The sequence below is a fragment of the Loxodonta africana genome, chromosome 11 (genome assembly GCF_030014295.1).
Source record: "Loxodonta africana isolate mLoxAfr1 chromosome 11, mLoxAfr1.hap2, whole genome shotgun sequence".
NCBI lineage: Eukaryota > Metazoa > Chordata > Mammalia > Proboscidea > Elephantidae > Loxodonta > Loxodonta africana.
The window spans coordinates 105999238-106143416 of NC_087352.1; the positions used below are offsets into that span (position 1 = coordinate 105999238).

At 40.9% G+C, this 144179-nt stretch overlaps 2 protein-coding genes and 1 long non-coding RNA gene across 6 annotated transcripts; 2 read left to right on the forward strand and 1 right to left on the reverse strand.

Annotated features, from left to right (window-relative positions):
- The first annotated feature begins 18279 nt into the window (after window positions 1-18279).
- TUBB6 (tubulin beta 6 class V) lies at window positions 18280-44341 on the forward strand. Its single transcript, XM_003406388.4, has 4 exons — window positions 18280-18430; window positions 18941-19049; window positions 20236-20346; window positions 42853-44341. Exons 1-4 carry the CDS (start codon window positions 18374-18376, stop codon window positions 43911-43913), a joined length of 1338 nt encoding a protein of 445 aa, XP_003406436.2. The 5' UTR covers window positions 18280-18373; the 3' UTR covers window positions 43914-44341.
- A 1933-nt stretch (window positions 44342-46274) lies between these two features.
- LOC135232876 (uncharacterized) lies at window positions 46275-53569 on the forward strand. 2 transcript variants are annotated; one of them, XR_010323502.1, is made up of 2 exons: window positions 46275-46784; window positions 47141-53569. It is a non-coding gene; the product is annotated as an uncharacterized LOC135232876 (long non-coding RNA). The 2 variants fall into 2 exon arrangements; XR_010323503.1 differs by having other exon boundaries at window positions 46275-46761.
- On the reverse strand, window positions 46966-99002 carry AFG3L2 (AFG3 like matrix AAA peptidase subunit 2). Of its 3 annotated transcripts, none has more exons than XM_023544000.2 (17): window positions 98878-99002; window positions 93813-93912; window positions 93398-93475; window positions 91598-91704; window positions 91290-91442; window positions 89154-89228; window positions 76482-76603; window positions 74203-74476; window positions 72356-72493; window positions 68050-68203; window positions 66457-66564; window positions 66236-66361; window positions 60398-60508; window positions 57567-57682; window positions 54448-54648; window positions 52352-52546; window positions 46966-47859 (listed from the first exon to the last, which is right to left on the reverse strand). In XM_023544000.2, exons 1-17 carry the CDS (start codon window positions 98992-98994, stop codon window positions 47617-47619), a joined length of 2418 nt encoding a protein of 805 aa, XP_023399768.1. In that variant the 5' UTR covers window positions 98995-99002; the 3' UTR covers window positions 46966-47616. The 3 variants fall into 3 exon arrangements, with proteins under 3 accessions (XP_023399768.1, XP_003406437.1, XP_064150816.1); XM_003406389.3 differs by having other exon boundaries at window positions 76482-76606; XM_064294746.1 differs by lacking the exon at window positions 98878-99002 and adding an exon at window positions 94150-95199 and having other exon boundaries at window positions 76482-76606.
- Window positions 99003-144179: the final 45177 nt, after the last annotated feature.

Here is a 144179-nt window from a genome sequence, read left to right on the forward strand (position 1 = left end):
AAAAACAAGTCAAGGGTTTTGTAGTTTAGGTCAGGCTCTTACTCTTGATTTTTGGCTCATGGATAAGAGAAACCCATTGAAATTAAAGTGAGATGTCTGTTTTAAACTTTTTTTTGACACTGAACAATCATTGTTACTTTATTTTGAATACTTCAAGTTTTCCAGATCTTCTGTAATTAGACTTACAACAGAAAGACCAAAATAAGTGCTGGTGGTCAGCAGTCACCGGGAAAGGCCCTGCTTGCTTCCTCCTGGGCCTCTCCTACCACACCCCACAAGGCAGCAGCGCGCACACTCCTCTGCACTGTGGAAGACCAGCCCGTGAGTCCCCGTGTGGTGCTCCAGGTCCACGACCGTTGCGATGGCAAAGCCTCTACTCTCAGTAGCTTGGCCCCCTGGGTGAGACAGGTGGCTGAGCAGGGTAAATGCTCAGGGCCAAGTGCTCAGGCAGCACAAGGGATGAGCCGTCGAGGTGCTGTCTGGGGCTTCGAGCCATCCCTGCAGTTCACAGAGGACAGCAGTCACCACTCCATCAAAGCCATGTCCTCAGCAAAGCGGGCTCTAGCATCTTAAAGTAAAGCAGAGGGGATTGTGACCCTTTTAAATCTGAGCCTGGAAGGGATGGACTCAGTTTTAAAATGGGAAGAATTAAAAACTTAACCAGCCCGCCATATGACCCAGCAATTCCACTCCTAGGTATGTACGCAAGGGGTCTAAAAGAAGTAACACAGACACATGCACACATGTGTTCATTGCAGCAGTAGTCACCACAGCGAATAGATGGAAACAACGTAAGTGCCCATCAACAAATGAATAGATAAGTAAAATGCGGTACATATATACAATGAAATGCTGTTCAGTGATAAAGAAAAATGAGTTCCCAAAACATCTTACAATGTAGATGAACCTGGAAGACATATGTTGAACAAAATAGGTCAGTCACAAAAAAACAAACATTGTATGTTCTCATGTTTATAAGATGACATGAACAGATAAATACCCAGAAACTAATGTTCATTAGTGGTTGCCAGGGATAGGAGGGAGAGGGGGTTCAGTCTCTAGATAGTAGACATGTTGTTTTTGGTGATGGGAAAGGTGACAGTGAATGAGGGTGAAGTGTTCACAGCTTGACAAAGTTAAATGATGTCACTAAAATATACACAAGAAAAAAGAACCTGTTGGTAACTGCTATGACATATATGAATTTGAAACAACAGCAAAAAACAACCAAAAAATATATGTGCATTTTTTTATACATGTATGTAGGCATATATGTTCATGGGTATGTATATGTGAGTATACATGTGTGTATATATAGGTGTATGTATATGCATATTTATCTATGTGACTTTATGTACATACGTTCATATATATAATAAAGCACATCGGGTCGGAGGTATGGATACTCTGGTATGGATACTTAGAGGTAACCAAATACCTCTCAGGATTGGTTTTTTGGGTTTGAAGAATTAGGACCATAGCCTCATGGGACATCTCAGTCAACTGGCATAATATAGTTCAAAAAGTGATGTTCTGCCTTCTAGTTTGGTGAGTAGTGTCTGAAGTCTTAAAAGCTTGCAAGCAGCCATTTAAGATGCAACTATTGTTCTCTACTCATCCGGAGCAAAAGAGAAAGAAGTCAAAGAAGAAACTAGTCTACAGGAAAGAGAGTCTGCATAAACCACAGCCTTATCTACCAGAAGAACTAGATGGTGCCTGGCTACCACTACTGACCATTTTGATTACAGCCACAATAGATGGACCCTGAGAGAATGGGAGAAAAATGTAGAACAGAATTCCAGATTCCTATAAACAAAACAAAGCAAAACAAACAAGCAAACAAACAAACAAAAAAAAACCAGACTTACTGGTCTGGCTGAGACTGAACGACTCTTTGAGAATACTTTAAAAGACTATTGCCCTGAGATATTCTTCAAATCTTGAACAGAAACTAACCCAAGGTTATCTTGTAGCTTATAACAGAGTGGCTCATAAAATAGTGAATATCACCTGTAAGTACAGAGCTCCTTTATATAAAAAATCACCTGTATGAGACAAAACGGTCAACAGTTGCTTTAAAACCAAGACAAGAATGTATGGAGGTGGGGAAGCTAGATAATGGAAACAGAACAGACAGAACAAAAATAAGGAGAATGTTCATGCATTGTGAAAAAAGTAACCAATTGTACACAATGAACAATTTGTGTAGAAATTTTTGAATGAGAACCTAAACTGTTACGTAAACTGTCATGAAAACACAATGAAATATTATTCCAAAAAAAAAAAAAAAACTAACCAGTCAATGGTCCTTTAAGGGCATCCTCCAAGCTGCCTCCACTGACTGGACACTGTTTGCTGAGAAGGTTAACTCATGAGCAGTGGCACAGCATCATACTGTATTGGGAGCCAAAGGCAGCCAGAGAGTGGTTTTTGGTGGATCTGGAAAGACAGGGAGTGGGGTGGGAACCAGAGTAGCGGTGTGTGGGGAGGGCAGGGTGGGACCTCAAGCCTCCACACACCCTTTTTTCCTCCCACAGTCAAAATCCAGACTCAGAGTGCTCTTGCCTTTTACAGTGCTTTCAAACTGCCGGTCACCTACTATTGTTATTGTGTGCTGTTGAGCCAATTCCAACTCATAGTGATCCTATAGAACAAAGTAAAACTGCCCAATAAGGTTTCCTAGGCTGTAATCTTTATGGAAACAGATTACTAGGTCTCTTCTTCCACAGAGCCACTGGTGGATTCGAACTGCTAACCTTTCGGTTAGCAGCTGAGTGCTTACCCACTGCATCACCAAAGCTCATTGTTCACCTACTAGTGGGTTTTAAAACCAACTTAGAAGGCAAACTGTGTACTTGAAATGGGTGAATTTTATGTTATGTAAATTATACCTGAATAAAGTTGTTAAAAATCAATTTAGGAGGTTGTCACAGCACTTAAAAAATGGGATAGGCTAGAAACAAAAATCAGAATACAAAGCACCCTATAAGGGTAAGATTATTTTGTGAAGTTTTATTTCTGTGTGTGCAAGTTCGTGTGTGTGCCCTGAATCACAGATACATTTGTCACTGCAGGTCAAGTCAAAAAGCTTGAAAGCCAGTGATTTAGGCTGATGTTCTTGCAAAGGCCCTATCTTTTGCTTTCTAGTCTTTCTTTTTCTGCTCCTCTTTTTCCCAAGCCTTCCAAGTCACTTCACACTCTTCATAGTCCCTGGATCTTCCAACCACAGCCCCTCATTAGAGAGAAGTTCTTTTTCACTCACACTAAGAAAAAGCTGAGTGTTACCTGGCATGAATATTTTATCAGAGGGAAGTATCCTCCTTCCTCTGTAAGTTCTCTTAACCCAAAGAAATTTGCTTCTAATGGCAGAGGCCAAGACACCATGGCCCTCAGGGGCAGAAAAATAGTTTAGAGTCAGGGAACCCTTTTGGAGCTATTCAAATCACATAGCCAATAGCCGTTAACCACCCACTCTGCCCATAGGTAAGGCAGGCTCAACTGTATTCAATTGAAAGGCTTATGCTCCTCAAGGATATTGTCTTACAGACAGATTTATTTATGGAGCTGTAGAATGTGAGTGCCTTAATTGTAAAAATTTAAATATATTTTAAGGATATTTCTGCAGTGTGTGCTTTGCCTCTCATACGCCACCAGTCATAATTAACATGAAAGTAACTCAAATAATTACCAAGACCCTCCCTAAATAAGTCTGTCCCAGCCACAGGTCAATCAAAAACCAAACCTGTTTCAGTCCTGTCAATTCTGACTCGTAGTGACCCTATGGAACAGAGTAGAACTGCCCCATAGGGTTTTCAAGGACCAGCTGGTAGATTTGAGCTGCTGACCTTAAGCTCTTAACCAGTGCACTACCAGGGCCTCCCCTTCGGTCAAGGCCCCCTCATGTCTTGTCTACCGCAATACAGATAGTCCCTGACTTATGATGTATTTGAGTTAAGATGAATTGTATGTACAACCATCCTTTTTTTTTTTTTGTACGTCTTATGGTTAGTAATATGTACTACACATGATGTTGCAGAGTGTGAGCTGCTGTTGTTATTATTCTCAGATATTCACTCACACATGTTCAATTTTATGATTTACTGTTCAAAATACTGTCATATAGCAGGCTATGGCCTGGTCTAAAATGAAGTCAGTGTCAGTGTCAGGAGTCATAAGAGACAGAAAGTTGGGCAACTTCAACTCTGAAGACCTATGACAATGAACTGTGCACAAGCCCGACAGCATTAGGACTCCAGTTTCATCGTTACGACACTGATACTGACCTAACTGTAGACCAGGCCTATAGAGTGATCCGATTTTACAGCGAAAGGATTAGCTCGACTTTTTTTCTAAAGTAAATCAGGGGCTTCAGTTACATGAAACATAGACCCAAATGCTGATTGCTTTACTAAAGTCAATAGGCACATTCCGGAAGCAGTGAGACGTTACCATGAAATAGTACGAAGAAAAGGACCATACACAGACAGCTTTCAATAATTTTCTGACTAGAAGTGCCTTCCCCATTCCTTCTACAAGAGGAGTTATTACTGCAACTGACAAAATGCCAATGTCATGCAACTCTTCATCGTTGGAGCAAATTTTTTTGATTCATGTATTTTTAGTTCTACTCTGTGCTATAGAGTTGCTGAGTCAGAACCAACTGTATGGCAATGGGTTTTCTGGTGGTGAAGTGTATAAGTGCTGGGCTGTTAACTGAAAGTTTAGTAGATTGAACTCACCAGCAGCTCTGAGGGAGAAAGTTGCAGCAGACTGCTTTCATAAAGTCTGCCTTGGGAACCCTATAGGGCAGTTGTACTCTGTCTCATAGGGTCCCTATGAGTTGGAATTGACTCAACAGTAATGGGTGTGGGTTGGATATATGCACTAAAATATATCTGTAAGTTTAAGATATACGCACACCCAGGTTTATTGTAGCGCTGTTCACAATAGCAAAAGGATGGAAACAACCTAGGAGTCCATCGACAGACAAATGGATAAACAAATTATGGTACATTCACACAATGGAATACTATGCAATGATAAAGAACAACAACGAATCCTCAAAACGTCTCATCACATGGATGAATCTGGAAGGCATTTTGCTGAGTGAAATTAGTCAGTCACAAAAGGACAAATACTGTATGAGACCACTATTTTAAGAACTCATAAGGCTTAAATACAGAAGAAAATATTCTTTGATGGTAAGATGGTAGGAAGGGAGGGAGGGAGAGGGGTATTTACTAACTAGACAGTGGACAAGAATTATCTCAGGTGAAGAGAAGGACAACACACAATACAGGGGGAGTCAGCACAACCGGACTAAACCAAAAACTGAGGAATTTCCTGAATACAACCAAACACTTTAAGGGACAAAGTAGCAGGGACGGGGGCCTGGGGACCATGGTTTCAGGGGACTTCTAGGTCAATTGGCATAACAAAGTTTATTAAGAAAATGTTCTGCATCCCACTTTGGTGAGTGGCATCTGGGGTCTTAAAAGCTGGCGAGCTGCCATCTAAGATGCATCAGTTGGTTCCAAACTGCCTGGAGCAAAGGAGAATGAAGAACACCAAAGACACAAGGAAAATATTAGCCCCAGAGACAGAAAGTGCCATATAAACCAGAGACTCCATCGGCCTGAGAACAGAAGAACTAGATGGCGCCCGGCTACTACCAGGGAACAGGGAACACAACAGAGAGTCCCTGACAGAGCAGGAGAAAACTGGGATGCAGAACTCAAATTCTAGTAAAAAGACCAGACTTAATGGTCTGACTGAGACTGGAGGGAGCCCAGGAGACATGGCCCCTGGACTCTCTGTTAGCCCAGAACTGAAACTACTCCTGAAGCCAACTCTTCAGACAAAGATTAGGCTTAACTATAAGACATAAGATGATACTAGTGAAGAGAGTGCTTCTTAGATCAAGTAGACATGTGAGACTAAATGGGCAGCTCCTGTCCAGAGTCAAGATGAGAAGGCAGAAAAGAACAGAAGCCGGTTGAATGTACATGGGAAATCAGGGTGGAAAAGAGTGGGCTGTCACATTATAGGGAGAGCAACTGGGGTCACATAACAATGTGTGTATAAATTTTTGTATGAGAAACTGACTTGAACGGTAAACTTTCATTCAAAGCCCAATAAAATTATATATACGTATATATATAAAATTATACACAAGTGTATATGTAATGTTTCCAACCCTCCAAAGACAAAGATCGGATTTATAAAGATACTGATACTAAAAGGCAATAATAATAAAAACTTTTCTTAAAAAATGAGCTATTTGACTTAAGTTAGAACTTACGTACAATGGAGTCGTCAGAACAGGCCCCATCATAGGTCAGGGACTACCTGTAATTCCCTAGCTGCCTGCATGTTATCTATGCTGTCACTGTCATCTTTCTAAAATATGTAAGTGATCATATCATTTTTCCTTGTTTTTTATAGTTTCTGTCTCAGCTGCAACTCTCCATCTGTTCATATATGCTGTCCATCTTTTTCGCTAGATCTTATATATATATATTTATGTAATTAATAATTTATTTTATTTTTGTGGTTGTAGAGAATATACACAGCAGAACATATACCAATTCAACAATTTCGACGTGTACAACTCAGTGACATTGATTACATTCTTCAGGTTGTGCAACCATTCTCACTCTCTTATTCAAAGTTGTTCCTTCCCAATTAACATAACCTCACTGCCCCTTAAGTTTCCAACATAATCTTTCAAGTTGCTGTTATCAATTTGATCCCATACAGATAGACCTTAAAAGAGCACAAAGTTCAAGAGACATGCTTTACTAGTTCAGCTAAGCTACTGAGACAGAGAAGAGATCCGGCTGGCTGAATTAAATAAAGGCTGCATTTCAAGGCGCTGTGTGCTTGACCAGCTTTAGTTAAATAGTCTCTGAATCTCAACCTAAGTGCAGACCACCATATAACTTTTGCTGCTGGTACCTGAAAACTACTTGTGATTAACGAACTAGGCGCTTAGACAAGATAAGGGGCTACATTTCAAGGCCCTGTGTGCTTGACCAACTATAAATTACTGATAATCCTTCTGAGTTGTTTTTCAAAGCTGCACCAGGTACAGAGCATCCGCAGTAAAGATCAGCGTGGACCATGAATGACCTTCCACATTAGACGAACATGAATAGGGACCCATCGCCAGAGTTCAAACCAAGATCCAGAGGCATCACACAAGCACAACATCCCAAAATAAGTCTTGTTTGACCTCCCGGCAGCCTTTGTGACAGATTCCATCTTGTTCCCAGCAAGCTCTGCGAGGAAGTTCATCTTGAGTTCTAACTGCTCACGCATTTAATTTTCATAATCCCTCCCCTTCTCCTGGAAATCACCCACCTAATGAATAAAAATAACGCCTTTTTCCCACCTAAAAAGTTTTATAAGCCCTAGGGAATCCTTTGTCCAGTGAGAGACTGGAGGCTAGCATAGGTGGAAACTCCTTTCCCTCTCTCCCTCGGGAGCCTTTTACTCTGTCCCTAATAAACCTTTGTTCATGTGGAATCTCTGAGCCTCTCCTGGTCATTCTTGGTCAGAAGAAGGTAAGAACCTAGGCAGGGCTTAGTGCCGAGCTGGAAAGTCCTGCCCTGTAACACTACTACTTGGTTTAAGAAGATTTCAGGGGATATTTTTGGTTTAAGGTTTAAAGATCATCTCAGGACAAGTTTCAGGGGCTCATCCACCTTCCATGGCTACAGAAAGTCTAGAGGCCATGAGAATTTGAAATTCTGTCCTATATTTTCCCCCTTTTCATAGAAGATTAGGATTCTCCTATGAAATCGTTGTTCAGTAATAAGAGCTGGGCATCATCCAGTTCTTCTGGTCTCGTGGCAAAGGAGGCATGGAGGCCATTAACCACACATTCCATTTCCTCCTCCTATTCCTGACTGTCCTTCCTCTGTTGCTCCAGGTGAAGAGAGACAAATTGTTGAGCCTTGGATGGCCCTTTGCAAGCTTTTAAGACCCCAGGCACTATGCATCAAACTAGGAAGTAGAACAGAAGCACTAAACATGAAACCATGACCATAAACCTCCAAACAACGAACCAAATTCCAAAACGTGTTTGGCTTTACGTAAGGAGCTTCAGCAGCTACTGTTTTTATTAATTTATTTTTTGTCATTTTTGTAAATATATCTATCATACAACTTTTTGCCAATTAAAGGTATACAACCTATTGACAGCAATTACATTAATCAGCTGTGCAACCTTACCCTTAACCAATATGATTTTTCCATCACAGTAAACTGAAACTCAGTATACATAAATAACTCCTCCTTTCCTCCTTCCTCCCATGCCTGCTAACCACTAATAAACTTTGTCTCTATACATTTTCCTTTTCTTGTCATTTCATATAACGAAGTGTGGTGAAATGAGTTCCTTTATGTGGCCTTTTGCCTAGGTTCTTTGGAAAAAACAGCTTGAGAGATTTTTTTTCCCCTATACCCTGAGGAGTTACCTTTGGCCTAGTTTTCTACCCCAGAGGGTTGTTACTTTTGTTCAGGTTCATCAACATTTCCTGGGCAAGCTGTAATCAACTTGATGGTTTGATACTTTCTGTCTGGTCCCGGGGCTGCAGCCTGCCCTGTGATCAGTACACATCTTGCAGAGATTGGTCAATATACTTTGCAAATGAGGTGACTATAGACTATGCAAATGAAGTGATTGTGGTCCACCGAGGGGATTGGTCTCTTTGTGGCCCTACTGGGAGGGCCATACCTTGAAATTAACAAGGGGTTTGCTTACAGAAGCAGCCAACCCCACACAGGTTTTAGAAAGGAGAGAAAAAAGGCAAGAAAAGCAAGAAGGGAGAAGCAGAGTAAGAAGAGGTGAGGAACCTCCTAAAAGAATTGTAACCCGGGCTGTTACACTGAAGACAGAGAGGGTCCTGGACAGGCCGTACAGCAGAGCCAGTGGCAACATGCCTAGAAGGGGCCCTGTGGCAGAATTGGTGATGACAGCAGAAACCTGCGGCTAGGAATGCAGCTAAGAAGGCAAACAAAGCTGCTACACTGGCTGTGAGCTGAGCCGGTTAGCAGTGGGGAGGCTGACGTCAGGGAGGCTGAAGGCAGAGAAGACTGAAAGGCTGAGAGGGGACGTACATGGCCAATAGAAGGCCTATCCTGAGGGGGCTGAGAGTAAGCCTGCATAGCCAAGAGGGGGAGTGCACTACAAAGAGAAGGGCCTGCTTGCTTGCATGGTCAAGAGGAGCTAAAAGAGCCATCCTTTGCTGAAGATGGGAGGGATGTGTTCTCTACTTCAGGGGAGTCTTCCAGATTTTGGCTAAATGATTCTTGATCCTGATCCTGAGTTATAGCCTGTTGATCCTGGTCTCAAGTGGTACCCTGTTACTTCCTTAATAAATCACTCAACAGTAAGTAGAGTTTGTGTGCTCTATATGGCCATAGTAACGAATTACCGAATCCAGCAGAGAAGTAGAGAGTACCACGGGGAGGACAGCTGGTGTCAGAATTGATAAAAAGGCTGGAGAGTGTAAGTGTGTCTGACCTCCACCTCAGAGAAATCAGCTTTGGGCTGATCCTGCTTCTTATTCCTAAGAAATCTAGACAAATCCAGTGCAACTACTACTGTATTACAAGAAGTCATTCAATATTTGACATTTTTGTGATTGACTTATTTCACTCAACATAATTTCTTCAAGCTCCATCCACATTGCAGCATGTATCACAACTTCATTTCTCTTACTGGCTGAGTAGTATTCCGATGTATGTATGTACCACATTTTGTTTATCCATTTATCCATTAATGGGCATTTAGGTTGTTACCAATTTTGGCTATTGTGAATAGTGCTGCAATGAACATTGGTATACAAGTCTTTGTTTGAGTCACTGCTTTCAAGTCTTTGGGGTATATACCTAGGCGTGGAATCTCTGGGTCATACGGAGCCCTGGTGGTGCAGTGGTAAAGAGCTATGGCTGCTAACCGAAAGTCGGCAGTTTGAATCCACCAGCTGCTCCTTGGTAACCTTATGGGGCAGCTCTACTCTGTCATATAGGGTCATCATGAGTTGGAGAAAAGATCGAGGTTGCCAAGGATTTCATTTTACTTGAATCTGCAATCAACACTCACGGAAGCAGCAGTCAAGAAATCAAGAGATGCACTGCATTTGGCAAATCAGCTGTAAAAGACTTCTTTAAAGTGTTGAAAAGCAAAAACGTCACCTTGAAAACTAAGGTGCAACTGACCCAAGCCATGGTGTTTTCAATCACCTCATATGCGTGCAAAAGCTGGACAATGAATGAGGAAGACCGAAGAAGAACTGACACCTTTGAATTGTGATGTTGGAAAAGAATATTAGATATACCGTGGACTGCCAAAAGAACTAACAAATCTGTCTTGGAAGAAGTACAACCAGAATGCTCATTAGAAGCAAGGATGGTGAGATTATGTCTCAGATACTTTGGACACGTTATCAGGAGGGACCAGTCCCTGGAGAAGGACATCACGCTTGATAAAGTAGAGGGTCAGCGAAAAAGAGGATGGAGACAATGGCTGCAACAATGGGCTCAAGCACAGCAACGATTGTGAGGCTGGAGTAGGACCGGGCAGTGTTTCTGTTGTGCATAGGGTTGCTATGAATCGGAACAGACTCAACGGCACCTAACAATAACATGGGTCGGAATTTACTCGAGAGCACCGGGGTTTTTTGTTTTTGTTTTTTAATGGTAGTTCTCTTTTTAGGTTTTTGAGGAACTGCCACACTGTTTTCCACAACAGCTGTATCATTTTGCATTTCCACCAGCAATGGAAAAAGGTTCCAGTTTCCCCCATCCCCGTCAATGTTTGTCATTTTCTAGTTTTTTTTTTGTTCATTTTAATCTTAGCCACCCTAGTGGGATTGAAATAGTACCTCATCATAACTTTAATTTGCATTAACGGCTAATGACGTGGAGCATCTTTTCGTGTGTTTCATGGCTATTTGAATGTCCTCTTTGGTGACCGGTCTATTCAAGTCCTTTGTCCGTTTTATGATTAGGTTGTCTTTTTGTTGTTAAGTTATTGAAGTTTATATAAATTTTGGTTCATAGATTCTTATCAGATAAATGATTTCCAAAAATATTCTCCCAGGTTGTCTTTTCACTTTTTTGGTAAAGTCTTTTAATGAACAAAAGTTTTTAATTTTTATGAGGTCCCATTTATTGATTTTGTCTTTTGCTCTTTGTGCTTTTGTTATTATATTAACCTATTGTAAAAAGCTAGGCCCAACAGCATTGCCCCTGTGTTTTCTTCTAAGAATTTTATGGCTTTAGTTTGCACATTTACGTCATTAATCCATTTTGAATTTGTTTTTGTGTATGGTGTGAAGCATGGATCCTGTTTCATTTTTCTGCATATAGAAATCCAATTTTCCCAGCACCAGTTACTGAAGAGATTCTCCTTTCCCCCATCGAACTGACTCACAGCACCCTTATGAAAAATCTGTTGATCACAGCTGTATGGGTTTATTTCTGGACTCTCAATTCTATTCCATTGGTCTATTTGTCAGTTGTTATACCATTACCAGGCTGTTTTTTTTTTTATTACTGTGACTATATAGTATGTTTTAAGATTAGGAAATATGAGTCGCCTCCCTACTTTGTTCTCTTTCGACATTGCTTTATCTATTCAGGGCCTCTTTCCATTCCATGTAAAGTCAAAGATTAGTTTTTCCATTTCTGTAAAGAAGGCTGTTGGAATTTTGATGGAAATTGCATTGAATCTATAGATTGCACTGGGTAGTATTGACATCTTAACAATATTAAGTCTTCCAATACATACACATGGAACATCTTTCCACTTAAGTTGTCTTTAATCTCTTTCCTTCGTGTCCCTGGTTAAATTTGTTCCTGGGTATTTTATTCTCTTAGATGCTATTGAAAATGGAATCATTTTACTAATTTCCATTTCAGATTTCTCATTGCTGGTGTATAGAAACCCAACTGATTTTTGTTTGTTGACTTTGTACCCTGCAACTTTGCTAAATTCCTCTATTAGCTCTAGAGGTTTTTTGGGGACACTTTGGGATTTTCTATATATAGGATAATATCATCCATGAATAGGGATAATTTTACTTCTTTTTCAATCTGGAGAACTTTTATTTCTTTTTCTTGTCTTATTGCTCTGGCAAGGACTTCTAATACAATATTGAATAGAAGTTGTGAGAGTGGGTACCTTTATTTTGTTCCTGATTTCAAGGGGAAAGCTCTGTCTTTTTTCATTAAGCAGAGTGTTGGCCATTGGCTTTTCATATGTGCCCTGAATCACATCAAGAAACCTTCCTTCTATTCCAATTTTGAGATTTTTCATCAAGACAGAGTTTTGGATTTTATCAAATGCTTTTTCTGCATTCCTAGAGATGATCATGTGTTCCTTTTCCTTTGTTCTATTGATGTGTATTACACTGATTGATTTTCTAATGTTTAACCATTGCTGCATTCCTGGAATAAATCCCCCTTGGTCATGGTTAACTCTTAATATGCTGCTGGATTCTGTTTGCTAGTATTTTGTTGATGATTTTTGCATCTATAGTCATAAGGATATTGACCTATAGTTTTCTTTCTTGCTCTTGTTTTGGTACCAGCGTTATGTTTGCTTCATAGAATGGTTTAGGGAGTATTCCCTCCTTCTCTTTTGGAAGAGTTTAAAAAGTATTGGTGTCAATTCTTCTCTAATTGTTTGGTAGAATTCCTCAATCAAGCCATCTGGTCCAGCACTTTTGCTGTTGTTGTTGTTGGGAGGTTTTTGATCACTGATTCAATCTCTTCACTTGTTATGGGTCTGTTGAGACTTTCCATTTCCTCTTGAGTCAGTTTGGGTAGTTTGTGTACTTCTAAGAATTTGTTTATTTTGTCTAGCTTTCCAGTTTGTTGCCATACAATTGTTCATAATATTCTGTCATAAGTCTCTTTATTTCTGTTGGGTCACTTGTAGTATCTTCTTTTTTATTTCTTATTTTAGCTATTTGCATCTTTTCTCTTTGTCATTCTAGATTAAGGTTTGTCAATTTTATTGTTCTTTTCAAAGAACCAACTTCAGGTTTGTTGATCTTTTCTATTGTTTTCTATTTTATTTATTTCTGCTCTGATCTGTGTTATTTCCTTTTTCTGGTTCTTACAGGCTTAATTTGCTCTTCTCTTTCTAGTTCCTCAAGTTATTGTGTTAGGCTGTTGATTTGGGACCTTCTTTTTTCATGAAAGCATTTATTGCTAAGTTTCTCTCTAAGTGCTTCCTTCACTGCATCCCATAAGTTTTGGTATGTTGTGCCTTCAAGTTCATTTGACTCTAAGAAATTTGTGATTTCTCTTTTGACTTCTTCCTTAATCCACTGGTAGTTTAATATTGTGTTGTTTAATTTCCACATGCTTGTGTATTTTTTTTTTTCTGTTATTGATTTCTGGCTTCACTTTGTTGTGGTCAGAGATTATATTTTGTATGATTTCAATCTCTTTTAAATTTAACAAGACTTGCTTTGTGACCTAAGGTGTGGTCTATTCTGGAGAATGATTCTTGTGCGCTGGAGTAGAACGTATGTTGTGCTGTTGTTGAGTGCAGCATTCTATATATGTCTGTTAAGTCTAGTTGATTTATAGTGTCATTCAAGACCTCTGTTACCTTGTTGATCTTCTTTCTAGATGTTCTATCCAATATTGAAAGTGGAGTATTGAAGTATCCAACTATTATTGTAGTGTTATCTGTTTCTCTCTTCAATTCTATCAGTGTTTGCTTTATATATTTAGGTACTCTGGTGTTGGGTGCATATATATTTGTGATTATTTAATCTTCTAATGTCCATATTTATCTCTTCTAACAGAATTTGTCTTAAAGTCCACTTTGTGTGATATTAAGATTGCCACCCTAGCTCTCTTTTGATTAGTATTTGGATGGAATTTTTTCCCATCCTTTCACTTTCAATCTGTTTGTATCTTTGGGTCTAAGCTGTGTCTCTTGTAAACAGCATATAGTTGGATCGTGTTTGTTTTTTTATCCATTCTGCCACTCTCTGCCTTTTGATTGGTGTATTTAGTCCATTTACATTCACTGTAATTACCAATAAGAAGTGACTTACTTCTGCCATTTTGGTATTTATTTTTTGTGTCTTAATGCTTCTTTTTCTTTGTCCTTTACTACTGCTTGCATTTGTGTTTTGTTGGTTTATTGTAGTAAGTCATCTTGGTTCCTTTCTCCTTTCCTTTTGTATATGTTTTTTAGATATTTTCCTACTGGTTAGCATGAATATTCCATTTAACAGCTTGTATTCAAACATCCTAGGGTAAGTTGGTACCAAGTTAACTTCAGTAACATACAAGAAATTCTATACCTCTACCATCCCCCCATTTTATTTTTGTTATCACTAATTATGTCTCTATATTTCATACGCAACATAATTTTATCCTTGTTTTTTATACCTTTGTTATTAAAAAGCATGAAGGACAAAAAAAAAATAGAATTCTCAAGCATGAGTACCTTATTACTAGCCCTTTACTCTTATCTTGTGCAATTCCCTTTATTAGGGATCTTTTTTCTTATGTATAGCTTTGAACTACTTTCTAGTGTCATTTTCCTTCTATCTGCAGAACTCCCATTAGTATTTTTTATAGGGCTGGTCTGGTAGATATGAACTTTCTCAGCTTCTGTTTGAGAATATTTTAAATTCACTCTCATTTTTGAAGGACAGTTCCGCTGGGTATAGTATTCTTGGTTGACAGTTGGTTTTTTTTTTTTTTTCCTTTCAGCACTTTAAATATATCATTTCATAGCCTCTGGCCTCCAATGTTTCTGAGGAGAAATCCGCACTTAATATTATTGGGGATCCTTTGTATGTGACTGTTTGCTTCTTTCTCACTGTTTTCAGGATACTTTCTTTATCCTTACTTTTTGGTAGCCAAACTGTGATGTGTCTCAGTGTAGATCTCTTTGGGTTTATCCTGCCTGGGGTTCTTTGAGGTTCTTGAATTTGTAAATTCATGTTCTTCATTTAAAAAAAAAAAAACTGGGAAATTTCTTTGTCATTATTTTTTCAAATATTCTTTTGTCCCTTTCTTTCTCGTCTCCTTTTGGATTTCCCATGATGCATATATTAGGTCTCTTTATGCTGTCCCATAATTCTATTAAACTGTGCTCAGCCTTTTTGATCCTCTGTTCTTGTTGCTCTTCAGCCTCTGTAATTTTGAGTATCTTATTCTCTAACTCACTGGTTCTTTCTTCTGATTAAATATGTTGGTAAATCCTTCCATGTACTTCTCCTTTCAGTTATTGATCCTTTCAATTGCAATATTTCTGTTTGATTTATCTTTTTTTTAAGGTCCTCATTTTTTTCTTACATTGCTTTCCTTATTTCTTTTATTTTTTTATTCCCTTAAGTCTTCAATTATTTTAACATTGCTGTATTATAGTCTTCCTTTTTTTTTCATTAGGTATTGCCCTTCAGTTTTGCCTTAGGTTTCCTTCCCTTTTCGGTGGGGGCTGCACATATCTGAGCTGGCATTCAGGGAAAGCACAGGCAGACTTTCCCCTGTTTCAGGAGGAAGAGAGGTTGGCACTCCCCAGAAGGACCTCTGAGAGATCTATGGTGGTTGGGGGAGCAATCTTCACTTAGGTGACCCATCTCCTGGCTCCACTTCTGTAGGTGTTCATATCAGTCCAGCAGCCAACAGTTACTGATTGGGGGAGGGGCTATCATGCTCTGAACAGACACCCAGGGAGGTCCACCTTGTTGCTATCTGTCATGGATTGAATCATGTCCCCCAAAAATGTGTTCCAATTTGGCTAGGCCATGATTCCCAGTATCATGTGATTGTCCACACAATGTAGTGTGGATTTTGGGCTGAGGTGCTGGTCTACAGAGAGTATCCACCAGGGACCTGTGTCAATCAGCTCTGACCCTACTGAATGCAGGATTATAACTGAGTTCCTGAAGCCACACTCAGACCTACTCTATATACCAAGATTGGAATATCTCAGACTCAAATGCCAACCAGAGGACCAGCACTTGAAAAGGTGCTGTCAGTAAGGCATTGAAGCTTGGAAAGTAGACACTTCTCTTTAAACTGCTTAAGGGCTTACTATCTTAGGGAGGGGGGCCAAAGTTGAAGGAAAAGCTTTCCCAAGGAACTGCCAGAGACACTCCCTTTGCCCAGCTCCCCCACGCAGGAGACTCCAGCACCACCCAGACCGATTCCGACAGGGTTTACTTGGAGTCAATAATTAAAGCACGTAAACGCAACAAACAACCTAAAGAAGGGGCTGAACACTCAGAAAAGGGCAGCCAGGTAATTTCAGGCTCCATAATGGGTGACAGGTAGGACGTGGGGCCAGGCTGTGGCCTCCTTACCTGAGACACTGGGAGGGCAGCTGTGTGTAGTGGACAGATGTGAGGACCTACAAGAACAACCAGGAGTAGCATTGCCATAGAGTGGAGGCAGGACTCCAGTGATTAAAAATAAATAAATAAATAAACATTTTTAAAACTCCAGAGGAAATGTTTTTAAAGTCTTCCATTCCCATCCAACCACACACACACATCTAATTTAGGATTTCCCCCAAAGTTTTCATATATCTAAAAAGAAACCGCTGGTGCAAATCACAGAGCATAGTCGCTCCCTCAATCTCCCGCGCAATCGCCCCCTCAGTAGCCGACATTCCCGCTTGGCCTGGAGGGGCCGCTGCCGATGCTCTGTCGCTGGTCCGCAGCGCCGGATCTGGGTCCTCCCTACCACGAGTGTTCACGGGGGGACGCATGCAGTAGTCTTTGCTGGATGCACATGCGGCATCGAAGGTGCCACAGAGCCGCAGAAGAGCTTGAAAGGCTCTTGGTTGTCACCTAGGACAGCCCTTTGACTGTATAGACGAGTAAACCGAAGGCCAGGGCATTTGAGTTAACAGGGCTAACTGGAAAGAGCCAGAATTAAAAATTGAGTCAGCCTGGCTCACCATCCTGTGGTCATTCCTTTCCTGTACACTAGATTGGCCCAGAAGAGGACCTAATGCATGCCAAGAAGTAACCTTGACTTAGTCGATTTAGAGAGCATCTCGGACCGGCATGGTGTGGGAGGGCAGGCAGAGGCAGAGCCCTGGCTGTGAGGGGCAAACAGCCCCCAGAATGGAGAAAGGGCAACTGAGCAGGAGGGTGGGGCAGAACCTGGAGAGCCCTGAGGCCCAGCGCCCCCCAAGTCGGGACTGGTTGGAGAAGCTGATCGGGAACAGTTTAACAGGGTATGATGTCCAGCTGGAAATGGGAGGTCAGGGCTGTGGAGAGAGATCGGGAACCATTTTGTTGGAGAAACACGGAGCGACGCTTTCGGTAACCGTCCTCGTCCGGGAATGCTTGCCTCAGTCTGCAGAAAGCGGACGCTGGACGCTGGGACCAGCAGGAAGGTAGACGTGCTTTCCTTCCAGGCCCCGGCTCCTTCTCACCTCAAGCCCTGCACTTACCCGCACATCCATACCCCCTCCCAACTGGGAAACTGTAGGGCAGGAAGACAGGCGAGGGCAGCAGACCCAGTGTTCGTTCACTAAATCCCCGCAGTCGTCGAACGGACCGGCGCTTGTATTTCCCGAAAAGAGAGGCAGGAGGGTGAGGGAACCGGAACAGACGCCCAGGATTAAGTCGGGGCAGGGGTCAGAGACAGACAACCTGACAAAGTCCACTTTCATGTCTCAAAGCCCGTCTGCCCTCTGGATTTGAATCCGAAGGCGGGGCAGGGACGGGAGCGCAGCAGCCGGGTAGAGGACGCGGGGCCCGGCGGGGCGCGGGGCCCGGGTCCGCAGGAAGCCCCGGCCCGGCGTGGCGCTGCGCTCCCGCGCCTCGGGGCGGAGTTCACCCAGACGGCCCCCGGTTCCCGACCCCTCCGCGTCACCAGTCTCACTGGGGGGTGGGGCGGCAGTGCGGGTGGGCGCCGGGAGCCGTCTTCCCTTCCTCTCTTCCGGCACGGGCAGGCTTCCCACCCTGACTCCCGCCGCTGCCCTGCTCAGGGGGATGCTCCAGGGACCGGCTGCTTTCCCTGCTCGGCTTCCCCGACAGGACTCCCTCCGCTGCTCCGGAGACTCCCGCTTTCGGGTCCCACCGCCCAAGCACCCTCCTAGTGGGGCTCAGGATCTGAGCGCCCGGGGAGGGAGGGTGAGCCCGAGGAGGGGGCTGGCCGGGCCCGGCCGGGGCGCGCAGGGAAGGGCGGATCCGGCGGCGGCGGGGCGGGGCCCGGGGCGAGGGGGCGGCCATTGGTCCGGCGCGGCCGGGGTGGGAGGGTGGCCGGCGGCGCGCCGGGCGGTCAGTGTCGGGAGAGCTGGACCGCAGACGCCGCCGTCGTCCCGAGAGCCCGGCCGCCTCTGGAGCCCGCAGCCAGCGCGCTGTCCGCGATGAGGGAGATCGTGCACATCCAGGCGGGGCAGTGCGGAAATCAGATCGGCACTAAGGTGGGCCCCGGGACGGGCCGCTTCCCTTCACCGCGCTCTGGGGAGCGGGGCTGGACACGGAGTCTCCCGGCTGGACGCGCCTCGGCGGGGGACGGCGCAGCCCGCCCGGGGTTCAGACGCCGGTGTGTGCGCCCGCACTTGGAACCCTGCTCGGCGGCGCGGCCGCCCCGAGAACGCGAGCGGGGGCGCGGCGGGGGAGGGGGCAGCCAGCCCGGGACCCCTTGACTCTCACTCCTCCCAAAGCCTGGAGCAGCGCCGCCCGCTCAGCCGCGCCGCGAGTTCGGCTGCTGCGTCCCCCCACGACCCGGCCCGGCGACCCCAATCTCCCGGTCCAGCCTCCAGTCCCCTCCCCGCAGTTCCCCAGCCCTGGGGCTCCCGGCACCCTGGGAACCCAGAGTACTCCATCCCAGGCCCCCGGACCCTTTCCCCGCGCGCCGCCAGCTCGAGAGGGTTACCGCTAGGGGCCCCGAGATCTGACAGCTTGTCCCTGCGCCCTCCGTCCTGCTCTAGTTTTGGGAAGTGATCAGCGATGAACACGGCATCGACCCGGCCGGAGGCTATGTGGGTGACTCGGCGCTGCAGCTGGAGAGAATCAGCGTCTACTACAATGAGTCATCCTGTGAGTAGCGCGGCGGGACCCGCCCGGCCCCTGCCCCGCGCGGGGGGAGTGCGCGCAGAGGAAAGTTCACCCGGCTCCTAGGCGGGCCGCGGCTCCTCCCTCGCTCCCCTCGGGGCGGGAAATCCTTCGTCAGTTTGTTTCAAACAGAGGGATTCGGCCTATCCCGCTGGTCTGAGCTCTGGAATCTGACAACTCCTTAACCAGAACCCAGTGCCATCGAGTCATAACTCCGACTCATAACTCCTTCGGGTTGAGAAATCAGTTTAGTGGGTCTTGTCCAGCATTTTTTTTTTTTAAAGAAATGGAATGAAACAAAGCTTCAGAATAAATCAGAATGCTTCTTGAGGATCCTTAGCGAGAACTGCAGATTTCAACACGTATTTTTGTTTCACTTTACAATGTACCTCTTCCTGGGGGTTCTTGGTTAGAAGTTTGTAAAGCACTCTCTTAGATGACTTCTCTGGGCCTTTGCAGACAAAAAGGCTGGTGGAGCACCAGGAGATAGAAGATGACATGTTTAGATTCTCTACAAAGAGCCCCTTAACCCTCCTGTCCGGCTTGGCCACACCCTTCTCACTCCACAGCAGGGTGGGATCGAATTTAATTCCATCCTCACTGGATGGCTGGGAACAATTTCTTGCCCACTTGGCCTGAAAGTAGCTTACAAATGAAATAAGTGGCTTACTTACTCCTAAATGACTGTCTCTGCGGGAGACAGAGACAGTGGAATGATGCCTGTACAGGTGCTCAGTCAGGCTGTACCTTTGGTGCAGGTAGGTGTGTGCATGAGGGAGGTGCCAAAAGAATGTCACTGCAAACTGCAACACACAGGGTTTATTTCCATGGAAGTGAAAAAGTAAAGCTCTCCAACAGTAAGGAGGTGTCCCAGTTAACTGGAAACTAGACTAGGCAGAAAGTGAGGAGACCTGCTCTCTCATTTTTCTTCCCAAAACCCCATCTGTACCTGGGCTGGTTTCCTCATCTGAAAAATTCAGGAGCAGGCTGGTGTTCTCCAGGGTCTGTCATGGTGTTAAAAGGCTGTGATTCTGAGGAGTCACAGTGCCTCCCTGAAGGACCCTAGTTTACACCTTCCGGGCTGGTGGGACTTGATATGGGGAAGTTGCCATGCGGAGGATTCTAGAAATGTAAACCTAACCCTTGTGGGGTGATTTTTATTCTCCTCCAGCTCAGAAGTACGTGCCCAGGGCCATCCTTGTGGACTTGGAGCCGGGAACTATGGACAGTGTGAGGTCCGGCCCTTTCGGTCAGCTCTTCCGACCAGACAACTTCATCTTCGGTAGGTTCTGCCTTGTACTGTGCTCTTCTTCCTCTTTTTTAAAAAATCAAACTAATTTATGTGCAAGATTAGAGATACTGAATGGCTTAGAAAAGTTTAGAATGGAAGTCAGTAGTCCTCAGCCCCACACTCCCACCCCAGCTGGGCTCCTCACTGGGCCCCTCTTTTAAGTCTTGACTTTTTCTTCAGGGAAGTAACCTTTACATCTCCAAGTGATTTGCTTATACAGATAGTTCTGCATTGAAAAAACAACAATTTTAGACATTAATGTCTACCTTTCCCTCATAAAAAAAGTCATTTTCACCATTTGTTTTTGGCTCCTCTGTTTTGTCATCTTTTCAGTGAGTGTGTTGACACCAATATTTCTCTTCCACCATCTCTAGACAGTTGTACTACTTTCTTTCTAAAGGCTATGGCACCATGTGAGTTTTGTTTTATCAGAATTGGGCAAATCTGTTTTCCTCCCTTCTTCCACCTAAAAAATGATGATAGCACATGCGCATCTACAGACTCCTACAGAAAATTACAGAAAATTAAACAAAGTGGTGTTGTCACTGTTCCCAGGCTCCATCACCCTGCAGCCGTGGTTTCTAGGGTCAGAGGTTACTTCAAAGTGTAAAAGAGGAAGCAGAATCTTGGGAGACTTTACTGGCACACAAGTCAATTATCTTGTAGAGAAATCAGGCAATGGTCTGTTGCAAAGGTGTCTTAGCAAGACCAATTTTCACAAAGATTTTATAAGTCCTCCAAGTATCATCCCCTCCTCCTTACCATGACAATCCCCACAAGGGGGCAGGCGACACTTCTGATACTCACTTGCTCCTGGAGTTTTGTTGCCTTTGATATTCCATAGAGACTAAGACTAGACTCACTGATGACCCTTTTTGTACACCAGAAAAGCTACATTACCAACATTTTTTACTGTCCACAAACACAGACATTTACATTCTTTACTAGACCTTTCTTTACTGTTGTTGTCGTATGCCATTGAGTCAATTCCAACTCACAGCAACCCCGTATGACAGAGTAGGGTTTGGGTTTTTTTAGCCAGGTGTGGCTATTTAAATTAACTATAATTAACAATTCCATTCCTCAGTTTACAGTAGCCACACTTAAGTGCTCAATAGCTTGATGCGGCTAGTGACTGCCATATTGGACAGTGCAGATATAGAACAGTTCCACCACTGCGGAAAGTTCTCTTGCACAGCAGTGCTCAAGGCCTTAATAGAGATATTCTACCAAATTAGGGGAATAAGGAGAGAAGATGAAAAACTGACATGTAAACCTGTGGCCTTTCATAGCCATTTCTATCTTAAGAGTCCCAGGGGAAGGGTGACAGATTTAAAAGTTTCCCATATGACAATTTTATTTTAATGTTAAAACCTGTTGCTGTCAAGTTGATACTGACTCATAGTGGCCCTGTAAGACAGAGTAGAACTGCCCCATAGGGTTTCCAAGGATTTGAACCAGTGGATTTGAACTGCTGACCTTTCGATTAGCATCATCTGAAGGCACTATGGTATAGAAATTGAGTATATTATCAAAGATCTACATTCTAATCCCTTCATCAAAAGTCACCACGTAGACAGCGTTTCACATGAGAACAAGAGAGAAGCCATAAGTTATTTAAAAACCATTCCAGATGGGAAATGATGGAAATCTTCCCAACATTTCCTGTGAGGCCAGCATAGCTTCTGCTAGACCGTACAAGCAAAAGTTATAGATCAAGTGCACTTCAGAAATACAGACGTGGAGCAGCTGGTGGATTTGAACCACCAGCCTTTCAGTTAGCAGCTGAACGCTTAACCACTGTGACACCAGGCTCCTTATTGCATCACCAGAGCACAACAAATTTGGCTGTGTTAAAGTTAGGCTGACCCATCATCCTGATTTGCTGGGGACTGAGGAGTTTCCCAGGACATTGGACATTTAGTGCTAAAATTGGCAAAATTCCAGGCACACTGGAGCAGATTGGTCACCTTAAAAGCAATAATCAATTATAAAATATAATGGAAAAAATATATTCAAGTTAGCAATAGTAGCTACAAATACCATATAGACAATATTCACTAGTAATGTGGGGGAGGGGACCAGAGCCATTGAAACAATCCTCTCAGATTGGCCAGTATTTTTTGTTTTTTTAATATGTCATCAGTTTATTGTACCACAGTGAAAAAAACAATATGCTAAAAAAAAAAAAAAAATCCTTACTCTACATATCAGCTCTTAAGTTTTTGAGGCATTCGTTAACCAAATTACCAGCTTTGGGAATACGTATGTCCTATATACGGGGATTTTCTTATATTATGGGTGTTTCCTTAATAACATTTGAATGAGTAAAGGAAGATTTTTTTCTTTTAGTAATTTATTTTTGTTGATGTTGAGAACATACACAGCAAAAACATAACCAATTCAAGTTTCCCCGTGTACAATTCAGTGACATTGATTACACTCTTCAAGGTGTGCAGCCACTCTCACCCTCCTTTCTGAGTTGTTCCTCCCCCATTAACATAAACTCACTGCCCCCAAGTTTCCTGTCCAATCTTTCAAGTTACCATTGTCAATTTGAGTCCATATAGATAGATCTTAAAAGAGCGTACTATTCAAGGCAGACATCCTTTGCTATATAACTAAACTATTGTTTGGTTTTAAGAAGACTTCAGGGGATATTTTTGGTTTAAGGATTATCTCAGGGTAGTAGTTTCAGGGGTTCATCCACCCTCCATGGACCAGACAATGTAGATTCCATAAAAAACTGAAATTATGTTCTGCATTTTTCCCCTTTTGATCAGGATTCTTCTATGAAAGCTCTGATCAAAATGTTCAGTAATGATAGCCAGGCATCATCCAGTTCTTCTGGTCTCATGGCAAAGGAAGCAGTTGTTCATGGAGACAATTACCCACACATTCCATTTCCTCCTCCTATTCCTGACCTTCCTACTTCCTGTTTTGCTCCAAGTGAATAAAAGTGAATAGAGACCAATTATTGTGCCTCAGATGGCTGCTTGCAAGCCTTTAAGACCTCAGGCTCTATGGAAAGAACCAGGAAGTAGAACAGAAGCACTAAACGTGTTATTAGGCCAACTAACTGGGATCTCCCATGAAAATCATGACTGTAAACCAAGGAACCAAATCCCATGAGGTGTTTGGTTGTACATAAGCAGTCTGAGCAGCTTTTTTTTTTTTTTGTCGTAACTACATCTAACACTCAATTTTTGAGATTGGCCACTATTTTTAAAACTGCTAACAGGTCGTGTTGGTGAAGGTGTTTGAGGAAATAAACAGTCTTATACTTTAGGCATGTTATCAGGAGGGACCGGTTCCTGGAGAAGGACACCATGCTTGATAAAGTCGGGGGTCAGTGAAAAAGAGGAGGCCCCTCAATGAGATGGATTAACACAGTGGCTGCAACAATGGACTCAAGCATAACAACGATTGTGAGGATGGTGCAGGACCAGGCAGTGTTTCGTGCTGTTGTACCTAGGGTCGCTATTAGTCGGAATCTACTGGACAGCACCTAACAACAACAACATTGTTTGGAGGACAACTTAGTAAATTCAGCAAATTGAAAATTTTGATGCAAAAAAAAAAAAAAATTTTTTTTTTTTGATGCGTCCGTTTCAGTTCAGGAAGTCTGTCTGCAGAAACGCTTGCACGTGCAACATGGAAATGGCAATTTTGCCTCCACAGAGCTGAACCTGTTTACACGCCCTCCTAGTGAGTCTGGGAACTTGCCCTTCCTGGTATTAATCTTTGTCATTTCAAAGGAACTGAACTCTCATCACTGTAATAAAACACTGACTTGGATAACATTAATTTTCTGTTTCTCAGGGCAAAAAGGACGACGCCTCCCCACTTTCTTTATACAGCCCAGTGTTATCTGAGTGACTTTCACTTAGCAAGTAGGTGTGGACTCTTTGCAGCAGTTGATTCCTTCTTGCTGGAGTACAGAGTTAGTATGGACTCTTCGCAGCAGTGGGTTCTTTCTTGTTGGAGCACAGAGTTAGTATGGACTCTTCGCAGCAGTAGATTCCTTCTTGTTGGACGACAGAGTTAGTATTGACTCTTCGCAGCAGTGGATTCCTTCTTGCTGGAGTACAGAGTTAGTATTGACTCTTCGCAGCAGTGGGTTCTTTCTGGTTGGAGCACAGAGTTAGTATGGACTCTTCGCAGCAGTAGATTCTTTCTTGTTGGACGACAGAGTTAGTATTGACTCTTCGCAGCAGTGGGTTCTTTCTTGTTGGAGCACAGAGTTAGTATGGACTCTTCGCAGCAGTAGATTCTTTCTTGTTGGACGACAGAGTTAGTATTGACTCTTCGCAGCAGTGGGTTCTTTCTTGTTGGAGTACAGAGTTAGTATGGACTCTTCGCAGCAGTGGATTCCTTCTTGCTGGAATACAGAGTTAGTATGGACTCTTCGCAGCAGTAGATTCCTTCTTGCTGGAGTACAGAGTTAGTATGGACTCTTCGCAGCAGTAGATTCCTTCTTGCTGGAGCACAGAGTTAGTATGGAACACTGAATCAGGAAAAGGGAAACGTGGCCGCTAACTTCAGCTCTGTAACCTCTGCTTTATCAGTTACCTTCTCTGGGCTTCTTCAGTTTTCAACCTGTGAACCGAAGGGGTTACATTCCATTGGCCCTCAAGCATCCTGGGGTCGTAGACCGCTGCAAGAATCCAAGGGAGGTTATGGACTGGTTCCACCACCTCCATAAACATATACAGACATGCAGAGTTCTCACAGTTTCTTTCCCTGAGGGCTCATGGATTCCTGGTGAGAACCTAAGAGGGTATCTAAGAGTCCTTGAATCAGAATTAGTCTCAGGAAACTTCACCAAACAAAATTATTATTCATCATCAATTATGATTCATCATTTTAAAGAAATTATACTTCTTTTTAAAGAGACAATACATGTAGATGTTTACAAAATTCAAAAAACACTAAAGGTTATACGGTGGTAAGTTGGCCTCACTCCCTCCCGGTCCCCCTGGTTCCCCTCCAGGAGAACACTACTGTGGCTCGTCTGGTTGGTGTCCTTCTTGAGATATTTTATTTAAAGCACATACCTTTCCTGCATTTAAGGAGGATATTATATAATAATAGACGGGCATAAAATGTGATAGTTTACAGCACAAAGTCAACCAGGAGGGTTTATTCACTCGTGGCTGAGAAGCAATTTTAGCTCTGAGTTTCTGGTAGCTAAATCCAAACAAAGAAGCATGTAGGCGACATGTCATTTACTTATAATTTTTACTTGGCTTTTTTATGAAACAAAAGCTAATATAACGACATTATTAAAAGACTAAGAATTGAAAATTACTCCATGTGCTCATCATCTCATTGTAATCCTTGTTAGCCTTTTGGTACAATTCCATCCATCATTCCTTTTGTTTTGCTGACGTTCATTAGTTGTAATCATACTGTGTAATTTTGTATCTTTTTTCCCACTGGGTGTTATATCATAAACTATATTCCATGTTTATATATAATTTCTAAAGTCTGTAATTTTTAATAGCCATGTAATGTGTAACCAGTTATTTATTTAACTTTATATCAGCCAATAGTCAGGGAGTAGGTTTTTCTAATTTTTGCTGTCATAAAAGAATATTGTAGTGAACATCTTGGCTCACATAAATGTGTCTGTTTATGACTCTGATCTCAGAATAGATTCTCAAACGTAACAATACTGGATCAAAGGGGGTGAACATATTTAAACCTTTTATATATTTTGCCATATCCTTCCTAATCATATTGTAATAACTTACAATGCCACTGGCAGTGTTTGAGAGTACTGATTTTGCTGTGCTTTCCCCTGTAATTAAATTTTTAAATCAAATTGATAGTGTTTTAAGAACTGCTTTGTAGGAAATACAAAACCAATTCTCTTAATTGGGCCATTTAGCGTATAAGTTGTCAGTGTAAAAAAAACAAATTTGTACAAAAGATACACAAACCCACCCCCACAGAAACCTGAAGACAGTGTTAAAATGCAGTGAACACTGTTTCAAGGGAGAAGGGTAGTTAGCTGGAACACACACACTTAATGCTTTTTTAGAAAAAAATAAGAAAAAAAATTCCAATTTTACATTGCTTACATTTCAAACTCAAATTTGTTCCGTTGGGGTGCATGTAACGTTGGTGATTTTCTGTTTCCTCAGATGGGTCGTGAGTGCACAGATACTCATTATGTTATTCTTATACTCTTTCCCACCTCTGTCACAAGGCGTCACTTCTTCAGTACAGCTTTCTTGGAAAAGGGTTGTGCCCGCACCCTGCCCGGTTCTCTGCCCCACTTGCTTGCCCATGGCTGCAGGCAATGAGCCGCCCCAGCCCAGGTGCCCGGGAGCCAAACCCTGAACTGATTTCTGTGGAACTGGATCCTTCACAGACTACTGAGGGCGTGGAAGCAAGTCTCTCTAGCAGCAGCTTCTGCAGCGGGGATCTTTTTCATAAATTAAACCACAGTTCAAATGAAATTCGAACTAAAAATTGGGAGAGTATGAAAAGTTCTGGTTTTATCTTCTTAGCTGTTAATAAACAGAATCAAAAAAGATTAAGAAATTAAGACTGACCGCACCTACAGTGGTCATTTCATTACGTAAACTACCGTTCCTGTAAACCGTCAAAATGCTAGCAACGACATCATTGTGGCATTTGAAGTGTCTCGAAAGGTTGCTTCTTGCATCCCCGCTTCTTTGTCACAACATGCATTCTATGTCTGATTCAGAGTATTCTACATTTTTAACAGGTTGTACTGACATGAAATAGCTTTTTTTTAAAAGGGTATCTGGGGACCATATTCTTGGAGTTTCTCCAGTCTCTGTCAGACCAGCAAGCCTGGTCTTTTTTTGTGTGTGAATTTGATTTTTGTTCTACATTTTTCTCCTGCTTTGCCTGGGACCCTCTATTGTGGCAGTAACCAGGCACCATCTAGTTGTTTTGGGCTGAGTCTTGTGGAGGTTGTGGTAGTTGTAGTCCACTAGTCCTTTGGACTGACTTTTCCCTTGTGTCTTTGGTTGTCTTCATTCTCCTTTGCTCTGGGCGGGATCGGACCAGTAGATGTATCTTAGATGGCCACTCACAGGCTTTTAAGACCCCAAGGGCTACTCTCCACAGTCCGATGTAGAACATTTTCTTTATAGACTCTGTCATGCCAGTTGAGCTAGATGTCTCCCGAGACCGTGGTTCCCAGTGATGAAATAGTTTTATTTAATTGTAATTTTTAAAAAATTGACACTTAAAATTGTGGATTGCTTAAATGAAAATGCTTTTTGTTATGGGGTATGTAGAATATCCAAAATGTATAAACATACTATATTATTTGGCTAAGCAGTTGTATTTAAGTCATTCTCTAGTAAAAGAGGCAAAAACTATCAGAATTGGGGATGGTTCATCCCCCATAGCATTATAGCTCATGGTTTCAGTTAGTGTCGGTGAATTAAAATAAACCAGTTGTCATTCTATCTTCAGATATAGCTTGAAATGCCCCCCCAAAATACTGCTTTGAAATAATGTATAACAAAACCTGCCTGCCTTTGAGTTTTGAATACATGAATATGCTTTTTAAAAGAACTTCTTCTTTATTAATTGATGGTTGCATAGCAGTCAAGCCTGTTAGATTGTGGAAAGGAGGAGCTTTACGGGGAAATGAAGCACTAGAAAGGTAACATGCTCCTTCCAGATTCAGGGCAAGAAGACGGGCACGTAAACAGAGCGTGGGCTCTAAGGAAGCCTTGGGTCTGCCGCAGCCTCATGTTTTACAATCTGGAGTTGCTGATTGATGTCACAACATATTACAGAAGATGTTCAACTCATGACCCCCAAATATTTGACTGGGAACATCTGTTGCTATGAGACAGTGGCAAAATATTTTCAGAAGTCGGCAGCTTCCTTCTTTTGTCAAGAGCATAGAGAAAACTTCATGGTTAATCAGTCCGCTGTAAATATTTAGGAAGCAGAATAAATGGTATGAACTGGGGAAGGGGAAGAGTCAAGCTCAGAGTTTCTGTACACTTAAGACTAAGCCAGTTTGGTTTCTGTGGTTTTATGTTTGCCTAAAGGCCTCTACTTATCTTCAGTTGCTGGTTTCTGCTATTTTAATGAAGTAATTCCCAGCCTGTCTTCAAGGATTGTACTAACAGTCTTTCCTCCCAGCCACCAGAGTTGGGCTTCAGTCTCTGTCGTGCTCTGGCCAGGCTTTGGCCGGCAGGGCTGGATGGGATATGGTAGACAAGAATTTGGGGTGGGAGGTGCTGAGGAAGGACATGACCCTTTTGGAGCAGGCTAGGAGAGGCCAGCCAAGTTTCTCTGTGCCACACAGCTGGGCAGGAAGAGAGAATTCTCTGTTCTTAAGAGGAACAGGCACATCCTCAACAATGGCAAGGACTCAAGGAAAACACCACTAGGGGACAAGCCCTCGAGAGGGCTGAGGTGGCAGGTACCACTGGCAGATGAACGCAGGGGTGTCTGCCCAGCCCAGGGCCCCTTTTGGGGAGCCACAGACTAGCCAGGCCAAGGGCCTCCTTGCCTGTGACAGAGCAGATGGGGCAAAGGAAACATGGAAGACAGGGCCAGGAGGCAGCTGCTCAGATGGGCAGGTCCACTTGTTGGAAGCATGACTCCTTACTGCTGAAATGTGTTTAATGTTTTTATTACAAAATCAAAGCAAACTGCTTGCACGTACTTTTCAAGACAGTGCACAGGATATAGAGAAACCCCCTGATCTCTTCTGATGGCCTTTGAGATTTTTTTTCCTAAATTTTATTTATTTTGTTGTTGTAGAGAATAGACACAGCAAAACATACACTAATTCAGCAGTTTCTACATGTACAACTTAGTGACACTGATTACATTTTTTAAGTTGTGCAACCATTCTCACCCTCCTCTTCTGAGTTGTTCCTCATTAACATAAACTCACCGCTCTGTAAGGTTCCTGTCTCGTCTTTTGAGTTGCTGCTGTCAAGTTGATACCACATAGATTGCTCTTAAAAGAGCATAATGCTCAAGGCAAGTATCTTTTACTAGTTAAGCCAAACTATTGTTTGGTTTTAACAATACTGCAGGGGATATTTTTGGCTTAAGGTTTAAAGATTATCTCAGAGCAATAGTTTCAGGGGTTCATCCACCCTCCATGGCTCCAGAAAGTCTAGAGTGGTGCCCAGCTACCATTACTAGAACTAGGTGGTGCCCAGCTACCATTACTGAGTGTTTTGATCCAAGATTCCATAGAAGAATCTTGATCAAAAGGGGGAAAATGCAGAACAAAATCTCAAATGAAAAATTGAGATTTTGTTCTGCATTTTCCCCCTTTTGATCAGGATTCTTCTATGGAATCTTGGATCAAAACACTCAGTAATGGTAGCTGGGCACCACCTAGTTCTAGTCTCATGGCAAAGGAGGCAGTTGTTTGTGGAAGCAATTAGCCACACATTCCATTTCCTCCTCCTATACCTGACTCTCCTACTTCCCGTGTTGCTGCAGGTGAATAGAGACCAATTGTTGTACCTTGAATGGCTACTTGCAAGCCTTTAAGACCACAGGCAGTAATCATTGAACTAGGTGGTAGAATAGAAGCATTAAACATGTTACTAGGCCATGAAACCATGACTCTAAACCTCCAAACCAGGTAACCAAATCCCATGAGGTGTTTGGTTGTACATAAGCAGCCTTGGAAGCTACTTTTTGTTGTTGTTGTAAATATATCTACACACAAATTTTTTCGGTTCAACTTTTTATAGGGGTACAACTTATTGACAGAAATTACAGTAATCAGTTGTGCAGCCCTTCCCTTAATAAATGCTATTTTTCCATCACTGTTAACCCCCTTTTTCCCTTTCCCGCCTGCACCTGGTAAACACTCATAAACTTTGTTCTTTATATATTTGCATTTTCTTGTCTTTTTATAAAAGTGGGGTCATACAGTATTTGTCTTTTTGTGATTGGCTTATTTCATTCAGCGTAATGTATTCAAGTTCCATCCATACTGTGGCATGTATCAAGACTTCATTTCTCCTGCTGACTGAGTAGTATTCCATTGTATTTATGTACCACATTTTGTTTATCTGTTCATCTGTTGAAGGACATTTAGGTTGTTTCCACCTTTTGGCTATTGTGAATAGTGCTGCTATGAATATTGGTTTACAAGTCTCTATTTGAGTCTCTGCTTTGAATTATTTTGGGTATATACCTAAAGTATATAGGAGTGGAATTGCTGGGTCATATGGTAGTTCTACTTTTAGTTTTTTGAGGGACTGCCACACTGTTTTTCACAATGGCTATAGTATTTTGAATTCCAAGCAGCAATAATAAGGGTTCCAATTTCTTCACACCCTAGCTAACATTGGTTATTTTCTGGATTTTTTTATCTTAGCCATCCTAGTGAGAGTGACATGGTGTCTCATTGTGGTTTTGATTTGCACCTCTGTCATGGCTAACAACGCTGAGCATCTTTTCATGTTTGGTGGCCATTTGGATGCCCCCTTGGGTGAAATGTCTATTCAAGTCCTTTGCCCGTTTTATGATTGGGTTATTTGTCTTTTGGTTGTTAAATTGCTGAAGTAATATATATATTGGTTATTAGGTTCTTGTCGAGTATGTGGTTTCCCAAGTTAGTCTCCCAGTCGGTAGCTTGTCTTTTCACTTTTTTGGTAAAGTCTTTTGATGAACAAAAGTTTTTCATTTTAACAAGACCCATACCTCACACCATGCACAAAAACTAACTCAAAATGGATCAAAGACCTCAATATAAAATCTAAAACAATAAAGATCATGGAAGAAAAAATAGGGACAATGCCAGGAGCCCTAATACATGGCATAAACAATATATAAAACATTACTAACAATGCAGAAGAGAAACCAGATAACTGGGAGCTTCTAAAAATCAAACACCTATGCTCATCCAAAGACTTCACCAAAAGAGTAAAAAGATTACCTACAGACTGGGAAAAAGTTTTTGCTATGACAATTCCTATCAGCATCTGATCTCTCAAATCTACACGATACTGCAAAAACTCAACTACAAAAAGACGAATAACCTAATTAAAAATGGGCAAAGATTATGAACAGGCACTTCACCAAAGAAGACATTCAGGTGGCTAACAGATACATGAGGAAATGCTCATGATCATTAGCCACTAGAGAAATGCAAATCAAAACTACAATGAGATACCATCTCGCCCCAACGAGGCTGGCATTAACCCAAAAAACACAAAATAATAAATGTTGGAGAGGTTGTGGAGAGACTGGAACACTTATACACTGCTGGTGGGAATGTAAAATGGTACAACCACTTTGGAAATCGATTTGGCCCGTCCTTAAAAAGCTAGAAATAGAACTACCATACAATCCAGCAATCCCACTCCTTGGAGTATATCCTAGAGAAATAAAAGACTTTACACGAACAGATATATGCACACCCATGTTCACTGCAGCACTGTTTACAATAGCAAAAAGATCGAAGCAACCAAGGTGCCCATCAACAGATGAATGGATAAATAAACTATGGTATACTCACATTTTTTTTTTTATACTCACATAATGGAATACTACACAACAATTAAGAACAACGATGAATCCGTGAAACATCTCATAACATGGGGGAATCTGGAAGGCATTATGCTGAGTGAAATTAGTCCGTTGCAAAAGGACAAATATTGTATGAAACCATTATTATAAGAACTCAAGAAAAAGTTTAAACACAGAAGAAAATATTCTTTGATGGTTACGAAGGTGGGGAGGGAGGGAGAGGGGTATTCACGAATTAGATAGTAAACAAGAACCATTTTAGGTGAAGGCAAAGACAACACACAATCCAGGAAAGGTTAGCACAACTGGACTAAACCAAAAGCAAAGTTTCCTGAATACAACCAAACGCTTCAAAGAGTAGCTGGGACAGGGGTTTGGAGACCATGGTTTCAGAGGACATCTAGGTCAATCGGCATAACAAAATGTATTAAGAAAACATTCTACAACCAACTTTGGTGAGTGGCGTCTGGGGTCTTAAACACTAGCAAGTGGCCATCAGTTGGTCTCCACCCACCTGGAGCAAAGCAGAATGAAGAATGCCAAAGACATAAGGTAAAGATGAAGCCAAGAGACAGAAAGGGCCATGTAAACTAGAGAGTACATCAGCTTGAGACCAGAAGAACTAGATGGTGCCCAGCTACCACCGATTACTGCCATGACAAGGGAACACAACAGAGAATCCCTGATGGAGCAGGAGAACGGTGGGATGCAGACCTCAAATTCTCATAAAAAGACCAGACTTAATGGTCTGACTGAAGCTAGAGGGACCCCAGAGGTCATGGTCCCGGGACCCTTTGTTAGCCCGAGACTGGAACCATTCCCAAAACCAACTCTTCAGACAAGGATTGGACTGAACTATTAAGGCAGAAAATGATACTGGTGAGGAGTGAGCTTCTCGGCTCAAGTAGACACATGAGACTATGTGGGCAACTCCTGTCTGGAGGCGAGATGAGAAGGCACAAGGGGACAGGAGCTGGTTGAATGGACACAGGGAATACAAGGTGGAGAGGAAGAGTGTGCTGTCTCATTAGGGGGAGAGCAGCTAGGAGTACATAGCAAGGTGTGTATAAGTTTTTGTATGAGAGAGTGACTTGATTTGTAAACTTTCACTTAAAGCACAATAGTTTTTCATTTTTGTGAGGTCTCATTTATTTATTTTGCCTTTTGCTCTTATTAGTATGTTAAATAATCCATTGTTTAAAGCTAGGCCTGATAGGGTTGCCTCTGCTCGTTCTTTTCTAAGGATTTAATGGCTTTAGTTTCCACCTTTAAGTCCTTAGTCCACGTGAATTTGTTTTTATGTATGGTGTGAGGCATGGATCCCTATTTTATTTTTGTGCATGTGGAAATCCAATTTTCCCAGCAGCATTTATTGAAGACTATTCTTTCCCTATTGCATGGACTTAGCACCCTTGTCAAAAATCAGTTGACCATAGATGTGTGGGTTTATTTCTGCCCTCGATTCTATTCCATTGGTCTGTCTTTGTGGACTAGCACAGGTGAGGTAATGAAAGTGAATCATGCTATACTACCTGACCCTTTTCAAGATTTTAAAAAATTGTGGCTAGAAAGAAACCTCAAAGCTCATAGTGACATCTACAGTGACCAACACACCTGGTTTGCTCAGGACTGTTTTCCCAAAACTGAAAAGTTTCCTGGGACACAGGATTTTCATTTTAAAATTGGGTCAGTCCCAGGTAAACTGGCACAAGTTGATCACCCTAGGATATTGTATGATTGAAATTAAATAGACATCATTTATAAAGATCAAAATAAGAATGTTTTCTTCTTTCAGTTCTCATTGCTTTGTTTTGTTTTTTATTGTAATAATTGAAGCATTTTAAAATTTCAAATAACATTAAAGGGAAGCATAAAATTTTAATGTTTATCTAAAGGGGACACGGGTTTATTAGGCTTAAGGAATCCCGTGTTATAATGGAAATAGTAATAACGGAAATATGGAGTGATGGAATGAGCACTGGCTGAGGAATCCGGAGCTCTGGGCCCACATACTGGCTCTGGGATAACAGCATTTTGTATGTGAACATTAATTCTGACGAGCATATGATGCCACACAAATGCAACATGCTTATAATTATTGGTAGAAGAAAAGGAGAGACTACAATGTCGGATAATTTCTACAGCCTGGGCCAAGAACCAGAGCCTGGTTGGTGCCGGTGATTTCAGAAATGATTCCAGTGCTGTTGATTGTGTGGAGACTGATCCTCTGGATTTGCAGAGTCCTTGAGGAAAACCACCTATTTACGTTAGGCAGCCTCCAATAAGTAGGCAGAGTACCCAACTTCCTTCGTTCAGAATTGACTGGACTTGTTAGGCAACTTCGTAACTACCAGGAAAGAAGAAGGAGGGATGTGCATGTTAAATCTAGTTCAAATATGAAACGTGCTGAGTTGGAAGATGGCAAGACAGACTTCTCTCTGTGTGGGCTGCAGAGAATGACCACAGTGGAAGTAGTTAGGGGCTGGGCAGATGGCTAAAGATGGGAGAAACCCAAACGTTGATTCTGAATGATCGCATCATCACAGGAAGTGAAGGAGAAGCTGGTGGCTTGGGTAGAGGGGACAGAAAAAAAAAAAAAAATGAAAGGGGGAAAGAGGTCTGGAAAGAATTTGCTTCTTTCACCTTTCCCAGGCTAATAAATCTAGAAATTCCCTGGAGTGGGAGACTCTTGCCTCTTGTAGAATTCAGGAGGTCTGGTGTTTTTATTTTCTCTAGCTTCAGATGAAATGGAGCTTTTCCTTCAACTATGAGTGTAAAAAAAAAAAAATTTTTTTTTCTTTTTTTATGAGTGTAGGCAATGGACCCCACCGTAACATTAGTGAACCTGAGACTGCCACCAACAGAATTCACAGATGTTTTCAAACACATTATTGTGTTGTAGATATCTCGAAATATCAGTTGTGCTCATCACTACTTTGAAATTGATAGAAATTGACCTGCTGGTAGATCTTGTTACTTAATGCATAAAGAAGTAAATATATAATTGTTACATTACATATTTTTATTTTGATAACTGTATTTCAGTGTGACTGGCTTGTTTTGGAATCCTACATATCCTACATTTGGAGAGATTATTCTGAGAAGGGGTCCAGGAGCTCCACCAGGCTGCTAAGGGTCTGTCCCTGGGACCCCGCTCTAGAGATGGCCCTATACAATACCTCAACACCTTTCTCTCCTCTCACTCCCACTCTCAAAAGCCATTAAGGGAACTCTGTGGAAACATGGACGTGTGTTTCAGATGCTATGTGAACAAGGAACATGTAGCGTGGTTATCACTAGGGGAAAATATCTGTTCTAGTTCTTGATGTGGACAAAACTGGAAAATAATGAACAAAAATGAAACTATCTGTGTTTGCTTTAATAATATTACGACGAGAACTAGTGACCAGCTACCACTACCTACCATTCTAATCAGGGCCATAAGAGATGGACCCTGATAAAATGGGAGAAAAATGTTGAACAGAACCTCAAAATCCTAAAAAAAAAAAAATCTAAAAACCAGATCTACTGAACTGGTGGAGACTGGGGGATTCCCCAACACTATTGCCCTGAGATACTTTTCAAACTTTGAACTGAAACTAACTCCTGAGGTCATCTTGTAGCTAAATAACAAATTGGCTAAAAAAATAATATCACCCATAAGTACTGTGCTCCTTTTAAAAAATCACCTATATGAGACCAAGCGGTCAACAATTACTTTAAGACAAAGATAGGAATCTAAAGGTCAGGGAAACTAGATTAATGGATATAGAACAACCAGAACGGAAATGATGAGCATGTTCATGAATTGTGAAGAATGTAACCAGCGTCACTGAAAAACTTTTGTAGAAATTTGTTGAATGGAAAATGTGTAGAAATGTTGAATGGAAGCCTAAACTGCTGTGTAAATCTTCACTGAAAACACAATAAATTATTATTAAAAATAAATAAGTAAAGAGTATCTCAGCACAAGGAGCCCTGGTGGCACAGTGGTTAACAGCTTGGCTGCTAACCAAAAGACTGGCAGATTGAATCCACCAGCCGCTCCTTGGAAACCCTATGGGGCAGCTCTACTTCGTCGCATAGGGTCGCTGTGAATCAGAATCGACTCGATGGGTTTGGTTTTTTGGTTTATCTCAGGAAGACCTCCAGACTCAACTGTTTCAGTAAGTCTGGACTTTTTAAGAATTTGAATTCTGTTCCACATTTTTCTCCCATTCTATCAGGGTCCATCTTTTGTGGCCCTGATCACAGTGATTGGGGGTGGTAGCCAGGCACTATCTAGTTCTTCTGATCTCAGGGTAGATGAGGCTGTGGCTTGTGTAGGCTACTAGCCCTGTAGAATAGTTTCTTCTAGGAGACTTTGCTTTCCTCCCTTCTCTTTTGCTCCTAGTGATTATTAAAAAAAAAAAAAAAAAAAATTTTTATACAAACAGTAGTTGTATTCTTAAATGTTTTCATAAAGTTAAAAATATTTTCATTTTCCCAGCTAGGTAAAACATTTACATGGTACAGGATTCAAAAGGAGCAAAACGGTATACAGTGAAAAGTGTACCTCCTTCCTGCCCCCAGCTGGCCCCCACCTCCACTGCAGGCCTCCTTCCCAGAGGCAGCCACCGTAAGATTCTTGTGCATCCTTTGGCATGTATTCTCTGCACACACACACAAACATCTGCATTACAGTCATACTGTGGTTGTACACTAGATACACTATTTATACTTGTGTTTTTTTCTCTTGGCAATTTATTTTGAAAATCTTTTCCTCTTAGTATTAGAGTTGTCTCATTCTTGTTGATGCTGATCATGTTCCCGTGCATGGATCCCATCACTGACTTAACCAGTCCTGTTAGTAGATATCTAGGTTGTTTCCTTTTGTCTTTTCTATTACAAACTACTCCTCAGTGAAAATTGGTATATATTTCATTTTGTACATGTGTGGGTATATCTATCTTTAGAAAAACTTATAGAACTATAATCACTAAATCTTAGGGACTAATTTTGAAAGATATTGCCAAATTGCTCCCCATGAGGCTATTCTCATTTATACTTCCATAGCAGCATGTGAAAGCATCTCTTTGCCTCAAACCCTCGCCAATACAATGCTGTCAAACTTTTTAATCTCTGTCAGATTCATAGGGCAAAAATTGTATCTCCCTATTTTAATTTGCATTTCCCTTATGAGGAATGTTGAACATTATTTCAAATACATAAGAGTCATCTCAATTTCCTTTACTGCAGACTGTCTGCTTACCTCCTTTGTCTCTTCTCGCAATAACTGCTGTTTTCCTTACTAACTTGTAGAACTTCTTTAGATATTTAAAGAGGGTATCCCTTTGTACGTGATGTGAGCTACTAATTGTTGTTATTGTTAGGTGCTGTCAAGTTGGTTCTAATTCATAGGGACCCTGTGTACAGCAGAACAAAACGCTACCCAGTCCTGTGCTATCCTCACAATCATTGCTATGTTTGACCCCATCGTGGCACCCACTGTGTCAATCCATGACATTGAGGATCCTCCTCTTTTTAGCTGACCCTCTACTTTACCAAGCATGATGTCCTTCTGATAACAATCCAAAGTACATGAGATGAAGTCTCGCCAACATCCCTTCTAAGGAGCACTCTGCCATACTTCTTCCAAGAGAGATTTGTTCATTCTTCTGGCAGTCCATGGTATATTCAATACTCTTCACCAATACCATAATTCAAATGCATCAATTCTTCTTCAGTCTTCCTTATTCATTGTCCAGCTTTCACATGCATATAAGGCAATTGAAAATACCATGGCTTGGGTCAGGTGTACCTTAGTCCTCAAAGTGACATCTTTGCTTTTCCACACTTTAAAGAGATCTTTTGCAGAAAATTTGCCCAATGCAACGCATCTTTTGATTTCTTGACTGCTGCTTCCATGGGCATTGATGGTGTATCCAAGTAAAATGAAATCCCTGACAACTTCAATATTTTCTCCATTTATCATGATGGTGCTTATTGTTCCTGTCGTGAGGATTTTTGTTTTCTTTATGTTGAGGTGTAACCCATACCGAAGGCTATAGTCTTTGATCTTCATCCATAAGTGCTTCAAGTGCTTTTCGGTATCAGCAAGCAAAGTTGTGTCATCTGCATATCATAGGTTGTTAATGAGTCTTCCTCCAGTCCTCCAATCATTCTTCATACAGTCCAGCTTCTCAGATTATTTGTTCAGCATATAGATTGAGTAAGTGTGGTGAAATGATACAACCCTGACATACACCTTTCAAACTATGCAGTATCCCTTTGTTCTGTTTGAACGACTGCCTCTTGATCCATGTACAGTTTCCACAGGAGTACAAATAAGTGTTCTGGAATTCCCATTTTTCACAATGTTATCCATAATTTGTTATGACCCACACAATTCAGTGCCTTTGCATAGTCAATAAAACACAGGTAAACATCTTTCTGGTATTCTGTTTTCAGCCAAGATCCATCTGACATCAGCAGTGAATTTCTGGTAGTTCCCTGTCGATGTATGGCTCCAACCATTTTGTTAATTATCTTCAGCAAAATTTTACTTGTATGTGATATTAATGATATTGTTTGATAATTTCCACATTCTGTTTTATCTCTTTTCTTTGGAATGGGCACAAACATGGATCTCTTCCAGTTGATTGGCCAGACAGCTGTCTTCCAAATTTCTTGGCATAGACGAGTGAGCGCTTCCAGAATTGCATCCGATTATTGAAACATCTCAATAGGTATTCCAGCAGGTCCTGGAGCCTGGTTTTTCACCAGTGCCTTCAGTGCAGCTTGGACTTCTTCCTTCAGTACCATCAGTTCTTAATCATATGCTACCTCCTGAAATGGTTGATCAACTAATTCTTTTTGGTACGTGACTCTTTGTATTCCTTCCATCTTCTTTTAATACTTCCTGTGTTGTTCAATATTTTGCCCATAAACAAACAAAAAAACCAAACCCATTGCCATTGAGTCAATTCCGACTCATAGCAACCCTATAGGACAGAGTAGAACTGCCTTATAAGATTTCCAAGGAGCAGCTGGTGGATTCGAACTGCCAACCTTTTGGTTAGCAGCTGAGCTGTTAACCACTGTGACACCAGGGCTCCATTTTGTCCATAGAATCCTTCAATATGGCAACTCAAGGCCTGAATATTTTAAGTTTTTTTCAGTTGAGAAATGCTGAGCATGTTCTTCCCTTTTGGTTTTCTAACTCCAGGTTTTTGCACATTTTATTACAATTCTTTACTTTGTCTTCTCGAGCTGCCCTCTGAAATCTTCTGTTCAGCTCTTTTACCTCATCATTTCTTCCATTCACTTTAGCTACTCTACATTCAAGAGCAAATTTCAGAGTCTCTTCTGACATCCATTTTGGCCTTTTCTTTCTTTCCTGTCTTTTTAATGGCCTTTTCCTTTCTTCATGTATGATGTCCTTGATGTCATCCTACAACTCTTCTGCTCTTTGGTCCTTAGTGTTCAATGCGTCAAATCTTTCTCGAGATGGTCTCTAGATTCAGGTGGGATATACTAAAGGTCATACTTTGGTTTTTCATGGACTTGTTTTAATTTTCTTCAACTTCAGCTTTTTTTTTTTTAAGAGCTTGCATAGGAGCAATTGGTGGTCTCTTCTGCAATCAGCCCCTGGCCTTGTTCTGACTGATAATATTGAGCTTCTCCATCGTCTCCTTCCACAGATGTAGTCAATTTGATTCCTGTGTATTCCATCTGGTGAGGTCCACGTGTATAGTCTTTGTTTATGTTGTTGAAAAAGGTATTTCTGATAAATAGTTACTAATATTTCAGTACATTTTAAACTTATGGAACAATCACAGGATTTTGGTTGTTTTCATTGTTTTACAGACTTCCACGTAACACTTACCGTGTTCAGTATTGCTAAATGCTATGGAAGACTCAAAGAAAATTTGAGCTGTGTCCATTGGCTAACCACCCCCTCCAGGAGCAGGGCTACTGTATAAGGCTGACCAGCCATGCCTTATAGGGCTCAGGAAATGGCAATCAGTAGACAGGATGTGAGTGGTCCCCCTCCCCTAATTTCACAATATGGCGGCCCTGCCCAAGAGCCTCACATCTCCTATTCGTAAGATCGATGAGTAAAGGCTAATTTGTCTTTTTTTTTTTATTATTTAATGTAGCACCTTGTTAGTCTCAAGAGGCAGCCTTCGTAATTTCACTGGCTTATAACTAGCCTCCTCCATTGGAGAGCCGGCTTCAGGCACTGACTTGCCAGCATCATGCTAGAACAGAGAAATCTGTCTGTTATTCTTGTTGTGAATTGTTGCCACCAGCTGTGTCTAGACAAAAAATTAAGTTGTTAACATTTTTGGACTAAGTTGGGAGAAGGTCATGTACTGAAATGCAAACAGTGTTTTAGTGCAGAGTGGAAGGGCATATAGGCCTCAGCATCTCTGCCTCCTTTTCAATATCATCTAAGCCAAACCAACCCAACCGTTGCCATCCAGTTGAATGCAACTCATGACAACATCACGTGTTACAGAGTAGAACTGCTCCATAGGATTTTCTTGGCTGTAATCTTTACAGAAGCAGATTGCCAGGCCTTTCTTCTGAGGCATTCATGGGTGGGTTCACAGCGCCAATCATTAGGTTAGTAGCTGAAAGCAAACAGCTTGTGTCACCCAGGGACCTTCTCTGTTGTCCAGTTCTAGTTAACACTCTACAATTACCTGCCATTTCAGCAGTATGCACTTGGCTCTGTCATTAATGTACAGGAAAAGTTTGATAAGGGGTGATTAATGAATTTTTTATTTTTTATACATGATTCTTACTTATTTTCAAAGCCTCAAAATCAGAGTTTGAGATATCCATTTACTAAAGGAATACAATGCCTTTTTATCACCTTCCTTTCTTCCTAAATAAATCATAGTTTTAGTTAGGTATTACATTGCCTTATCACTAGCTTAAGTAATGAGAAACAGTATTACTTTGTTTTTATAGTTTATTACTAAGTTGATAAACTCCATTATCTCTGCATTATTTACTTTGATTTTACTGCTTTTTGTAATTTCCCTTACAGTGTGCTCTATAATTGAATTCTCGATGGTTTTTCTAATAATCTGTTAAGTGCATATTGACTTGAACTGAAAAATAAAGTTGTTTTTCTGACAGAAAGTAAATCTGATTTGGAAGATTGCTTTGATAATGAGGACTGCCTTTGTCCATTAGATTGTATGAAAGTTTTTAATAACTTGAATAAGTTAAATCTGCAACCTGAAAATTTGAAAAAAATATATTTGAAACATTTCATTAAAAACAAATCCTATTGGCACAGTTGTATTGGAATTAATATTTCAACTGTCCCGTCTTTCTAAGTAAATTGGACTAAACAAAGTGCATTTAAGTGAAGGAGTTAGAAAGCCTGTGTCCATCTGTCCTGGGAAAGCCTGTTGGTGTACTTCCAGAAACGAAGGCAGTTGTGACAGGGTCACGTGTGAGTGTGCAAGTCGGGTCATTTCAGTTCTGCTTCCCACCAATGGCGGATTAGAAACATAGATCACTATTTGATTTTTGGCATCTAACTCTGAAGAAGGTCAAAGAATTGAGTGGCATTGTTAGAATATCACTCCTTTCCATGTTCATAGGTATGTGACCAAGATTTCTGTGTTTATACATATAAAAACAAGAAAGGTTAAATTTGAAGCCAAACCTCTTCTCATTCCGGCAATATTTAATACTCAGCCTTGGATAAATGAACTCCCTAAAAAGAATACATAATTATAATAAATTTTGAATACCTTGTAATCACAGGAATTTAAAAACAATTTCAATTATTGGATTTATTTGATGTTTACTTCTTTTTTTTTTTTTTTTTTTTTTACATATACTCCACTGGATACATTTAACAGAATGATGCAACACTTTTGTTTTTAAAAAGGAATATTTATAGCACCCCAGAAATTAAGATTATATTATTTGCAACTACTTGAATTTATAAAGAAAAATTAGATGTGAACTTAAGGATGTATGAGGGTAGTTTGTAAATATTTTCAAGAATACAAGAGCAATAATGTGTGAAGAACACTGCACTATAGGAGAGTTGCAGTGTCCAGAAAAGCAAACACTAAAATCAGTAACTCCCAGTCTTCTTTACCAATTGCTTTTCAATTCACGTATTCACACAGGCCTATATTATTTTTACAACTTGGAAAAAGTACTTTCTCTAGTGATATATCTCTAATTTTTGTAATGATGTAAACGGAAGAATAGGATTTTAAATTTAAGAGCTAACTATTCAATTCCAAAATTTCTTCTGTGAAGTAAGATATAAGCATATTAGGTAAAAATGCACCATCATGCAGTAGACAGACTACACAGGAGGTCTTTTTCTAAAAGTTGCTTAACTCCTGGGATAAAAATAAAAAGTCTTCCAAGTATGTAAATCTCCTTTCCACAACCTTCCATAATAGAAACAATTTGAGGCAGGAATCACTTCTTGTGTTGACTATTTATAGTTGCAAAATCTAGAGTTGGCTCTCAGGAACCTTTGCAACAGTAATTCAGGATAATGAAGGAGGGGCTTTATTAACATGGAAAATTATTACTGTTTCGCAAAGAAAATATTTGTATGTAGTACAAAATTCAGAACGCTCAAAGGAGAGGGGAAGGTGACTTATTTTTTAATGTACATCTTTTGTCCCCTTTAAATTTTACCATGTGTAAGAATTACCTATTAAAAAATAAGAATGGACTTACCAGGTCAAAGTGTGTATCTTAAAATTTGATAATTTCACTTACCTCAAGAAGTTGTGAGCCCTGAAAGAAGTTTTGCTGAATCCTACGCCCACCAGCAATGTTGGTGGGTGCCTGTTCCCCCTCCCCCAGCTTTGGCTAATAATGGATGATCTAATTGTTCGATAGCACATCTTTTCCATTACCATTTAAAAAACACTTAATAATGAGTTGTTCCTTCTTGGATCACCCTGTTTAAATTTCATGCTACTCCCTTTTGATTTATTCCAGGTCAAACTGGTGCAGGAAACAACTGGGCAAAGGGGCACTACACAGAAGGGGCCGAGCTGATGGACTCGGTGCTGGACGTGGTGAGGAAGGAGTGTGAGCACTGTGCCTGCCTGCAAGGGTTCCAGCTCACCCACTCCCTGGGCGGGGGAACAGGGTCTGGCATGGGTACTCTGCTCATCAGCAAGATCCGAGAGGAGTATCCCGATAGGATCATGAATACCTTCAGCGTCATGCCTTCCCCCAAAGTCTCTGACACCGTGGTGGAGCCCTATAACGCCACCCTGTCCGTTCACCAGCTGGTTGAGAACACAGATGAAACCTACTGCATCGATAATGAGGCTTTGTATGACATTTGCTTCCGTACCCTGAAGCTAACCACCCCCACCTATGGAGACCTGAACCACCTAGTGTCTGCCACCATGAGCGGGGTCACCACCTCCCTGCGCTTCCCCGGCCAGCTCAATGCCGACCTCCGCAAGCTGGCCGTGAACATGGTCCCTTTCCCCCGCCTCCACTTCTTCATGCCCGGCTTTGCCCCTCTGACGGCCAGGGGCAGTCAGCAGTACCGGGCCCTCACGGTGCCGGAACTGACTCAGCAGATGTTCGACGCCAAGAACATGATGGCGGCCTGTGACCCAAGACACGGGCGCTACCTCACCGTGGCCACCGTCTTCCGGGGCCCCATGTCCATGAAGGAGGTGGACGAGCAGATGCTGGCCATCCAGAACAAGAACAGCAGCTACTTCGTGGAGTGGATCCCCAACAACGTCAAGGTGGCCGTGTGCGACATCCCGCCCCGCGGCCTCAAGATGGCTTCCACCTTCATCGGCAACAGCACGGCCATCCAGGAGCTGTTCAAGCGCATTTCGGAGCAGTTCTCGGCCATGTTCCGACGCAAGGCCTTCCTGCACTGGTTCACAGGAGAGGGCATGGATGAGATGGAGTTCACCGAGGCCGAGAGCAACATGAATGACCTGGTGTCAGAGTACCAGCAGTATCAAGAAGCTACAGTTAATGACGGAGAAGAAACTTCTGAGGATGAAGAAGAGATGGATGAATAGAGGAGCTTCCCTTTCACAAATACTCAACACAGATGTTATTTCTTTAACCCTGGTGCATCTTGACCCTGACTGCTGCCGGAGTGATGCACTGCCTGAATCTGTTGGTGGAGACCCTTTCCAGATGCAGCAGTTGCATTCTCTATGGTGTGGAGTAAAGAAAGTACATTAAACTAGCAGAGAAGTGGCATCCCCCTCCCCCAGCAGATCAGCTGTGGAGATCCCCTCAAAAGGCCTGAGGGCCGGGGAGGGCTAACAACCTCACCTTCCACTGAGTGTTCACCCTGTCTGAGAATCAGCATGGAGGGAAGTTAGAGAAGTGTCCTTTCATCCGTTGTGACTAAACCTGAAGCAGTGCAGTGTTACCTTGTCTGAATACGCAATGTAGAACTCTGAAACACTCCAGCCATAATAAAACACCAAACATTGTTCATCAGTCTCTTCAGCTACTTACTTATTTGATAAGTTACTTTAGTTTGGTAGAATGGTTACTCTGTCGCTTCCCTTTGTTCCTGGGGGTAAACTGCCCCTGTAGCCCCTAAAGAGAACTGAAAGGGCCCTTCTCAAACTGGAGGCTTTAAGAGCGGTGGCTTACGGGTAGGGTACAAGCGCGAAAAAGACACTTCTTCCCTGGGTGGTACAAAAGGTTAGAATGTATGACTGCCAGCATACGTGGAGGTTCAGGTTCACCTGGAAGTGCCTCAGAAGAAAGGCCTGGTGGTCTGCTTCTGAAAAATCAGCCATCAAAAACTTGGTGGAGCACAGTTCTACTCTGACTCACGCGGGGTCATCATGAGTCAGAGTCAACCTGATGGCAGCCGGTTTCCCCATGGCAACCACCACCTAGTCCTCCCACAGAATTTACGAATTGCTTTGTCATGTCCTGGGCAGGTGTGTCCCAGCCTTCCGTAACAGCACAGCTAAGATGGCCAAGGGATCCATGGAAAGCAGCCTTGAACCTTCTGGATGCATCTGGGTGGGGGCGGGCGTAGGGACAGGAACACAAGGATTGTTCAGCTCCCGAGATGCTGTGCCTCTGTGAGCAGCTAGACCGATTGAGCCCAGACTGAAGGCTATGGGGCTTTCTTCTGGTGTAACTAATCACGTTATAGTTTTGAGAAACAGTCACATCTTCAACAAGGCCTTGCCAAACACAGTCCCCAGGAAGCTGCTGTTCACTAGTTCCTGATTCTGTCCCTCTGCCCCCTAAAAGCTAGTTGTGAGCATGTGACTGCTTTAGCCAAAAAAAAAAAAAAAATATATGAGTGGCATGTCATTTCCAGGTGGACGTGTGTACATGGTGCTGGTGACTCCCCTGCTTTGCCCCAGCTGCCTCAAGGAACCCTGATTCCCCCTTCAAGGTGGTGGCAGTTGGCCCCAGTGAGCTGCTGAGCAGAACCCCTCTGAACTGTGCTGCAGAGTAAGAATGGTCGTTTCTCATGTGGAGTCACAGACCCAGGCTGCCCACGGCGTACCCTTGCCTGGCACCGCGGTGCTCCCTGGCCTGCACCAGTGTGTGATGACTCAGCACTCCAACCCCCGGCCTGGGCAAGACTGAGCCAGCAGCAGGACTGGATACCAGCGTGACAGCAGGTCCCCTTTGCAGAACTCAGCTGTTCTGTGAGGTTACAGTAAAAATAAAAATCAGCTCACCATCCATGTTCTAACTGGAAAACATGTGAATCTCGGTTTATCTTGGAGGAGAGGAAAAGATGAGTGTGGTGAGTGCCAGTGCTGGGCTCCACAGCCCTCACAGTGGGCGGGCAAAGGCCTTATCGCTCTCCCTGGAGCAGAGGAAAACCACCAAGCCTAAGCTGCTGTCTCAGACCATCTAAGCCGCCAGAGCTCGAGTGCAGCTTGGCTCAGTGCAGTGCAGGGGGACATGGGTCACCCTCAGCAAGTCTTGTATGCAGGGCTGTCACCTGTCTTACTGGTACAGCTCGCCTAGTCCACAGAGGGCCCGGCCAGGCCCACCAGAGTCCAGGCAGCACCTTTTCCTTGCAGAAGCGCAGGTGGGGAGAAAGAGCATCTCTTAATCTTACAGTGCTGTGGAGAAACCACCCTACATCCCCAACTCATGGCGACCCCATACACATGAACCAAAACACTGCCTGGTCCTGCACCAGCCCCATGACTGGCTGTGGACTGGACTGTTGTGCTCTATAGGGTTCTCACTAGCTGATTTTTGGAAGTAGATCCTTTCTTCTAGTCTGGAAGCTCCGCTGAAACCTGTTCAGCATCAGAGTAACATGCAAGCCTCCAATGAAGGACAGGTGGAGGACTGGCCGGGAACTAAACTGGGTCTCCTACGCGGAAGGCAAGAATTCTACCAACGAACCACCAATGCCTCATGACTAGGTAAATCTTAGTTTTAAAACAATTCTTCATTGAACTGCTTCCTAAACCTGTCCTACGAGGAAGCCAGGCAGTCATGGTACTTCTGTAGACTACTAGCAGAGGGTCCTTTTCTGCAACTATGCCAGTTACACCTCTTGTTGCTGCTGCCGTCAAGTCGGCTCTGCCTCATGGCGTCCTCACGTGTGCCTGGTCCTGCACTGTTTTCATGACCGTGGATTCCACAGCTCCCTTCTGGGAGCGGCAAGTGGGAGTTGATGGTTCCGACTACTTTACTGAGAAGCTGCAGGAAACCACTGCCGCAGGGCCTCAACACCTCAGCCTCACTCTTCCTTCCTGGACCCTGGGGGACAGTCTGGAACAGCCCCAACTTGCCATGATTACTCATCAACCCTAGACCCAGCCTGTGGGGAAAGCCTGCTCGTGACTGGTCAGTGAGGGTTAACCTGACACCGTCGCCCTGGATCCTTACACCCACCGACTCCCGGTGCATCGTGTACGTGTTATATCCAGAGTCTGGTATGTCAGTCCAGGACGCAAGAATCTAGACCCATTAACCCTCTTGTGGGAGCTGATGAGAAAAGGGTTCCCTCCAAAAAGCAGGAACACTTAATTCTTTGCCATGTATTTTCTCAGAAGTATCCTAAGCATAAACAATAACCCTTTGTGTGTTCAGGGGAAAAAAAAGACATCGTTTACATTTTATCTTGATGTAATGAAGCCATATTTATACAATACAATCCTATTTTTCAATATGTTACAGCTCTTTGTAGAAAACCATTCCATTAAAACAGCAACAAGTGATCAGGATTCAATCTTTAAAATATTAAATCAAATTAGAATATTCTTATCAGAATTTGAATTTAATTTCACAGCCCCGGGGTCCCCTGCATCTGCAGAGGGAAACTGAAGGGAGAAGGAATGAAGAGTGGCCATGGAGACAGAAAACTGAAACTGAAGGGAAAAGGAATGAAGAGTGGCCATGGAGAGAGAAGGAGCTCTCAGGTAGTCAAGACTTCACATGTTCACTTCCCAACATCTGCTCAGCAGCAGGCCTTCCTGTGGGTCCGAGAAAAACCAGCGCTCCAGGGCACTGGTCTCGAGTTGTCTGCCGCTGTACCGAGAGCCCAATGAGGCTGAGGGCAGCCTGTGTTTCCCTCAGTGCCTTCCGAAAGTCCCACTGCCATCCCCACGGCAACTCGGAGGTGGAGGATTAAATACCACTCTTCCCACCACTTCACCTGAGTCAGCTGATTTTTTAGTTGGTTAAAAATCAACATAGCAGTGTTCTCCTTCTTCTGAGAAAGCCAAAGTTGAAATAATGTGCAAACTGAAACCCTAACACAGACAATTAGAAGGGCATGTCTCCTTTGATCTGGTTGGCCACTTGCTCATCCATGGGCTCCTCTTTCTTCTTCTCACGCTCTCTGTTCCAATCCTTCAGGCCCTCTGGGAGTGAGGTGTCCTCGTCCAAGCTGCCAGTTCCTTCCACAAATTCCTCGTAAGTAGATTTTTCCACAAAAGGTCTGGGGCCCAAAAGTTCAACCATATCATTCTTATCTAATACTTCTTTTTCTAGCAATAGAAGAGCAACCTGAAATATGAACAATTTTCATTAAATATAGTTACTCAGTAAATGTCTACTCAGAGGTAACAGTATTTTCCTTTATAGCCCACCCCATTCCAAGTAAGGATTTAAGATCACTCAAGAAGATGTCTCATACATTAGGTTACACCATTTTAAAGAAAGATGCATAAAACACCGTAAACAAAAATGTACACCAACAAAGGACTGGTACATCCACACAGTGAACAGCTATGAACTGTAATAAAGAATGTGGAGGCTCTCTTTGTTCTATATATATACCAAAGATACAGACTTAAATGAAAAAAGCAAGATCTACAATGTGTATAGTGTGCTACATTTTATTTTAAAAGGAGGAAAGAATGTTATCTGTGTTTATCTATACCTAAGGAAATTCTGGAAGGATGTAGTAAATCAAGCTCGCTGATGCTGAGTCAATTCCAAGTCATAGCGACCCTACAGGAAAGAGCAGAATTGCCCCATAGGGTTTCCAAGGAGTGGCTGGTGGACTCGATCGAGCTGCCGACCTTTTGGTTAGCAGCAGAACTCTTAGGAAGGATGTGTAAGAAATAAACGTGGTTATGGGAGGCAGGCTGGGGAAAGGATAGAAACGGAGTGAACAGAAAAAAAAAAAAAAAAAGCTGAAAAAGAATAAAGACAAACAAGGGCAGAGATACAAAAGGAAGGTTAATACCAAAATACGTTCTCTTGAAGTTCTATTCATTTGTTACAGAAGAACTATGTATTTTAGCAGGCCACAGCAAAGGGGACACCTGACCAGTTATGTCTGTGGAGGCAAGCTATGGTGTCAGGAGAGCAGGTAAGGGTGTTCACGTTAGGTCACCTGACTGCTGTAAAGAAACTAAGCAGTTTAAATTATGAATTATCTCATAAATGGATTTAGTTCCAAAGACAGTGGAAGAAATAATGTTAGAAATTCAACACATCTGTAGTTTACATTAAGAGCTATGTTTTTAAAGACATAAAATACAGGCAGTCCTCAGGTTTCGAACGTCGGACTATGGACAACCCGCACTTGCCCTTTCATGTTATGTGCATTTGCTCTCACTGTGAAACTACCTACTCCAAAGAGATTCTTCACCCCAATCACCTGCAGCTCTTGTATCACTGCAAAGGCTTCGAGCCTCTTCCTGCACTAAAGTAAAGCTGGGTAAGAACCGTATACACCTGTTCCACTTACCTACAAATTCGACTTAAAGACAGTTAAGAACGGATCTCATTCATAACCTGGGGACTGCCTATAACTCAACTTTTCTTCTTTTCAATTTTTAAAAACTATTATCGAGTATTTCCAGTATGCACAAAAGCAGAAAGGATAACCAATCCCCATGTACCCATTATCAACAAGTATCAACTTAGAGCCATTTTTATTTTATCTACTCCTTGGATTATTTTGAAGAAGATCTCAGATGTCATACCATTTATTCATATACGTTTTTGTACATTTCTAAGAGGTAAGGATTCTTCAAAAAACAATGAGAATACTAAAATGCTCTAGTTTTTTAAATACATTGTTTACAGACATAAGATCTGGAGTAACAAAATGTTTTTAATTCCTTCTTAGACATCTTTAATTCTCAATTTGCCTAACCATATATATGTATTTACGTGCACACATACACACTTACACAGTTGTAGATAACTACTAAAAAAAGAGAGGTAACTTTTTAAATATAATTTTCTCTGATGGACCAGAAAGTTCACAATTCTTCAGTGTTTCAAGAACCTCACTATGTTAAAGCAATTACCTTTCAACAGGTATTTCGTTGCCAAATGTTGTCATCACATGCATTATAAATATGGAAGGAGCACGATAACTGGGTTATATTCCCTGGATACATGTGAGCATCTATTACACGCAAGGAGAATCCCTACTTTGAGAAATTTCACACACACTCTTTGCTCTCACAGAGCTGGTCATCCAGAGTGAGTGCTCTGCTGCTGTCTCTCACAGCTTCTTTGTCTTCAACAAATGGCTATACGGGACCATAAACAGATCTTTGCCTAGGCCTGGACCTCCTATCCATATTCCATTTGCAAATGCCCACTGCTCACCCCCTCCTGGGTATCCCACTGAGCCCTGCCTACCTCTCCTGCCCTCCGCCAGCCCACGTCTGCCATCGTCCAAGTCTTGGGGTCATCCTGAGGTCTTTTTTCTCTTCTATTTAATCAGTAAGTCTTGTTTTTTAGATCCGCCTCTGCCTTTTTATTTCCACTGCCGCCACGGGTATCATCTCAGGAATGTCTGAGCTGGCCTGTTTGTCCAGTGTTTTCCACGCTAACAGAATGGCACACTGCTGCCACACACATCTGTTTGCACAATGAACGTTTCATCATTTCTACTCACAATTCCTTAAGGACTCCCAATTAACACAAGGGGGCCAGATTAGATAATTTTTAAGGTCAATTCTATTTCTAATCCCTGGTGGCATAGTGGTTAAGAGCTACGGCTGCTAACCAAAAGGTCAGCAGTTCAAATCTACCAGGTGCTCCTTGAAAACCCTATGGGGCAGAATGGGTATGGGTCTATTTCTAATACTGTGTTTTCTGCTTAGCTTTTGAGGCTCTTCATAATCCAGGCCAACCACCCTTCACTGTCAGCTCCAGGCAGGCACCCCGGTCCTGCCGTCTCCACTATACACACGTGTCTGCTCTCAGGCCTCCACACCGCAGGCTCCTTTCCTTTACATGTTCTACCCTGATCAATTTCAAGGTAAAATTTAAGCCCTATCTTATCCGTCCTTACAGAGCCTTCTCTGACCACTTGCAGCGTGATGGGCTGCTTTTGTGTGGCCTTTCCTGCCGTGGTCTTGAAACTTCCACCCAAGTGATTGGGTGGGACTGTGTACATAAGGTAATTGTGGGCCACCAAAGGTATTGGTCAGTTTTGCCATCCCACAGGCTTAAAATGAGCCATCCCAGAGGCGGCAAAGAGAGGATCCTACCACCACCGGGGAGCCAAGAGTGAAGCATGTCCTTTGGACCTTGTGCTGAGACACTTTTGAAACCAGGCAACCAAAAGAGAGAGCCAGAGCTTTAAGATGGAAGACGGCGAGAAGTGGTAGCAGAGAAATGGCAGCAGGAGAGACCAGCAGCAGGAAATAGCACGGTGGGCTTCCTGAGTGCCTTCGGGTAGGAGGCTTGCTGGCAGAATAGGGTGCCTCGGGACCCTTAGTGGGGCTAGGTTTGCCAATCCACAGAGCCAGAGCTGAATGCCTCTGGGCCACAGCTTACTGGTGGAGTGGGGTCCCTCTGGGCACTTACTGGCAGACCTAAAAGAGCTTTGTAACACTTGCTGAAGTGGGGCAGCAGCCGAGGGTCAGAGAGAGGCCTGCCTGCAACACGGCTGAGAACAGGCTATCCTGATGGAGGAACTGCATCCTGAGTGTTCCTGAACCTGAATTGTAACTTGTAACTTCCCCAATAAACCCTATAATCCTAAGTATCATCTGTGAGTTGTGTGTGGCCATTGCAACGAACTATCAAACACAACAGAGCACTAAGAGTGCCGTAGGAGACACAGTGATATCAGAATTGGTAAAGACGGCAGAGAGAGGAGGCATGTCTGGATTCCGCCTCACAGGAATCAGCCTTGGGCTGTTGATCCTGATTCTCTTTTCCCCTGGTGAAGTCAGAGGAGGTCAGACGTCGCCTCCATACCGTTTTTACACCACTCTGGCTCCTGCTGCATTCCTCAGTGTGTTTCAGTGGACCAGCTCTCTTGCCAGTTAGACAGTGAGTTTTGAGAAGACGCCAGGGCAGGCTCACGGCAGCTTGTCTGAAGACTTGCTGATTGAATAATGTATCTTAGAATATGCTTTTACTTGAGTCTATCCTTTATAAGTGGCTTTTCCAATTGTGTTTTTCTCATTAGAGTGTGGAATGTCCAAAGAACAAAAACTCCACTTTTGCTGTGTAAATCCTGAGGAGCTGGTTCACTGGCTGCAAGAACTCCAGTCGGTTCAGCGAGAACCCTCCCTTCTCATAGGTGCTATCAGTGAGACGCAATAACGAAAACCAGCAGGCACGTTTATCCACGTTGGAGCATACTCAAGCCAAATTTTACTCCCTAGTTACCTCATTTGTGGCTAATTCTATTCTGCCTCTTCATCTTTCACTACCATTTATTCTGGAGGTGAAAAACAACAGTAAGCTCCAATCAATCAGCTGAACTCCCTATTACAGCTCTGGTGGAACACTCGGTGGGGAACAGTGCTTTTCTCACTGCTGTTTATGCTGCGGCTGTTAAGAGACTTCACCCCTACTCGCGGCTGACGCCATGCCACCAAGGCTGGGGCTGTGTCCGCTTGTGCTCACCATGCACTTCGCTGAGACAAGAGCTGGCACTGAAACTCCAGTATCACTGAGTCCAAGAGCTGGCCAGAGGGGAAGCTCTGATAAACCAACCAAAATATCCAGTCATCACTTTACTCTTTTCCTGCAACACCTGGTAGAGAATTAGTCATATGACCACACCTACCTTCTCCACGTCAGCTTTCTTTTCCGTGAGAAGCGCTACTGTTCTTTTGTAAGCATCATTAATAAGTATTCGTACTTCATCATCTATCAGTCTTGCGGTGGCTTCACTGTAAGGTTTCTCCAACACCATGTCCCCCTGACGGGCGAGGTCAAAGGAAATTTGTCCCACTTTTTCATTCATGCCAAACTGAACAATCTGAAAAAGAATATATGGTTAGTGGTGGGCATCCATTTTTCTTGACTGGTCAGTATATTTTTATAAAATGGCAGTAAGTCTTTAAAATGACATCAAATTCACATACTTCACTACTACTACTCTTTAACCTGGAAATATCTACATGGTGGCCTTGAGTCAGCTACACAGACAAGGGTAGTCTGTGTAGACGGTGGCAGCAATGGCATAGTGTTTTAAACTCAACTAGGAAAGCAAAACCAGAAAACCACAGACATCTACAACAACATTAGGTGACAAACGAGTGGGGACAAGTCACCAACAGCTATAAGGCCTGCATGATGTTACTATTTGTACAACGGGAAGGAAAGGAGAAGCAAGACTTGACAGACCTGAGAAGAAAAGAAGCCCGAAACAGCCAACCGTTCTTTCTAGGAAGTGTGGCACGCCCGTGTAAGGCCAACTGGAGCTAGAAGGGCTCTGCATCCTGCAGACCACTGAGTCTATAGGGTGAAGCTCATGGGAAGGTCTGAGGAGACTGGACCCTGGGAACTCTTAAAAACTAACCAGACAAAGCTCCCTTCTAGACAAAGCCTCACATTAGAAGAAACTGCTGGAAGTAAAATCTGAATTGACTAGACGAGGGAAGATCCAGACAAAAGTGGGGAAGAGGAGCAGAAAGAAGACTGAGCAGGAAGCTGTGCTGAACACTTCACGTAAACAGAAAAAGGAACTCTGAAGCCATGAAATTAGAAAAGCTGTCCTAACCACTCCTTCCTCCTCACGTCAAATGAGCAACAGATAATTAGTAGTTGCTAGGAACTGGGGGAGGAGGGAACAGGTGTCACTGCGGAAGCGGCACTGAGTGTGCTGGGAGTGACGGGAAACTTCGGGAAGTGGACTGTGGTGATGGCTGTATAACACAGTGAAGGTCACGTCCCTGAGCTCTACACTTAAAAAGTGGTTAAAATGGCAAACTTTTTATTATATATGTTTTGCCACAATAAAATTAAAAAAAAAAATGCAACAGAAAAATCCCTTATAAAGTCATTATGAGAAAAAAGGAAGAAAAAGCAGGAGGGAAAGGCAAGTCCATAAAACTGAGGAAAACTGTAACCTACTATTTCAAGAAAGACTAAAAGAAATTAGGAAAACAACAGAAAACATGAAAGAACGTAAGTCATAATTAGAAGTTAGATGGATGCTAGAACTCAAGAAGAATTAGATATAAAAGAAAAACTATTTTAGAAATGAAGATTCAACTAGCAAGAACACAACAGCAAATAATCCCAACAAACAATGCCTTAAGAGAAACAGAAGGTAAAATGCGATACGACTTGATAGTTTCTTTTTAAAATACAAAGCTTTAAAAAGGATTTGAGAAAGTGACAGATACAGAAAATAGGCAAAGAAGAGCTATGTCATTTGTATCAAGTTCAAAGACAGTAAATCTATATCGTTTGGGGATGTATTATTTATGGCATAGTGGTAAAACTTAAAGAAAACAAGGAAATCATAACAGAGGCAGAACAGTGGTTACTTACAGCAGGAAGGGAGGGGTGTGTGGTAAGGGAAAGGCACTTTCAGAGATTCCAATGTACTGCCAACGTTCTATTGAGATTACACAGGTTTATAATTACATATTAACTACATATATGCTTTATGTACTTTTTTTTTTTTTTAAAGCAATTAACTCCCCAATGCTTTGTATACTCTTAGGAAATAAACTTTCAACACTGTACTACAAAAATAAGGCTTATTTTCATAAGTTCTGACTGCAGTAAAATTTATTTCTTTTACAAAATAATCTGCCTAGAACGCCTAAACCAGTCAAACACAATACTATTGTTTCAGGGCTATTTCAAGAATGTCAATTTCTCACGCAATCTTGAAAAGGAGGAAGAAACACTGCTTCACACACTTACTTGGGCATATGCACTCTGGGTTACTTTTCTCAAGTCATCTTGAGCACCAGTTGTAATTCTTCCAAAGAAGATTTCCTCTGACACTCGGCCGCCTAAGGTCATGCACATCCTATCCAAGAGCTGCTCTTTGGTGTACAGGTATTGTTCTTTCGGTAAATACTGAGCATAACCTAATCCTTTGCCGCGTGGGATGATGGATACCTAGTAATAGAAAACACACAAACGAAGACCGCACCACCAAGTGTAGATCTGATTACAATGTTTTCATGTACATAGAAAAACTCACTGAACCAGCTTTTCAGTAGACTGAGCTTGCCACAGTGGCTGGCAACCCACCGGCCTTGGCTAGAAGACATCTGTATTTGCTCTTAAGACAACATAACCTTGGAGTTCTATAAAATATTTCCTGTCTTTTTGTAAAACTCAACTGAAATTATTCAGTGGTGGCCACAGGACCACTGGTGAGCCACGCCTGTCCCAGGTGGGAGCCCGTGTTGGCCGATCGCAAGCTGTGCAGACAGGTTTACACTTGGTCTCAGACACAGCCACGCCTTTCTTAGTGAGGGAAGGAAAAAGCAGGCCAAGGTGCCAGGGCAGCTTTTACCTGCCTTCATTTTTTTTTCTATTCCTCTTTTAGTAGCTGAGTAAATTCCTTTAAAAAAGAAAAAAAAAAAAATCAACTTTGAAAAATGACTTACATATAATAAAATGTACCCATTTTAAATATACAGTTTGATGAGTTTTGACAAACGTAAGCCCCTGCCACAATAAAGACACAAAACACTTGTGTTATTCCCCCAAAGTTCCCTCAGGCCCCTTGGTTGTCAATCGTTCCCTAACCTTCAACCACAGGCAACTGCTAAGCGATCCCTATAGATGAGTTTGGAATTTGTAGAACTGCCCACAAATAAAATCACACAGTATGTACTTTTTTGTGTCTGGTTTCTGTCACTGTTTTTGAGATTCATTTATACTGTTGTGTGTATTAACAGTCCGTTCATTTTTATTGCATTATATGCATTAAAATATAAATTATATATATAAATATATTAAATATATATATATATATATAAATATGCATTAAAATATAGCATTCCCTTATATGAACAAATTTCCAAAAGTTCTTCATCCGTTTCATTATTGATGGGCATGAGGATTGGTTTCAGTTCTTTGCTTTTATGAACAAAGCAGTAAAAGTCTTTGTGTGGATATGTTTTCATTTCTCTAGGAGTGAGACCGCTTGGTGGTACAGAAATGTTAATCTTCGAAAGAATCGGCCAAAATGTTTTCCAATATAGTTGTACCATTTTACATTCCCATCAGCAACGTACAAATTCCAGCTGTTGGACATCCTGACCAACACGTCTTTTAAATGTTAACTTGTATGGTGGCACCTCATTATGGTTTTAATCTGCATTTCCCTGGTGACTGAGGGGGCTGAGTATTTTCATGTGCATGTACCTTCTTGTGTGAAGTATCTGTTCACATCTTGTTTTCTTCTGAGTTTTAAGAATACTTTACATATTTTAGATACAAGTCCTTTGTCATATATCTGCACTGCAGGTATTTCTCAGTGTGCTGCTTGCCTTTTCATTTCCTTGACAATGTGTTTCAAAGAGCAAAAAGTTATTAATTTTGATGAGATTTCATTTATCAACTTTTTCTTGTATGGTTCATGCTTTTTGTGTCCGAAGAAATTTTCACCTACTGAAGGTCACAAAGATTTTTTTCCAGAAGTTATATAGTTTTAGCTCTTATATTTCAAGTTAATTTTTTGTAGATGGTGTGAGGGAAAGGTCAATGTTCACCTTTTTTTTTAAAAAACAGGCGTTTTAGAGCAGTTTTAGGCTTACAGAAAAACTGTGCAGAAAGTAGAGTTCTCATATACTTCCTCTGTTCACTTATTAAAATATGAATATTCAGTTGTTCCAGAACTATCTGTTGATAAGGCAATCCTTTCCCTTGAATTACTATTAAATTACTCTGCTGAAGATCAATGAAACAAATATGTGTGTAGGTTTATTTCTGGACTCTGTTTTGTTCCAATGATCTTTATTGCTTACCTGAAATCAATAGTGTAATCCCTTTGACTTAAATATTTTTGCTATTCTAGTTCATCTGTATTTCCATATAAATTTTAGATTCAGCTTGTCAATTTCCACCAAAAAAAAAAAACCCTGCTGTAATTAAGATAAAAATTTCCCTAAAACAAAAATCAACTGGGGAGAGCTGACATCGTAATATTCCATGAACAAGGCTGGTACACCTCTATTTTTATTTAGGTCTTCTTTAATTCATTGCATAGTTCCTACATATTTTCTGTTAAAGCTTTCTCTAAGTGTTTTGTTTTTGGATGTTATTGTAAATTAAACTGAACTTTTAAAATTTCACTTACTAACTGTTCATTGCTAATATACAGAAATACAACTGATCTTTGTATACTGGCCTTGAATCCTGCAACACTGTTAAATTTATTTACTAGTTTTTGTGGCTTTTTTGGAGATTCCCTAGGATGTTTTTCGTGCAACTTGAACACCACCTCCTCTCTGGTTCCCTTGCTTTAGGGGACCCCCCCCCAACTTTCGGCTGTCCTGTGGCATCTTAAGTCAGTAAGACTTCTGCTCTCCGTTGCCCACGCTACACCGGCTTGAGGAATGCACTCAGTTGAAGATCAGAAAGCTGGGAAGCGTCACCAGATGCAGCTCTGCCTCTCAGGGTTGAGGCCCCTCTGGTCTCAACTGGGCCACCTGCAGTTTGGCCATCACTGAGTGATTTGGGCAGTTTAACTCAAATTTGGGCCTCTCCTGTAGTCTTCTTGCTTCCAGGATTTTCCCACTAAATTTCCAGTATTCTTCAAATCCTGAACTCTCTCCTCTGCCATCTCTAGATAATAAAGCCAGTGTTTTCCACTACCGTAGCCGAGGAGGTCAGGAAAAACCTTCACACAAGAAAGCCACTGCATTTTCTGCTTTTCAGGAGTAAGTGGTCTACCAGTTAAACTGCCAAATTCCCTTAAATTTAAACATCATATATTTATCCTTTGTGGGAATCCAATTTTCTTCTCAAGCACTGTTCGTATGCTCAGCTGGCTCTCTTATGTTTAACACACATGGCTTTACCTTCAAAAGTGGGTCTGCGTGCTCCAGGTACCAGCCTGCAACCGCATGGCCCGCTTCATGGTATGCCACGGTCTTTTTCTCCTCTGGCTGCAGAACCTGGGTTTTCTTCTCTAAACCTAACAAAAAATAACAAAACACCAAGACCACTGTTTCAGTGACATAAAAGGATAGTAATATAATACTAACACAGTATAAAATACAAATACTGGAATCCATTTAGAGACTTAGCTGCCTATGACAATTCAAAACTTCCCAAACGAGGTCAGAATAAAAAAAAAAGGTCAACTTCAGAATACACCCAACTACAGGCACAAACACACTCATCATCCCACCCCAGGCCTGCTGCTTGCCTAATTCTCCTGCTCTTTTGAACCACACATGCTGTTCTGGGAAATAAACAGAAATGCAAAATAAAATCCAGCACTTAACTCAATTTAAAAAATATAAAACTCATAGAAAAAAAAGAATCCTGAAAAGGTCACTGCTGCTCAGTCTGAATATACAGAATTATCAGGTAATGGGCAAAAAAGATGCTTGCCACAGGAGACTGACTGTTCTGTGTTCCTGATGGGAGGCTGGCGGTAGTAGAGAAGGCAGTGAGCTAGTTAAAGATCTGGAAATACCCAGGAGCTTAAGGGGCAGCCAGGGAAGCAGCATGGTGGACCTAAGAAGGCCACTTCGCAGAGACGCGGTATCTGGGAAAGCTCCTGTGAGGGGCTGCATATCTACCTGCACAACTGAAGGATCTCTCATCTAAGCAAGAGTCTTCTCTGGCCTGGACAAAGACATACTCTGAGCCTAGTTTTGTACTTGTGACTGACTTTTACATAGTTCATCAAAGTACAAATCATCACGCTCATGACAAAAGCAGTTTTGTTGTGTTTAAGGTAACTCATCTGAGAGAATTTCACAACTCAGAACATATTAAGGAGTCTAGAAGATTAAAAGAAAAAAAGCTGTGTTCCCCATGATACAAATCCAAGTCAAGTACATGACACAGGCTACAACGGTAGGAAGTTACAGGGATATGGGCCAACAAATCCTGTTTTCCACAGATAAGCCTTTCTTACCTGAAAAAACAAAGAATTCCCCCCTAGAATTACAGGAATTTTTTTTTCTCAGTATGCTATCTTACTACAAAACAATTGCTTGTGGATTCCAGTCTACAGTGGCTGAACAGTGATAGGTAAACTTCTGTCTACCTCAAACCACAGGCTACTTGGTATTCTCTGCTCACTTTCATATTCTCACTTTTGCACTAAGCACTGAAAGATCCCCTTGGCATAAAAAGGTGCAAATACACAACGTTCACCTGTCTCTGAAGTCACTGTTAATTCCAGGAACAACTCTATCATCTTAGATCTTTTTCAATTTCAAACTTCTAGATTAAATGGCCTATTAATTTATTCATTCAAGAATTATTTACTTGTTTAGCACCTAATCCACGCTAAGCATACTGGTACACTGGCCGCTCCCCTCCCTGGAGTCTCATAAATCTGCTTTTGTACTCTATACTCAACAGTCTCACTACCAAACCCAAAGGTCATTATCCCACATCACCTGACCTTGCCAATAACCTCCTTCAGGAACTTGCCTTTGTGTCCTGAATCCCCCAACCTTCTCAGCGCCACTTCCTTATCCACCGATGCACCTTTAGTGCAGAACCGCAGAAGCCCTGGTGACTCTGCGACTCACTTTCCTGTTACCACACGTGGTCCCCCCACCCCCCGCCACGACTGGGGTTCCTAAGCATCCTCACCAACCAGCAACCTTGAGGACTACAGAGCCTGTCCTCCATGGAGTGCCGCAAGGCAGCTCCAGTGGACACTGCCTATCTCAAATTCGCCCTCATTTTCTGCCAAACCAGCTGCCTCCGGAGCACCCGCTCTTCCTTCAGGCTTTTTGTCTGCCTGTTTTCGGAGGTACTGCCCACGCTAGGCCCTGTTATCTCACATAATGACTCCAAGGTCCCTGCCCCCAGATGATTCCCTCTCCTCAAACCCAGATTCTCTTCCCTAAAATAGCACTGATTACCTTATTCAGTGGCTCAGGAAAAAACCCTTGGTAGCTCTATACTGGCTACAGTACAAAATTTATAGAGCCTTTAAAGCTTAGCATTCAAGGCTTTCCAAAATTTAAACAACTTTTTCCAACTGTGCCTTGCCTGCCCATAGGAACCTGTCAACTATTTGCTTTACACTGCTACCTTCAGCCTCTTACACTGCTACCTTCAGCCTCTTCTGCACACACCACTTGACGCCACATCCCATTTTCCTGTTAGCCTTGTTTCAATTCCACCTCTTTTGCAAAGCTCTGCCTGGCCACTGCAATCCAGGGCTCTTCCTCCTCTGAACTCCCAAAGACCTGAATTGCCATTCTCTTCTCTTGAGTATTAAATTAGCAGCTCTTTAGAGAGCAAGGAAAGCACACAGCGTGCATTCCCCACTGCTGGCAGAGAGTAAGCTCTTGTCGGGTAAACTTGTATGTCCATCACCAATATCTACACAGAGCACATTTAACTCATGAAGTATTCAGAAGTAGAAAGATGGTGAACTTTTTCTAATCCCGGATACCTGCTGCCCGAGAGTGAAGCTGAGTGTGAGCCACTGCTTCAAGCCCCATGTGTGTCTGTCAGAACTGTCCCGACATAACTTATTTCTACTCAACTTGGGGAGGGCAGATGGCTCGCTCGAGGCCCCAGGCAGGGACAGCGGGCCCCTGCACAGCTGGATATACTACTCTTTGCTTCTACATCTTGCCAAAACACAGAAATCCTCTCCTGGAGTTCATTTCATCAGCCCTTTGACTTGAGTTACATTCAGCTGCCTTACCACCAATCACTCGTTCAATTGCTTGTTCAAAGTGTTTCTGATCTATGGAGTCTGAAAGGTGCCTGGCCGCAATCAAAGCAGCTTCGTTACAGACGTTAGCGACATCAGCTCCTGCAAGAGAAACAGCAGACGAGCTCACAGACCAAGATCCACTCAAACGGATGACTCGCATTACAGATGACCAAGCCAAGAGTCACCTCTCAACCAGGCACAGGTTAGGTAATGGTTTTCTGTAAATATAATTCAATTTGATTCCTAACCTTACGCTGTCCTAGCATGCAGCAATAACCTGGTACAATCCTGGCCCTCGGAACTCAAATATCAAAATGAGTAATAAATAGGTAATTACAACAGGCTATTGTATTTCTATATGAACAATGCACACTTTATACAGTTCCCCCCAACCATGTTGTTTTCATAAGCATTGTATGTGTGCGTGCATTACTTGTGAAAAAACAGGTATTTACTTAATAGTCAATATAGCTCACATAAAAACAAACTAAAAGTACTTAAAAAGGCCTGTTAATTAACACCATCTCAGTTTGGAAAATGGTTTATGTGGATATCAGACAACATGCTGACGTATAATGGAAAACAAACATTAAATAGTCTCGTACATTTGGTTAGACTGAACTTAAACTTGTGAAGCTTGCTGAGTGGCTTCTAGAGCCATAGGTCTCTTTAAATTAACTTTTCAGATTAAAAATATGGTACCACAAATAGACTACCATACAATGTATGTGCTCAATGAACAAATATTAAAACATTATAAATTCCAAGGTTTAAAGATAAGTAAAAAGTCAGGACCCCTGGTAAATTGAAGATGATCATCCTTTTCTGACCATATGCTTGTATATAAACTTCTTACTCTTTTCAAATGTTCCTTTTTATTTCATTTTTATTTTAGAAGGAGGGAGATAGAGAATGAGGAAGAATCACATTTTACATTAAAAAACACTTGGAAGAAGTGTACAAAAAGATGCTCAATATCACTAGTCAGTAGAGAAATGCAAATCAAAACCAAATGAGATATCACTTTACACCCACTAAGATGGCTGTAATAAAAACACAGACAATAGCAACTGTTGGTGAGGACATGAAGAAACTGGAATTCTCCCACGCTGCTGGCGGGACGTAAAACGCTGCAGCCCCTTGGGGAAACAGTAGGCAGTTTCTCAAAGTGTTAAATACCGAGTTACCATGTGACCCAGCAATTCCACTCCTAGGCATCTTAACTAAGAGAAATGAAAGCATACGTCCACATAAAAACCTAGACACGTATGTCGAGACCAGCATTATTCTTTTTTTTTTTTAAATCATTTTTATTGTGCTTTAAGTAAAAGATTATAAATCAAGTCAGTCTCTCACACAAAAGCCCATATACACCTTGCTACACACTCCAATTACTCTCCCCCTAATGAGACAGCCCATTCTCTCCCTCCACTCTCTCTTTTCGCATCCATTTCACCAGCTTCTAATCCCCTCCACCCTCTCATCTCCCCTCCAGGCAGGAGATGCCAACATAGTCTCAAGTGTCCACCTGATCCAAGAAGCTCACTCCTCACCAGCATCCCTCTCCAACCCATTGTCCAGTCCAATCCATGTCTGAAGAGCTGGCTTCAGGAATGGTTCCTGTCCTGGGCCAACAGAAGGTCTAGGGGCCATGACCACCAGGGTCCTTCTAGTCTCAGTCAGACCATTAAGTCTGGTCTTAGGAGAATTTGGGGTCTGCATCCCACTGCTCTCCTGCTCCCTCAGGGGTTCCTGTCCTGTCCCCTGTCATGGCAGTCATCGGTTGTAGCCGGGCATCATCTAGTCTTCTGGTCTCAGGATGATGTAGTCGCTGCTTCATGTGGCCCCTTCTGTCTCTTGGGCTCATAATTGCCTCGTGTCTTTGGTGTTCTTCATTCTCCTTGGATCCAGGTGGGTTGAGACCAATTGATGCATCTTAGATGGCTGCCTGCTGGCGTTTAAGATCCCAGGTGCCACTCTTCAAAGTGGGATGCAGAATGTTTTCTTAATAGATTTTATTATGCCAATTGACTTAGCTGTCCCCTGAAACCATGGTCCCCAGACCCCTGCCCCTGCTATGCTGGCCTCCGAAGCATTCAGTTTATTCAGGAAACTTCTTTGCTTTTGGTTTAGTCCAATTGCGCTGACCTCCCCTGTATTATGTACTGTCTTTCCCTTCACCTAAAATAGTTCTTATCTACTATCTAATTAGTGGATGTCCCTCTCCTACCCTCCCCCTCCCTCCCCCCCTCGTAGCCACAAAAGAATGTTTTCTTCTCAGTTTAAACTATTTCTCAAGTTCTTGTAATAGTGGTCTTATACAATATTTGTCCGTTTGCAACTGACTAATTTCACTCAGCATAATGCCTCCCAGGTTCCTCTATGTTATGAAATGTTTCACAGACTCCTCATTGTTCTTTATGGATGCGTAGTATTCCATTGTGTGAATATACAATAATTTATTTAGCCATTCATCCATCGATGGGCACCCTGGTTACTTCCACCTTTCTGCTATTTTAAACAGTGCTACAATAAACATGGGTGTGCATATCTCTGTTCCTGTAAAGGCTCTTATTTCTCTAGGATATATTCCAAGGAGTGGGACTGCTGGATCGTATGGTGCTTCTATTTCTGGCTTTTTAAGGAAGCGCCAAATTGATTTCCAAAGTGGTTGTACCATTTTACTTTCCCACCAGCGGTGTATAAGTATTCCAATCTCTCCACAACCTCTCCAACATTTATTATCTTGTGTTTTTTGGATTAATGCCAGCCTTTTTGGAGTGAGATGAAATCTCATTGTAGTTTTGATCTGCATTTCTCTAATGGCTAATGATCATGAACATTTCCTCATACATCTGTTAGCTACCTGAATGTCTTCTTTAGTGTCTATTCATAACTTTGGCCCATTTTTTAATTGGGTTATTTGTCTTTTTGCAGTTGAGTTTTTGCAGTATCACGTAGATTTTAGAGATCAGGCACTGATCAGAAATGTCATAGCTAAAAACTTTTTCCCAGTCTGTAGGTAGTCTTTTTACTCTTTTGGTGAAGTCTTTGGATGAGCGTAAGTGTTTGATTTTTAGGAGCTCCCAGTTATCTAGTTTTTCTTCTACATTCTTTAAAATGCTTTGTATACTGTTTATGCCACGTATTAGGGCTCCTAACGTTGTCCCTGTTTTTTCTTCCATGATCTTTATCATTTTAGATTTTATATTTAGGTCTTTGATCCATTTTGAGTTAAGTTTTTGTGCATGGAGTGAGGTATGCGTCTTGTTTCATTTTTTTGCAGATGGATATACAGTTATGCCAGCATCATTTGTTAAAAAGACTGTCTTTTCCCCATTTAACTGTTTTGGGGCCTTTGTCAAATATCAACTGCTCATATGTGGATGGAGTTTTGTCTGGATTCTCAATTCTGTTCCACTGGTCCATGTATCTGCTGTTGTACCAGTACCAGGCTGTTTTGACTACTGTGGTGGTAAAGTAAGGCCTCCCACTTTGTTCTTTTTTTTCAGTAATGCCTTTTTTATCTGGGGCCTCTTTCCCTTCCATATGAAGTTGGTGATTCATTTCTCCATCTCATTGAAGAAGAGCCTTGGGATTTGGATTGGAATTGGATTAAAAGTATAGAGCGCTTTTGGTAGAATAGACATTTTTATAATGTTAAGTCTTCCTATCCACAAGCAAGGTATGTTCTTCCACTTATGTAAGTCTCTTTGGGTTTCTTGCAGAAGCGTACTGCAGTTTTCTTTGTATAAGTCTTTTACATCTCTGGTAAGATTTATTCCTAAGTATTTTATCTTCTTGGGGGCTACTGTAAATGGCATTGATTTGGTCATTTCCTCTTTGATGTTCTTTTCATTGGTGTAGAGGAATCCAACTGATTTTTTGTATGTTTATCTTGTATCCCGATACTCTGCCGAACTCTTCTATTAGTTTCAGTAGTTTTCTGGAGGATTCCTTAGGGTTTTCTGTGTATAGGATCATGTCATCTGCAAATAGAGATACTTTTACTTTTTCCTTGCCAATCTGGATGCTCTTTATTTCTTTACCTAGCCTAACTGCTCTGGCTAGGACCTCCAGCACAATGTTGAATAAGAGTGGTGATAAAGGGTATCCTTGTCTGGCTCCTGATCTCAGTGGGAATGTTTTCAGGCTCTCTCCATTTAGGGTGATGTTGGCTGTTGGCTTTGTATAAATGCTGTTTATTATGTTGAGAAATTTTACTTCTATTCCTATTTTGCTGAGAGTTTTTATCATGAATGAGTATTGAACTCTGTCAAACGCCTTTTCTGCACCAATTGATAAAATCATGCGATTCTTGTCTTTTGTTTCACTTACTTGGTAGACTACATTACTTGTTTTTCTAATGTTGAACCATCCCTGCATACCTGGTATGAATCCCACTTGATCATGGTGAATTATTTTTTTGATATGTTGCTGCATTCTATTGGCTAGAATTTTGTTGAGGATTTTTGTATCTACATTCATGAGGGATATAGGTCTCAAATTTTCTTTTCTTGTGGTATCTTTACCTGGTTTTGTTATCAGGGATATGGTGGCTTTATGGAACGAGTTTAGTAGTGTTCCATCCTTGTCTATGCTCTGAAATACCTTTAGTAGTAGTGGTGTTAACTCTTCTCTGAAAGTTTGGTAGAACTCTGCAGTGAAGCCGTCCGGACCAGCACTGTTTTTTGTTGGGAGTTTTTTGATTACCTTTTCAATCTCCTTTTGTTATGGGTCTATTTAGTTGTTCTCCCTCTGTTTGTGTTAGTTTAGGTAGGTAGTGTGTTTCTAGGAATTCATCCATTTCTTGTAGGTTTTCAAATTTGTTCAAGTATAGTTTTTCATAGTAATCTGATATGATTCTTTTAATTCCAGTTGGGTCTGTTGTAATATCGCCTATCTCATTTCTTATTCGGGTTATTTGCCTCCTCTCCTGTTTTTCTTTTGTCAGTTTGCCCAGTGGTTTATCAATTTTGCTGATTTTTTCAAAGAACCAGCTTTTGGTTTTGTTAATTCTTTCAATTGTTTTTCTGTTTTCTATTTCATTTAGTTCAGCTCTAATTTTTATTATTTGTTTTCTTCTGGTGCCTGTGGGTTTCTTTTGTTGGAGAGCAGCATTATTCTTATGAGCCAAAAAGCAGACAGAATCTAAATGTTCATCAGCTGATGAATGGATAAACAAAACGTGGTGTACCCAATGGAACAACACTTGTTAATGAAATGGAATGATGTTCTGATACATTCTACAACAGGAGTGAACCTTGGAAACATTATGCTCTGTGAAATGAGCCAGGCACAAAAGACCACATGTTGTACAATTCCATTTACAGGAAAGGTCCAGAAGAGACAACTCCACAGAGACAAGAAATCTATTGGTACTTGCAAAGAGAATGTAGGAAGGAGGAATGGCTGCTAACGAGCACAGGGCTTCTTCTCCGGTGATAAGAATGTTCAAATTATATCATAGTGATGGCTGCACGTTTCTTGTAAATATGCTAAAAAACCATTGAACTGTACATTTTAATTCCTGAAATATTTATGGATAAATATACAGTGTCAGGAATTTGTTAAAAAATAATGCAGAGGCAGAGGGAAGGAAGTGGGGGTACAAACAAAACAAGGTTGGACACGAATTAAACGAAGTGTACACAGGGCTTCGTTACATCATTTCCTCAACTTTGTAGATGTTCAAAATTTCTAATAAAAAATTAAAAATACATACTTAGGAAGCCCAAGGTGAGAAGTAAGAAACGGGACGAGTACCTCAGAACTGTCACTGACTTTAACACACCGAAAGCAGTACAGCAGCTTATTTCCACTCACCTGAAAACCCTGGAGTTAAGGCTGCAAGTTTTCTTGCTAGTTTCTCCTTTTCCAGGGCACTGTCCAGTTTCAGTGGTCTGAGGTGAACTTTGAAAATAGAGGCTCTTCCTTTTATATCTGGTGGTCCTTTAGAATTATTTTTAAGGGAAAAAAAAAATCACAATGAAACAATTACATCCATCCCCATGAGAACCAGACTGACGCCAATGACCACATCTCACCGATAAAGATCTGTCTGTCAAAGCGCCCCGGCCTCAGCAGAGCAGGGTCCAGGATGTCTGGCCTGTTGGTGCCAGCCAAAATGACTACATTTGTCGTTGTGTTAAATCCTGAAAAGATAGTAACAAAGATGCAACCATTGGTTAAGGACACAAGGTAGAAACCATAGTGTGCCCATTGAGGATTTATGAGAGTCACTGTTTAGGAGGCACTGAACTTCTGCGAAGGGTGAGGAAGAAATTTACAAACGGACAGTGGTGATGGTCGTACAACACAATGAACGTACCTGACGTCACTGACTTACACGTACAAAATGCAGGAACAGGAAATGTTTTGGTATATACAGTCGACCAAGATTCAAAAAAAGAATTTACGTTCACTACAAACACATTAAGGAGCCCTGGTGGTGCAATCGTTAAGCACTCAGCTGCTAACCAAAAGGCTGGTGGTCTTAACCCCCCGTCAGTGCTCCACAGAAGAAAAGACCTGGCAATACGCTCCCATAAACATTATAGGCTAGGAAACCCTATGGGGCAGTTCCACTCTGTCCTATAGGGTTGCTGTGAGTCAGAATCAACTCAATAACACACAAAACAAAAACGAATACATTACTATATTAAAAATGTCTTCCTATTTATTATCCAGTGATTTTTAAGTCACAAACTTGATTTTTCCTACCAGGCATCTTAATTTTAAGAATCAATTTTCTAAAAGCAAATAACCAAAGATTTTAATTTATTCAACTAGAAACTTAGAAGATGTTGACTATCAAAAAGTTTTAAAATCAGTAATATTCAATTTGCAAATGCTGTATCTAAACGAAACTCCCTGGACCAGAGGACAACCTAGCACATATTTGGAGGAACGCATCAACCTGCATCGAGGTCATCTCTTTTCCAGATTCAAGAGGCACAGTTTTATTAGCCATTTTTCAAATGTCAACCCCACACTCAGGACGCCCTCCACTGGAAATGCTCGTCTGCTGACTTCCTTCAAATGCGGGCTCCAACTGCAATAGGCGGCTCCAAGTGTGGACTGACCTTCACAGCACACAGGTGGCTTCTCACTCTGGGGGCTACCCCTGGCTTAGCAATCAAGCAGCCCAACACTCCTGAACACAGAGCCAGGCATCCCCATGTACTGTGTGCGACAAGGAGGATGTGGCTCAGCCAAAGAACTGACTTTACTAAGTCACAGAAAAAACCTGACTAAAATGGGAAGATTGCTACTTTCTTTCTAAATCTGCCAAATTTACACTTGATCACACATGGATTTTCCTGTTCCTGTTGCTTCAAAATCATAAATGATTTTGAGAATGAGACTAAGTTTCTCTTATGAATCATCTCACCAATTTTTCTCTTATTCACCACTAGGTACAAATCCCATCTTAACAGCAATACTAGTTAAGTTACGGCAGGCTGCCAGGCAAGAACATTCTGCTATCATCTGTGCTGGTAGAGTGGAGCCTTAACGAGGGCTGCCTCCTTTAGGGAATGCTTTTTTTGTACTTGCCATCAGCATAAGGACTGCCATTTTAGAGACATAGAAAACAATTAGAAAATGTCATTTAAAATGCAAAAGACTTTAATATTCACCATCCATTTCCACAAGCAGCTGGTTGAGTGTGTTCTCCTGCTCACTCTGGCTTCCAAAGTTGCCTCTTCCTCGCTTCCTTCCCACGGCGTCTATTTCATCAATGAAAAGAATACAGGGGGCATTCTTCCGAGCCAGGGCAAACAAGTCTCGGACCTTAGCAAAAGTATAAACAGCGGAGTCACGCTCAACTAGTCAGCATCATTCATTCTCCTGATAGGCAACAAGCTGTCAGGTTTCCTGTCCCAGATGGGACACTGTTCACCACATACTGAATAGAGCCAGGAAAGAGCGTAGGCATGAGTGCAGAGCAGCAAATGATTAGTAACATGGTGGGTAACTGAAGATGAGCAAAAGTTATTTCTATAATCCCACAAACTACTATATATGTAATGAACACTATCAGCTATTTTTTATAACATCAAAAAATTAATACTGTGTATTTTACAAAAAGACAACATAATACAGCTGTAGACTTACATTGAATTTAAAAGTTCAATACTTAATACCTACTCTGGGGTTCACATTTTATGCCTAAGCAGTTATTAACAAGCAGAGACTCACTAATAGATTTATAGAATACTTACACATAAAACCAACTCTCCCAGAGGGTCACCCGGTTCTACAGAAGGCTCATCACCCACCACAGAAAGGCAACGGTCTCCTTGCTCACACCCCCTGCTCAGACCCCGCTGCAACCCGTAGCGGGTACAGAGGCCTTTGCATTCACACACTCACCTCCTAAGCCCGTCCCACTCAGGACTGACGCGGGTGGACTTAAAGAGCATCCATTCTAACACCTCTTCATCGGCTAAGAGTCCAGGGTCTCAGCTTCCTCACCTGGCCCCTTCTGGAGATTCGAAGCGAGCTCAGAAGGCCTCACAGCCCCTTTTCACCTCAGTCACCAGAAGTTAAGTCTCCCTCGTCACCCCTGCAGCCGGCCTTTCTGGATTTGCATTCCTACACTGCTCTGAACACAGCCCTACTATAACTCACGACCCTCCCTGCCTCCACTGCTGTACTGTACTCCACGTGGGTGATCAACAGGCTCCCTGTGCCCTCAAGCTCTTCTCAGAGTATTCCTTCACCTTCTTGCTGGAAATGACACTTGGCTGCCCCTCTAACCCTCTCCAGTAGAAGGAGTTCTAATCCATTTCGTCCAGACCAGCTGGGGTGGGGCCTTTATTACACTCCATTACTGTCTGCTGCCGGGAAATAAACAGCCTGCTCTTGAGGCCCACTGCTCTCCATGAGGTTGTCACCAGATGACTCTCTTCAGAAGTAGAGCACCAGGACCTTCTTCCTAAGAGCAAGGACACCACCTTGAAGACTAAGGCACCCTTGGCCCAAGCCATGGTGTTTTCAGTCCCTTCATAAGCAATAAGGAAGAGTGAAAAAGAACGGATGCCTTTGAATTGTAGTGTTGGCAAAGAATATTGAATATACCATGGACTTCCAGAAGAATGAACAAATCTGTCTTGGAAGAAGTACAGCCAGAATGCTCTTTAGAAGCAAGGATGGTAAACTACGTCTCACATACTTTGGACATGTTATCAAGGATCAGTCTCTGGAGTACAACATGCTTGGTAAAGTAGAGGGTCAGCGAAAAAGAGAAAGACCCTCCATGAGATGGGCTGACACAGTGGCCCCAACAATGGGCTCAGGCACAGCAATGATTGTGAGGATGGCACAGCACTGAGCAATGCTTTGTTCTGTTGTATGTACATAGTGTCACAATGAATTGGGACTCGACCGCACCTAACAACAGTCTAAGACTCAGCCACTGGGAGGCACTCTCTCCCTCCTTGGTGTAGTTGTTTGTGGGCCTGGCTCCTTGGTGCAGCCTATTCGCAGAGTGTTGGTTCTTCCTCTCCATCCTTCACTTCCCATTTTCTTAGTGATTTCCACATCTATGGGGCTCTTGGTCTCTCAGTTCCTTGACCCACCTCTTCCACAATCTTTTGCTCTACTCTGGTATGGCTACCACCGGCAAGGTCCCCTCCAAACAACCAGCCTCAGGCACTCCCCTGACTATCATCCCTCAGACTCAAGCATCTCATTCTAACAGTTCTTCAGTTCTTCCCCTACTTCTCAGCTCTCCATTCCATTAGTCCCACTGCTTTCTCACCATCCCTAGTCCTATCCTGTCTTCAGCTCCCTCCTTGGCCCACCATTATAAACACTCAACTCCCCCATGTTCCCTTTTTTTCAGAAGACTTATTTGCCTGGCAAAACCCATATGCATTCACCTAATATATTTCATCTAATCAAAGATGCCGTCAATTGTAAGACCCATCATTACCATACTTGCCAGAAAGAAAAAATACTGTCAATTTATGACACAATGCTTTCTTATTGACCGTAACTTGCATCCTGATGTTTGGAAAAGTAACTGTGATAGCACTTTGCATTTCAATGGCACTTTTTAAAAAAGGCAACATTTTAGATACGGGTAAAACACACAAAGAGTAAAAAAAACTTGAGCATTTATTTAAAAATTAATCCACACTCATACTTCCTGAATTCAAAACTTACAAACCAACAGTAATCAAGACACTATGATACAGGCATAAGGCCAGACACACAGATGAATGGAAAAGAACTGAGAACCCAGAAAAAAACCCATGTATCTATCTATGGTCAATTGATTTTGTACAAGGGTGTCAGGACCATTCAACGGGGAAAAAATAGTCTCTTCAACAGATGATGTTCGGACAGCTGGATAGCCACATGCCAAGAATGAATGTGCACAGTCAACAATTACCTTAAAAAAGATGAGAATGTAAGGGTGGAGGGAAACGAGATTAATGGAAACCGAACAACAAGAATGAAAATAAGGAGCATGTTCATGCATTGTGAAGAATGTAACCAATGTCACTGAATAATTTGTGTACAAATTGTGGAATGGGAACCTAAACCGCTGTGTAAACCTTCACCGAAAACACGGTATTAAGAAAAAGTTGTAACGTTACCTCACATCACATACAAAAATTAACTTATAATGAATCACAGATCTAGATGTAAAAGACAAAACTCCTAGAAAAAAACATAGGGGTAAGTCTTCAGAACCTCAGATTTGGCCAAGAGTCTTAGATATGACACCAAAAGCATAAGAGCAAAAGGACAAAGAAATTGGACTTCATCACAATTAAAAACTTTGTGCTTCACTATCAAGAAAGCTGGAAAAATGTTTGCAAATCATATATCTGATAAGGGAATCATATCTAAAATACATAAAAAACTCTTACAACTCAACAAAAAGACGAATAACCCAGTTAAAAATGGTCAAAGGAGCTGAACAGACATTTGTCCAAAGAAGATTTACACATGGGTGACAGGCACGTGCTCAACATTAGTCATCAAGGAAATGCAAACCAAAGCCACGATGAGGTGCCACTGCGCACCCACTAGGATGGCTATAACCAAAAAGACAAATAAGTGCTGATGTGGGCATCGAGAAAGAACCCTCATACACTGCTGGAGGGAATGTAAAATGCAGCTGCTGTAGAAAAGAGTTTAGCAGTTCCTCAAAAAGTTAAACACAGAACTACCATATGACCCCACCATTCCACTTACACACATACCCAAGAAAAATGAAAACATCTGTCTGTGTGAAAACTCGTGCAAGAGTGTCCACAGAAGCATTCGTTATTCACCACAGTCAAAAGATGGAAAAAACTCAAATGTCATCAACAGATGAATAGACTAATAAAATGTGGTATATTCATACAACGGAATGTTATTTGGTAATAAATGGAATGAAGGACTGATACATGCTATAACATGAAAACATTGTGCTAAGTGAAAGAAGCCTGGCATAAAACCATGTATTCTATGATCCAATTTATATAAGACGCCCAGAACGGACAAACTTATACAAAAAGAGAGTTTATCAGTGGTTGCCTAGGACTGGTGTAATAAGGTAGTGGCTGCTAGTGGATACAGGATTTCTTTTAGAGTGATGAAAATGTTCTAAAATTGACTGTGGTGATGCCAATCTGTGAACATACTAAAAACCACTGAATTGTATACTTTAAATGGATGAATTGTATTATATGTGAATTATATCTTAACAAAGCTGTTACCAAAAAAAAAAAAAAAAAACCCACAAACTAAAGCCACTTCTTGAAATACATGAATTAAAACTATATTGTATAAAAGTTTACAGTGCTCGTAGGGATGGGGGAAGGTGGGTAGAAATCACCAGCCTGATGTTGGCTTGGCTCTGAAAGAGCTCAAGGCAGCGAGCGGCTGGTGAGACAGGGCCTTGGAGGGCAATTGTACCATCAGATTAGACAGCAGACTTACTCTAGCTGGACCCACACCAACAAACAGCTCCAAAAACTCAGATCCACTAACTGTGATGAAAGGGACATTGGCTTCTCCGGCTGTCGCTTTAGCTAGCAGCGTTTTCCCAGTGCCTGGAGGACCAGTGAGAATGGCACCCTTCAAATATACAAAAGACAAATTATATTTAATGAGAATTTCAGAAGAGTGAACCTCATATCCACAAATAATTTCAAGGTATAAACCTGTCTATAAATCTTACTGATATACGCTAGATATTGCTTAAACATTTGACCTACAGTAGAACATTTTTATATTATTAGTAAGAAGAATACAAAAGAATTATTAGAAATCATTTTGTTTTAAAAGATTAGGTAAGAATGTGTAATCTTAAATACCTCTTATTTTATAAGATTTTTAGTGCTGCTTCTTCGATAATCAGTTTAATAGTACATGAAGGGTGACTTAAGATAGGAATGTATCAGTAAACCAGCTGAGGTTTGCTTAAATAATTCAAGGAGACACAAACACACTCTTAATCTACATAATTCTTTGACATTCTTCAAGTAAAATTGGTTTTTGAACTCGATAAACCCCATCTCCCACCTCTATTTTCACACACAGCTGAACAATCTTTAGCAAGAACAAACATGTGACTTAAAACCTAACTCTATGAGTTTTGCTTTTGTATTTATTTTCCATTAAGTGACTAGCTATAAGCAGTGTCCTCTCTTTTTGATAAAGAGATACACTACCATAAATACTGGGTATGAGGAGGTGGCTAACATGGTCACAAAATTTTTTTCCAGACTTCATAATAAAACTCTTAAGATTTTTTGTGTGCTTACTTTCTTCCCTTTAAAATTTTCACAAATGAAGTAAGAATCTAATGAACAATGATGAGCTTAGTTAAGAAGAAAAAATGTAAGTGTTCGATTCAACAATATATAATTATTTAAGATGTAAATAGGTACCAACTCCCTACCAACTACGTAACAGCAAATTATAAAACAATGACTTTTTGTTCATATACACAAAATATAAAAAACAAGGAAATAATTCCCTTTACAAGGATTCCTTTAAAGTAAACTTTAAAAGAATTACTTAAACACTTTTTTAATTCAGTCATTCCTTTAATAACTGAACCAGTCAACAACTATCAAGTTCCTATTCTGTGCCTAGCCCTGGGGGTAGAGAGCCAGAAGGTGTGGGCCTGGGGCTAGCACAGTGGGACTGTGTGTGTCTGCTGAAGGAGGGAGGTTGACAATTAGTGCTGTCTGATCTTTTCTCCACTGCATCCCTGTGCTGTGAACAGTGACAGTCCACAGTCACCTGTCGAAGCAGCAAGTGTCTGGATGACAGACAACAGTGTGTGACATGCTCAGGGTGCTACGGCTGCAGGCGGTGGGAGCATCTCAGCCAGACTAGAGTCAGAGGAAGGAGGATCAGGGAAGGCATCCAAGAGGAAATAACACGAGTCTTTTTAGAAGTCTTGAGCCCTGGTGGCACAATGGTTAAGAGCTTGGCTGCTAACCAAAAGGTTGGCAGTTCAAATCCACCAGGCGCTCCTGGGAAACACCATGGGGCAGTTCCACTCTGTCCTATAGTGTTGCTGTGAGTTAGAATCGACTGAACCCCTATGGGTTTTCAGAAATCTACACATCACCTGCAAGATGACACATTCACACTGAAAAACTAGCCCAAAAAGACTCGAGTTAAGCAGACTCATAGGTGAAGATATAGGAAGAGCAAAAAAAAGTTATATTGTAATTAGCACTCAGACTTCATAAAATAATAACTTCACAGATCAAGAAATACTTCAGAAATTTAGGTTAATGAGTTGAAAATAATCTGAAAGTTCATCTTACCTTTGGGATTTTTGCTCCCAGGTCTTGATACTGCTTTGGGTTTTTTAAGAAATTCACAAATTCCATTATCTCTAATTTGGCCTCCTCGCAGCCAGCCACATCTTTGAATTTCACATCGATCTCATCCTTTAAGATCTTGGCAGTGGTTTCTCCAACACTGAAGAATCCACCCATCCCCCGGCCTGTTCGACCAATACCAGCAGGCCATCTTCTTATGGTGTAGAGTAAAAAAGCAATTATGAGGACTGTGGGTAACAGGCTCAGGAGAAATGAACTGAAGGGAATAATACACAACAAGAATTTGTTTTTAAAATTGTTAATCCTTGGTCTTTTTTTTAAATATTTTGAAAGATATATTTTCTGATAAAACTGCCTGAGATATAATTGCATACATTTTCTATTTAAAAAAAAAAAAAAAACCCTGAATATTCTAAGATTTTATCTGAGGTACAAAGAGAATTTCAGTGTGTTATGCCACTGAAGTAGAACCACAAAAGACAAGACCAGAGAAAAGTCTCATCTCAACGTGTGCCGGCGACTGGTTTTTATTCCGAGCCCAACAATCACCACGTACAAGCCTAGCTGATGTACAGTCATTGTATCCCAGTGGAAAACAGTGTTCAAAGTACTCAAAAATTTTAACGAGATCCTGGTGTTGGTCAGGAATCTCTGATTGGGATGTATTAACTTATCCTGAAAACTGTCTTCCAAAGAGTAAATCCTTATTAATTTAACAGTGTACCTACTTCAAGGTCAATGTCTCTTAAGAAATGAACATCTGTTGGTTAATTCTGCCATGTCTACTCTCTGCTCCTTGTGTGGGCTCCACAGAGACTGCAGGGAGGGCGGCAACACGTGCTGGCTGGTGGGGCCTCTTGGGAAGGGGAATGACTTCAAAACCGGGGGTGCCTTTTGCCTTTAGTTTGTTTGTTTAAAAAACTTACTTCAACCTAAGTATGGGTACAGATACAATTTAACTTATCCTGAGAAATGTGAACCACAACTGCATACACAATTAAGGTAATTAAGGTTCAAAACAAAAACCAGGATCTGCTTTCTAATTTTTCCTCTCTTACGAAATTTTTAATGCTGCTATAACAAGCAGTGACAATCATGAAAAATTTACCTGCGGCTTATTTTTGGAAACAAAACAAAACCATGCACTGACAATAAAAGTTTAAAGAATGGTGCAACAAAACATTTTTATAATGTGTCAGTACCAGCCTACAAAATTCAAAAATTATATTACCGTCTCTGGGGTCAGGGGACTGACAGATGTGATAGAGGCAACAGCTCTATCTAGATTCAAACGCTGCAGGCAGATTATAGGTCTACACAAACCAAGAGTCAAGAAATCCCCTAAATCCGAGTAACTCAATTACTAGCTTTCAGGTTTTCTGCTCTTCTCACATAACCAGAAAAACTAAGTGTTAGCTATAATTTCACTCCAAACATGTCACTCTATAGCAAGGTATACTTTCTGCATCTAATAAAACGGGGTAACTGCATGCGTTCTGCCTGGCTCTGCATTTATATGCACTCCAAGGCAATAGGTTTCCAGATGAACCCAAAGACTCTTAAAATAATGTGCCCTTCCTGAAAGATGAGAACAGAGCATCCACCCAGACCTTTAAGTGGTCTCGTTAAAGACAAATAATCCCCAAAGAAGCAGCTCTGACAAGGCAGGTGAAAGAATTACATAAAAATCCTAGGAAAACGAGAGAAATACAAATGTAAATGATAGTTAAAAGGTGAAAATGCCACTTTTTAACACAAAGGAGTTCTTCATGATAAATCTTACTAAAGGACAATAAATTAAGTATTAATACTCCAAACCACTGCTTAATCAAGATAAATATAAATGTGTGGGAAATGAATCAGTCAGGTGCAAAACCTGTAAATTAGTTAAAGCAAACCCACTGCCGTGGAGTGGATTCTGACTCGTGGCAACTCCATGTGTGCAGAGGAGAACTGCACTCCACAGGGCTTTCAAGGCCATGACCTTTTGGAAACACTGCCAGTCCTTTCTTCTGAGGCCCCTCTGAGTTGGTTCAAACTGCCAACCACTCAGGTTTGCTGTCGAGTGCTTAAACTCTTTGTGCCACCCAGGGACGTCAGTAAGTTAATCACGGTTTTGAAAACAAACAAAAATCCCACCCAAGTTGAGGAAGGTATGTTTAAGAATTTAATTGGTAACTCTGCCACCCGGTGACATGGGCCACACAGTGAGCCTTGGAGGGGCAGGAAGAGTCCGTCAAACAGTTTTAGGCGCTGCTTACCCATCGCTTTCGGCAATGTAGACAACAGGGACCCGATTCTCCACTTCTATGCCGAGTTCTTGCTGTAAAGTTTCCAGATTCCGCTCAAAGGTGTCCACACTACCAATATTAAACCAGACATACTGCTATAAAAATAGAAAAAATATTCCAGGAATGAGAGAAACACAAAAGATTCAATTCACTAAAGAGTTCAACTTTTTAAGAATATTTCAGAAATACTGAAAAATCTACTGAAAAACATGGAAATAAAAAAAACAGCAAAAGACTGGTTTTACTGTTGTGGTAATTAAGTTTTATTCACTGAGAACACTCGGCAAACCCTGGGAAATACGCATTTCTTTACCAATACTCCTCAGTAGCTCTAAAATCATAAACATAATGAACAGAACTAAAATCCTATTTGGAAAGACAATCATTTTTATAAATAAATACACGTTCTTTTCCTCATTTCTACTTCCCAGGTGTTTCTCGGCTGCCTTTCCCCAAATTAAAAAACTAACGTGGTATAGCAACAACAGCTGAAACTTGCTGAGGACTTGCTAAATGCCTGTGCGGGTTCTGTTCCTAAATCTGCCTTTAAGTCAGATTTGCATGGAAGTAGGAACAGTTAGGTACAATTCCCATCTAATGTCAGTTAGTCAAATGTTTGTTTTAGTACAGAGCGTACCTTTCTACGGATAAAAAACATTAAAGAGACACTTCCAGATATACTAAAACATCTTTAACATAACAATACAAAAAAAAAAAAAAACCAAACCTGCTGCCATTGAGTCTATTCCAACTCATAGCGACCCTGTAGAACAGAGTAAAACTGCCCCATAGGGTTTCCAAGGATCGGCTAGTGAATTCGAACCACTCACCTTTTGGTTAGCAGCCAAGCTCTTAGCCACTGTGCGACCGGGGCTCCACTAGAACACACCCCAAACCCACCGCCATCATGTCGATTCTGACTCATAGCGACCCTACAGGACACAGCAGAACTGCCCCATAGGGTTTCCAAGGGACGCCTGGTTGATTCGAACTGCCAACCTTTTGGTTAGCAGCCAAACTCAACCACTACGCCATCCGGGTTTCCATTAGAAGACAAGGTCCCCTCTTGGGATGAGCACTGCCTACTGAGAACCATCACTCCGGCACAGATGCTTAAATCAAGGAATCGAGAGCTCCCCAGTGTTAACCAGGTTCCTAAGGTGGGACATTTATTTATAATTTCTTGCTACATAAACAATGTTTGAGAACATCCCTGTATAGAAATCTGTACGTGCACCCCTAATTATTTCCCTAGGATAAAGTACCAGAAACAAAATTACGGAGCGTGTACATGCTTTCAAAACTGCTGATACACACACCACCAAATTGTCCTCCTGAAAGGGGTCACCAATTTAATTCCAAGCACTAGAAGTCTAAGGAAAAAACAGCTGCGTGACTATTAACAAACATTTCATCATAAGGCAAACAAACTGAGGGAAACACCAATTAAAATTACATTCTTAAAAGAAATCAAACACTTGGAAACTGAACAATACCCTGCTCAAAAAAGACTGGGTTACAGAAGACATCAAAAATGGAATAAAGAAATTCATAGAATCCAATGAGAATGAAAACACTTCCTATTAGAACCTTTGGGACACAGCGAAAGCAGCGCTCAGAAGTCAAGTTATAGCAATAAATGCATACATACAAAAAGAAGGAAGGGCCAAAATCAAAGAATTATTCCTGCAACGTGAACAAACAGAAAGAGAGCAACAAAAGAAACTCTCAGGCACCAGAGGAAAGCAAATAATAAAAATTAGAGCAGAATTAAATGAAATAAAAACCAGAAAAACAATTGAAAGAGTTAACAAGACAAAGAGCTGGTTCTTTGAAAAATTTAACAAAATCACTAAGCCACTGGCCAAACCAACAACAGAAACACAGGAAAAGAAGCAAATAACCCAAATAAAAAATGAGATGGGCGATATTACAACAACCAACTGAAATTAAAAGAATCATATCAGATTAGTATGAAAAACTGTACTCTGACAAATTTGAAAACCTAGATGAAATTCTAGAAACACACTACCTACCTAAACTAACACAAACATAGGTAGGACAACTAAATAAACCCATAACAAAAGAAGAGATTGAAAAGGTAATTTAAAAGCTCCCAACAAAAAAAAAACCTGGCTCTGACAGCTTCATTGCAGAATTCTACCAAAGTTTCAGAGAAGAGTTAACACCACTACTATTAAAGGTATTTCAGAGCACAGAAAAGGACAGAATACTCCCAAACTCATTCTATGAAGCCAGCATATTCCTGATAACAAAACCAGGTAAAGATACCACAAAAAAAGAAAATTACAAACCTATATCCTGCATGAACTTAGATGCAAAAATCCTCAACAAAATTCTAGCCAAAACACTTCAACAACATATCAAAAAAATAATTCACCATGACGAAGTGGGACTCATACCAGGTATGCAGGGATGGTTCAACATTAGAAAAACAATTAATGTAATTCACCACATAAATAAAACAAAAGACAAGAATCACATGGTCTTATCAAATGATGCAGGAAAGGCATTTGACAAAGTCCAATACTCATTCATAATAACTCTCAGCAAAATAGGAATAGAAGGGAAATTCCTCAACATAATAAAGGGCATTTACACAAAGCCAAGAGCCAACATCATCCTAAATGGAGAGAGTCTGAAAGCATTCCCCTTGAGATCTGGAACCAGACAAGGATGCCCTTTATCACCACTCTTATTCAACATTGTGCTGGAAATCCTAGCCAAAGCAATTAGGCTAGATAAAGAAATCAAGGGCATCCAGACTAGCAAGGAAAGAGTAAAAGTATCTCCATTTGCAGATGACATGATCTTATACACAGAAAACCCTAAGGAATCCTCTAGAAAACTACTGAAACTAACAGAAGAGTTCAGCAGAGTACTGGGATACAAGATAAACATACAAAAATCAGTTGGATTCCTCTACACCAACAAACAGAACACTGAACAGGAAATCACCAAATCAATTACCATTTACAGTAGCGCGCAAGAAGATAAAATACTTAGGAGTAAATCTTACCAGAGATGTAAAAGACCCATACAAAGAAAACTATAAGACACTACTGCAAGAAACCAAAAGAGACCTACATAAGTGGAAAAACATACCTTGTTCATGGATAGGAAAACTTAACATTGTAAAAATGTCTATTCTACCAAAAGCCATTTATAGATACAACGCAACTCCAATCCAAATTCCAATGACATTTTTTAATGAGATGGAGAAACAAATCACCAACTTCATATGGAAGCAAAAGAGGCCCTGGATAAGTAAAGCATTACTGATTTAGAACCTATTATACCACCACAGTAGTCAAAACAGCCTGGTACTGGTAAAACAACAGATACATGGACCAATGGAACAGAATTCAAAATCCAGACAAAAATCCATCCACATGTGAGGAGCTGACATTTGACAAAGGCCCAAAGCCAGTCAAATAGGGAAAAGACAATCTCTTTAACAAACGGTACTGGCATAATGGGATATCCATCTGCAAAAAAATCAAACAAGACCCATACCTCACAACATGCACAAAAACTAGTTCAAAATGGATCAAAGACCTAAATATAAAATCTAAAAAGATAAAGATCATGGAAGAAAAAACAGGGACAATGCTAGAAGCCCTAATACATGGCATAAACAGTATATAAAACATTACTAACAAAGCAGAGAAGAAACTAGATAACTGGGAGCTACAAAAAATCAAACACTTATGCTCATCCAAAGACTTCACCAAAAGAGTGAAAAGATTACCTACAGACCGGGAAAAAGTTTTTGGCTACGACATTTCTGATCAGCGCCTGATCTCTAAAATCTACACGGTACTGCAAAAACTCAACTGCAAAAAGACAAATAACCTAATTAAAAAACAGGCAAAGGATATGAACTTCACTGAAGAAAACATTCTGCTAACTAACAGACAAATGAGGAAATGCTCACCATCATTAGCCATTAGAGAAATGCAAATCAGAACTACAATGAGAGGAGACAGGTGGAGGCAAGATGGCGGAATAAACAGACACTTCAAACAGACACTTCCGACGAGCCCTCTATACAACAAAGACCCAAAAAACAAGTAAAAAGAGTATATCTGTGACAAGCTGGGAGCCCTGAGCATCAAAGGCAAGCTCAGACAATGAACTGAGGGGCAGGGGAAGGAAGAGGCCATTCAGAAGCAGAGAGGAGTGGCCTAGAGGAGTTGCCGGACCTGAATCGTAGGGAGCCCTCAGGCACCATTCTCAGAATGGCACTGGCGTCAGCGGCTGGTACTAGTGTTCAGCCACAGTTTCCTCAGGAAGCAGCAGCCAGCTACACAGCCCACTCACACCTCCAGAACCTGAGGAGAAGGACGCTCTCAGCAAAAGCTAAGTACCTGTATATATTCTACCGCGACCCCCCCCCCCCACTCCCAAGCCAGCTTCAGCGGCTGAATCCCTGGGCCAGAGATAGACCCTGGTGAGCATCTGCAGCCGTCTTCCCGGCCTTGGGGAAGGAAAAAATTTGTAACTGGGGGGAAAAGATAATTTGCCAGCTCCCTTAACTGGGGGAGCTCAGGACAGAAGCGACTCCTCTCCAGGCATGAACCGTCTATGGACCTTGCACCTTTCCCTTCTGCACGGACCTGCGTGGACCTATTTCAGGAGGATAAGCCCTTGTTGGCAAACTCCAACCATTTCAACTGTGCGGTGCAGAGGTGGCTGTTTGACGTTTGACATTGCTTTGCCTATTAAACAAGGTCCTCACCTACCCACAACAGGGACCTAAGAACTGGTGGCTCCACTTGGGTCACCCAGCCACCCACAACAGGGACCTAAGAACTGGTGGCTCCACTTGGGTCACCCAGCCACCCACAACAGGGGTCCAGGGACAGCTGGTACCTCCCAGTCCTTAAAACAAAAACTTTGGGTGCCCATGGTCCCTCTGCAGAGCCCACCACCAGCATGGTCTAGGGAACAGAGATGCGTTTTCCTCAGAGACACTTGGGGGTCGGTTCTCAGCCCCCTGCCTTGTTCAGAGCGTGACCCCTGCAGCAATCAGATACGGGTATATACGCCAATTACCCCTGCCCCTCTAAGACTGTAGGGCAGAGCCTGTACCACACACTTGATACCAGCTACCTGGAAACCTGAGCCGAATTCATACAAGAAAACCGAATGGATTCCTAGGCTGATATACCTGATAACAGCTCTAGCCATCTGGGGACAGGACACCAGAGCTTCAAAGGAGAAAATAATCAAGCTAGCCCACTCAAGCAACCCATGGGGGTATACCAAAAAAATATCAAAGCAAGCAGCTGCGACACAGTAAGCAAGCATAAACTAATACAATAACTTTCGGATGGCTCGGAGACAACAGTCAATATCAAGTCACATAAAGAATCAGACCATGATCACCTCAACAGGCTCTCAAAACAAAGAATCCAGGGATCTTCTAAATGAAAGTGCGTTCCTGGAATTACCAGATGCAGAATACAAAAGTTTTATATACAGAACCCTTCAAGACATCAGGAAGGAAATGAGGCAATTCACAGAACAAGCCAAGGAACACATAGATAAAGCAACTGAAGAAATTAGAAAGATTATTCAGGAACATAATGAAAAGTTTAATAAGCTGGAAAAATCCATAGACAGACAGCAATCAGAAATTCAGAAGATTAACAATAAAATTACAGAATTAGATAACTCAGCAGAAAGTCAGAGGAGCAGAATTGAGCAAGCAGAAGCTAGAATTTCTGAACTTGAACATAAATCACTTGGCATTAATACATTTGAAGAAAAATCAGATAAAAGAATTAAAAAAAAAATGAAGAAACCTTAAGAATCATGTGGGACTCTATCAAGAGAAACAACCTATGAGTTATTGGAGTACCAGAACACGGAGGGATAACAGAAAATACAGAGACAATTGTTGAGGATTTGTTGGCAGAAAACTTCCCTGATATTGTGAAAGATGAGAAGATATCTATCCAAGATGCTCATCGAACTCCACATAAGGTAGGTCTTAAAAAAAAAATCACCAAGACATAATCAAGCTTGCCAAAACCAAAGATAAAGAGACAATTATAAGAGCAGCGAGGGATAAAAGAAAAGTCACCTACAAGGGAGAGCCAATAAGAATAAGCTCGGACTACTCGGCAGACACCATACAGGCAAGAAGACAATGCGATGACATATTTAAAAAATTGAAAGAAAAAAATTGCCTCCCAAGTATCATATATCCATCAAAACTGTCTCTTAAATGTGAAGGTGAAATTAAGACATTTCCACATAAACACAACCTGAGGGAATTCGTAAAAACCAAGACAAATCTACAAGAAATACTAAAGGGAATTCTTTGGTTAGAAAATCAATAATATCAGGTATTGACCCAAGACTAGAACACTGGGCAGAGCAACCAGAAGTCAACCCAGAGAGGGAAATACAATAAAAAAAAAGGCTTAAAAAAAAAAAAAGCCCAACAGAGGGTAACGGCAATGTTATTATATAAAAGAAGACAACATTAAAATAATAAAGACAGACTAAGAAATGTAATCATACACCTTCCATATGCAGAGAAAGATACGGCGATACAAAGAAATAAAAGTTAGTTTTAAATTTAGAAAAATAGGGGTAAATAATAAGATAACCACAAAGAAGACAAACTATCCTATGCATCAAATTAAAATACAAGGGAAAAATACAAACTCAGCAGAGACAAAATCAACAACAACAAATATGTGGACAGGACAATATACAAAGAAAATCTACTCAGCACATAAAATCAAGTGGGAAAAAGAAGCTGTCAACACACAAAAAAAGACATCAAAATGATAGCACTAAATTCATACCTATCCATAATTACCCCGATTATATATGGACTAAATGCACCAATAAAGAGACAGAGAGCGGCAGAATGGATTAAAAAACAAGGTCCGTCTATATGCTGCCTACAAGAGACATGCCAACTTACAGACACAAACTAAAACTCAAAGGATGGAAAAAATTATATCAAGCAAACAACAATCAAAAAAGAGCAGGTGTGGTAATATTAATTTTTGACAAAATAGACTTTAAAGTTAAGTCCATCAGAAAGGATAAGGAAGGACACTATATAATGATTAAAGGGACAATACACCAAAATGATATAACCATATTAAATATTTATGCATCTAATGACACAGCTGCAAGATACATAAAACAAACTATCAGCACTGAAAACTCAGATAGACAGCTCCACAATAATAGTAGGAGACTTCAACATACCACTTTCAGTGAAGGACATCCAGAAAGAAGCTCAATAAAGACACAGAAGATCTAAATGCCACAATCAACCAACCTGATCTCGTAGACATATACAGAATACTCCACCCAACAGCAACCAAGTATACTTTCTTTTCTAGTGCACATGGAACATTCTCTAGAATAGACCACATATTAGGTCCTAAAGTAAGCCTTAGCAGAATCCAAAACATTGAAATATTACAAAGTATCTTCTCTGACCATAGGGCCATAAAAGTGGAAATCAGTAACAGGAAAAGCAGGAAAAAGAAATCAAAACTTGGAAACTGAACAATACCCTGCTCAAAAAAGACTGGATTCTAGAAGACATTAAGGATGGAATAAAGAAATTGATAGAATCCAATAAGAATGAAAACACTTCCTATCAGAACCTTTACGGCATAGCAAAAGCGTTGCTCAGAGGCCAATTTATATCAATAAATGCACACATCTAAAAAGAAGAAAGGGCCAAAATCAAAAAACTATCCCTACAACTTGAACAAATAGAAAGAGAGCAACAAAAGAAACCCACAGGCACCAGGAGAAAACAAATAATAAAAATTAGAGCAGAACTAAATGAAATAGAAAACAGAAAAGCAACTGAAAAAACAAGACCAAAAGCTGTTTTTTTGGAAAACTCAACAAAATCGATAAACCACTGGGCAAACTGACAAAAGAAAAACAGAGAGGAAGCAAATAACCCGAATAAGAAATGAGATAGGCGATATTACAACACACCCAACTGAAATTAAAAGAATCATATCAGATTACTATGAAAAACTAAAACAAATTTGAAAACCTAGAAGAAATGGATGAATTCCTAGAAACACACTACCTACCTAAAATAACACAAGCACAGGTAGAACAACTAAATAGACCCATAACAAAAGAAGAGATTGAAAAGGTAATCAAAAAACTCTCAACAAGAAGAAAAAGCCCTGGTCCGGATGACTTCACTGCAGAATTCCACCAAATTTTCAGAGAAGAGTTAGCACCACTACTACTAAAGGTATTTCAGAACATAGAAAAGGATGGAATACTACCAAGCTCATTCTATGAAGCTACCATATCCCTGATAACAAAACCAGGTAAAGACACCACAAGAAAAGAAAATTTGAGACCTATATCCCTCATGAATGTAGATACAAAAATCCTCAACAAAATTCTAGCCAATAGAATTCAACACCATATCAAAAAAATAATTCACCATGACCAAGTGGGATTCATACCAGGTATGCAGGGATGGTTCAACATTAGAAAAACAAGTAATGTAATCCACCACATAAATAAAACAAGACAAGAATCACATGATTTTATCAATTGATGCAGAAAAGGCGTTTGACAAAGTTCAACACTCATTCATCATACAAACTCTCAGCAAAATAGGAATAGAAGTAAAATTTCTCAACAAAATAAAGAGCATTTATACAAAGCCAACAGCCAACATCACCCTAAATGGAGAGAGCCTGAAAACATCCCCATTGAGATCAGGAACCAGACAAGGATGCCCTTTATCACCACTCTTATTCAACATTGTGCTGGAAATCCTAGCCAGAGCAATTAGGCTAGACAAAGAAATAAAGGGCGTCCAGGTTGGCAAGTAAAAAGTAAAAGTATCTCTATTTGCAGATGACATGATCTTATACACAGAAAACCCTAAGGAATCCTCCAGAAAACTACTGAAACTAATAGAAGAGTTCAGCAGAGTACTGGGATACAAGATAAACATACAAAAATCAGTTGGATTCCTCTACACCAACGAAAAGAACATCAAAGAGGAAATCACCAAATCAATGCCATTTACAGTAGCCCCCAAGAAGATAAAATACTCAGGAATAAATCTTACCAGAGATGTAAAAGACTTATACAAAGAAAGCTACAGTACACTTCTGCAAGAAACCCAAAGAGACTTACACAAATGGAAGAACATGCCTTGCTCATGGATAGGAACACTTAACATTATCTCTGTTCTACCAAAAGCAATCTATACATTTAATGCAATTCCAATCCAAATCCCAAGGACATTCTTTAATGAGATGGAGAAATAAATCACCAACTTCATATGGAAGGGAAAGAGGCCCCGGATAAATAAGGCATTACTGAAAAAGAAGAACAAAGTGGAAGGCCTTACTTTACCTGATTTTACAACCTATTATACCGCCGTGGTAGTTAAAAGAGCCTGGTACTGGTACAACAACAGATACATGGACCAATGGAACAGAAATGAGAATCCAGACATAAATCCATCCACATATGAGCAGTTGATATTTGACAAAGGCCCCAAAACAGTTAAATGGGGAAAAGACAGTCTTTTTAACAAATGGTGCCGGCATAACTGGATATCTTTCTGTAAAAAAAAATGAAACAAGACCCATACCTCACTCCATGCACAAAAACTAAGTTGAAATGGATCAAAGACCTAAATGTAAAATCTAGAACGATACAGATCACAGAAGAAAAAATAGGGACAATGTTAGGAGCCCTAATACATGGCATTATTTAAATAGTGTAACAAAACAGTATAAAGAATGCAAAGAAGAAAAACTAGATAACTGGGAGCTCCTAAAAATCAAACACTTATGCTCATCCAAAGACTTCACCAAAAGAGTAAAAAGACTACCTACAGACTGGGAAAAAGTTTTTAGCTATGACATTTCTGATCAGTGCCTGATCTCTAAAATCTACACGATACTGCAAAAACTCAACTTCAAAAAGGCAAATAACCCAATTAAAAAATGGGCAAAAAATATGAATAGACACTTCACTAAAGGAGACATTCAGGTGGCTAACAGATATATGAGGAAATGTTCAGGATCATTAGCCATTAGAGAAATGCAGATCAAAACTACTATGAGATTTCATCTCACTCCAACAACGCTGGCATTAATCCATAAAACAGAAAATAATAAATGCTGGAGAGGTTGTGGAGAGACTGGAACACTTCTACACTACTGGTGGGTATGTCAAATGGTACAACCACCTTGGCAATCGATATGGCGCTTTCTTAAAAAGCTAGAAATAGAAGTACCATACGATCCTGCAATCCCACTCCTCGGAATATGTCCTAGAGAAATAAGAGCCTTTACACGAACAGATATATGCATGCCCATGTTCACTGCAGCACCGTTCACAATAGCAAAAAGACGGAAGCCACCAAGACACACATCAATGGATGAATGGATAAATTATGGTATGTTCACACAATGGAATACTACGCATCGATGAAGAACAGTGATGAATCTGTGAAACATTTCATAACATGGAGGAATCTGGAAGGCATTATGCTGAGTGAAATTAGTCAGCTGCAAAATGACAAATATTGTATGAGACCAGTATTATAAGAACTCAAAAAATAGTTTAAACAGCATAGAAAATACTCTTTGATGGTTACGACAGCCGGGAGGGAAAGCGGTTTTCACTAATTAGGTAGTAGAAAAGAACTATTTTCGGTGAAGGGAGAGGCAACACACAATACAGGAGAGGTCAGCACAACTGGACTAAGCGTAAAGCAAAGTTTCTTGAATAAACTGAATGCTTCCAAGGCCAGGGCAACAGGGGTGGGGGTTTGGGGATCATGGTTTCAGGGGACATCTAAGTCAACTGGCATAATAAAATCTATTAAAACATTCTGCATCCCACTTTGGAGAGTGCAGTCTGGGGTCTTAAACGCTTAGCAAGCACCCATCTAAGATGCATCAATGAGTCTCAACCCACCTGGACCAAAGGAGAATGAAGAACACCAAAGACACAAGGTAATTAGGAGTCCAAGAGACAAAAAGGGCCACATAAACCAGTGACTACATCAGCCTGAGACCAGAAGAACTAGATGGTGCCCAGCTACAACTAATGACTGCCCTGACAAGGAACACAACAGAGAACCCCTGAGGGAGCAGGAGAGCAGTGGGATGCAGACCTCAAATTCTCATAAAAAGGCCAGGCTTAATGGTCTGACTGAGACTAGAAGGACCCCGTAGTTCATGGTCCCCAGACCTTCTGTTAGCTCAAGACAGGAACCATTCCCAAAGCCAACTCTTCAGACAGGGATTAGACTGGACTATGGGATAGAAAAAGACACTGGTGAAGAGTGAGCTTCTTGGATCAAGTAGACACATGAGAGTATGTGGGCAGTTCCCGTGTGGAGAAGAGATGAGAGGGCAGAGGGGATCAGAAGCTGGCCGAATGGACATGAAAATAGAGAGTGGAGGAAAGGAGTATGCTGTCTCATTGCAGGGACAGCAACTAGGAGTATATAACAATGTGTATATAAATTTTTGTATGAGAGACTGTCTTGGTTTGTAAACTTTCACTTAATGCGCAATAAAAATTGAAAATTAAATTACTTTCCTAAATGTGACTAAAACACCAGAGCTGTAAGACTTTACAGACATTCTTTTATTTACTGATACATTGCTAAAAAGAGAGATATGGTTACCATCAGTTCTAGTTTGTCCTCAAATGTTGCCCATCCATGTAGGACAATGAAAAAAAAAACCAAACCCGTTGACATCAAGTGGATTTTGACTCATTGCGACCCTACAGGACAGAGCAGAACTACCCCACAGGGTTTCCAGGGAGCGCCTGGTGGATACCAACTGCCGACCTTTTTGTTAGTAGCTGTTGCTCTTAACCACTATGCCACCATGGCTTCTGTAGGACAATGAGGAAATGGTTAAACAAAATTATCCTAAGGGAGAAGGGACCCAGCCTAGTAGAGGGATCTGGCCCTGAGGGAGGGTAAAAGGCCACAAACATCCAGGGAACAAGGAGGGAAGACGGGGATCAGAGTCAGGGGTAGGAGGGAATCACCTGGGATACTCTCTAGTCCTCCTCTCCTCCCCTCTCCTCCATATTTCCCTTAGCCCACTCAACTCCATCAGGAATTTCTGAAGTAGTAAGAGTCCAAACTGGTTGGAAAGAAAATACAAATTATTTTTAAAATAGGAAATGGAAATTAATATAATACAAAAGGATTGGGAGAGGTATGATCAGAACGCATCTTAATCTAATTTGAAAAAAGCTGTCTCAGACATAAGCAATTCTGATTTTAAGATTTTTTTCCTAACCAAAACACTGTTGTCTCAGTCTTCAAAAATCATAGACCATAATGAAATACTGAAAACTGAGAGTTTACTGTTTCCTAAATGTACAGCCAAAACATGTTACCCAAAACGACAACCACTACCACCCACGGACTCAACCCTTGCATCACTAACGTGTGACCCAGTCACACCCTGACCACGTCAGCTGTCAGCCCTGCAGCCCTGCCTATACTGCTGCCGATCTACCACAACGTGAGAGAACGCTTTCTTTTCAGCTCTAGACCTTGTAAGTTCATTTAAAGCTAATTCACATCAATTAATAACTCACCCCATCAACGGGAGTTTTTCCTGCTATAAAAGTCACTCGAACAAAACGCTTGTTGACAACTTCCAGTCTGTCTACCTAGGAATTTAAAAAGTTAAATATACAAACATAAATTTAGAGAAAATACCTGAAATATTCCTTTAAGTTGATTTAAAATGCACACGATATTTCAGACATACAGAAAAGAATAAAGGGTAATACCAGGACCACTACAAATGCTGTGGAGCTGCCCAGGTACCCACCAACACTCCCTCCCCCAGAAGGGACCCCATCTGAATGAGGTACCACCACCCGAGCATGTCCTGACGCCTGTGCTACCCTGCATGTAACCCTAAACAATACACGGACGCATTTCTGCCTGTCTTAAACATTAAAATCATCTCATTTCATATGCATCCTCTGTTTTATTCTTTCTCTCACCATTGTATACGTGAAGTTTATCGTGTCAACATGTCAGCTCTGACTGGTATTCTACTTTATGAACGTACCCCAAGTTTTTTATCCATCAGTGCTTACCACGGGGTCGCTACGAGTCAGAATCAACTCCACAGCATCTAACGGGGCTGGATGAGGAGGGAACGGGAGTTTTTGCTGAAGGGGTACTGAACTTTTGGGTGGGGGATGAAAAACTCAGGAAATGGACAGTGGTCACGGTAGCACATGATGAATGTAATTAATGTCACTGAACTGTACACTGAAAGATGATTAAAATGCCAAAGTTTGTCTTATATATACTTTACCATAATTTTTTTTCTTAATATGACCGTTTCCATTTTTTCATTTTTACCTTATTGTATGACCTTTAAAAATAATTTGGGGTTCTTCATACTACCTTGGTAAGTACTTACCCCTTATCTTTATACTACTCATTGCATTAATGAAAAATCAGAGTGTTGAAAGGTTAATGAACTTACCCAAGGTTACACATGCCTAATTTTAGTTCTCTTACTCTCACTATATTTCATCAATTCTAAGAAGCACATTTTTCACATTTTAACATACCAGAAATTGGGATACGTTTTATAATCAATGGCATATCTTAGTTTTGTTTGGCAGCTTTTAAAAGTTTTCTTAGTAATACATAAAATAATGTGTGTTTTACATTCAACAGCATTAACAGTGTCTTTAGTTATCGTTGCTGACAATATACACAGCAAAACACACCAATCCAACAATTTCTACATGAACAATTCAATGACATTGATTACATTCTTCATTATACAATCATCCTCACCCTCTTTTTCTGAGTTGTTCTTCCCACATTAACATAAACTCACACCCCTCTAAGGTTCCTATGTAACCTTTCGAGTTCCTATGGTCAATTTGATTTCATACATAGTTCTTAAGAGCATAATGCTCAAGGTAGACCTTTTTTACTAGTTAAGCTGAGCTATGGTTCAATTTTAAAATGACTTCAGGGGATATTTTTAGTTTAAGGTTTAAAGATTATCTCAGGGCAATTGTACCAGGGGTTCACCTACTCTCCATGGCTCCATAAAGTCTAGATTCTGTGAGAATTTGAAATTCTGTTCTGCATTTTCTCCCTTTTGATCAGAATTCTTCTACAGAATCTTTGATCAAAATGTATAACATCTTAAATATGATGAAATATGGTATCACACTGGATAAAGACCCAACAAGGAGCCAAGGCTTATGAGGAGACAAACATGTCAGAGTCCATGGGCCTTACTCAGACTCTCACTCAGAGCCATTTGCTCTTACTTTAAACAGCTCTAATACTGTCATTAACCTGATTTCCAAGGCCACAAGAGTCTAAAAGCAGTAAAGACACAAAAAGCATTGAGAAGGCTGGCAGGCTACAGCAGGACGAAGAGGCAGCTGAGGCACGAGAAAAATGGCAATGGCAGATTGTCAAGAGTAACAGTCTCAAGCCAGGTTTCCAAAACTATGTTCTAAGAGGAAGTGAAAGAAAGGGTTTATTGGTAAATCTGGGGGTTGTTTGATCAAAACAAACAGGTTTCTTGCTTGCAGCACTTTTCAGCATTTTAAAAAATCAGTGTAAAAAACAGTTAACTTTAAAATGCACAAACTTGGCTAGTGTGCTGTTTCTCCCTTTTTTAATCTAATCTACTGAAGGTCACCTTTTGAACCACTTTCAGCCACAATGACCATACTTACTACTCCTTTGGAAAGATAGTTATTGACAAAGTCCTTCCAAGTAATTTCTCTCCCAGAGCTCTTGAACAGAAGGTAAATCACGACACCACTCCAAATCAGAGCAGTCCAAAGTAAATATATTCTGAACTCCTTGTCATCCCATGGAAAGTCACCCTGCAGCAAAAGAGAAATTTTTCATGAAGAAAAACATTTCAAAATGTCATCTGTGATATGTTAGACACAAAACCCCCCAATATTATTATTATCTTCCAACCTTTCCTGTGGCCCCCATCGTAACCTCAAAATTAACACACAGTTTGGAATCACACCTTCTGGAACCTGGACCACCAGTGAGAATCATCTTTCTTGCCACCTCGTTTTCCACCACCACCAACTCCTCCTCCAGAAGAATGCGGCGTATTGGCTGGCTTTGACTCTGTTCAAAAACAAAGAACGTGTGTAAAAGCATAGTAGGATTTTGTATCTCTCAAAATGTTTTTATTAATACTTAATAATACTAATAATTTTTAATAATAAATAAATAATAAAATTTTTAATAATAAAACTTACCGCGAAGTATAGTATGACAACTGATCGATTACTAAATAAAATACCATGAAAAAGCATGGTACTAATATGAACTACATTCAACGAGGGCTTGCAAGTGCTTCACATACACTCTCTCACTAAATCTGTACAATAACCCAATAACCCTGTAAGTTTACTATTATTATACCCATTTCACAGACAAAGAAATTGTAGCTCAGGGAGGTTAAGTAACTCGTTGAGTAATCTGTTGCAGTATTTAGTGACACTGTTGGGACCTGAACCCTGATAAACAAATTCCTGAGCATCAACTTAGAGTTAAAAAGTCCATGCTCCCCTCTCCCATTCCCATGAATTAAACACTGCTAACAGTTTCTTCTGTTGGAAAGATATAATTTTGATAATCAGTTAAGGAAAAAAATACCCACATACAGTTTGCAAGAATGTGAAATCCATTCCTAACATCTTCCTTCCCTTTTCCACTTTTCTATCCTCTCACACAAACCCACAAACGCGTATCATCTAACTCCAGCTACCATTAAGCAAGCCCTCAGATAAGGCAGGATGGCAGCTACAGGCACTCAGCCTTCCTCAGTGGCTCTGAGACACCCTGGCTTTATGACACGCCTCATCACTGTGACACACACAAGGAGCTTCTGCACCTCCACCTTCAGTACCGTCCAACATTGGACAGGCACGATGTGGACAAGCCTCAACCCCACCCCAAACAAGGCTCAGGACTGGCAAATACAGAGTAAGCATGTGTTTAAAGCTGTCTGACAATATCCCATAAAGTAGCATACACAAAAGGTACCAAACAGACACTAATTCAGTTGTATTTGAAAAGTGAACCTAATATCATTCATCTACCCCAAGCCAAGATGAAAAGACTACTTTCCATCCCTCTGGAAAAAAACTTGAGAAGTTGCCTTTTTCACCCATGTTCCACTCTAGAATCATGGACTGCGGCCCGTCCTCACTTAGCGCTTGCCCTTCCCCTGCCCTCTGGCCTTGCTTTCACTCCTCTGCACACCTGCTCATTAAAGAACAAGGCCTGTATTATAACTTTCCTTACATTCTCCTCTCCCCCAAAAGGATGCCAACTGAATGCTAACATGTGGCAGGCACAGTGCTAAGTGCTATCACGTGTGAGATGGAGGGCAGGAGGCCTGGTATGCCCCACATAGCCCCCTCCTCCCGGCAGCCACCTGACCCTAAGAAACCCTCTCTGAATCCCTAAGTTAAGGCTCTGAGGAACAATTTGAAGAACACTGTGCTGTGCCACAACATGTGTCAAATAAACTGTGTGTACTACATTCCCAGGATTTTTTCCAATGGTTTATATTTTGTACCAAATATCTAAAAAATATGCCTTAGTTTGATCAGTCAACATCTCTAAGGTGACCCTGAGTTACTTCAAAAAAAAAAAAAGTATGAACGAAAATTAAGGCGTAATGAAACATACGATCTAGGGTTTTATATGTACCCGTAACTCATGGTTTCAGAACCGATATAAGATAACACTAGGTCAACATCATGTATTAAGGAAAATATGAAATTCAAACAATGTTCTGAAAAGGTACCTTTTTTTCCTCCCGTAAGTTCTTTAGGGTCACTAGCTTTTTTCGCATTTTTTCCATTAGGAAAGTATTTTTCAAATCCTGTTAGAAAAAGAAAAAAAAAAACATACCCTTAAACTAATATTCATCAGTGTCTGTGTGTGTTTTAAAAGCAGCTGCAACATCGTTTAAAAAAAAAAAAAAAGTATAACATGGTAGGAATAAATCAGAGTCTAAATAGTCTAGTTCACAACCCAGAGGTGTTAACGACAAAAAGCTTATTTGCATGCCAATTTCATTAGCTATAAACGTGTCATCATGCTTGAAGGTGACCTAGTCTCATCACTGCATGAGGCAGCGAAGCAGGCTACCAGAGGGGACAGAAGTTAAGAGTCACCTGAAATAACCATGCACCTTAAGACCACACCTAAGTGTTTACCTTTCGGAGGTCTGGAACAGAATCTTTGATAAGCAGCAATTACATCTGTCAGAAGAGAATTTCGGCTGGTGGCTGCTTGAGCTGTTGCATATCGATAAAGCTGAAACATGACATGCAAATCAAAGTGTGAAGGTTACATCACCATAAAGAGCTAAAAAGAAGAGCTTTGTTTCCTAATAGGCAGTGAATGGAACGTCTCTCCCTTCAGCAAGGTGTTACAGACTAGCACTCATGAGGAGCAGCTCCATGAGGAAGGACTCCTTTGTATCCACAACTTGTGCTACTCCATTCTAACGAGAGAACCAAAAGACAGAAACTATCCAGAAGATAACAATACCTTAAAGCCACATATAATTTGGAATCGCAGCCCAGATACAATTCCCTGACAACACATTCACTTCAGCACTGCGCACGCAGTTGGCAGCAATCAAAAGACAAACCCCAGGACGAGAAAAACTGCTGCTTCCTGCTGACTCATTTGACGGTCTGACACTGCAAGACACATCAGAAAACAATGCTGCTTGCTGAGCATAAAATTAACTTATCTTAGTTCCAAGACAAGAGAGTTATAGTTCAACATCACTGATAATCCCTATGCCAGCAACATGTGCTAAAGACATTTGATACATTGTCATCCCGGTGAAAACCTTGGTCATACAAGTCCCATTACAGATGTGTCTCTCCTCTATATCGCATATGCTGCTAAAAAGCTGTTTGCAAATACGGTCGACGTAAACTGAAGTATAACATAAGCAAACCAAAGAAGCTCCCTATTAAATCTTTAGCTGCACAAAAGCAACAGATGGCAAGACATACGGAGGGGATATATCCAAATTTGGCAGTGATAAAATTCAAGTAATATCACCGTCATATTTTTTTTGGGGGGGGGGAGGAAGTTTTTAAATTCAGTTGGCAATATTTAAAGTGAAGGCCATCTGCATTAGAATTCATCACCATTTGTCATCTTTGTGGCCTGATGAGAAAAATAACACATCCCAAAAGTAAAGCCACATAACACCAAGATTCGCTATGATAAAGAAGATGATAACAAGTGTTGACAATGTAAGATGGTGTTGCCACTGTGGAAACAGTTCAGCAGTTCCTCAAAACGTTAACCAGAGTTACCGTATCACCCGGCGATCCCACTCCGGGGTCTACATCCAAGAGAAAGGAAATCACGGGTCCATACAAGACCTGTCCGGGAATGCTCCCAGCAGTGCTGTTCCTAACAGCCCAAAGCAGAAAACAACCAAAGCGCCTACTGCCTGGTGACGAGTGGACAGACGTGGGATACGCGTACAACAGGATACCACTCAGCCCTAAAAAGGAATGAGGTACTGACACACGTCACACCACCAATGAACCTTGAACACAGCATGCTAAGTGAAAGAAACCAGATTTAAAAGGCCGCATATCATGATTCCATTTATATAAAACGTCCAGAACAGGCCAATCCGTAGAGACAGGAAGCAGGCTGGCGGTTGCCCACAGCTAGGGGGATGGTTGGGGAGAAACAGGAGTGACTGGTAATGACGACAAGAGTTTCTTTTTGGAGTGACAAAAACATTCTGGAATTAGACAGTGGTGACAGCTGTACGACCTTGTGAATATACTAAAAAATTACTGAATTAGACACTTTAAAAAGATGAATTTTATGATATGTAAATTATACCTCAATTTAAAAAACAATGAGCTGATTTAACATCAAATAAATACAAAATTCTATACAGTAAAATAGGACAGAAACACTGACGCTGTTCTTGGTTGACCAGCGATGCTAATCTAAGACAATCTAGAGGTCATGTTGTTAAGCCCTGTCCCCACCCGACCTGCTGGAACGCATGGCCTATCAAATAACTGATAATGGGTAAGAATTCATAATGATTGAATAAATATAGTATTTTGCAAAAGCCAAATTCATTAAAAGCATTGAGGAAAACAACCAGTTATTTAAGCAAGAGAAGGAAACAAGTCAATACTCATTCACTGAGCATCTACTCCAAGCCAGGTGCTGCCAAACTATGGGAAGTCCAAAGGGGAATCAGAACCTGTCCGTATCCCTAAGAAACTCAGATGTGCAAGGGAGACAGTTACGGGAACCAATCAGTTACACCATAGTATCCTAACGCGCAGAGGAGGAAGTGACTACATGTTTAAAGACCCTAGAGAATACTTCACAAGACAAGCAAGACTAGCCTTGGATTCACCAAGCAGTGAGTGGGCTAGGAGCCTTCCAGGAAGAGTGAAGATAGGAGGCAAAACACATTGTGTTCAGAGACTAAGTAACTCAACATTGTTGTAAAAATGTACAAGTGGAGATGTTGACCAGAGACAAAGAGAAAGCTAGACAATCTTGAAGAGCCTGAAAATATTAACAGCAGCTACCATTAATTGAGCACCTATCACATGGGAGCCCCAGAGGTGCCTTAGAAGGGTCTGGTGATCTCCTTCCGAAAGGTCACAGCTACTGAACACCCTGTGAAGCACAGTTCTGACACACATGGTGTCACCAGGAGTTGAAATCAACTCAATGGCAACTAGCTTGGTTTTGGTTTTACAGTGTGGAACTACCTCAGGGGGTCTTCGGGCTGTACGCCTTTCCGGGGTCAGACCGCCACATCTTCTCAGGGCTGTACGCCTTTCCGGGGTCAGACCGCCACATCTTCTCAGGGCTGTACGCCCTTCCGGGGTCAGACCGCCACATCTTCTCAGGGCTGTACGTCTTTCCCGGGTCAGACCGCCACATCTTCTCAGGGCTGTACGCCTTTCCGGGGTCAGACCGCCACATCTTCTCAGGGCTGTACGCCTTTCCGGGGTCAGACCGCCACATCTTCTCAGGGCTGTACGTCTTTCTGGGGTCAGACCGCCACATCTTTTCGAACTGACCTTTCAGTTAGCGGCCGAAGGCTTTAACCGCCAGGTCACCAGAGCTGCTTCTATTGGACCACAGACCCTCTTTTTATATAACTTACTAATAGCCCCTCGAACTCACGTTTAAACAGACACATTTTACAAAATGCTACTATAGGTGCCAAGAGCCAGTAGAGTGTTTTGTTTGCTTGTGTATTTTCATTGTTTTGGTTTGAAGTGGGGAGAAAAAAATGATGATAATAATCAGATTTGGTTTTTACGCAGTGATGGTGGAATTCAAGACGGTATAGAAGTACTAGTATTTAAAGCAAGCAAGAGATGAGGATGTCCAGTTTAAAGACAGACAGGGTTTCAGGGATGGATTTAAGAAATACTGAGGTTAAATTCAAGGGAATTAACTGGATGTAGGAATAAGGAATAATAAGGATTAGGGAATAATAAGGAGGCCAAACCCCCAGTTTCTGTCAGGCTACTGAATGGTAGCAGGTGACGGTTATAATCCAGATAAGAGAAAGAATAAGTGTGATGAAAATAGTTCAGTTTTGAACTCACTGGGCTTACAGCAGAAGCATCAAACTCAAATGCCTTAGGGAGTCAGAGAAGAAACAAATGGGGGAAGAGAGTGTTGGGGGCTGTGTGTACCCTTCTAAGGGATAAGTTGATACCTGGCTTCATTCAATATGCCATATGGGAATACGCGAAGTACTGTCTGAACTTTTCATTTTGTTAAAGCTGGGAATCTGAATTTTTTTTGCACGAAGATCTCCAACAACTCCTATGATATTAGGAGCCTCGGTTATACATCTGTAACGTTAAAAAAAAAAAAACTCTGCCCAGGATACTATGCCCAGGAACACTGCAGGGAGGATCAAATGTGAAAGCACTTTTAAAATTATATGCTGGTGGTGCTGCTATATGCTGTCGAGTCGATTGCAACTCATAGTGACCCTATGTGACAGAGCAGAACACCCCATAGGGTTTCCTAGGCTGTAATCTTTATGGAAGCAGATCACCAGGTCTTTTCTTTTGCAGAGCAGGTGAGGTGGTGGGTTCAAACCGCCAACCTCTCGATTAGCAGCCGGGCACTTTAACCACTGTGTCGCCAGGGCTCCTTCAATATTCACTACGGGAAAAAAAGATTAGAGGAAGAGAAGATGGGAAAATGGATACAATGCAAGAACCCTAAAAGCAGACTGTGCAAGCATGGAGTAGGAGAGATGATGATGATTACGGAATATACATCGAAGAGTAAAAATAATAAAACAAATGCAGGTACCATCATGACCCCCTCTAAGTGAAGAGGCCGAGCTAACTTCCACTAGGGCAGTCAGCTAGTAAGTGGCCAAACCTGAGATCCTGTCCGACTGGCCCCAAAGCCTGAACCACCATGCTGTTCTGCTCTCTGTGTGACCAAGGCTGTGGGCTACAGAAATAACAGCAAGAAAATTGTCATCAAAATAGCTGACCATTGACTAATGAATTGAATATAATAAACTCTTCCCTGAGACAGATTACTGCAGTGGTTCTGCCCATCACTTTGAAAAATGTATTACCATACCCCATGTGTACCCTTATACTCACTGGCTACCACAAACAGAGAAATAGCCTCCTGCTGAGGACAGGAAATTTTATACAAGACCAAATCCAGAATGCTAGCCATAGCCCCATTCTACAGGTGGAATGAGGCTCATAAAGGTTAAGGAGCTTGACCCCAAAACGTGTGCTTCTGACTACCTCATGCTCATTATGCTGACTCTAAAGCACACACACAACACCTTAACTCTACTTCCCAATATCGTGAAAGCAACCAAAATGAAGGCAACCAGTGCCCGAGACAGGCGAGTCCGTTAACCCTTCCAGGCTTCGGCTGCCGTATCTGTTAGACAGGTTCACCCTGAAAGAAGTCAGAGAATTCTGGCAAGACGATCTTTTGAAGATCCTTGAAGCATACAGATCCGAGTGCACTGGAGGCGGGATGTTTCCAAAACTCGACACCTCGGTTTGGCAAGTACAAGCGTGCTTGTGGGAACGGCCGGGCAAGCGTCCGAAGGTCTGGGGGTCCTGGGCTCGGCGGGCGGGCTCGCGGCCCCTCACCCCAGCAACCAGTGGGCGGGGGGAGGGGAGGAGCGGGGCGGTGACCTTGGCCCTCCCGCGCCGCCGGGCCCGGGCGCTGGGTAGGGGCGCGGGGACTCACCGTCCGGAGACAGGGCCGCTCGCTCGGACCCGTGCTGCCGCCGGGCAGCAGGAGCAACGGGAGGCCGCGGGCCCTGCAGCCGCCCCGACCCGGCAGCAGCAAGCAGCGGAGCGCCATGTCCGGGCGAGCGCCGCGAGGAGTGCGCAGGCGCGGCGGGGGACGCGTGGAGAGGAGGGCACGCCCGCTCTTCGGCGCCCGTCTCTGACCACCGCCCCGTTCCGGCGTGATGACGTCAGCCGAAGGGCGGATCTTGTAACCAATAGCGCTGCTCGGCTTCAAGAAGTGTCGCTCCTGCAGGTTGGTGCGCAGGCGCAACCGCCGGGCCCGCCGCTCTCCATCGGGGTCTCGAAGGTCCCCTAAGGCCCACCGTACCTGGAGGTGGGAACCCAGGGGACGGGCGTGGAGGGGCGGCCCCAGATATTTGGAGTTTTGTCTCTGACGGCATGAAGCTATCTTCAACATTTTCGGTATATATTCAGTCATTCCTTAAATATATAACTGAACGCCTCTTAGTGGCAGGCGTTGCGCTAGGCTCTGGGAATGCAGAAACACTCATCTCTATCCTCCAGGAAAAATAACTGCAAACCAGTGAGCTAAATGCAATTTTAAAAACGTGTTGGGATCCTAAGGAATTGCTTCAAAGAGAAAAGACCCTCAGAGAATAAATTGAGTTCTCGGAGCAGTGGAAACCAGATCGTTTCGTGTGCCGTTACTATGGAGTAAAAAGAGAAAAGACTTAATAGGGAAATTTTGAATTCTAGCTCTAACCTGTAAAAGAGTAAAAACGAGTACTCTGTTAAAAGTAAAAGCAAACGGCTCCAAGCAGTTCGAATCGTTTAGATCTCACAAAGTCAAACAAACACTCCCAAGAACTGAAGGTGAACAGCTACATTTATCTGGTGAAATCAGAGACATAAAATTTTTCTGATTGGTTTTCAAGCATTTAGAAAAGGAAAACGCAGGACACTGAAGCGGAGATCATAATATGATTGGTTTGAATTATGTATGTGTGCCTCACATGGGATAATTGCAGAAGCAGGTGACTAAAGGGGAGTTTACAGGTTGGTCAAAAACAATCACAGCATGTTTTTTCCTGAGAACATTGTCATAAGATAGCATTTTTAGCAAACTTTCCCAGAGAGTTGCTCTTTTGGGGATTTATGATAAGGGGCTTGTGTAGAGACCCTCCTCAGGACTATTCTTTTCACATCCTTAGCTTAACCACAAAGAAAAACATTTCCTCAGCTGTGTGATGAAGTCTGTTGAAAGGTTAATGGTTGCTGGGAAGAAAGCAGAAGTTAAGGTTTGTATAAGAATGAAGTCAGGGCTCAGGCCTAAGCCTAATTGTTGGAGCTCTCACAATCTTCTATTAGCTCTGCCAATAGTATGTATAAGTGGCTGATATTAGAGATGAGGGGAGAAGTAGAGGAGGCAGGAGATGAGGCTGAAAGATGGATGAATCTTACTGAGTGTGAAAAGCTTGCTTTAGAAATTTATTAATGCTGAGGAGGCGGAGCCAAGATGGTGGAATAGACAGACACTTTGGTCCAGCCCTCTTTACAACAAAGACCTGAAAAAACAAGTGAAACGAGTGTATTTGTGACAAGGGGGGAGCCCTGAGCATCAAAGGCAAGCTTAGACAACGAAATGAGGGCCAGGGGGAGGAAGAGGCTGTTCAGAAATGGAGAGGAGGTACCGGACCTGAATCGCGCGGAGCCCTCAGGCATCATTCCCGGAGCGGAGGCGGCGGCGGGCTGCTACTAGCGTTCGGCTACAGTTTCCTCAGGGAGAAACCCACTCACACCTCCAGAACCTGAGAAAAACGGTGCTCTAGGCTAAGTACTTGCGTGTATTTTACCGCGCCCCCTCCACCACCAAGCCAGCTTCAGCAGCTGAGTCCCTGGGCCTGAGATAGACCCTAGTGAGCACCTAGGGCCATCCTCCTGGCCTTGGGGAAGGAAAAAATTTGCAACTGGGGGGAAAAGATAATTTGCCAGCTCCATTAACCAGGGGAGCTCAGAACAGAAGTGGCTCCTGTCCACACATAAACCATCTGTGGACCTTGAGCACCTTTCCCTTCTGCATGGACCTGTGTGGGCCTATCCTTGTTGGCAAACTCCAACCATTTCAGCAGTGCAGTAGAGAGGTGGGTGTTTGATGTTTGACATTGCTTTGCCTATTAAACAAGGTCCTCACCAACCCCCAATAGGGACCTCAGTACTGGTAGCTCCACTCATGTAACCCAGCCACCCACGACACGGGTCCAAAGATAAGTGGTACCTCCCACTCCTTACAACCAAAAACGTTGGGTGCCCATGCTCCCTCTGCAGAACCCACCCATCAGCACACTCTAGGGAACAGAGATGCGTTTTCCTCAGAGACACTTGGGGGTTGGTTCTCAGCCCCCTGCCTTGTTCAGAGCGTGACCCCCTACTGCAATCAGTTACCGGTGTATACGCAAATTACCCCTGTCCCTCTAAGACTGTAGGACAGAGCCCGTACCACACACTTGATATCAGCTACCTGGAAACCTAAGCTGAATTTATACAAGAAAACCAAATGGTTTCCTAGGCTGATATTCCTGATAACAGTTCTAGCCAGCTGGGGACAGGATACCAGAGCTCCAAAGGGAAAAATAATCAAGCTAGCTCACTCAAGCAACCAGTAGGGGTATCCCAAAAATAAATCAAAGCAAGCAGGTATGACACAGTAAGCAAGCATAAACTAAATACAATGACTGATAGATGGCTCGGAGAAAACAGTCAGTATCAAGTCACATAAAGAAACAGACCATGATCACCTCAGCAGGCTCTCAAAACAAAGAATCCAGGGATCTTCTAGATGAAAGTGCATTCCTGGAATTACCAGATGCAGAATACAAAAGTTTAATATACAGAACCCTTCAAGACATCAGGAAGGAAATGAGGCAATATGCAGAACAAGCCAAGGAACATACAGATAAAGCAACTGAAGAAATTAGAAAGATTATTCAGGAACATAATGAAAAGTTTAATAAGCTGGAAAAATCCATAGACAGCAATTAGAAATTCAAAACATTAACAATAAAATTACAGAATTAGATAATAGAAAGTCAAAAAAAAAAAAAAAGCAGAATTGAGCAAGTAGAAGCTAAAATTTCTAAACTCGAAGATAAATCACTTGGCACTAATATATTTGAAGAAAAATCAGATAAAAGAATTTTAAAAAAGGAAGAAACCTTAAGAATCATCTGGGACTCTATCAAGAGAAAAAAATCTATGAGCAATTGGAGTACCAGAACAGCGAGGGATAACAGAAAATACAGAGAAAATTGTTGAGGATTTGTTCGCAGAAAACTTCCCTAATATTGTGAAAGATGAGAAGATATCTATCCAAAATGCTCATCGAACTGCACATAAGGTAGATCTTAAAAGAAAGTGACCTCCGGATTGGCAAGGAGAAAGTAAAATTATCTCTATTTGGAGATGACATGACCTTATACACAGAAAACCCTAAGGAATCCTCCAGAAAACTACTGAAACTAATAGAAGAGTTCGGCAGAGTCTCAGGTTATAAGATAAACATACAAAAATCACTTGGATTCCTCTACATCAACAAAAAGAACATCGAAGAGGAAATCACCAAATCAATACCATTCACAGTAGCCCCCAAGAAGATAAAATACTTAGGAATAAATCTTACCAAGTATGTAAAAGATCTATATAAAGAAAACTACAAAGTACTAGTGCAAGAAACTGAAAAGGACCTACTTAAGTGGAAAAACATGCCTTGCTCATGGATAGGAAGACTTAACATAGTAACAATGTCTATTCTACCAAAAGCCATCTATACATACAATGCACTTCCGATCCAAATTCCAATGATATTTTTTAATGTGATGGAGAAACAAATCACAAACTTCATATGGAAGGGAAAGAAGCCTCGGATAAGTAAAGAATTACTGAAAAGAAGAAAGTGCGAGGCCTCACTCTACCTGATTTCAGAACCTATTATACAGCCACAGTAGTCAAAACAGCCTGGTACTGGTACAACAACAGGCACATAGACCAATGGAACAGAATTGAGAACCCAGACATAAATCCATCCACATATGAGCAGCTGATATTTGACAAAGGCCCAGTGTCAGTTAATTGGGGAAAAGATAGTCTTTTTAACAAATGGTGCTGGCATAACTGGATATCTATTTGCAAAAAAATGAAACAGGACCCATACCTCACACCATGCACAAAAACTAACTCCAAAAGGATCAAAGACCTAAACATAAAGACTAAAACGATAAAGATCATGGAAGAAAAGATAGGGACAACATTAGGAGCCCTAATACAAGGCATAAACAGAATACAAAACATTACCAAAAATGACAAAGAGAAACCAGATAACTGGGAGCTCCTAAAAATCAAACACCTATGCTCATCTAAAGACTTCACCAAAAGAGTAAAAAGACCACCTACAGATTGGGAAAGAATTTTCAGCTATGACATCTCCAACCAGCGCCTGATCTCTAAAATCTGTATGATCCTGTTAAAACTCAACCACAAAAACACAAACAACCCAATCAGGAAGTGGGCAAAGGATATGAACACGCACTTCACTAAAGAAGATATTCAGGCGGCTAACAGATACATGAGAAAATGCTCTCGATCATTAGCCATTAGAGAAATGCAAATTAAAACTACGATGAGTTTCCATCTCACTCCAACAAGGCTGGCATTAATCCAAAAAACACAAAATAATAAATGTTGGAGAGGCTGCGGAGAGATTGGAACTCTTATACACTGCTGGTGGGAATGTAAAATGGTACAACCACTTTGGAAATCTATCTGGCATTTTCTTAAAAAGTTAGAAATAGAACTACCATACAACCCAGAAATCCCTCTCCTCAGGATATACCCTAGAGAAATAAGAGCCTTCACACGAACAGATATGTGCACACCCATGTTTATTGCAGCTCTGTTTACAACAGCAAAAAGCTGGAAGCAACCAAGGTGTCCATCAACAGGTGAATGGTTAAATAATTTGTGGTATATTCACACAATGGAATACTACGCATCGATAAAGAACAGTGACGAATCTGTGAAACATTTCATAACATGGAGGAACCTGGAAGGCATTATGCTGAGTGAAATTAGAGGCAAAAGGACAAATATTGTATAAGACCACTATTATAAGATCTTGAGACATAGTATAAACTGAGAAGAACACATACTTTTGTGGTTACAAGTGGGGGAGGGAGGGAGGATGGGAGAGGGTTATTTACTGATTAGTTAGTAGATAAGAACTACTTTAGGTGAAGGGAAGGACAATACTCAATACACGGAAGGTCAGCTCAACTGGACTGGACCAAAAGCAAAGAAGTTTCCGGGGTAAACTGAATGCTTCAAAGGTCAGCAGAGCAAGGGCGGGGGTTTGGGGACTATGGCTTAAGGGGACTTCTAAGTCAATTGGCAAAATAATTCTATTATGAAAACATTCCGCATCCCACTGTGAAATGTGGCATCTGGGGTCTTAAATGCTAACAAGCGGCCATCTAAGACACATCAATTGGTCTCAACCCACCTGCATCAAAGGAGAATGAAGAACACCAAGGTCACACGATAACTATGAGCCCAAGAGAAAGAAAGGGACACATGAACCAGAGGCTTACATCATCCTGAGACCAGAAGAACTAGATGGTGCCTGGCCACAACCAATGACTGCCCTGACAGGGAGCATAACAGAGAACCCGGAGGGAGCAGGAGATCAGTGGGATGCAGACCCCAAATTCTCATAAAAAGACTAGACTTAACGGTCTGACTGAGACTAGAAGAATCCCGGCGGTCATGGTCCCCAAACCTTCTGTCGGCCCAGGACAGGAACCATTCCCGAAGACAACTCATCAGACATGGAAGGGACTGGACAATGGGTAGGAGAGAGATGCTGATGAAGAGTGAGCTACTTGTATCAGGTGGACACTTGAGGCTGTGTTGGCATCTCCTGTCTGGAGGGGAGATAGGAGGGTAGAGAGGGTTAAAAAAAAATGTTTTGTTTTTTTTTTTTTAGAAACTGGCAAAATTGTCACGAAAGGAGAGACTGGAAGGGCCGACTCATTAGGGGGAGAGTAAGTGGGAGTATGGAGTAAGGTGCATATAAGCTTATATGTGACACACTGACTTGATTTGTAAACGTTCACTTAAAGCTCAATAGAAATTATTAAAAAAAATCAAAAAGAAAGTCACCAAGACATAGTATAATCAAGCTTGCTAAAACCAAAGATAAAGAGACAGTAATAAGAGCAGTGAGTGATAAACGAAAACTAACCTACAAGGGAGAGCCAATAAGAATTAGCTTGGACTACTCGGCAGAAACCATGCAGGCAAGAAGTCAATGCGATGACATATTTTAAAAAATTGAAGGAAAAAAACTGCCTGCCAGTATCATATATCCATCAAAACTGTCTCTTAAATATGAAGGTGAAATTAAGATATTTCCAGATAAACACAACTTGAGGGAATTCGTAAAGACCAAACCAAAACTATAAGAAATACTAAAGGGAGTTCTTTGGTAAGAAAATCAATAATATCAGGTATCAACCCAAGACTAGAACACTGGGCAAAGCAACCAGAAGTCAACCGAGACGGGGAAATCCAAAAAAAAAACAAAGCAAGATTATAAAAAAAAAAAAAAAAAGCCCAAAACAGGGTAACGGCGATGTCAGTATATAAGAAAACATTAAAATAATAAAGAGGGAATAAGAAATGTAACCATACGCCTTCAATATGCAGAGGAAGATACGGCAATACAAAGAAATAAAAGTTAGTTTTAAATTTAGAATAATTGGGGTAAGTAATAAGGTAACCACAAAGAAGACAAACTATTCTACTCATCAAATTAAAATACAAGGGAAAAAATATAGACTCAGCAGAAATAAAATCAACAACAAAAAATATGAGGAAAGGACAATACACAAAGAAAATCTACTCAGCACATAAAATGAAGTGGGAAAAAGAAGCTGTCAACACACAAAAAAAGATATGAAAATGATAGCACTAAATTCATACCTATCCATAATTACCCTGAATGTAAATGGACTAAATGCACCAATAAAGAGACAGAGAGTGGCAGAATGGATTAAAAAACAAGATCCTTCTATATGCTGAGTACAAGAGACACATCTTAGACTTAGAGACACAAACAAACTAAAACTCAAAGGATGAAAAAAAATACATCAAGCAAACAACAATCAAAAAAGAGCAGGAGTGGCAATATTAATTTCTGACAAAATAGACTTTAAAGTTAAATCCGTCAGAAAGGATAAGGAAGGACACTGTATAATGATTAAAGAAATAATATACCAAGAAGATATAACCATATTAAATATTTATGCACCCAATGACAGGGCTGCAAGATACATAAAACAAACTCTTATCAGCATTGAAAAGTCAGACAGCTCCACAATAATAGTAGGAGACTTGAACACACCACTTTTGGTGAAGGACAGGGCATCCAGAAAGAAGCTCAATAAACACACGGAAGATCTAAATGCCACAATCAACGAACGTGACCTCGTAGACATATACAGAACACTCCACCCAACAGCAACCAAGTATACTTTCTTTTCTACTGCACATGGAACATTCTCTAGAATAGACCACATATTAGGTCCTAAAGCAAGCATTAGCAGAATCCAAAACATTGAAATATTACAAAGCATCTCCTCTGGGCACAAGGCCATAAAAGTGGAAATCAATAGCTGGAAAAGCAGGAAAAAGAAATCAGACTCTTGGAAACTAAACAATACCCTGTTCAAAAAAGACGGAATTGTACAAGACATTAGGACGGAATAAAGAAATTCAGAGAATCCAATGAGAATGAAAACACTTCCTATCAGAACCTTTACGGCACAGCAAAAGTGGTGCTCGGAGGCCAATTTTATCAATAAATGCACACATCCAAAAAGAAGAAAGGGCCAAAAATCAAAGAATTATCCCTACAACTTGAACAAATAGAAAGAGAGCAACAAAAGAAACCCACAGGCACTAGAAGAAAAAAAATAATAAAAATTAGAGCTGAACTAAATGAAATAGAAAGAATTAACAAGACCAAAAGCTGGTTTTTTGAAAAAATCAACAAAATTGATAAACCACTGGGCAAACTGACAAAAGAAAAACAGGAGAGGAAGCAAATAACCTGAATAAGAAATGAGATAGGTGGTATTACAACAGACCCAAGTGAAATTAAAAGAATCATATCAGATTACTGTGAAAAACTGTACTCAAATTTGAAAATCTAGAAGAAATGGATGAATTCCCAGAAACACACTACCTCCCTAAACTAACACAAACAGAGGTAGAACAACTAAATAGACCCATAACAAAAGAAGAGATTGAAAAGGTAATCAAAAAACTCTCAACAAGAAGGAAAAACCCTGGTCCGGACGACTTCACTGCAGAATTCCACCAAATTTTCAAAGAGTTAACACCACTACTACTAAAGGTATTTCAGAGCACAGAAAAGGATGGAATACTACCAAACTCATTCTATGAAGCCACCATATCCCTTATAACAAAACCAGGTAAAGACACCACAAGAAAAGAAAATTTGAGACCTATATCCCTCATGAATGTAGATACAAAAATCCTCAACAAAATTCTAGCCAATAGAATGCAGCAACATATCAAAAAAATAATTCACCATGACCAAGTGGGATTCATACCAGGTATGCAGGGATGGTTCAACATTAGAAAAACAAGTAATGTAATCCACCACGTAAGTAAAACAAAAGACAAGAATCACATGATTTTATCAATTGGTGCAGAAAAGGTGTTTGACAAAGTTCAACACTCATTCATGATAAAAACTCTCAGCAAAATAGGAATAGAAGTAAAATTTCTCAACAGAATAAAAAGCATGTATACAAAGCCAACAGCCAATATCACCCTAAATGGAGAGAGCCTGAAAACATTCCCACCGAGATCAGGAACCAGACAAGGATGCCCTTAATCACCACTCTTATTCAATATTGTGCTGAAAGTCCTAGGCAGAGCAAGTAGGCTAGATAAAGAAATAAAGGGCATCCAGGTTGGCAAGAAAGAAGTAATAGTATCTCTATTTGCAGATGACATGATCTTATACACAGAAAACCCTAAGGAATCCTCATGAAAACTACTGAAACTAATAGAAGAGTTCAGTAGAGGATCAGGATACAAGACAAACACACAAAAATTAGTTAGATTCCTCTACACCAACAAAAAGAACATCGAAGAGGAAATCACCAAATCAATGCCATTTACAGTAGCCCCCAAGAAGATAAAATACTTAGGAATAAATCTTACCAGAGATGTAAAAGACATACAAAGAAATCTACAGTACGCTTCTGCAAGAAACCCAAAGAGACTTACATAAGTGGAAGAACATACCTTGCTCGTGGCTAGGAAGACTTAACATTATAAAAATGTCTATTGTACCAAAAGCGATCTATACATTTAATCCAATTCCAATCCAAATCCCAAGGACATTCTTCAATGAGACGGGGAAACAAATCGCTAACTTCACATGGAAGGGAAAGAGGCCCCAGATAAATAAGGCATTGCTGAAAAAGAAAAACAAAGTGAGAGGCCTTACTTTACCTGATTTTAGAACCTATTATACCACCACAGTAGTCAAAACAGCCTGGTACTAGTACAACAACAGATACATGGACCAATGGAACAGAATTGAGAATCCAGACATAAATCCATCCACATATGAGCAGTTGATATTTGACAAAGGCCCCAAAACGGTTAAATGGGGAAAAGATAGTCTTTTTAACAAATGGTGCTGGCATAACTGGATATCCATCTGCAAAAAAATGAAACAAGACCCATACCTCACTCCATGCACAAATACTAATTCAAAATGGATCAAAGACCTAAATATAAAATCTAAAATGATAAAGATCACGGAAGAAAAAATAGGGACAACGTTAGGAGCCCTAATACATGGCATAAACAGTATACAAAACATTTTAAAGAATGTAGAAGAAAAACTAGATAACTGGGAGCTCCTAAAAATCAAACACTTATGCTCATCCAAAGACTTCACCAAAAGAGTAAAAAGACTACCTACAGACTGGGAAAAAGTTTTTAGCTATGACATTTCTGATCAGTGCCTGATCTCTAAAATCTACACAATACTGCAAAAACTCAACTGCAAAAAGACAACCCAATTGAAAAATGGGCAAAAGATATGAATAGACACTTCACTAAAGAAGACATTCAGGTAGCTAACAGATATATGAGGAAATGTTCACGATCATTAGCCATTAGAGAAATGCAGATCAGAACTCTCCAACAAGGCCTGCATTAATCCAAAAAACGCAAGATAATAAATGTTGGCGAGGTTGTGGAGAGATTGGAACACTTATCCACTGCTGATGGAAATGTAAAATGGTACAACCACTTTGGAAACTGATTTGGCGCTTCCTTAAAAACTAGAAATGGAAGTACCATACAATCCAGCAATCCCACTCCTTGGAATATATCCTAGAGAAATAAGAGCCTTTACAGGAACAGATATATGCACACCCATGTTTATTGCAGCACTGTTTAAAATAGCAAAAAGATGGAAGCAACCAAGGTGCCCATCGATGGATGAATGGATAAATAAATTATGGTATATTCACACAATGGAATACTACTGATCGATAAAGAACAGTGAGGAATCTGTGAAACATTTCATAACATAGAGGAACCTGGAAGACATTATGCTGAGTGAAATTAGTCAGTTGCAAACGGACAAATATTGCATAAGACCACTAGTATAAGAACTTGAGAAATAGTTTAAACTGAGAAGAAAACATTCTTTTGTGGTTACGAGGGGGGGAGGGAGGGAGGGTGGGAGAGGGCCATTCAGTAATTAGATAGTAGATGAGAACTAATTTAGGTGAAGGGAAAGACAGCACACAATACAGGGGAGGTCAGCACAATTGGACTAAACCAAAAGCAAAGAAGTTTCCTGAATAAACTGAATGCTTCAGAGGCCAGCATAGCAGGGGCAGGGGTCTGGGGACCATGGTTTCAGGGGACATCTAAGTCAATTGGCATAATAAAATCTATTAACAAAACATTCTGCATCCCACTTTGAAGAGTGGCATCTGGGGCCTTAAACGCTAGCAAGCGGCCATCTAAGATGCATCAATTGGTCTCAACCCACCTGCATCAAAGGAGAATGAAGAACACCAAGGACACAAGGTGATTACGAGCCCAAGAGACAGAAAGGGCCACATTACATCATCTTGAGACCAGAAGAACTAGATGGTGCCCTGCTACAACCGATGACTGCCTTGACAGGGAACACAACAGAGAACCCCTGAGGAAGCAGAAGAGCAGTGGGATGCAGACCCCAAATTCTCATAAAAAGACCAGACTTAATGGTCTGACTGAGACTGGAAGGACCCCAGTGGTCATGGCCCCCAGACCTTCTGTTGGCCCAGGACAGGAACCATTACCGAATCTAACTCTTCAGACATGGATTGGCTGAACAATGGTTTGGAGAGGGATGCTGGTGAGGAGTAAGCTGCTTGGATCAGGTGGACACTTGAGACTACGTTGGCATCTCCTGCCTGGAGGGGAGATGAGAGGGTGGAGGGGGTTAGAAGCTGGTGAAAAGGACACGAAAAGTGAGAGTGGAGGGAGAGAGCAGACTGTCTCATTAGGGGGAGAGTAATTGGGAGTGTGTAGCAAGGTGTATATGGGTTTTTGTGTGAGAGACTGACTTGATTTGTAAACTTTCACTTAAAGCACAGTAAAAATTATTTAAAAAAAAAAAAGAAGAAGAAATTTATTAATGCTGAGAAACCATTTGAATTCTCCTGGAATCCAGATCTCTGGAGTCCATGGAGTTGGGGTGACCCGCCCAGGCCATTTTTCCCTTAGGTATCCTTTTGAACCTTGAACCTTGAAGAAACTGGTTTTCTAAAGTCACCTTCAAGTCAAGTAATATCCTAGTAAGCACCTTAGTGGAGATCATTTTACCTTAGGCATTGTGCTCATTTGAAGAATTCAGTCAGTTTCAGAAAATGGAAATTCCAAACATCAGACTAGGAGCTATGTTTTAGGGTAAACCAGTAATTATTTTAATTGTTCTTCAAGACAGGCTGTATGAAATTCTTTCTAAACACAAATTGTTTATCCGTTCTGTTCTGGCCCTTTTTTCATGGCAGTGCCGATAAAATTTGGTATAAGAGTGTTTTGATTAACATCAAAAAGACAACCCAGTCATAAAATTGGCAAAGGCCTTGAATAGACATTTCAACAAAGGGGCCATTCAAATGGCCACCAAATACATGAAAAGATGCTCGGTGTCATTAGCCATTAGAGAGATACAAATCAAAACCACAATGAGATACCATTTCACTCCCGCTAGCATGACTAAGGAAACTCTGGTGGCGTAATGGTTAAGAGCTATGGCTGCTAGCCAAAAGGTCAGCAGTTCGAATCCACCAGCCACTCCTTGGAAACCCTGTGGGGCAGTTCTCTGTCCTATAGGGTCACTATGTGTCGGAACCAACTCTACGGCACCTAACAACAACAACAATAGGTTGGCTAAGATTAAAAAAAAAGAAAAGAAATCAACAAACCTTGGTGAGAATGTGGGGAAATTGGAAACCTTATCCACTGCTAGTGAAAATACAAAATGGTACAGCCAGTGTGGAAAACTAAAAATACAGCTACCACATGATCGAGCATTTCCACTCCTAGGTATATATGCAAAAGACATGAAAGCAGAGACTTGTATACCAGTGTTCATTGAAGCACTATGCACAAAAGGTGGAAATAACCTAAATGTCCATCAACAGATGAATGGATAAACAAAATTTGGTACATACATACAATGGAATACTATTCAGCCAGTAGGAGATATGAAGCCTTGATACATGCTACAATATAGATGGAGTTGGAAGACATTATGCTGAGTGAAATAACTCAGTCACAAAAGGACAAATATTGTATAACCTCACTTAAATAAAAAGACAACAAACAGTGATGTGTAGAGAATAAAGTTTATTAGTGGTTACTAGGGATGAGATAGAAAGCAAAGAAGATGTTATGGATTGAACTGTGTTCTCCCTAAAATGCGTATCAACTTGGCAAGGCCGTGATCCCCAGTATTGTATGGTTGTCTACCATTTTGTGATCTGGTGTGATTATCCTGTGTGTTATAAATCCTAACCTCTATGATGTTAATGAGGCGGAATCAGAGGCAGTTATGTTAATGAGGCAGGACTCAATTGACAGGATTAGGTTGTATCTTGAGTCATTCTCTTTTGAGATATGAGAAGTGTGCAGAGAGGAGAGGGACCTCGTGCCACCAAGAAAGAAGCACTGGAGTGGAGTGTATCCTTTGGACCCAGGATCCCTGTGCTGAGAAGCTCCTAGGCCAGGGGAAGATTGATGACAAGGACCTTTCCCCAGAACCAACAGAAAAAATGTTCTCCTAGAGTTGGAGCCCTGAATTTGGACTTCTAGGCTCCTATACTGTGAGAGAATAAATTTCTGTTTGTTAAACCCATCCCCTTGTGGTATTTCTGTTACAGAAGCACTAGATAAACAAGACAGAGTTTGGTATCAGGAGTGGGGTGCTGCTCTGACAGATACCTAAAATGTGGAAGCAGTTTTGAAACTGTGAATGGGTAGAGGCTGGAAGAGTTTTAAGGTGGTTTAATATGCAAAGGCATTTGACTGTGTGGATCATAACAAACTATGGATAACACTGCGAAAAATGGGAATTCCAGAACACTTAATTGTGCTCGTGAGGAACCTTTACATAGATCAAGAAGCAGTTGTTCGGACAGAACAAGGGGATACTGATTGGTTTAATGTCAGGAAAGGTGTGCATCAGGGTTGTATTCTTTCACCATACCTATTTAATCTGTATGCTGAACAAATAATACGAGAAGCTGGACTATATGAAGAAGAACGGGGCATCAGGATTGGAGGAAGACTCATTAACAACCTGCGTTATGCAGATGACACAACCTTGCTTGCTGAAAGTGAAGAGGACTTGAAGCACTTACTAATGAAGATCAAAGACCACAGCCTTCAGTATGGATTACACCTCAACATAAAGAAAACAAAAATCCTCATAACTAGACCAATGAGCAACATCATGATAAACGGAGAAAAGATTGAAGTTGTCAAGGATTTCATTTTACTTGGATCCACGATCAACAGCCATGGAAGCAGCAGTCAAGAAATCAAAAGATGCGTTGCGTTGGGCAAATCTGATGCAAAGGACCTCTTCAAAGTGTTGAAGAGCAAAGATGTCATCCTGAAGACTAAGGTGGGCCGGACCCAAGCCATGGTATTTTCAATGGCATCATATGCATGTGGAAGCTGGACAATGAATAAGGAGGACCGAAGAAGAGTTGACACCTTTGAATTGTGGTGTTGGTGAAAAATATTGAATATACCATGGACTGCCAAAAGAACGAACAAATCTGTCTTGGAAGAAGTACGGCCAGAATGCTCCTTAGAGGCAAAGATGGAGAGACTGTGTCTTACATACTTTGGACATGTTGTCAGGAGGGATCAGTTCCTGGAGAAGGACATCATGCTTGGCAGAGTACAGGGTCAGTGTAAAAGAGGAAGATTCTCAACGAGGTGGATTGACACAGTGGCTGCAACAATGAGCTCAAGCATGACAATGATTGTAAGGATGGCGTAGGGCCAGGCAGTGTTTCGTTCTGTTGTGCATAGAGTCGCTATGAGTCAGAACCAACTTGACGGCACCTAACAACAACAACAGCAATAGTAAAAGCTTAGATTGCCTTGATCAGAATGTTGGTGAAATTATGGACATCAAAGACAATTCTGGTGAGGACGCAGAAGGAAGCGTGGAGTGCTGTAACGCCAGAGACAGCACAACAGCAAGAAGCAGCAGCAGAGAAACAGCAGCAGCAGAACCAGGAAACTGGCACAGGAGCTGATCCATGGAGCAAGAGAACTGAGTGCCTTTGCACAGGAGGCTACCTGGTGGAGTGCGATGCCTCCAGACACTTATCAGTAGAGCTAAAGAGCTTTGGAACACTTGCCCAAAAAAGGCAGAGGCCAGACTGGCCTAAAAGGCCCAAGGGACCGAGAGTCCAAAGAACCAGAAGCAGAAGCTAAGAGACAAGGAATGCAGGAAGTAGAGCTACCTCATCTCAAAGGGTAGGGCCATGACCTCTAGGGTCTCAAAGCATGGAGCCATGGTCTTTGGGGTTTCAAAGGGTGGGGCCACAGCCTTCTAGGTTTCAAAGAGCCAGAACTTCACCAACTGAATTCTGGAGTGTGGGGCTGCCTTTCACAAGTGCCGGCAGGATGGGGCCAGGTCCGCTGCCCAAAGCTGAGAAGGCAGGGCTTCCATGCCCAAGGGACAGAAGAATGGTGTCTGCTGGGGCCGTGGGGGTGGAGTCACCACTAATTTGGCTGCCCAAACCTGTGGGAGCAGAGTTGCCATTCCAGTAAGCCTGGAAGACAGAGCTGAAGCCCAGGACCAGGGAGCCTCCACCCAGAATCCGGAGAGTGTGGCCAACACCCCGAGTCTTGAGGGCAGGGACTTTGCCTAAATGGACTCAGAGAACAGAGGATTATTTTCAAGGCTTGAGAGGTAATGAAATGTGTTTTGCTAACTTGCTTGGTGTCTGTTATCCCTTCTTTCCCTCCAGTTTCTCCCATTTGTAGTGGAAATGTCTAGCTTGTGCCTGTCCGCCATTGTACTTTGGAAGCAGATAACTTGTATTCTAGATTTCAGAGATGACAGAGGAATTTTGCAGAAGGTGAGATTTTGGGCTTGGAGTTGATTTAAGACTTTTGGGATGATATGTGGGCTAAATGTGTTTTACACGTGACAAAGGCGTGAATTTTGGGGGTCAAAGGGTGGAATTTTATGGATTGAATTGTTGTTATTGTCAGTTCCGATTCAGCGACCCTGTGTACAACAGAGAGAAACACTGCCCAGTCCTGCACCATTCTCATGATCACTGTTATGCTTGAACCCATTGTTGCAGCTACTCCATCAATCCATCTTGTTGAGGGTCTTCCTCTTTTTCACTGGCCTTCCACTTTACCAAGCAAGGTGTCCTTCTCATGCTTGGTAAATGGATTGAATTTTGTCCCCCAAAATGTGTATCAAGTTGGCTAGGCCATGATTCCCAGTATTGTGTGGTTGTCCACCATTTTGTGATCTGATGTGATTATCCCCCTGTATTGTAAATCCTAAACTCTATGATGTTAATGAGGCAAGATTAGAGGCAGTTATGTTAATGAGGCAAGACGCAATCAGCAGGATTAGCTTGTATCTTGAGTCAATCTCTTTTGAGATGTAAAAGAGAGAATCAAACAGATAAGAAGGAGGCACCAGGAGTGGAGTGCATCCTTTGAACCAAGGGACCCTGGTTCAAAGTTCCTAGACCAGGGGAAGATTGATGACAAGGACCTTTCCCCAGAACTGACAGAGAAAGCATTCCCCTAGAGCTGGCATCCTGAATTCAGACTTCTGGGCTCCTAGACTGTGAGAGAATAAATTTCCGTTTGTTAAAGCCATCCGCTTGTGGTATTTCTGTTATAGACACACTAGATAACTAAGACAAAGGGGGTTAAGGGTGATGGAAATATTGCATTGATTCAGGATAGGGTTGCACAGTCAATTATTGTAATTGCTGTTAATAACTGGTACACCGAAAGAAGTTGAATTGGCAAAAGTGGTGTGACAGAATATTTACAACCACGACAAAAAAAAAAAAAAGTACCTACTGAGGCTGCTTACGGACAACCAAAAATCATGAGATTTGGTTCCTTGGTTTGGAAGCTTAGGGTCATGGTTTCATGGGACATCTCAGTCAATTGGCCTAATAACATGTTTAGTGCTCCTGTTCTGCCTCCTAGTTCATTGCATAGTGTCTGGGGTCTTAAAAGTTTACAAGTGGCCATCAAAGGCACAACAATTGGTCTCTCTTCATCCGGAGCAAGAGAGAAAGAAGGAGAGACAGAAATAGGAGGAAGGTATGGAATGTGTAGCTAACTGCCTCCTTTGCCATGAGACCAGAAGAACTGGATGGTACCTGGCTACCATCACTAAACATTTCATCAAAGATTCTGTAGAAAAATCCTAATGAAAAGGGAGAAAATGCAGAACAGAATTTCAAATTCTCATGGATTCCAGACTTCCTGGACCCATGGAGGTTGGATGAGCCCCTCAAACTGTTCCCCTGAGGTAATCTTTAAACCTTCAACTAAAAATATCCCCTTGACGTTTTCTTAAAACAAAACAACAGTTTAGCTTAACTAGTAAAAAATGTCTGCCTTAAGCGTTATGCTCTGTAAAACAAAAAATAAACCTTCAGCTAAATCACAATTAAAAAATGAATAAAACTCAAAGATGTAAACTACCTTATCAAAGTTACACAGCTAGTAAGTAGCAGAATTATTCTGAAACTCAGTTCTTTTTTTTTTTTTTTTTAGTTCAAAACCCCATTCTTTTCCTCCTATAATTAATACCATGTTGAAGGAGAAAAAGATACTGAAGGGGATGATAGAAAATCACAAATTTCCCTAGAAAGAGCCATTTCCCATTTTGCTGTATAAACAGAATGTTTAAATGAACAGAGTTGAACTATCCTGGCTCCTAGAGTAAAATATTCCAAAATCTGCCTTCGTATAGGATCATCCCAAATGGGCCCATAGACATAGCGGGGCCGCTTGAGTGGCCGGTCTGTATGCTGTAGGACCTAACTTCACCCGGACACGCGAGCGTTCCCCTCGGTAATTGTTCATGACTTGGTTTTGTAACCTCTTCTCTATTCCCTGCATTCGGAGACTTGGGAATTGCATTTATGTGTGCTGAAGTTGATTAGTTGACATGACCTCTTTCTTTACAACAAATAAAACATGAAACTTCAAAACAACAACATTAAAGAGGTCTTTTGCAGCAGATCTGCCCAGTGCAACACATTGTTTAATTTTGTCACTGTTGCTTCCATGGATGTTGATTGTCAATCCAAGTAGGATGAATTCATTGACAATTTCGTTTTTTTCCTCCATTTATCATAATGTTGTTTATTGGTCCAGTTGTGAGGCTTTTCCCTTTCTTCACATTCAGGTGTAATCCATATTGAAAGCTGTAGTCTTTGACATCCATCATTAAGTACTTCAAATCATCTTCCGTTTCATCAAGCAAGGTTGTGACATCTGCATATTGCAATTTGTTAAAGTGTCTTCTTCCAATCCTGATCATATGTTCTTCTTTGTATAGTCAAGCTTCTGGAATTATTTGTTCAGCATACAGATTGAGTAAGTAAGGTGAAAGGATACAATCCTGTTGCACACCTTACCCAATTTTAAATTATGCAGTATCCCCTTGTTCTCTTTAAATGACTTCCTCTTGATCCATATACTGGTTTCACATGACCACAATTAAGTGTTCTGGAATTGCCGTTCTTCATAATGTTATCCACAATTTATTATGATCCACACAGTCGAATCCCTTCATGTAGTCAATAAAACTCAGGAAAACATCTTTCTGGTATTCTCTGCGTTCACCATCTGATTCACCTGACATCAGCAATGTCATCCCTCCTTCCATGTCCTCTTATGAATCTAGCTTGAACTTCTGGCAGTTGTCTGTCAATGCTGCAGTCGTTTTTGAATTATCTTCAGCAAATTTTTGATAGCATGCGATATTAATGATATTGTTGGATAATTTCCACATTCTGTTTGTCTTTCTTTGGAATGGGCATGCGTATAAATCTATTCCAACCAGTTGGCCAGGTAGCTATCTTCCTAATTTCTTTATATGGATGCGTAAACACTTGCAGCATTTCATCCATTTATTAAAGCATCTCTGTTGGTATTTTGTCAATTCCTGGAGCCTTGTTTTCCACCAATGCCTTCAGCACAGCTTATACTTCTTCCTTCAGTATCAGCAGTTCTTGATCACATGCTACCTCCTGAAATGGCTGAACATCAAGCAATTCATTTTTGGTACAATGACTCTATATCTTCCAACTTCTTCTTCTTCTTTTTAAATAATATTTTATTGTGTTTTTGGTAAAAGTTTACACAGCAATTTAGGTTCCCACTTGACAATTTCTATGCAAATTGTTCAGTGACATTAGTTACATTTTCTCAATGTGCTAACATACTCTTTAATTGTGTTCTGGTTGTTCCCTTCCATCTTCTTTCGATGCCTTCTGATTCATCCAGATTTTTGCCAACGCAATCCTTCGATGTTGCAAATTAAGTCCTGAATTTTCTCTTTAGTTCTTTTAGCTGGAGAAATGCTGATCATGTTCTCCACTTTTGGATTTCTAATTCCAAGTCTTTGCACCTTTCTTCATAATATTTTGCCTTATCTTCTTGAGCTGCCCTTTGAAACCTTCTGTTCGGCTTTTACTTCGTTTCTTCTGTTTAACTACTCTCTACAAAAAAGTAAGTTTCAGAGTCTTTTCTGACATCCATTTTCATATTTTCCTTTTTTTCTGTCTTTTTTGCTTACTGATGAAATAATAGCCCTTTCTTAGATAAACAATTGTGAAACTGCAAAAATTTTGACTCAGAAATAGCATTTCTGTTGACTAAAATTTATGTCAATAGAGAATTCAAGTATTTCTCTCAGGTATTCTTTCCTATCATGCTTTAGGTGAAAGTTCACAGCTCAAGTTAATTTCTAATACAAAAATGTATACACATGTTTTGTGACATTAGTCACAATCCCCAAAATGTGACAGCACACTCCTCCTTTCTAACCCAGGTTCCCTGTGTCCGTTCAACCAGTTTCTGTCCCTTCCTACCTTGTATCCTGCCTACAGACAGGAGCCGCCCATTTGGTCTTGTGTATGTAATTGAACTAAGAAGCACATTCCTCAAGTGTATTATTTTTTGTTGTACGGTCCAGTATAATCTTTGTCTGAAGTGTGGACTTTGGGAACGGTTTCAGTGTTGGGTTGACAGAGCGTTTGCAGGCTGTAGTTTCAGGGGTTCCTCTAGTCTCTGTCAGACCATTAAGCATGGTCTTTTTACATGAATTTGAATTCTGTTTCACTCTTTTCTCCCACTCCATCCAGGACTCTTAGTTGTGTTATCTTGTCAGAATGGTCATTGGTGGTGGCCGGGCACCATCTAGTTCTGATCTCAAGCTGGTGGAGGCTCTGGTTTATGTGGACCTTGTAACTCTTGGGCTAATATTTTCCTTGTGTCTTTGATGTCCTTCATTCTCCATTGCTGCATGTGGGATGGGAACAGTTGATGCATCTTAGATGGCCATTTGCAAGCTTTTAAGACCCCAGATGCCACTCACCAAAGTGGGAGACAGAACATTTTTTAATAAACTTTGTTATGCCAATTGACGTAGATGTCCTCTGAAACTATGCTCCCCAGACTCCAGCCCCAGCTACTCTGTCCCTCATTGTGTATGGATGTGTCCAGGAAATTTCTTAGCTTTTACTTTGGTCCAGTTGTGCTGACTTCCCCTGTATTGTGTGTTGTCCTTCCCTTTACTGAAGTTGATCCTTGTCTATTATGTAGTTAGTGACTTCCCCTCCCTCTTGCTCCCCACCCTCTTAACCATCAAAGAACGCTTTTTCCTGTGTTTAAACATTTTCTTAAGTTCTTATAATAGTGGTCTCATACAATATTTGTCCTTTTGTGACTAATTTCATTCAACATAATGCCTTCCAGATTCATTCACATTGTGAGATGTTTTGAGGATTCACCATTGCTCTTTATTGTTGCTTAGTATTCAATTGTGTGTATGTACCATAATTTATCTGTTTATCTGTTGATGGGCACCTAGGTTGTTTCCGCCTTTTTGTTATTGTGAACAGTGCTGCAATGAACATGGGTGTGCATGTATCTATTCGTGTGATGGCTCCTACTTTTCTAGGATATAGTCCAAGGGGTGGAATTGCTGGATCATACATTACTTCTACTTCTAGCTCTTTAAGGAAGCGGCAAATCATTTTCTAGAGTGGTTGTATCATTTTACATTCCTGCCAGCAGTGTATAAGTGTTCCAGTCTCTCCACAACCTCTCCAACATTTATTATTTTGTGTTTTTTGGATTAATGCTAGCCTTATTGGGGTGAGCTGGTATCTCATTGTAGTTTTGATTTGCATTTCTCTAATGGCTAATGATCCTAAGCATTTCCTCAAGTATATGTTAGCCACCTGAATGTCTTCTTTGGTGAGGTGTCTGAGTTCATATCCTTTGCCCATTTTTTGATTGGGTTATTTTCTTTTCATTGTTGAGGTTTTGCAGGATCTTGTAGATTTTAGAGATTAGACCCTGATCAGATATATCGTAGCCAAAATTTTTTTCCCAGTCTATAGGTTGTCTTTTTACTCTTTTGGTGAAGTGTTTTGAAGACATGAATGTTTGATTTTTAGGAGCTCCCAGTTATCTAATTTTTCTTCTGTTGTTTGTGCATTGTTAGTTATGTTTTGTATTCTGTTTATGCCGTGTATTAGGGCTCCTACTGTTGTCCCTATTTTTTTCTTCCATGATCTTTATCATTTTAGATTTTATATTTAGGTCTTTAATCCATTTTGAGTCAGTTTTTGTCCATAGGGTGAAGTATGGGTCTTGTTCTTTTTTTTTTTTTTTTGCAGATGGATATCCAGTTATACCAGCACCATTTGTTAAAGATACTGTCTTTTCCCCACTTAATGTACTTTGGGCCTTTGTCACATATTAGCTGCTCATAGGTGGATGAATTTACATCTGGATTCTCAATTCTGTTCCATTGGCCTATGTATCTGTTGTTGTACCACTACCAGGTTGTTTTGACTACTGTGGCAGTATAATAGGTGCTAAAATCAGGTAGAGTGAGGCCTCCACTTTGTTCTTCTTCTTCAGTAGTGCTTTACTTAGCCGGGGCCTCTTCCCTTTGCATATGAAGTTGGTGATTTGTTTCTCCATCTCATTAGAAAAATGCCATTGGAATTTGGATTGGGATTGCTTTGTATCTGCAGATCGCTTTGGGTAGAACTGACATTTTCACAATGTTGAATCTTCCTATCCACGAACATGGTATGTTTTTCCACCTATGTAGGTCTCTTTTGGTTTTTTTCTGTAGTGTCTTGTAGTTTTCTTTGTATCAGTCTTTTACATCTCTAGTTAGATTTATTCCTAAGTATTTAATCTTCTTGAGGGTTGTTGTAAATGGTAATGATTTGGTGATTTCCTCTTCGAAGTTCCCATCGTTGGTGTAGAGGAATCCCACAGATTTTTATACGTTTATCTTGTATCCTGATAATTTGCTGAAATCTTCTATCAGTTCTAGCAGGTTTCTTGTGAATTCTTTCAGGTGTTCTGTGTATAAGATCATATCATCTGTGAATAGGGATACTTTTACTTCTTTCTTACCAATTTGGTCACCCTGTTTTGTTTTGTTTTGTTTTGTTTTTTCTTTCTTATTTTCTTATTTGGTGCAGAACTCAAATTCACATAGAAAGATCAGACTTAATGGTCTGACTGAGAGTGGAGGAACCTTCCAAGATATGACCCCCAGGCACTCTGTTAACCCAGAACTAAAACCATTCCAGAAGCCAACTCTGCAGACAAAGATTAGACTGGACTATGAAACATAAAATAATACTTGTGAAGAGTGTGCTTCTTAGTTCAAGCAGATACACAAGACAAAATGAGTGGCTCCCGTCCAGAGGCAGGATGAGAAAGCAGAAAAGGACAGGAGCTGGTTGGATGGACACGGGAAACCCAGAGTGGAAAGGGGAGGATGACGTCACATTATAGGGATTGCAACTAATGTGACGTAACAATATGTGTATAAATTTTTGTATGAGAAATTAACTTGAGCTGTAAACTTTCACCTAACGTACAATAAAAAAAATTTTTTGGTACCTTTTACCTTTACACCCCAGGTTCCCCATGTCCATTCGTCCAGGTTTCCTCTCCCTTTCTGCCTTCTCATCTTTGCTTTTGGCAGGTGTTGGCCATCAGGTCTCCTATACTTGAAAGAACTAAGAAGCACATTCCTCATGTGTGTTACTGTTTGTTTTATAGAGCTGTCTCATCTTTGGCTGAAAGGTGCACTTTGGGAGTGGCTTCAGTTCTGAGTTAGCAAGGTGTCCAGGGGCCATAGTTTCGGGGGTCTCTCTAGTCTCTGTCAGACCAGTAAGTCTGGTCTTATTTTGTGAATTTGAATTTTGTTCTACATTTTTCTCGTGCTCTGTCTGGAACCCTCTATTGTGATCCCTGTCAGAGCAGTCCATGGTGGTAGCCAGGCACCATCTTCTGGGTTCAAGTTGGTGGAGGCTGTGGTTCACGTGGATCATTAGTCCTTTTGACTGATATTTTCCTTGTGCCTTTTGTTTCCTTCATTCTGCTTTGCTCTGAACATGATAGAACGAATAGATGTATTTTAGATGGCTCTTCGCAAACTTTTAAGCCCCCAGATGCTACTCTCCAAAGCAGGATGTAGAACATCTTTATGAACTATATATTTATGCCTATTGAACTAAATGTCCCCTGAGATCATGGTCCCCAGCCTCAGCCCCAGTAGCTTGGTCCCTCAAGGTGTTTGAATGTGTCTAGTACGCTTCTATGGCTTTGCGTTAACCAAGTTGTGCTGACTTTCCCTATTTGTGTGTTGTCTTTCCTTTCAGCAAAGTTAACACTTGTCTACTATCTAGTTAATGATTTCCCCTTCTCATCCCTCCCCTGCCCTCCCTTGTAACCATCAAAAATTGTTTTTTTCTGTGTGTAAACCTTTTCTTGAGTTTTTATAATAGTGACCTTGTACAATATTTGTCTTTTTGTGATTGACTTATTTCACTCAGCATAATGCCCTCCAGATTCATCCATGTTCTGAGATGTTTTGTGGATTCATCATTGTTCTTTATCTTTGTCTACTATTCCATTGTGTGTATGTACCATAGTTTGTTTATCCATTTATCTGTTGATAGGCACTTCAGTTGTTTCTGTCTTTTTGATATTGTGAATTATGCTGCAATGAACATGGATATACATATGTCTATTTCTGTGATGGCTCTTATTTCTCTAGGATATATGCCTAGGGTTCGATTGCTGGATCATATGGCATTTCTATTTCTAGCTTTTTAAGGTGGTGCCATATCCTTTTTCATAGTGGTTGTACCATTTTACATTCACATCATGAAGCACAAGACTTCCAATCTCCCCACAACTTCTCCAACTTTTTTTTTTTTCAGTTCATGCCAGTAATGTTGGGGTGAGATGGTATCTCATTGTAGTTTTTATTTATATTTAAAAAAAAAAATTTTTTTTTTTTTAATGGCTTATGATGACAAGCATTATTTTGTCATGTGTCTGTTAGCTGCCTAAATGTCTTCTTTGGTTAAGTGTCTGTTCATATCCTTTACCAATTTTTTAATTGGATTATTTGTCTTTTTGTTATTGAGTTGTTGAAGTATTCTATATATTTCAGAGATTAGACCCTTGCCAGACATGTCATAACTTAACATTTTTTTCCCAGTCTGTAGATTGTTTTTTTTACTCTTTTGGTGAAGTCTTCTGATGACCACAAGTATTTCATTTTCAGGAGCTCCTGGTTATCTCATTTATTTTCTGGTGTTTGTGCATTGTTAGTTATGGTCTGTATTTAATTTAAGCCATGTAGTAGGGGTCCTAGCATTTTCTCTAATTTTTCTTCCATGGTCTTTATTGTTTTAGGTTTTATATTTAGGTCTTTGATCCATTTTGATTTACTTTTTGTGTGTGCCTGAGAAGTTTTAATACTGATTTCTCATCAGAAACCTTGGTGGCCAGGAGGCAATGGAACAACATATTTAAAGTACTGAAAGAAAGAAACTTTCAACCAAGAATACTATACTTAATGAAACCGTTCTTGAAGCGTGAGAGTGAAATTAAGACATTCCCAGATAAAAGCTGAGAAAGTTCATATATACCACACTTGACCAACAAGAAATGTTAAAGGGAATCCTTCACATGGAAAAGACAAGACACTAGAAATTAGCTTGAAGCCATACATAGAAAGAAAGAGCTCCATTAAAGGTAATTGCATGGGCAACTATAATGGGAAGTTTTAATGTACTTTTGTTTGATAATTCTAATTGTTCTGTTCTTCATGCTTTATAATGACAAATGCATAAAAATAAGTATAATTTACGTTACAGGGCACATGATGTATAAAGACATAATGGGTGATAACAACAACATAAACAGTGGGGGCAGTATAGGTACAGAGTTTTGTATATTATTAAAGTTAAATTGGTGTCAGTTTTTATAAATGCAAGCTGTTAAATATAAAATTCATGGTAACCACAAACAAAATACCTAAAAAATACACACAAAAGGAAAAGAGAAGAAAATAATAATGGCTCACTACAAAAAGCATTGAAACACAAAGACTGGCAGTATTAAAAGAAATAAGGGGCAAAGAAGGTATAATCTCACAAAAATGAAGACCAAAATGGCAGATGTAAATCCTTCCTTATTGGTATTTACCTTAAATGTAAATGAATTAAAATACTCCAATTAAAATGTAGAGAGTGGCAGGATAGATTTCAAAACTATCGTTCACCTACGTGCTGCCTAGAAGAGATACATCTTAGGCCCAAGGACACAATAGATTGAAAGTGAAAAGATGGAAAAAATATTCCATACAAATAATAACCTAAAGAGAGCTGAGGTGGTGATTTTAATATCATACAAAATAGATTTCAAGTCAAAATCTGTTAGTAGAGATGAAGGACATTATGTAATGAAAAAAGGGTCAATTAATCAAGAAGATATAACAACTATAAATATATTTTAATGCGAATAATGCATGCCTTCTATGTTTGTTTGCCAACTGCTCCCTTCCCCCTGCATGGTATTTTCAGAAGCACACTATGCTAATTTTTTTACTGCAACATGTAAAAATAAATCGGCATAATGGCACTTACGAAAATAACTTTTGGGGGTGGAGAGCAGTTGGCAAACAAACACAGCAGGCATACATTATTTGCATAAAAATACAGTATGTGCACCTAACACTGAAGACCTTAAATATATAAAGCAAACTCTGATAGAACTAGAGGGAGAAATAGACAGCTGTACAATAATAGTTGAAGACTTCATTACACCACTTTCAATAACAGACAGACCATCTAGAAAAAAGATCAGTAAAGAAACAGAGAACCTGAATGACACTATAAACCAACTAAACCTAAATGACATATATAAAACACTTCACCCAACAACAGCATGATATAAATTCATCTCCACTGTACATGCACCATTCTCCAGGATAGACCACATGTTGGGTGATATAGCAACTCTCAATAAATTTTAAAAGATTGAAATTATACAAAGTATTTTTTCCTGACCACAATAAAGTGAAATTAGAAATTAATAATTGGAAAAAAAACTACACAAATATATGGAAATTGAACAACATACTATTAAACAACTATTGGGTTAAGGAAGAAATCAAAAGAGAAATCATAAAATACTTAGAGATGAACGAAAATTTAAGCACAACATATCAAAACTTATGGAATGCAGCAAAAGCAGTGTTCAGAGGGAAATTTATAGCTGTAAACACCTACATTAAAAAAGAAGGAAGCTCGTGAATCAATAACCTAACTGTGATGGTTAATGTTATGTGTCAACTTGGTTATACCATGATCCTCAGTGATTTAGCAGACACTACATTAAAAAAAAAAAAAAAAAAAAACTTTTTTTTTTTTTATATAACGCCCTCAATGAGGTGGATTGACACTGTTGCTACAACAAGGAGTTCAAGCTTAGCAACGATTCTGAGGATGGCTCAGGACCAGGCAGTGTTTCATTCTGTTGTGCATAGGGTCGCTATGAGTCGGAACCGACTCTGCGACACCTAACAACAACAACAATAACATGTAACACCCTGGAGCCCTGGTGGTATAATAGTTAAGAGCTTGGCTGCTAATCAAAAGATCAGCAGTTCGAATTCACCAGCCACTCCTTGGAAACACTAAGAGTCAGTTCTTTCCTGTCCTATATGGTCTCAACGAGTCAGAATCAACTTGATGGCAATGAGTTTGGTTTGGTTTGGGTTTATATATCACCCTCCATTTTATAATCTGTTGTGAGCAGACAATGAGTTGGAAGGGAAGTTTCCTTATGAGTGTGCCCTGCATCCAATCTATAACTGGATGTTCTGGAAAAGCTCTCTCTCTCTCAGTCCTGCACTCATTCTGTCTGGCTTCCAGTTCTTGAGACACAAAAAGCCTTCAACCTGTTGCCTGACCTACACATTTTGGATTCTCCAGCTCCCGCAATCCCACGAGCCAAGAGCCTGCTGCATGAGCCTTGGATGTGGGACTTGCCAGCCCATAACTGTGTGACCCATTTCCTTGAAGTAAATTTGTCTATATATATATGCATATATATACCAAAAAACTCATTGCCTTCAGGTCCATTCCAGCTCATAGCAAACCTATAGGACAGAGTAGAACTGCCCCATAATGGTTTCCAAGGAGCAGCTGGTGAATCTGAACTGCCAAACTTCTGGTTAGCAGCCAAATGCTTAACCACTGCACCACCAGGGCTCATGTATATATATGCCTCGATCAAGAGACAGTGGTTTGAACAGAACAAGGGGATAGTGCATTGTTTAAAGCCAGGAAAGGTATTCATCAAGGTTGTATCCTTTCACCATATCAATTCAATCATCTGTATGCTAAACAAATAATCCAAGAAGCTGGACTATATAAAGAAGAACGATGCATCAGGATTGGAGGAAGACTCATTAACAACCTGCGTTATACAGAAGACACAAACTTGCTTGCTCAAAGTGAAGAAAACTTGAAGCACTTACTGATGAAGATCAAAGACCACAGCCTTCAGTATGGATTACACCTCAAAATAAAGAAAACAAAAATCCTCACAATTGGACCAATAAGCATCATCATGATAAACAGAGAAAAGATTGAGGTTGTCAAGGATTTCATTTTACTTGGATCCACAATCAACACCCACGGAAGCAGCAGTTAAGAAATCAAAAGAATCATTGCATTGGGCAAATCTCCTGCAAGACTTCTTCAACGTGTTAAAAAGCAAAAATGTCACCTTGAAGACTAAGGTGGCTGACCCAAGCCATGGTGTTTTCAATCTCATCATGTGCATGCAAAAGCTGGACGATGAATAAGGAGGACCAAAGAAGAACTGACACCTTTGCATTGGGATGTTAGCGAAGAATATTAAATATACCATGGACTGCCAAAAGATGAACAAATCTGTCTTGGAAGAAGTATACCCAGAATGCTCCTTAGAAGCTAAGATGGCAAGACTATGTCTCACATACTTTGGACATGTTATCAGGAGAGACTAGCCCCTGGAGAGGGACATCGTGCTTGGTAAAGTAGAGGGTCAGTGAAAAAGAGGAAGACCCTCAACGAGATGGATTGATACAGTGACTGAAACAATGGGCTCACACATAACAATGATTGTGAAGATGGCACAGGCCTGGGCAGTGTTTTGTTGTGTTGTACATGGGGTTGCTACGAGTCAGAACCAACTCAACAGCACGTAACAACAACATGCTTCACTGGTTTTGCTTCTGTAGAGAATCCAACCTAAAACATTTGGTGTCGACAGTAGTTCTAGAGAAACAAAATCTTAAGGATGAGTTTTCTGAATTTGTTCTCAATCTGGCCAGTCTTAAAAGCACTTAACGACTATCTCCAGTAGTAAAGAGGGCATTTCTAATCAATAGATTGAGATGCCAATAGAAATACACAAAATATCACCACCATTGGATCAAATATTTGTGAGAGACCAGGCTCCGGGTGATTGTGTATTTGATACTTTTCAGCATTTTTTGTCAGGCTGGTTGGTCCTACTTTTACTAGACAAAGTGGTGAAAGAAAAGAATGAGCTCGGGGCTTCAAAGTCACAGCTCAAGTGCTGTATAAAAGACCTGAAAGTTACTACTTGTGCCCTGAAAGAAAGCCTTATTTCTTGTAGTAACAGAGCTGATATTGCCAAACACCAAACCTGAGTCTTACCCTAAGAATGGCTAAATTACAATGCCAATTAAATTCCCAACCTCGAATGGTGTCTGAAGTTAAAATAAGGGCAGTGATTGGGAAGAAATGGGATCCCGAAATTTGGAATAGGGACATATGGCAGATAATCTGGAAGCTGGGGACACTGAGCCACTAAATTCTGTCGAATCACTCCTGCCAATAGAAGCAGCCCACTCACTCCCATCTGAAGAGATTAATCCAGCTTTGTTTGCTAAGCCACTGTCCACAGTAAAACCATCCCTCCCACCCCCATCTGATGAGATTAACCCAGCTGTGTCTGAAGAGTCCTTGCCTGAGGCACCACCTAGGACTTTGCCTGGGGCATCACCTGAGACAGATGCCTTACAAGACATTGCTGAATAGCCTTAAACCCACCCTCACCACTCTTTTTTTTTCCTAGATCTGTAACTTGACCTAAGTCCCAGTGAGACTTGGTGAATTATTAATTTCTAATTTGTGAAGGGAGCACCAGCATCCTTTAAGATTGCTGTGATTGCCATTTTATATAGGTCAGTTTTACAGTGGGCACTGCTCTAACTGAATTAAGACAGCTACAATGGGTCTGATTGGACCTCAGGGTGGCAGGGACCAAGTGGCAGGACTTAATTGCCAAAGACAAGGTGGACGTGGTTACCATAATGGGCAGAAGATTCAGAGCAGTAATCAGGGTGGTCTGACTCACATGGATTTATGGCAGTGGCTACTTAGTTTTGGTTTCCCTATGAGTGAAATAGACGGAAAACCTACTAAATGTTAACTTGATCTGTACAAACAGAAGAATTCTAGGTCAAATGAATGGCAGTCTAACTTAAATCACCAGAATAGAGAGTCATGACATCTCAATCAATTCCCAGACTTGAGGCAGTTTACAGACCCACAACCCCTTGAATGAAGGGGAGGCCAGGTCCCCTTGAGGAAGGAACCCACTACATTGCCAAAAAGGTATATTGTTAATCTCTCTCCCAGCCTTCCCCAAAGGGATCTATGGCCTTTTATGAGAATGGTTGTTCATTAAAACCAAAAAACCCAAACCTACTGCCATCAAGTCAATTCTGACTCATAGCGACCAGACAGGACAGAGTAGAACTGCCCCACAGGGTTTCCAAGGAGTGCCTGGTGGATTCGAACTGCTGACCTTCTGGTTAGCAGCCGTAGCACTTAACCACTATGCTACCAGGGTTTCCAGGTTGTTCATTGGGGAAAAGGAAATAATCAGACTTTTTGGAATTACTAGACGCTGGCTCTGAACTGACACTAATTACAGGAGACCAAAACGTCACTGTGGCCCACTAGTCAGAGCAGGGGCAGAATGGAATTCAGGTTAATTGAGTCTTAGCATACAGTTCCACTTCACAATGGGCCCACTGGGTCCCCAAACTCATCCTGTAGTGGTTTCCCAGTTCCAGAATACATAATTGGTATACACATACTCAGCAACTGGCAGAACCCCCATGTTGGATCTCTGACACGTGGAGTAAAGGCTATTATGGTAGGAAAGACCACATGGAAGCCATTAGAACTGCTGATAACCTATGACAATAATAAACCAAAAGCAATACCACATTCGTGGAGGGATTGCAAAGAGTAGTGCCACCATTAAGCACTTGAAGAATGCGGGAATGCTCATTTCCACCAAATGCCCATTCCACTCACCTATTTGGGCTATACAGAAAACAAATGAACCTCAGAGAATAACAGTGGATGTCCTAGCTGTCTATAACACAAATACCACAAGTAGATGGCTTTAACAAACAGAAACTTATTTTTTCACAGTTTAGGAGGCTAGAAGTCCGAATTCAGGGTGCTGGCTCTAGGGTAAGGCTTTCTGTCTCTGCTACCTTGGAGGGAAGGTCCTTGTCTCTTCAGCTTGTCTCCTGATTTCTTGGAGATCTCCATGTAGCTTGGCATCAATCTTCCACCATCTCTGTCTCTGCTTCTTTCATTTGCTTTTTAATCTTTTATATCTCAAAAAAGATTGATTCAAGACACACCCTATACTAATCTAATCTCATTAACATAACAAAGACAACCCATTCCCAAATGGGATTATAGCCACAAATATAGGGGATAGTATTTACAACACATATTTTTGGTGGTCACAATTCAATCCATAACAGTGGATTATTGTAAATTTAACCAGGTGGTGGCTCCAATTGTAGTTGCTCTTCCAGATGGGATTTCATTACTTGAGAAAATCTCCTGTGCCTAGTATGCAGCTATTGAGCCAGTCAATGTCTTTTTCTCAATTCCAGTTTCTAAAGAGCACCAGAAGCAGCCAAGGCCAGAAATACACCTTCACTGTCCTACCTCAGGGGTAATATCAACTCTCCAACCCTGTATCCTAATTTAGTCTTCAGGGACCTTGATCACCTTCCCTTTCCATATCACACATTTAAAAAATCATCTGTGTTACCACAGGAACAGATTAAAGTATAAAATCCATGTGGTCATCTGAATAGATGCAGAAGAAAACATTTGAAGAAATCCAACATCCATTCCTGGTTTAAAAAAGAAAAACTCTCAGCAAACTAGAAATAGAAGGAAACTTCCTCAAGCTGATAAAAAGCATCTATGAGAAACTTACAGTTTTCACCATGCTTAATGTTGAAAGACTGAACATTATCCCCTAAGATCAGGGACAAAGCAAGTATGACTGCTCTTACCACTTGTATTCAACATTGTACTAGAGGATCTAGTCAGTGCATTAAGGCAAGAAAAGGAAATAAAAGGCATCCGGATTGCAAAAGAAGACATAAATCTGTCTTTATGCATAGAGAACATGGTTGTCTATGTAGACTCTCCAGTGGAATCTCTACTAAAAGCTACTTGAACTAATAAGTGACTTTAGTCAACACACAAAAATCAGTTGTGTTTCTACACCCCATCAATGAACAATCTGAAAAGGAAATTAAGAAAACAATTCCATTTGCAACAGCATCTAAAAGAATAAAACAATTAGGAATAAATTTAACCAAAAAGATGAAAGAATTGTACACTGAAAACTATAAAACATTGTTGAGAGAAATTAAAGGAGGCCAAAATACATTGAAAGATATTCCTTATTTATGGATTAGAAGACTTAGTGTTGTTAAGATGTCACTGCTACCCAAAGCAATTTATAAATTCAATGCAATCCCACCCAAAATTTCAAGTCTTTTTTTTTTTTTTTTTCAGAAACGGAAAAGCTGATCTCCAAATTCACATGGAACTCAAATTCCCATGAATAGCTAAAACCATCTTGGAAAAGAACAAAGTAGGAGGACTTACACTTCAGAACCTACTACAAAGCAACAGTAATCAAAACAGTGTGATACCGGTATAAGGCTAAACATATGGACCAATGGAATAGAGTTGAAAATCCAGAATAAACTCACACACCTATGGCTGGTTGATTTTTAACAAGGGTGTCAAGTCCATTCAATGGGAAAACGATAGCCTCTTCAACAAATAGTGCTGGAACAATTGGATTTCCACGTGCAAAAGAATGCAGTTGGACCCCTACCTCATACCATATAAAACAATGAACTCAAAATGGATCAACAACCTAAATATAAGAGGTAGAGCCATAAACTCTTAAAAGAAAACAGAAGGGTACATCTTCTGGACATTGTATTTGGCAATGGGTTTTTAAATACAACACGAAAATCACTAGCAACAAAAGAAAAAAATAAATAAATTGGACTTCAACAAAATTAAAAATGTTTGTTCATCAAAAGACCTTATCAGCAAAGTAAAAAGACAACCTACAGAATGGGAGAAAATATCTGGAAATCATATAGGTTGAAACAATTTAATAGCCAGAATATATAAAGAGATCCTACAACTCAACCACAAAGAAACAAAAAAAGGCCAGACTTACCGGACGAGCAGAGACCTAAGGAACCCCTGAGATTGTCACCCTGAAATAGCCTTTAACTTTGAACTGAAACTACTCCTGGAAATCACCTTTCAACTAAACAACAGATTGGCTCCTAAAATAACCTCACCCATGAGTAATGTGCTCCTTTTATGATTTAAAAAAAAAAACAAACAATAATCTGAGACCAAAAGGCCAACATTTACTCTAAAGCAAAGATGAGAAGGGGGTGGGGGCAGAGAAGCAAGAATAATGGAAACTGAACAACCAGAATGGAAATAAAGAGAACGTTGACCCAATGTGGAAAATATAACCAATGTCGCTGAACAATATGTGTAGAAATTGTTAAATGGGTATCTAATTTGCTGTAAACTTTCACCAAAAACTCAATAAAATATTTTTTAAAAAACAAGGAAACAACCCAATTAAAAATATGTAGACATTTCTCCAAAGAAGGTATACAAACGGCCAATGTTGTTGGTTGCCGTCGAATCAGTTCTGACTCATAGCAACCCTATGTACAACAAAATGAAACACTGCCCAGTCCTGTGCCATCCTTACAATCATTTTATGCTTCAGCTCATTGTTGCAGCCACTGTGTCAGTCCATCTCGTTGAGGGTCTTCCTCCTTTCTGCTGACCCTGTATTTTACCAAGTATGATGTCCTTCTCCAGGGACTGATCCCTCCTGATAACATGTCCAAAGTATGTAAAACACAGTCTCACCATCCTTGCTTCTAAGGAGCATTCTGGCTGTACTTCTAAGACAGATTTGTTCGTTCTTTTGGAAGTCCATGGTATATTCAATATTCTTCGCCAACACCACAATTCAAAGGCGTCAGTTCTTCTTTGGTCTTCCTTATTCATTGTCCAGCTTTCACATCCATATGATGTGACTGAAAGTACCATGGATTGAGTCAGGCGCACCTTAGTCTTCAAGGTGACATCTTTGCTTTTCAACACTAAAGAGGTCTTTTGCAAGAGATTTGCCCAATACAATGCGTCTTTTGATTTCTTGACTGCTGCTTCCATGGCTGTTGACTGTGGATCCAAGTAAAATGAAATCCTTGACAACTTCAATCTTTTCTCCATCTATCAGGGTGATGGTTAGTGGTTCAGTTGGGAGGATTTTTGTTTTCTTTATGTTGAGGTATAATCCATACTGAAGGCTGTGGTCTTTGATCCTCATCAGTGTTTCAAGTCCTCTTAACTCTCAGAAAGCAAGGTTGTATCATCTGCATAACACAGGTTGTTAATGAGTCTTCCTCCAATCCTGATGTCCCATTCTTCTTCATGTAGTCCAGCTTCTCCGATTATTTGCTCAGCATACAGATTAAATAGGTATGGTGAAAGGATACAACACCGACGCACACCTTCCCTGACTTTAAACCATTCAGTATCCCCTTGTTCTGTCTGAACAACTGCCTCTTGATCTATGTAAAGGTTCCTCATGAGCACAATTAAGTGTTCTCGAATTCCATTCTTCACAATGTTATCCGTAATTTGTTATAATCCACATAGTCGAATGTCTTTGCATAGTCAATAAAACACAGGTAAACATCCTTCTGGTATTCTCTGTTTTCAGCCAGGATCCATCTGACATCAGCAATGATATCTCTTGTTCCACATCCTCGTCTGAATCCGGCCTGAATTTCTGGCAGTTCCCTGTCAATGTACTGCTGCAGCCACTTTTGAATGCTCTTCAGCAAAATTTTGCTTGTGTGTGATATTAATGATATTGTTCAATAAGTTCTACATTCAGTTGGATGACCTTTTTTGGGAATAGGCATAAATATGGATCTCTTCGAGAGGGTTGGCCAGGAAGCTGTCTTCCAAATTTCTTGGCATAGACGAGTGAGCATTTCCAGCGCTGCGTCCGTTTACTGAAATATCTCAATTGATATTCCATCAATTCCTGCAGCCTGGCTTTTTGCCAGTGCCTTCAGTGCAGCTTGGACTTCTTCCTTAAGTACCTCCAGTTCCTGATCATATGCTACCTCTTGAGATGGTTGTATGTTGACTAATTATTTTTGATATAATGTCTCTGTATATTCCTTCCACCTTCTTTTAATGCTTCCTGCATCGTTTTATATTTTCCACATAGAATCCTTCACTATTGCAACTCAAGGCTTGAATTTTTTCTTCAGTTCTTTCATCTTGAGAAATGCCAAGTGTGTTCTTCCCTTTTGGTTTTCTCTCTCCAGCTCTTTGTACATGTCATTATAATACTTTGTCTTCTCAAGTCAGCCTTTGAAATCTCCTGTTCAGCTATTTTACTTCGTCATTTCTTCCTTTTGCTTTACCTGTTTGCATTTGAAAGCAAGTTTCAGGGTCTCCTCTGACATCCATCTTGGTCTTTTATTTCTTTCCTGTCTTCTCAATGACCTCTTACTTCCTTCATATATAATGTCCTTGATGTCATTCCACAACTCATCTGGTCTTTGGTCATTAGTGTTCAATGCGTCAAATCTATTCCTGAGATGGCCTCTAAATTCAGGTGGGATATACTCAAGATCATAGTTTGGCTGTCATGGACTTGCTCTGATTCTTCAAGTTCGATTTGGATTTGCGTATGAGCAGTTGATGGTATGTCCCACAGTTGGCCTCGTTCTGACTGATGATATTGATCTTTTCCATCATCTCTTTCCACAGATGTAGTCGATTTGATTCCTGTGTATTCCATCTGGCGAGGTCCATGGGTATAGTTGCCATTTATGTTGGTGAAAAAAGGTATTTGCAATGGGGAAGTCATTGGTATTGCAAAATTCTATCATTTGATCTTTGGCATTGTTTCTATCACCTAGGCCATATTTTCCAACTACTGATTCTTCTTTATTTCCAACTTTCACACTCCAATCACAAGTAATGGCCAATAAGCACATGAAAAAATGCTTAACATCATTAGTCAACAAAAAATAGCAGATCAAAATTCCAATGAGATGCCACTCCTACAAGGATGGCTGTAACTAAAAAATAAATAACAAGTGCTAGTGAGGATGTGGAAAAATTGGAATCTTCATACTAGTGGGATTGTAAAATGGTGCAGATTAAACATAGAATTGCCATATGACCCAGCAATTTCACTCAAGAGAAATGAAAGCTTACGTCCGTACAAAAACTTGTATACAAGTGTTCATAGCATCATAATTTGTAATAGCCAAAAGTGGCAGCAACCTAAATGTACATCAACTGATGAATGGATAAATAAAATGTGGTGCAGCCATACAATGGATCATTATGCAGCCATTAAAAGGAATGAGGTACTGATACATGAATCGGCCTTGAAAACATTATGCTAAGTGAAAGAATTTAGTCACAAAAGACCACATACTGTGTGATTCCGTTTATATGGAATGTCCAGAATAGGTAAATCCATTGAGATAGAAAGCAGATTAGTAGTTTCCAGGGGTGGAGGGGTAGGATTAGAAGAAGGCACAGAAAACTAATAACAGTGGTTACCTACAGAAGGCAGAGTGACATGGATCATCTCAGGCTTCCCAGTGTGTATTTTTTATATTTTTAAAATTTCTTGAACCTTGTGAATATATTACCTACTCAGAATATAATAAAATATAAGGCCATCAAAGGTTATTTCTCTCAATGCTGAGATTACAAGTAATTTTAAAAAATAAATTTATGCATGTTTATATTTTCTAAAACCTAAAATTAATATTCATTTAATAATCAAGAAAAAATTAAATTTTTTTTTGTCAGTATAGAAAGGTGCACAGTTACAAAATGGAAAATAAAAGTCCCTCAATGTCTCATTCTTACTTCCTAAAAGTAAGTCTGTAAACAGTTCATGTGTGCATGTATGTGTGTACCTGTCTATACATTGTATATATATTTGCAAGCATAAAACTTACTGTCATAAATGAAATTGTACTGCTATGCAACTTGCTTATTCTCTTACTGTATATCCTTGCATGTTAATAACATAAATTCCACCTCATTCAGCTCCATCATATTCTATCATACAGATATAACATCATTTTTCTACCCCGGGGCCACTTAAAATTTGTCCATTTTCTATTTCAGACGCTGAAATGAGTATTATTATTGTTACATATGTATACACGTGCCATTGTCCATTCAGAAGATGTTTTCCTACCAGAGAGAATGCTTGATAAACATTATTTTTTTAAAGTAATATACCAGGGTTTTTAGGCTAGGTCATTGAAATAGCTCACAAAGAGCTGCGCTGCATGAATTGGCCCACTAGGTGACAGGAGAGGTCTACAAATCATTAATGGCACATAATGCATTTCAAAAATCTTAAATGTGATAACAAGATTAGCCTTTTTTTCTTTGTGTTTGTTTTTTTTAATGACTTTAGTATTACTCGTAGCTCATCTCTAACAATCCTTGTGTCTTGTTTTCTCTACAGTAAAGCTGGTGTGGTATCTTCCGATGGTAGTCATGACTTAGGCTGTTGTTCCAGGTGATGGGCATCAAGTAAAGGAATCTAAAAAGAAGCAATATCCGGTTAATATCTTCTAGGTGAAATTTAATAAGAGAATGAATTATGACATTGACACCAGGGTGTTAACAATTCAAGTTGCGTGAGTGACAGTAGCAGGACGTTTTGAATAGCCCTAATCACTACTTTATTTCATAATGATCAAATATTTTCCTAAAAGTGTTGGCCACCATAGTGTACTCAAATCTTCAAGTTCCTAGATTTTTCCCAATCATGTCTTCTTGCGAGAAACTGATGACTGTTTTGGCCAACAAACCCTATAGTAATGGACATTTTTGAGTATGTTACTGCAATACCAGAAGGCCTTATGGGAAAAGGACTTGCAAGCTGGCAAGGAAATGGTTTGCTGGGCTTCTAATAAAAAACTATGCATATTGGATAGAATGAAATGCCCAGAAGTACATAAGGAAGAACATTTAAGATATGTATTGGAGATTTTTACTTCAGAAATAGTATGTAGGGTTTGGTAAGAAGAATTAATTATAGAAAAACATATACCACAAAAATTAAAATGTCACAAGTAGTCAGACGCTTCATGCGGTCCCTCTTACAGCAAAGACCCGACAAAACAAGTGAATCACTTATATATGACAATCTAGGAGCCCTGAACATCAAAGACGAAGTTGAGGAACTGGACTGAGTGGCAGGGGGAGGGGAGACAGTTCAGAAGCAGTGAGGTGTTGCCAGACCTGAGCTGGCTGGCACTGGCACCCTGCAGGCTGGATCAGCTAGCACACGAGGGGTGAGGCAAACAGTGGCACTCGGGATGTGTTTTCTACATTGGGAGAGACTGAGCAGAGGAGAGTCTCCTCAAGCCACCAGAACCAGTGAGAAACAGCACTCAATCAGCAAAAGATAAGTACAAGCATCTAACCTTCCTTGTGGATCAAAAAAAAAACCCTTTTGAGAAGTACCTCTCTCCCATTTACCTGCCCCCTCCCTGCTCTGCTCTGGGTCCAGGTCCAGCTTCAGTGATAGCTGCACTCCCTTGGCTGGAAATAGGACCTGTCACCCACCCTGAGCCATTTTGCCAACTTTGGAGAGGAAACAAATTAACAAACAGGAAAAAAATAACCTGCCAGCTCCCCTAAGCTAGGAACTCAGGGCAGGCACAGCCCCTTTGCGTAGGCACAGGCATAAGGGGTCCATGAACTTTTAATGCCTTTCACCACCGCATAGACCTGCATGGGCCCATTTCGACAGCATAGGCCCTCATCAGCACAGTATAACAGTGTATATACCTGAAGCCTATTTTCATCTGTATCATCTATATAGGAGAGTGGCAGATTCATGACATTTGATACCACCCTGCCCACTAAACAGTGTCCTCACCTACCCACATCAGAGGCCTGAGGAGTGGTGGCTCCACCCACTCCACCTAGCCACCAGCAACAGAGGTCCAAGAATAAGTGGTGACTCCCAGTCCTTACAGCCAACAGCATTGGTTGCCCATAGTCTGGCTGCAAAACCTGCCTACCTATGCACTCTAGGGAACAGGGACATGCCTTCTACCCAGACACTCAGGGGCAGCAGTCAGCCCCCTACCTTGATCAGCACGTGACCCCCTACTACAGCCAGATACCTACTCCAATCACTCCTGCCTATCTAGGACTGTAGGTGAGAGCCTACACCACACACTCAGTGATCGATGACCTGAACACCTGAACTGAATCCACACAAGAAAAGTAAACAGACTCCTGGGATCACATACCTAGTAACAGCTCTAGCCACCTGGAGACAGGATTTGAGAGCTTCAAAGACGCCAATAATCAAACTAGCTCACACGATCAGCCTATTTGGGTGTATCAAAACAAGAAACTAACATGGTAAACATAAATAAATATAATAACTTATTCATGGCTCGGAGACAACAGTCAATATCAAATCAGGTAAAAAGGCAGACCGTGACGGCTTCAGCAAGTGCCCAAAACAAAGAATCAAGAACTCTTCTGGAGGAAGGGAATTTCTTGGAATTACTGGAGGCAGAATTCAAAAGACTAATATACAGAACTCTTTAAGAGGTCAGGAAGGAGATCAGGGAAAATGCAGAATAAGCCAAGGAACACACAGACAAAGCAACAGAGGAACTTAAGAAGGTTATACAAGACCAGAATGACAGATTTAACAGGTTGCAAGAATCCGTAAAGAGAGAGCAAACAGAAATCCAAAAGATTAACAATAAAGTTTCAGAATTAGATAGCTCAATAGAAAGTCATAGGAGCAGAATTGAGGAAGTGGAAGTCCGAATTAGTGAGACTAAAGATAAAACACTTGATACAAACTTATTTAAGGAAAAATCAGATAAAAGAATTAAAAAAAATGAAGAAACCCTAAGAATTATGTGGGACTCTATCAAGAGGAATAACCTACGAGTGATTGGAGTATCAGAACTCGGGAGGATAACAGAAAATACAGAGAGAATTTTTGAAGATTTGTTGGCAGAAAACTTTCCTGATATGAAAGATGAGAAGATATCTCGCCAAGAAGTTCATCGAACCCCACACAAGGTAGATCCCAAAAGAAAGTCACCAACACATATTATAATCAAACTTGAGAATTTTAAGAGTGACTAGAGACAAATGAAAAGTCATCTACAAAGGATAGTAAGACTGAACTCTGAATGCTCAGCAGAAACCATGCAGGCAAGAAGGCAATGGGATGACTATATAAAGCCTTGAAGGAAAATAATTGCCAGTCAAAAATTGTATATCCAGCAAAACTGTCTCTCAAATATGATGGTGAAATTCGGGGATTTCCAGAAAAACAAAAGTTTAAGGGATTTGCAAAAACCAAACCAAAATTACAAGAAATACTAAAGGGTGTCCTCCAGTTAGAAAATCAATTACATCAGATAACAACTCAAGACTAGAGCACAGGACAGAGCAACAAGATATCAATCCAGGTAGGGAAGTCACAAAATAAATCAAAGCTAAAACAGTGAAAATAGGGAAACAGAGACATCACTATGAAAAAGATGACAACATTAAAACAAAAACGAGGGACTAATAAATGTAGTCATAGATTTTTCATGTGGAGAGAAAGTTAAGGCAACATAAAGAGATAAAAGATTGGTTCAAACTTAGAAAAATAGGGGTAAATATTAAGGTAACCACAAAGGAAACTAACAATCCTAACCATCAAAATTAAAAAAACAGAAAAACATATAGATTCAGTAAATACAAAATCGACAAATGAAAACAATGAAAAGAAAATACATAAAGAAAAATGACTCAACACAGAAAATTAAGTGGAACAAAGAAACTGTCAACAACACCCACACACAAAAAATACATCGAAAGTAAAAGGTCACACTGACACACTCTATTTTAATAATACGCTGATAAATGTTGGCTGTTTTGAGGCTCAGGTTAGTTCTGAATTTTCTTAGAAAACATGACCTTGAATTTCAATAATATAGAATCTTAGATCCTAGATATAGAATTTATTGATATTCAAGGACAAGAACTGAACAGAAGATTTCAAAGGGTGGCTCGAGAAGACAAAGTAAAGTATTATAATGACATGTGCAAAAAAGTTTGGAGGTAAAAAATCAAAAGAGAAGAACACCCCTGGCATTTCTCAAGCTGAAAGTACTGAAGAAAAACTTCAAGCCTCCAGCTACAAGAGTAAAGGATTCTATGAGTAATATATTAAATGACACAAGGAAGCATCAAAATAAGATGAACAGAATACACAGAGTCACTGTACCAAAAAGAATTGGTTGACGTTCAACTATTTCAGGAGGTAGCATAAGATCAGGAATTGACGGTACTGAAGGAAGAAGTCCAAGCTTCACTGAAGGCATTGGCAAAAAACAAGGCTCCAGGAATTGACAGAATACCAACTGAGATGTTTCAACAAATGGATGCAGTGCTGCAAGTGCTCACTTGAATCTACCAAGAAATTTGGAAGACAGCTACCTGGCCAACTGACTGGAAGAGATCCATATTTGTGCCTATTCCCAAGAAAGGTGATACAACTGCATGGGAAAATTATCGAACAATATCATTAATATCACACATAAAATTTTGCTGAAGATCATTCAAAAGCAGCTGCAGCAGTATATCGACAGGGAACTGTCAGAAATTCACACCAGATTCAGAAAAGAATGTGGAACGAGGGATATCATTGCTGGTGTCAGATGGATCCTGGCTGAAAGCAAAGAATACCAGAAAGATGTTTCCCTATGTTTTATTGACTATGCAAAGGCATCCGACTGTGTGGATCATAACAAATTATGGATAGAATTTCGAAGAGAGGAAATTCCAGAACACTTATTTGTGCTCATGAGGAACCTGTACACAGATCAAGAGGCAGCTGTTCGAACAGAACAAGGGGATACTGAGTGGTTTAAAGTCTGGAAAGGTGTGCATCAGGGTTGTATCCTTTCACCATATCTATTCAATCTACATGCTGAGCAAATAATTTGAGAAGCTGGACTCTGTGAAGAAGAACGGCATCAAGACTGGTGGAAGATGCACTAACAACCTGCACTATGTAGATAATGCAACCTTGCTTGCTGAAAGTGAAGAGGACTTGAAGCACTTACTAATGAAGATCAAAGACCACAGCCTTCGGTATGGATTACACTTCAACATAAAGAAAACAAAAATCCTCACAACGGGACCAATGAGCAACATCTTGATAAATGGAGAAAAGATTGAAGTTGTCAAGGATTTCATTTTACTTGGATCCACAATCAACACCCATGGAAGCAGCAGTCAAGAGATCAAAAGACACACTGCATTGTTCAAATCTGCTGCAAAAGACCTCTCTAAAGTGTTGAAAAGCAAAAATGTCACCTTGAAGACTAAGGTCTCCCGGACCTAAGCCATGGTGTTTTCAGTCACCTCGTATGCATGTGAAAGCTGGATGATGAGTAAGGACATCGAAGAATTGACACCTTTGAATTGTGGTGTTAGCAAAAAATATTGAATATACCATGGACTGCCAAAAGAATGAACAAATCTGTCTTGGAAGAAGTACAACCAGAATGCTCCTGAGTAGCAAGGATGGAAAGACTAAGTCTCACATACATTGGACATGTTATCAGGAGAGACTGGTCCCTGAAGAAGGACATCATGCTTGGTAGAGGATCAGCGAAAAAGAGTAAGACCTTCAACAAGATGGATAGACACAGTGGCTGCAACAGTGGGCTCAACCATAACAATGATTGTGAGGATGGCACAGGACCAGTGTTTTGTTCTGTTGCACATAGGGTCGCTATGAGTCGGAACTGACTCGACAGTGCCTAACAACAACAACAACAACAGGATCTTAGAAGAACTAAGAACTAAGTCAGTAGATCCTACTGACTTGGGACTCTGAATCCCTAGCCTTCCATCATCTTGTTCTAACAGCCTGGCAAGTAGCCAAAAACCCAAACCCATTGCCGTCGCATTGCTTCCAGCTCATAGTAACCCTATAGGACAGAGTAGAACTGCCCCCATAGGGTTTCCAAGGAGTGGCTGGTGGATTTGAACTGCCGATCTTTTTTGTCAGCAGCTGAACTCTTAAGCACTGTGCCACCAGAGCTCCCTGGCAGGCAGAAGAGTCTGTAAAATAAGGACTTCACTACCACTGTATCTGAAGAGCAATTAAACATCAAACTTTGGTTCTAGTCTCTGGGATAATGAAGCAGTATCAGTGGCAAATGGGAAAGACACAGCTTAAAAAACCTTTTTTAAAACTTCTTACCTGCTGGGAGATTGAATTTCCTCCCTCAATTAAAAACCTATTCTGGTCATATTTATTTATTTATAGTAGCAGACGCTTGTAAAAATGAAATTTCAACATAGGATCTCAATATGTCAAATCTGAATAGACAAAAATGCCTTTATTGCAATTACCCCCAACTGACCCCAAAGGCAATAGGGCCTCCTAGAACACGGAACACAATAGACTAGCAAGCTGAGTTAGTAGTTATACTAGGAGGAGCTTCCATCTGCCAAGCCTCTCCCAGGTTTATAACGCCCTGTGAGTCATCCTTCATGCACTGAACTTTCAAGTGACTACTCTTTGTCAGATACTGGGCTAGATCCTGGGTACACAAGATGAATAAGGCTCAGTCCCTATCTTTGCAAAGCTCAGCTAGTCTAGTACAGTATTGCTTCCCAAACTTTAGGGAGCGTTACAATTACCTAGGTTGTTTATTAAAAATTCATGTTTTTGTGTTTCACTTGAGAGATGCCAATTCAAAAGGTAAGGGGTGGAGCCTAGAAATATGCCTTTTTAATAAACATTAACCTAGTGGGAGAGTCAGAAACATAAACAAGCCCAGTAATTATAAAACAATGTGCTGAGTATAATGATGGAAGTACGCAGGAGGAATTTCAGAAGGGCTGAGGAGTGAGGAACACCCAAAGGGGGCAATCAAATAAAGCTTTCTGGGAGGAGGATGCAAATAGAAATGAATCACAAATGGAGAAGTACTGTAATAATTGTCTGGTACCATTCTGAGAGAGCTGGAAGGAGGCAATGACAGCAGTCAGGAGGCTGTCAAAGTAATCCAAAAGAGAGGGACAAGGGACTCAACTAGGTCAGCAGTCAGGAGGTACAATAGTAACAATAACAATAGTTGAAAGTTATTGTTTGCTGTCACCCAGACACTGGACTAAGGACTTTTCTTCATAAGTTCCCATTAATCCTCACACGTCCTGAGGGGTAGCCACCACTACGACTTCTCTCGCTTTCTAAACGATGATCCTGAAGTGTAGGAAGATTGAGCAACTTGCAGAAGAGGAGCAGAATTGGAACCCAGGTTTGTTTCTTTTCAAATTATGCCTTCAATGATCAGGTTATATTGCCTCTTAAAGAATGAAAAAGAGGGAATGGATTAAAACAATCTGTAATAGGTAAATTCCAGAGACTTGATGATTGAGTGGATATAAGAGATAAGGGATTACTCCCAGTTCTCTAGTATGGGGTTCTTGGTTGATACCATCAACTTGAACAGTGAATCTTGGAAGAGGAATTTGCTTTAGGAGAAATGTGATTGCAACGCGTTGAGTTTGAGCTTGGTACCTAGGAAATACCTCACAGTTAGCTGGATATTTGAGTCTGAGGCTTGGGGTTGAAATTTGATATAGGGGTACTCAGTGAGTTCACTGAGGGAGAAAGTGTAGAGTGAGAAGAACAGCCAACAATGGAGCAGGAAAGGAAAACTGCAAAGGAGGTGGAGAGGGCATGTTAGAGGGGTACCTTCAGAGAAATGAAGTGTCATTGAAAAGCCAAGGGAGTAGAGTTTCAAGGAGAGAGTGCTCAAGAGTCAAGTAGAGAGGTCTAGAAAGATAAGAATCACACAACATGCATTGGATTGAAAAATTTGATGGTTGTTGCTGGCCTTAATGAGATTCAAGAGCCCATCACAGCAAGTTGTGGAATAAATAACCAGAAAGAGAGAGAGCAAGGGTATACTATGCTTATGAAATGCTTGATGGGAGGTGGGAAGAACAATTGCTTGGTGTCCACAGGAGAGCGTAGTAGTCTGAAATATATGTTTCAAATACTTCTCACACAGTGGTTTGGCAATTACACAATAAATTTCTAGGATGGCATATCTAATCCATCCTCTTTGACTCATAAAAACTGGCTTTTGTAACCCAGAAAATGACCCTGATTCTCAAGCCAAAGGAATGTAGAAGTGACATCTCAGCAAAAGATAAAGATTAGGCATGATTTTTGTCCCCAAATTCTCCATTCCTTGAGAAACTTTATCCCAAGTTCCCGTACCTGCTGGTAACAAGAACCAGTCCCATATTTGCCCTACTGCATGAGGTCTGGCCAGTGGCAGACCCTGTCACTCACTTGTGCTGGATAACTTTTGGTTGGTTTGACCAATTAATAAGTGGCCAGTGCCGTTTTAAATGACATCTTTCCATTCCTATAGAAACCATAAAACTGAAACAAAAACAAACTGTTGGGAGTCTCTGAGTCATATCCACGTGTTTCCCCCCCAGGAAT

What these genes read in the sequence shown, in the direction of transcription:
- TUBB6 (XM_003406388.4), top strand. Translation starts at nt 18,374, where the DNA reads ATGAGGGAGATCGTGCACATCCAGGCGGGGCAGTGCGGAAATCAGATC. An exon ending in GAAATCAGATCGGCACTAAG is followed by an intron (nt 18,431 to 18,940) that starts GTGGGCCCCGGG and finishes GTCCTGCTCTAG; the next exon opens with TTTTGGGAAGTGATCAGCGA. An exon ending in CTACTACAATGAGTCATCCT is followed by an intron (nt 19,050 to 20,235) that starts GTGAGTAGCGCG and finishes ATTCTCCTCCAG; the next exon opens with CTCAGAAGTACGTGCCCAGG.
- AFG3L2 (XM_003406389.3), bottom strand. Translation starts at nt 98,994, where the DNA reads ATGGCGCTCCGCTGCTTGCTGCTGCCGGGTCGGGGCGGCTGCAGGGCC. An exon ending in TGGGAGCAAAAATCCCAAAG is followed by an intron (nt 72,494 to 74,202) that starts GTAAGATGAACT and finishes GTATATTTGAAG; the next exon opens with GGTGCCATTCTCACTGGTCC. An exon ending in ACGCAGACCCACTTTTGAAG is followed by an intron (nt 54,649 to 57,566) that starts GTAAAGCCATGT and finishes TTCTATTACTAG; the next exon opens with GTATCCATCATCCCACGCGG.